The following is a 144179-nucleotide window of genomic DNA, read 5'->3' on the forward strand; positions in this document are numbered from 1 at the left end:
TATGGCTACATTACCTGTATTATCGCGCAAATATCCGCATCGATGCGGGAAAATTCTGTCGGTTCTTCTGATCGTTCCCGTAATTTATTCGAGCGCCATCCCCGACTGCGTTATAAGCCCTGGCTTATATCGACGTGTCAACGCTTCACCTCGACACTTGGACCGTTTTTGTCGCTCCGAGGGAAATGTCATTTAAAGTCGTGGCTCGTTTTAACAGAGAAAGAGAGAGAGAGAGAGAGAGAGAGAGAGAGAGGGAAAAGAGGAAAAAGGTCGGAGCGAATTCGACGATTCGACCACCGCCGTGAAAACACTGCCGCACCCCTCATGGCGTATTAGCTGTCATCGCCTTCATCGGCCGTTTTCATCGCCCGCCGCATGAAACAAATGATCAAAGCGTCAACGCGGATGCTGTGAATGAACCGCAGGATCCATCCCCGATCGTGTCCTGCCGCCTGACCGCCCGATAAAGCCGTTGAACGCGTCAGTCAGTTTTTCAAGATTGACTGTAAACCACTGAACCGTATTTACTGTAAAGACTTAAGATGAAGAGAGAGAGAGAAGAATATATCTTAAATTTTCGTTATAAATATAATTTTGATTTCTTAATCTCTTAAACTGGTAAAAATTCATGAATATTTTTTAACGTGGAAGAGTTACTTCGTGTCCATGTACGGAAAAAATTAATGTTCCGAAAGAGCATGCGACATTGCATTTTAACGATAGCGTACACTAATGGGAATGATAATAGAAATTTTATTTCATTCGATATATAAGCCAGACATGAGGGATTAATCACTGACGGAACGAGCTCGCCATTATTGGCGCGGATTTTCTCTGCAAAACCGGATCGGATTGCATTCTCTACGAAAAATACGTTTTTTTTTTTTTTCAGTATTGCTTTTTCCGTTTCATTGCTACAAATAAATTCGCCGGGATCCGCAGAATCCATTCTGCGGATGCACGTACCCGTAACGTTCTCCGCGAGTATGTAAAGCGATACTGAAATAGCTGTAGAAATTGTGCCCGGCGGCTGTATTTACGCGTATGCATATGCAAGCGCATGTATGAGCTTTTGCGGGAATGTTAAGGCGAATTTACGCGACTCACTCTCCCCCGATCATTATCCTCGATTATCGAGGCGAGCGCATGAACCAATTTTTAATTCCTCGCGAGTTTCAATGCAATCCTACAGATATTTGCTTCTTAGACAACCGCCGAGAAAAGAAAGATCTCTCTTACATTTGATAGCCGCGATATCGAACGCTAACAAAAATCGCGAGACGTATTTTAATTTTTCTACATGCTATCTGAGACGAAACTTTTTTTTCTCTCTATTGTAATTCTCTATTTGAAAACATACATTGTTTACGGTATTTTTATTATATCCAGCGATCTCTAATCAAAACAAATTGTGTAAATTTTGCTTTTAGGACATAGCGGGGGGTTAAAGAAACAAGCGCAACATGGCGGAAGAGGTGATAGAAGAGGGAGAACTAGGAATATTTCGGCGGAGCAGAGGCGGAGACAAATTTTAGTTGGGCAGCGCGCGCGGGTGACGTGATATTAATTAACACGAAACCCTTCGACTCTCTCCCTCTCTCTTTCTCCCTCTTTCTCCCTCCTCTGCGTTCGCACGTTTACCCTTGGAGGCGTGGAGCCGAGGGTTCAAGTGTCACACGAGGCTCGCACAGACGTGCTCGCACACCTTGCTAGCAGCACCGACGAGCGGAAACTGGAAAGGATCCGCGACGCGGGAACCTTGTTACAACCTTTACGCCACAATAAGGTAGGAATATTATGCTACAAACGTTTGTACGAAGTTAAATGAGACGACGACATCTCGATTGCGCGATATACCGCCATATGCGTCTGCGAGAGTCGTAATTAAGTGAATCTGAAAGATATATTTATCTCAGATATATCGTCGCGAACAAAATCTAGCTTGATTTTTTTTAAAAGAATTAATATGTACATACAGGGTATCCCATTTTAAAGGACTCACTCAAATATCTCAGAAACACTGCGTTAAATCGAAAAATGTTTCAAACAAAAGTTGTGTGGCTTCGAGGGGGCCATAAGATGGTGACAATGATTTGACTTTGGAAAATCATTTGAAGGTCATGTGAAGGTCAACTTTAAAATCTTAAATGGAAACCCCCATTTTTTATTTAGTATTCTTGTAGCTGACATCGAGAGCTTTCCAAAACACTATAATAAAGTATTTTTTCATTAAGTACTTTTTGAGTTATTTTATATTTTAATCTGACATATTTTGATATAAAAAATAAAATATTTCGTAAAATATTCAGTTTTCGATCATTTTACCGTAATACTTTTATGTACAGAATAATAAGACAAATTAATTAGTGCCCAAAAAAAACAAATAATTATTTAAAAAAATACATTGTAAATAATTTTCTTAAAAACAATTTTTTTTTTTCATACCAATTGATTTGTCTCATTATTCTGTACATAGAAGTATTACGGTAAGATTATCGAAAACTAAATATTTTACGAGATATTTAATTTTTTACATCAAAATATGTCAGATTATAAAATATAAAATAATTCAAAAAGTACTTAATAAAAAAATACTTTATTATAGTGTTTTGGAAAGCTCTCGATGTCAGCTACAAGAATACTAAATAAAAAATGGGGGTTTCCATTTAAGATTTTAAAATTGACCTTCACATGACCTTCAAATGATTTTCCAAGGTCAAATCATTGTCACCGTCTTATGGTCCCCTCGAAGCCACACAACTTTTGTTTGAAACATTTTTCGATTTAACGCAGTGTTTCTGAGATATTTGAGTGGGTCCTTTAAAATGGGACACCCCCTGTATATCGAATATCTTTCGAAACAATTTTTATCATCTGCATAAAGTGTGGCTTAATCGTGAATGATCAATCTCAGATTTTAGAAATAATTTTTTTAGCTTATAATAATTTATATTATTTAAATAAAAATAAGAATTTGTAGAAGGCATATTTAATATATATATAACATACGTTTTCGTCTAAAATTGACTATTCTTTCGTCAGACCACGAACATATAATAGTTTTGCCTAAAGAAAAAGAAATAAATATTTTTCGTTATTTTCGTTTGCTAACCGACTCGCGGATTTCGAGATGCTCGCGTGTAATATCGAGAGTGCGGAATGCATGCGCGCGACGCAACGTCGATTTACGCCAGTGGACGTGCGCGTGGAAGCTTTTTTTAAAAGCACGAAAAGCGAACGCGAAAACAGCGGCGAGAACGTGTCTAGGACGATGGGCGACAAACGCCGTTTCGGAGGCCAGGCACGAGCGCTCTGTAAATTGTTTTCTTACCCTTTTTCCGTCAATCCGCGAGAGCGGCGCGCCCAGTAAAAAGGGAGCTTTCTCACCGCTCTGCTCTCTCTCTCTCTCTGCCTCTCCCTTTTTTTCAACTATTACATTTTTCCGTGAACGATATACGTGACCGAATACAGCGCGTTTCTCTCGCATGGATATCTAACATATGTATCGAACGTGAGAATAAACACGAATGGCTTTGAACGCTGTTATATTACTAGTCTTCGAAATATAATAGAATATTTGAATTTTTTTAATCGCAAAATCAGCCATCTCTAAAATTATATAAAATTTTACTTGGCTTATTTCTCACTTTGGGAAAATTTTGCGAAATAATTAAAAAAATTAATTTTGATCGCATTTTTTTTATTGCAAAATATTTAGATAATCTCTAAAATATATATATATTTGAAAATCTTTTGGTATTATCTTGCTTTCAAGAATTATCTTTATTCGTCTAACGTAATAGTATTTTCTTCATATTGTTAAGATATTTTTGTTGTTGATAATCGAGGAACGAAAATTCAACTTAATATAATTTAGTTCGAGATTTAATTTAACGTTTGTTTGATCAGGAAATAATATAATATTAAATATTTTAAATTAATTATTAATTTATTTCTTTTATAATTACGAGTATTTGAAAAATGCGGTAAAATCGATAATCGGCGAAAAAAATTAGAAAAATATTTGCACTTCAGATAGAAAAGTAATGTTTAAACATACGTGAATCGTGTAAAGCTGTAACATACTTTTATACACCGAGACGAAAAGAATTGTTAACTCGACTAAATTCGTCCGACTAATTACTATTTCTTTAATTGAAATATTTTAATATTTCAAGTCAAATACGACATATTAAATAATTAAATCTAACACGATAGGTATATTTGATTTAAATAGTTAAATATTTTAATTGAAGAAATACAAAGAAATAGTAATTAGTTGGACGAATTTGGTCAAGCTAACAACTTTTCTTTCTCAGTGTAGCGAAGCTCGAAATGGAGAACGATCTCTATGCTACATAAAATACAATATAAGACGAAAAGAGACGCAGGTTCCAAACGAGAATGTATATACAAGCGTGTATATGATATACATCGATATCGCGTCCAAGTTCTCATTTCATCCGAGATATCGGATTTTTCCGGGCCAAGCCCTCTCTCCCTCTCGCTTGCGCCCGTTCCTTTATTATCCCTCTACATCGTCTACTCTCCTCTTCCGTTGCCGTCACACCCCGTGCGCGACCCTTTATACCAAACAAAGCAATCTCGAACCCGTAGCGAGGACGACGGCCCCTACGTGCGACTGTTAGGTGACAATTTATATACCCAGAGCACCTATATAATAACTTACTCACTCGATACGTCTTTCCCGCACGCGAGACGACGTTTTTCACGGCTTTGTATTTCTCTGCGGCTTGTTACCGCGAGAGAATCGCATTGTTGTATGACTTTTTGGAAACAGTGCGCGACTTCATTCTCCAATATCGCACTGAAAATTCGAGTCTTCTTTATTACTTCTTTTAGAGACAAGCCTTGTGCTTCGCGCTTTAAAAATATGATATAATTTATTGCAGGTAAATTCTATTATTTTTTCATTATTAAACTTATTGAGAGATGGAATTAGATATTAATAAAATATTTTTCCGAACGTGACAAAAGAATCTAAATTTATGCTTTTTTTGAAATAGTTGTATTGCAATGTCTCAGAGAATAGATAAAGATATTTTAACTTTGGATTGCCATTTTAATATTTACCTCTGAAAAATTTATTCGTACATTTATAGATCGGAAGAGTTTTTAATTGACTATTCTCTCAGCAGACAACGAATCTTATAATTAATCGCATTGTTCAGCATGTTATCGTGCAACGAAGCTCTTTATTAAGCGCATTAAATACAAGAGCCGTTTTCGAGCAACGCGATCGAAATGATCGTAAGAGTGTCGACGCGATATATATGTATTTAATGCGCGCGTTATTGGGGCGAAGCAACTAATAAAGTCGATTTCACGCACGATTCGTTGCGTTCGACGCGCACGCGAATAATATAACTCGAGCACTTGCATTCGGCCCGCGGCTCGCCGTGCCGGCAACGACAACGCTCTGCATATACATATATAGGGTGTATCGAAACTATTGCACTTCATCCCGATCGCCAATATCTAAAAATCAAATTACGCGGAATTCTGATGGCGCCAATATCGAAACGTCTTTAGTCATTGAGTTGGAAAAATCGGCAAAATAAAAAAAAAAAAAAAAAATGTTACCCGAGAATCTAAGTAAAATTTTTTCACAAATGTTCCAAAAAGAAACGGACGATTGTTTAGAAAAATTAGTACAAAGTACAAGAATGGGGAAAAAAAAAAAAAAAAAAAACTAACAAATGTTTGATTCTTCAACTAATTTGAATGAAATTTTCTTTCAACGAGTATTTGATTTAAATTTTATCAAGATATTATTATAGTAAAAAATTAAGAAAGATGCCGATTTTCTGTAGAATAAAAATATTTAAAATTTTTTGCAATTATAAAAAAAAGAAGAAAGAATTTATTAATTTGACAGAGTCTGAAGAGAAGCGCAATAGTTCTGGGACACCGCGTATGCCAATGCGTACATGTATTGTTACGGGATAAGAGGCATCGCATAAGTTCGTGGCGTCATGTGCTCATAACTGCCCCCTATCAGAATAATATTATTATCCCGGCCGCCCCACACGATTATCCTGTTATCCGACGCGGTAGCGCTTACTTTTCGTGACTTTGTTTCGTGCACGTCAGCGAAAGCTGCTGAATGCCGTAAACGGAGTGATAAATGGAAATCCAGATTATTGTCTCTGCGCGGAACGGATTTCGCTTTTATGTCATTTTCTGGTCGGATCGAGACGAGAAATGTCACTTTCGCGAAATAATCCGAAAATTCTCCAATCTCAGTAAATGAATTCTTTAGCAAATGAGAGTGTCATGTGTGCACTATAATAATTATTTTAATACTATTCTCCAATATTTCGCTGGGGAAGATTTCTACATAATTATAGATTATAATCGAAGTGTAGTAAAGTTTTAAAGCAAAAGTTACACAATTTATTTATTTTTTATTTATCTAAAAATTCTTCTGTCAATGGATATATTTTTCAAATTAAATATATTTTATTTTTAAAAAGCTTTATTCTTTATACAGTTTGTAACGTTAAATGTACCTTTTTTTATTACGCATAGATTGCGATATATCAGTATAACTTTGATGTACTATGATGATAGAGTATCAGAGAGAATAATCAGTATTAGTTAATTAGCTCTCGAGGAAAGATCAGTCCCAATTAATGTTTTCGTTGTTCGTACAACTTACCGCTTAAATATCAATTTTAAACAGACGGTATCCTTATTAGCATTAGCTCGGCAAGTACGACAAAGAAGTTTAGGTATGGCGCTAGGAAAGTTCAAGGATGCAAATAAGGGTAATATCGCGACGAAAGTACGGATGAGGGAGGACGAGAGGATCGTAGTTTCCTGTCTCGTTTACACTTATCGTTGAGATTATTTCGTTCGCGTGGGCTTGTAACGAATTATACACGGGAACGTGCCTATTATTACGGGATATATTAGAATTATTCGCGAAAAATATAAATGCAGCAATAATGTAATGCAATTAATCATAATGATGTATTAGGTGTACAACTTTGCTTCCGCCGTTTTCCTATAGATGGCTTTAGCGTTAAGTAGTGGTCGAAATAAATAGATCATGGACGTCGTGCGATAAACTTGGGCATCTGTCAACATAACCTCGTAGAAACATTAGTCGATTTGTGTCCGCGTCATAAAGTTATTCTCGATTGAAAATGTCAGTTTACGAGCCAAATTCTCGTCATTTGCGGGAGGTTTTAATTTTCTGCTTCAATACGAAGAAATCTGCGGCTGAGGCTCGTCGAATGCTCTCAAATACTTATGGTGAAGCCGCTATTAGTGAAAGAACGTGTCGCGAGTGGTTTCAACGTTTCAAGAACGGTGATTTTCACGTCGAAGACCGTCATAGCGGTGGAAGAGAGAAGATTCTCGAAGATGCAGAATTGGAGGCGTTACTTAATGAAGACTCGAGTCAAAGTCAAAAAGAATTGGCACGATCATTGGGAGTGACTCAACACCCACAGAAAAGATTTCCGGATCTAATGCTATTACTCTTCAATCTATCGTAAAATAGGATCGATATAGCGACAATCATATTTATTATTGAAAAAGGAATATTTTAATCTTAAATGGAAAATTCTTAAATCTAGAATAAAATGCCTAGTAACGCCACCGCATATCGGTTTCGCGCCGACTATTGTGGCGCTAACATCAAGTTATTCTAAATGCAAGAATATATTTGTATATGTTACTCTTGCCTCAAGATAGTAAGACAATCTTATTTAATTCGAGAGAGAAGAAAAGGAATTATTGATTTAATTTTAAATTTCTTTTATTTTTATACCGCATAAGGTTGTCATACGATTAAATATGTCAAGAATATTTTTCGTCTCGTTATCAGAAATCCTTTCTGAGAGTGAACGAGCAATTTCAAAACGCCTAACCAGTTTTTTACAATAAAGCCTCGAATTTCGGGGAAAAAAACGGCGGAAGCAAAGTTGTACACCTAATAATTATAAATTATCATTATAATTTTCAATTTTATATTTAGCTTCATAATAAAACAAAATGGATTTTGTTTGCCGAATTATTAAAGACGATATTCTGCTTGAAAAAACGCGGCCTCCCTTCATCATTCAGGTCACTTCATTCAAAGAGAGACCATAATTATTTTACCCCGCGCGAAATAAATCATTTCTCGTTTCTCCTCTCCCTTTGCGAGGTAACAGGAGTACCGCCATTCAAATCGCTCCCAATTTAAATTAGGTAATTAAGCCGAGTTACATTGATCGTTCTTTATATCGTTTTAATATAGTGCACGAGCAGAGAGAAGTCATTTCTTCAAGACTTTTGCCGTTTTATACAATAAAATAAATTTATTCCATAATAGAGATTAGTTTTCCTAATAATTATCATTAAATTTTCGCGAGATATTGATTTAGCATTAGCTTTTAGCTTCTCTAGAAAACTTTTGGAAAATTAAATATATTTGATTGAGATGGATAAATAGACAAAGATATGAAACTTATAATAGATGATGAAGCGTCGAAACCTTGATTATTCATCGCCGAGACTTAAAAGGAAAACGCCATCGCTGCGGTCGCTCATAGAGGTCCATCACGTTGGACGAATGAATAATTATCCTGCACCCCGCGTACGAAACCGAATCGTTTCTCGACGTTACTCCCTTTTTTTCGCCAAAGGAGAGAAATACCTATATCGGACCGCCCCCAATTTATATAAGCTAACCGAATCGCGGCGCCCCCTCTCCCCCCCGGGACCGCCATCCTCTCGCCTTCGTCGTCGGTGCTTCGTATAATAATCCCGCGATTCCCTCCCGATGTTCATTTCATTATTTTTTTCCCTTCTTCGTCGCGGCCGCCTTCGTCTCTCCTTCCTCTCCTTCGGCCGCCACTTCCACGATCGTTTCTCCACAATCCACCACCACCACCGCCGCCGCCGCCGCCGACGCCGTTGAGAGGGTGATAAGTCGTGACGTCGACGAGGTAGAGGTGATTCCAAAGCGTAGGCGTGGTCGCGGCATTCCACCCCCGCCGACTGATCCCCGACGGGGGGTTGGAAAGGCTCGGATTCCGTGGGGCTGGGGGTAGGATGGCGCGTGGTGCACGTTTCGCGTTGGCTGCCTCCAACCCTCCACCACCACGTGGCCGGCGGCAGTGCAGTAGTGGACATACACCGTTATATACAGAGGGTGGAAAATCGTGTAAGAAAAACCCGCGGCACACTCTCTCTCTCTCTCTCTCTCTCTCTCTCTCTCTCTCTCTCTCTCTCTCTCTCTCTCTGTACGCATCCCAACTTCATCGCTCCCCTCTTTCTCTCTTTCACGCTCTTTCGTTCCTTCCTCTTTTCAACCCCCGCTAGTAATAGACGGCGGCTCTACTTAAGTGCGGGGCACATCGTTGTGACCTCCTTGTCCTTTTTTTCTCCTTTCCCCCTCTTCCCTCGTCTCTCTCGTATCTACCTCTCCTTCTCCAATCTCCTCTCGGTCTTCATCCTCGCGCGATTTAAAAGGGATATATGTATGTATGGCCGCGTGTACGCCGGCTTTTATGTGGAATTCTTGGGGCGAGCATCAAGAGAGGAGACTTATCACGCCGCTGTGAGGAACGCGCGCCGTCCGTGTACGGACGCCTGTGTTTACCCGTGTACGCGCACACGCGTGCACGCACGGATCGCGCACCAGCGTCGCGCACGTTAATTTAATTAACCCTACGGACACTTCCGCACTTCCAACGTGCTCTGCCGCGCCTTCCACGATAATGCGCACGCGGGTACGTCCAGCGTTTCGTCGTCACTTTCGTTGACTCGGGGTTACATCGGGGGTGGCGAAATTATGCGCGCGGCATGACAGCGTAATGTAGTGCCTCGTCGTATGACATTGTGTACCGTGTGCACCACTATACGAGCTTTTCCGGTGCTTTTAAACGCCGAAAGCAACTGTAATTTTGCTGCGACTCTTTTCAAATTTATACCGAATGAAATAATTATTTCTCTAGATTGCAAGCGAGATCGAAGGTCCCTTCAATTATATGATACCATTTACAACAAGTTTAAGCTTTCGTAAATTTTTTTGACAAACTACAAGTTGAAATCACATACAAAGAGAGGAGAAAAAAACAGCAAATATAACTGAGCTTTATTTTTATCGTTAATATTAAATATTAAATATTAAATATTTTATAAATTTAAATTAAAATATTTTAGAATAGAGATATTTCGGTAATACATTATATATAATATATATAATATATGTAATATTTAATTAAGATAATTTTATAATAATTGAAAATATTTTAAAACATATTGTCTCGCTAGACTAAAAAAAATAAGAAAGAAAAAATCAACGTGCCAAAAATAATATAGGAAAAGATTCTCTGGATTTTTTCCGTCCATCTTTCATTACTTGGATCGTCATATACTATGTATAAATATGGTATATCGCTAAATATGTATATGGCAGTGAAAGGAATTCTTATATAATTCCGGCATGGGGTGAAAAAAAAAAAAAAAAAAGAATCATTGTCGCTATAATTGAATAGAAAGTACAATTATTATTTCGATTTTTGTTACGCGCTGGTAATTATTGTAAACCCACAAATGACTTCATAATATCGATGTCGCGTAATTATCGCGTTATTATCACGCGATTTGGAGAAGCCAACGTGATCGTGGACGATCGCCAAGCCTCTCTCGTTCCCGCCCACGGTTATTATTATTATCATCATTATTGTTATCGTTATTACTATACCAATCGGTTTTCGGGGAGCGTAGCTGCAAGTTTTCTCTCTCTCTTTCACCGGCGCGATAATATAATTACCTACACCTACAAGAAAATTATATCGCACCGCCTTTCGCACGAGTCTATCCAACACGAATACGATAATGCTGCGAGCGCACATTCGCCGGTGGTAGTGCGAGATAATAAAGTTGATAAGAGTGGAGAGGGCCTCTCTGCAACCCCTACCCAAACGGGGTAGCGTCGGGGTGAAGGGTGGATAAAGGCGAGCCGGGCGATACGCGAGAAACGGGGTGCGAGCGAGAGAGCGCCGGAGAGGGTGACGGAGGGTGCATTGACGAGGGGGTAAATGGGCGTGGCCGGCGTCTGCCGTCGAGGCAGGCGATTGGACGATCCGCGGGGCGGCATCGTCAAATAAAATCCAATCGTCGAGACCAAAGGAATTTCGAATCTCCAGGCTTTTTTCCTACCCTCGGTACGGCGAGGCGGTGAGCCACCTCTTCCTCCTCCTCCCCTCCCCCTCCCCGCCACGCTTCTCGTCCCTTTTGTCCTCCGTTCCTCGCCGTGGTGGTTTTCGTGTGTCTGCGCGCCTTTCGTCCCTCACCCTCCTCTTCCCTCGATCTTTCTCCTTTCCTTCGCCTCTCAAAGGGGTTGCGCGCAGCACCGTTTGATGGGAGTATGATTTTATTACGGCATTACCGAGCGAGCCAAACCCCGAATTGCTCGGCTTATAGTCCGTATTATCTCACCTAAGAGGGAAAGAAGGGTTGGCGGGGAGACCGAGAGGGGCGGGATCGGTGGGTGGCGGAGAGGGGAAAGACACGTCGCGCCGAGTACCCCACGCGCGCGTACGTACCCTTCTTCAGTGGGGTAAGGCCACTGCCTGCACGTACGTACGGGGTGGCGTTTCGAGAACGACGCCGGCGACGCCGGGGCGTCGTGGGTAAGGGGGAAGGCCGCGGAAGGGAAGGCGGAGTGAGCCACCTATATGCCTTCGTGGGCCTTCATTCGAGGGGTTGCATGCTCTCACGTTGCCGCTGCCGCTACTAACCCCCCTTTCCGTGTGTGTTCGGAAGGCACGCACGCAGGCATGCCAGTTGACATTCTGCTGCCGAAATCGCACGTCCTCGTCGTCGGACGGGGCGAGGTGAAGTTGCGAACATTGGAACACGCGACCATGTGATACGCGCGCGATCTCGCGCACGGTGAGATCTCCCGCGACGTGGATTTCGCGGGGAAAAAGGGGAGCCGGCTTCATTGCTGAAGCGTCGAGTCGCTGAGAGACCCTATAGTCCATGTCTATTGATACTCGAATTTTGCATCGTCAACGTAGGCCAATTTGCGATAATGTTGAAGTAATTTGCGTTCGTCCGAGAAAATTGAGAAAGAAATGCTGAAAAGTGTAACTAGTGATTTGAAATAGTTTGTGACAAAATCGAGTTATTCAGCCAGTAGACGCATCTCACAATCCTTGACAATTCTCATAAACTCGCAAAGATGTGATCTTCAAGATAATCGAATTCTACGGTGTCTCTCTTAAAGGATGTGCTATTAATCAATGTTAACACAACGTTATCGCTAAGTAATCGAAATAATGATGAAGCTAACATAATGCCTGAAACGCACGAAGAGTAGATTGATTAACGACAACGTAACAAATTAAACGTTCTTCGAGAATCGATACGATTACGAGAAACGTTAGAATCGAGCGCCAAGCTAGTACGAAGGATACTTGGCGGTACTTTGGTCGATTAAGAATCCCGTGAAACGACGATCGCGATAATCAGAGGGCCAAGCAGCCGTGATATGTTCCCCTCGTCAGCGGCGATGCTGAAGAATCTGCAGCAAAGTGCCATGACCTCGCCCTTCTTGATGGAGAACCTGCTCCAGAGCAAGGCGTCGCCGGGGACAGACCTTACCAGTCTAACTTTGAATTGGGCGGCGAGTCTGGTGGCGCGACAGCGCGAGAGAGAATGCGAGGCGAATCTCAGACTCGTCCGCGATAGATCTTCTCCCAGCGATCTCGTCCAGGATCACCTGGATCAACGATCCGGCTCGATCGGCGCTCGCGATCGCATGATGATCGATTGCAGTGGCCGGGATCAGCAGAGATCCAGCGGCTGTAGATCCGCCGGCGAGCGACAGCATGATAGAATGCAGCTTCTTCAGCGTGAGAAGGAAGTTCTAGATCGGACTCAGAGCGTCTACGTGGATATGGAGAACGAGAGGATGGATGGCCAAGTCGTGGACCGGCTGTGCGCGATGGAGAGGCTTTGCAACGAGAGGATCGACAATCGATCCAACTCGGGTGTGGAATCGTGCAACTCGAACGTCGACGAGGACCCGATCCCGGGCGCCGAGCTCGACGGCGGTCTTCAAGCGGCCGACAGGGATGAGATGATACTGGGCGAGCGGGTCTCCGCGATCGAGATAGACAGACGATACGACCTTGGATGCAGAAACGTCATGCACATGTCCGACGAGATGACGATCGTATCGGGAGAGAGGGAGACAACAACGGTGACGGCAGTGGCGGCGGTCGAGCGTGCCGTCGACAGAATAGGCGAGAGGACCACGAATGCCGTCGCCTGTTCCTGCGGCGAGGAGCAGTGCTCCGGTCCGGCATGCAGGACCATCCAGGAGAAGGAGAAGCCGCAGCTCAAGTTCAGCGTTAGCGCCATACTCGGTGGCAATCACGATAGGAGACCGCATGCCGGTAATTTATTGATAAATTGATTTGCTTGACGTAATCGAGTCGACAATTGGAATCGAGACATTAGACAGGAATTGATCGGGGCGAAATTAGGCATTTTAAAGCAACGCGTATAACGCACAGAAATCTATAATTTAATTATTATACTTTAAATAGAAAAATTTAATTTAATAATAATTTAAAAAAAGAAGAACGAAAAGACAGGAAAGACTTTTAAAAACAAGGCACAATTATTTTTCTAAGGATAAGCCTTACGAAAATTTATTAATAAATGAATACATGACTTTATCCTGATATTATTTGGCGCATTAGTCGAATTTCTGTATACTTACGGTGTCAATTGATTCTTCATTCGATTCTTGTGTCATGATTGTGTCTGAATATAATAATAAAAATAAAATATTTTATATACAATATAAAAAATACATTAAGAGATTTAGAGAAAAGAAAAAAAGAAAAATTGATTGCAAGACAAAAAATTCTAATAATTCACATACAGATAAATATCGATAACTATTTTGACAAATCTTCAATTGTCAAATATCTCATGATTAATGTGACAATCGGCATTTGATTCTTACACTTATAAAAAACATAAAAAGCTATTAATAATCAAAAATAAGGGCAAAAATAATTTTTAAAACAATTAACCTTTCATTCTCGATATTATGTTCTCGATATATCTGTTACTTTTGAAACAGCAAAGATTATAGAAATCATGGAATGTATACGTAACGTCAAGGATCGCGCATTCGTCGACTCTCGTCGTCGAAAAGACCTCATTTAGGAAGAGTTTCGCGCGGCGATCGGGCGACAATTCGAGTGAGAGTGTTGAAACAAAGCTCACCACAAATCAGTGTCGCGAGCAGACTTCTGTCGTTGGTCCCTAAATCTCATCCGCACACCCTCAAGACGAGTCCGCGCAGCGTGCGTGCGGAGGAGGATGGACGGGGGTTGGGGGTCGGGGGGGAAAAGCGAGTGGAGGTCGTCACAGGGCGTCAGCTGGCCCGCCACTTACCTTCACCCCAATATTAAGCCCTTACGATTGGTGCCTATAATATTAGACAAGCGGCGCAGGATTCAATGACGTATTGCCGCGGCGCTTGTCGCGCCTTTCCCTCCGTGACTCGACTCGATTGATTTGTCGCGAATTCGTTGCGAATTATAATTCGAGGTGACGTCGAAGAAATACGATTCTTAATGGCACGATTGTATACAGATTTTAATAGCGATTAAATAAGAAGGTATTTAAAAATTTATACTTGAAAAAATAAAAAGTCTTAATGATAATGATGATGCGAAACACCCTGTGCTCTTTCATATTTTAATTATCTTGTAAATTACAAAGAGAGCGGCTTGATGAAACATAACTATAGATTTCTGCGGGGCATTAAAAAATCGGGATAATTGTGACAGTAACGTAGATATCCCGACGACAACTTTATGATGACTTTATTAATTTTATCCTCGGAAAAAATATCGCACGAAATGCATTCCTCGCGAACAAAATATCTAATGAAGACTCGATGAGAAAGAAACGATTATTTCCTCGTTGCCTCGATGACTATGAGAAAAAAATGTCGCGGCTTACGATCCATCCACGCACAAGTTACAATGACCGTCCCCGTCATTCACAGGAAAGCCTGAAATTCGTGAGGGTTCCGCCGGACCCTCGCACACGCGTATACACGCGTGCCGACCAATCTTCGGCCGGCGTGTCCTCATTGTCACTCTTTCCTCCGCGGTTCCCTCGAACCCTTCGCTATCATGATTGACACGAGTCGATAAAGACCCCGTGTGCGCGCTATAAAAGCACGTACACGTACAAGATGTACGTGTACGTGCTTTTAAACTGTTCACAAATCGTCGCGCCGTGGGCGGGGGGGTTGGGGAGGGAGCGAGAGCCAGCGGAGCAAAAGAGGAGGGAAGAGAGGCGCGTGCGAAACTCTACGAAAGTGAGGCGAGTGGCGAATGTTGCATTTAACATCGGCGAATTGCACGCATCTGCCGGCAGAAGGATACGCGAGGGGGGAAGAAGGGGGGGGGCTGGGCTGGAGGAGGGTGGAAAGGGGATATCGCGCGGAGGGAAGGTGCGGACCCGAGCAGGGGTGGCAATGGGGAAAATTTGGCGCGTTCGAGATACGTAGAAGTGGAGGGGGCGAAGGAATGGGGTGGGGGGCGGGGGAATTTCATGCGTTTGTCGGATAGCGAATGCATTGACCGTGCCACGTGCATGTGTTACATCCCCCTTGGTCCCCCGTACGTACCGGGAGACCGCATCCCTCTCCCTCTTTCCTTCCGTCCCTCCGTCCGTCCCTTCATCCCTCTCTGTTGCCCCCCATCGTCGAGCACTCACCGCGAATAGACCCTCCAGTATCCATGAGCGCGGTACCGCCGTCCTCCCACTGTCCTCCCCTCCCCTCCCCCACCTTCCCTGTCTTTTCCTCGCATATATATCCTCGTCCCTGCCCCTGTTCCTCATCTCGGCCCCCCGTTGGTAACCACCCCACCCCCGCGGGCTTGTACGTCATGTCGAAATGTTGTGAAATAATTGCGCGAAAAAGTGATTGGCAACAAACTCGAAATTCATCGACGAGAGACGCGAGGGCCGCTCGCGGCGGAACTGGAATTTGGGTAAGGGGATGAGGAGGGACGGGTAGTGGGATGATCTAGCGCGGGGGGCAACGCGGGGGTGGGTGGACTCGGTGTCTGACGGGCGAGCGACGTTGAATTTCGAATAGCATTTTCACCAATCGTCCCGCGATTTATTCCCCTTTCCCCCTCATCGTCCCATTTTACCCTTCTTGCCCGCCCCCCCGGCCTCCCCCTCCCCCCTCCTCCTCCTCCTCCCCCTCCCCCTCATCCTCGCGAGCCGCCACTCGCGGCTCATGTTTTTTGTTGCGTATCGCAACGATTATTGATATTTTTCGATAACGGCTGTGTGTCGAGTACGACGGACCCCGTTTTAATACGCGTATCTCCCGTGGAAAAAAAAAATCGCATTTTACTCGCTGGTTAAATAAGAGCCCTGAAATATAAATGACGGATCGAAGAGAGAAAGATCGACCCGTATTTAGACGATTAGGATCCCAAATACTAAAAGTCAAAAGTAGCAAATGCGAACGGATTAAATATAATATTTAATGAAAATCGACAGTTATCGACGTAAAATTATTGACAATGATCGCCGAGACTGTCAATTTTCACTAAATGTATATATATCAGGTAACATTTTTAAAATATGAGAAAGAAGAAAAGCTAAAATATATATTACCTGTATCTGCGTCACTGTATCATGTTATCGCTAAATGAGTTTGCAGACGTTGGGAATCGACATGTGAATGTGACATAACTTTTTAAACATGAATTTTTACATATCGTTCAGGCATTATATTATAAACATCATTGTAAACCTATAAATCAAACAGACACATTTCACATTAGTTATTTCAAGATACTTATTAGCGAAAATTAGAGTTGCATGAAAGAGAGAGAGAGAGAGAGAGAGAGAGAATGTAAACATTTCTTTATTATTATATCAAGTTAATTCTGTGCTATTTTTCATGATCGGTCGATCGATCGTCCGTAGGATCCGAGAAAATGTTTCGGATCCTCGTGAAAGATCGATTCGCCAAGCTCATCCTAAGACAAACACGCTGCCGTTCACGGAACAAGGAGGAACATCGTATGTGTATTCCATAAACGAGCAGAGCCCCCGGTCTCCCCTATTCACGCAGAGACGGAGACCTGTAGCGCGGTATCTAGTTAATAATGCATCCGTGATCGTAATCCAAAAGAATAACCAGCGATATATGTTGTAACCTCGTAACCCAAGGCCCCCGAGAGGGGGGCTGGTTAAGCTCGGCGTACAAAAAAAAAAAAGAAAAGAAAAAAAATAGGGGAAGGCCCACAACTGTAACAACACGCGAGCCGTCCCGAAATTTCTCTCGAGACCGCAGACAGGAGATTTAAAGAGAGAGAGAGAGAGAGAGAGGGGGGGGGGGGTTGAAAGAGAGATCGAAGGGACTGACTGCGTCGGGTAGGTGGGGCGGCTTAAAAAACTATTCCCATTCAGTGTTTCCGTTGGATGCTAAGCTCGGTTATTAGGCCGCCACAGCTAAGCAGCGCGCCTCTCTCATTGGCCGGCTACGAAAACAACGATAAAAGGCGATGAGTATTTTATGGGGTACAGAGTACGATGGCACAATGGGACGGCGTGTATGGGCCATTGTCAGGGCATTGTCTGCGCCGCGAGCGCAAGGCGAGTCTCTCCCCTCTCTTTCTTTCTCTCGTTCTCTCTTTCCCTTTCTACCAATCTATCTCTTTCCCTATCTCCTTCTATCTCGCGTGCAGACCTCGGAACTTTCATTATTTTATTATTTTTAAACACGTCACTTTTTTAGTGAGACCATTCCTCTCTCTCTCTCTCTTTCTCTCTCTCTCTCTTTCTGGGCGTGGCGGAGCGACGCTGCAAAAAATAAAAAAATAAAAAAACATGTTAGAGATGGCACAATTGGGGTGACTAGCCCTCTTAGGCATTATTAATGTGGAGATACGTGGACGAATTCACCCTCGACGGAGGGTGAACTGAAGAGTCGGCCGAGATTTCTTTCATGTTTCGGCTCCGCTCGTCGAAATGGTGGGTACGCGTCAGAGCACGTAGTTAACTTTCGTGTTGTCGGTAAATCTTTCTATACGGAATTGTGACGAGGGATACACGAAAGTGCGACGAGATTTTTTTAACGTTATTCCGTTATTAACGTCAGAAGATTTTATCGAATTAATATAATTATATATATATATAGTAATATGATATAGGAAATCGGATCAATGACAAAGAAGTTTCAATGTGAAGAGATTTAATTAAATAAAGAATAAACATTAGCATATATCGTAGTATCATAAATTTTTATAAAAGTGTACGCGCGTAAAATAAAATAGAAATTTTATACACTTTTTTTTTTTTTTTTTTTTTTTTTTTTTTTTTTTTAATAATATCAAAGAGCTTTTCTTCGCTGATTTTCTGCTCTAGATATTTATTATTTAAAAATATAATATAAGTTTTCGTCAAAACTGCGTATGGTAATAAAACGTATAACAGTATTAACGCGTTCATAAACGACTTATAAGAGATGATATTTTCGAGGCAGTCGGTCACACGAATATCTGACTATTTACCCTCGGCCAGAGGTGTTGAAGGGTATGTCTTCGTAAGAGATCGGACTCCGCCTGGAGCAGTTAAGGAGGGTTTTAGTCACGGGGGTGTCGACCCGAATTATGCAACGCGAAGGAATACGGCGACTTGGGTATTCGCACGTAAATCCGTTACCTCGGGCACATTTTACCGAGAAATACAGCCGGGGTGGGTTAGGTTAGGTATATTTAATCACTGAGCGGTTTACGTCTTCATATCCGGCAGCCTTAAAATTTGCACAAAACACCGCCCGATACTCTCTCCTGCACGAATTTGTATGAATATTTTACAAATTATTTATCAATAAATAGTCTCTGATATATCGGAAATACGATGCTATTATTATTAGCTATAAATACACAGACAAATTAAAGTATTTTATATAAATTTCGATTATATACGTCAACGCGGAGATGTGAATAAAATGAAAAAAAAAAAAAAAAAAAAAAAAAAAAAAAAATTCTTGTTCAATCCTATTTATTGCGAAAAACTTTGTCTCTCTGTACAGATAATTTTCAAGGACTTCCGCCGGAAGCGATACCCGCCTTTTTGCAGAATCTACAAAATTCAGCGGGTTACAATATCGCTAAGCCGATCGCGAGGCCAGCGGCTTATCACCCTTATCACAGGCCGAGTCATCAACCCCCTCAACGACATTTGCCACCGAACGCTCATCATACGCTACAGCAACTGTTCTACAGAGGCCCATATCTGACAGGTAAAGCATGTGAAGCTATCGTTGTCACTACACGACAACAAATTGATACGCTATTTTAGCTGAATTGAGCATTAATTATATAATTGCAGATAAAAACATTTAACTGCTTTTCTTACAAACACTGCTAAGCTAAGCTCAATTTTATTGCCTCGTGTATATTTAGGAGATATAGAGTACTATCTCTCAATCTGTGTTCGCATCTTTTTAAATCTATTTTTCTAATTATTTTTTATTATTTCGAGTTGACATAGATATGTATAAAATATTTCGTATCGCACATGACATTTGCAAGTTTTCTGTATTTGTAATTATTCCTTAGTATGTTTGCGTACTTTTAATAAACAAATGCGACGAAGACGGGTGATGCAGAAATCACTCGCGGATCCCCCGACGAACGATTAAAACCGAAACTTGGCCATCTGGCGCCATAAAACAGCGATACGCGCGCGCGTGTAAACGTCGCGTTGGCGCGGCCACGTGCGCGGGCCGCGCGCATACGCCGGGTTTATCGAATATCTTGTTATAGGTAGGCTCGTATGGGACATGGAGTGCATATGAAGTGCAGTGAAAGCACTACCATATTATGTACATGCTCCGCCACAAGGCAAAATGCACGCATGCAACAAGTGCGTGCAAATATCATCGGTGCAGATAATACCGTCATGCTCAGCTTGGCAATATCGCGCAGACACGATCTGGAGATTCAATTGCCCGTCCGTTATTAGATGACTTCGATACAGCCGTTATCGAGCGATTCGCGCGCGAATAAACAATGGCTTTTAAACACTTTCCTCTTTCCGCTCGCCTTTCTCTTTCGCGTTTCGCTTTCTTACGTTATCCCTTACGATTTATTTTATTGTAAAATATATTTTCATTTTTTTTGTTTTGTTTTCGAGATTTATATAGATAATATTTAGAGATTATTTATTATTAAATTTTTTTTTTTTTTTTTTATATTGCGTAGATAGATTTTTTGCACGTGCATATCGCCAACGTGTTTTGTGTGATTTTTGTTGATAGTTGCTAGCTCTGGGACCGGAAGTCATCATCCTGGCGCACCCGGCGGTGGTGCCGTATTTCCAGGCGCTATCCAGGGTAGTATCGGTGATTTTTCCGGTACCGGTTTGGTATTTCCATGGGCGACGAACGCGCGCGGGAAACCACGCCGAGGAATGATGAGGAGGGCCGTTTTCTCGGATCTCCAGCGTCGCGGACTCGAGAAAAGGTTCCAGATACAAAAGTACATCAGTAAACCGGATCGCAAAAAGCTCGCCGAGAAACTGGGCCTCAAAGACTCGCAGGTAAGTGACTTGAACGAGAAATAAAGACATTTTTTTTATATCCGAGAGAAGGACGGAATTTTTTGAAAAATTCAAAAAAATAATTCGCGCGTTTGAGTAATCCCGGCTAATAATTGGAATATTTATTATCATTTCACTACGCGATTATTTTGATGTTTACCTCGGTATTTGAATATTGACGATTTTAAATCAATTTGATGTACAATTCTGTACATATCTTTATATTATTATTATTATTATTATTGTGCACTTTCGACAAACTTGTAAGCAGCGGGATGTAGCTTAGCTTCCTCTCTTGCGTCAGCACAGTTTTCTGAACGCGAAAATCAATTGCATACCAATTATAGCGCGCATCGAAGCGCATAATTCGATACCTTGTGATCCAGAATCCTCGCTCGCGATAATCGCATCAGGCATGTCATATGCAGGCAAATTTGCATACGCGATGATAGGCGGATGTGCTCGCGTTGTATTACAATCGAGAGGCTGCGGCCGTGAGCATTAGAGACGGCGTATGGTGTTTAATCTCGTGCTTAATGATCTCCTAGGAGTAATAGTAGTTCAAGTTAATACACAGTGCAACGGCGTTAATTTAAGCCATGATTCAATATACAACTACAAACTTTCCTGACTCAACTCTAAACGCGCATAAAAAACAAAAGGGAATTTGTCGTTATCGACAAATTGTTATATTTTTTTAAATCTATTTTTGCGCTCAAATTTTTATTCTAAACTCGATTATATAAATTTCAAATCGTTTGTAAAAATTTTTTCGATCGTGCACATTAGGTAGAATTTATTAATTTTATTTTAATAAACAAAATTTGCATTTATCATAATTTTTCATATTTACGTCGTAATTTTCATCGCTCCTTCTTCTCATTAAAATCTTGGGCTAACGAGGTTCTAAATACGATTATACAGACTCCGAGAAATCTCGATCGGCGAGAAGGAGCCTATTAGAGACGGTAAATAAGTGATTTTTCAAAATGACTTCCCCGCGAGAGATAATCGCTTCTCTGGTTTTCTCGATAACGGGCCACCGTAATCGAGCAGTTAGGGCGCATGTGCTTAATGACCTTATTAGGGCACTAATTGTCACTCTAACGAATCTCTCGTACTCGGCGACGAGCAAATTTAGTTTCGCTATGGAGAACTCTATCTCTCGCGGCTCCATTTGGCAGATTGATAGAGAGACTAATGCTCGGTTTTGTCGAATACGAAACCATTTGCCGCGCGAGTACGAGCGAACGAAGGATATGGTACGTGTGCGTTTAATTCGCCGAGGTCATATAATTGCGCGACGAAGTGCATATATTGATTTCAAGAACGATCGAGCAATCATAGCTCGTTAAATTTTAATGATAATAATATGCACTTTGAATGTAATTGGCTTCATGTAATTATTTTAGTCAAATGCGATGCTCCTTGAATTGATTTCTAACACAAAATCTTTGTGTTAAATGTGGAATTTAATATGTTATCCACATGTTGTGAAGAATATTACGCTGAAACAAATTAAATATTAATATCATATACCTGTTGCTGCTAGATAATGATCATTATAATTGCGATGAGAAAATCTCTATTAAAATATTTTATTAGCTTTATATACAGGAGAATGTGTCGACACATTCTATCTCCCACATTGTTTCCCAAAATTTCAATGGAAATGGAATAAAAGGCTGCTCTGACCGATGGCTCCCCCTACATCGCGGACATTCGAAAACGATCGCATTGCGCTCATGAAATCAAATGAAATTAACTCGCAGCGCCATTTCCGCGGATATCGTTTAGTTTCATTACCGTCGTCGAACAAGGGATGCCCGGCTCTCATGCGCAGGCGAACAACAATGCGTATATACCTACGCGTGTGCAATTAATGAACTGGCATCGCCCGATTAACCTCGAATCTGGATATTATGTGCCTAAATCGCTCGCTCTTTCTCTCTTACACACAAACAGATAGTCGCACGCTCGCTCTTTCTCCTGTGTGTATCAACGTGATACGTCAGATTTATCTGGAATAATTATGCCTTTTTTGTAACATATAAATAGATTGTTGATTAATCTTTAGATTATTTCCGTAATTAATTAATTTTTTTTTTTTTTATCGAGGAAGATACGTTGTTATATATATTAAAAATAACTAAATTCGGTTAACCCATTTATACAAGATTAATGTAAATAATTTGTGAGATTCATTTGAATTTCTGTGTAAAATGGACTTTTCAAATTATGCATTTCTTCGTTCTTGCACTGAATCTTTCAACTGAGTAAATAAGAGACGATATCTGGTCGGTGAGCAAAAGAGAGTGAAAAGAGCGAATGATAAAAAAGATATATTTCATAAATGGAATAATTATTATAAAAGATCAAAGATTTTTATTACGTATAAATTTAACGAACGTTAACTTTGGTTTTAACAAACTTAATAAAATCCAGAAGATAACCGACACGAACAAACACTGATTTCTCAATCGAATCGAATTTAATCGTTAAAAGTTTTAAATAATTATCGCTCTGTGCAATCGAGATGTGTTACTGGCAAATGCGACAGCAAACAGGAAGTAAAGAAAAGAACGAATGATAAAAGAATTATCTCATAAATGGAATAATTATTATAAAAGATCAAAGATTTTTATTACGTATAAATTTAACGAACGTTAACTTTGGTTTTAACAAAGTTAATAAAATCCGGAAGGTAACCGACACGAACAAACACTGATTTCTCAATCGAATCGAATTTAATCGTTAAAAGTTTTAAATAATTATCGCTCTGTGCGATCGAGATGTGTTACTGGCGAATGCGAGAGCAAATAAGAAGCGGTGTCTGCTTGAATGAATGGTAGTCGTGGTGAATATACGGAGGAGGAAGAAAGACAACGGTGTACGACGCGCGGGAAAGGGAGAAAGGGCGGTGTGGACGGTCGGTATGTAGGGATATATCCTCATGTATAATTCACACCTCGAGCGCCATGCCTTCACCGCCATTGGTCGACGCTCACTCTGTCGCTGGTTTTACGAGAAAATCTAAGGATCAAGCGCGCGTACGTGCACACGGGGACCGTCCTCGCCAAGAGGAGAGTGAATTGACGTTTCTTGCGATTCCGCAATCCGCATACAAAAGGTGATTTTGCCGCGTCGTCGTTGAACGATCGCGAACAACGTGATAAGAATTGCGGCGAATAAAACCCGTGCCCCCCCCCCGAGTGAAACTCGCGTCTCGTAAATTACATACGGCGAATATAGCTTCCGGATTTTTGAATCCGTTATTACTCAACATAAATATATAAATAAATTTGTGTCTCCGAGAGATTTAATTTTCAAATATAAGATAGGAAAGTATTATGAGACAAAAGTGCAAGATACATTCGTTCGACAGATATTTGGGCAGAATATATGGAAGCGGCAATTTTGATTGCTCGATTCCAATGAAATGATATTGTACTTATGGACGCCGAGATGCGATTCAGGTTTGTAAGTACATATCGAACTTGATCCCGTCGTTAAAAGCAATTGAACTCCGACTGAACGCAGCCGCAATATCTCTAACATTACTTTTTATCGCGCGAGAGAGAAACTTTTCCCAACTTTATTAGAGGGTGTTCTCCGGGAATCCCGGAGAGAGTTGGTGCGATTTGAGGATTGCGATTCTGCGCACTCGTTGGCCGGCTATCTAATATCACGGTTCGCCACACAAACACCTATAAAAGCGATTATTGTCCAATGATAATTCTTTCTCTCTGCCTCCTTCTCTCTCTTTCTTCTTCTCCACGTCTCTTAATAGCGGCCAAGTGTTGGTAGCAGATGCCGAATTTCATCGCTATCGGAACTTCCGCCGGTATCGCTATCTAAGTTATCGAGCTATCGACATGTCGAATGCGTGTAGGAGTGGCATTGTTATCGCCATCTTCGCCCATTACACATTATTACGTGTATATATATATATATGTCTTAATTTATTTTAAAAGTCCTTTGTGCTGTGACTAATTATTTAATTTTTCGAAAAATTTAATGACGAATTTTTTTAATCAACACTCGATGGCTGTTAGTCAAATTTTGTCCAGTTTTGTTCGAAATACAGTATTTTTTAGCAAAAGATTTTATTTCTGCAATACGGTATCCTTAAAGAAACATGTGCAATTTGAAGAATTACCTCGAATTATCGTACTTTGAATTGTGCCGGAGCCATGAATCTTTTCTCGAATTTAATTAAGGACTTGTGGTGCCACGGGTGGATGATAATAATAAAGCTTTTCCAAGGGTAATCTCTACTTTGAGAGGCAGCAGAATAGAAAGAGAGGACAGAAGGAGAGAGAGAGAGAGAGAGAGAGAGAGAGAAAGAGGATGGATGAGAGAAGGCGAGGTGCCGTTTCACATAGGTTCGAGGCTTCACTACAGTTTATGACGAGGGTGGGTTTAAGAGGGACGTCGAGGGTTAAAGGGGGATAACTAAAGTAATTAGTGATGGTGAGCGAGAGCCAACCCCTTTCTTGGCTACTACACCCTTATGCCTCTCAGCGCCTTTAACGAGATGAAGATGTTGATTTATCGCGAAAGCTCGGCTCTCAAAAGCCACGAAACCGCTCACCCTATCGAGATTTCTGTATATGTGCGTATTAGAGAGAAATAATATTAGATATTTATCTCTTTGATCTCTCGTAACAAAGACCGTGTCTTAAAAAATTCAAGACAAAAAGAGTATAATACTTTGTAAATTTTAATTATTATTAAATAAACGAAAGTAATTAAAAAGAGAGTATGATAAAATTCAGAATGAAAATGTCGGAATCTTATTGGCTCCCTTATCTCAAGGAAGGTCACGAGCTTCCTTGAGGAGTGGATGCGACCTTTTTAGCAGACGATACGCAGAATATAACCAAATATAACCTCCAAAAGTTAGTTTCGTTACATTTCAATCTGTGGTTTTGTGTGTTATTTGTTGTCGCGCTCTCAAACTGAAAGTGTATAAAGGAAAAAGGGATAATGGGCAATGAATTTTTAAATGATTCTGACGATGGATTTGAAGACGAAAATCCAGAGAATCGGATTCTGTGGCGGATTCCGAAAAGATACATTCGTGATTGGGAAAATCCTGTGGAATTTTTTGAAGATACGAAAAAGTTTTCATATGTATTATATGAAATTAGTTGCAGGCAGCGTAAAACGGTGCTGCCTCCAGTCGGTCACTAAAAATCCCTAAAATATTCCTTCCTTCTGAAAGGGAGACTCGAGGTCCATCTATGAAACAAGGTGGCCTTGCAGATTCAAGGAATCCTTCATGGAGGCTTCCTCCGTCCTTAAAATAACGAAGGACTATGAATACCGGTATAAGAGACTAGTAGCTTTTCATTTTTAAATCCCGTCTTGGGAAACATCGAGACGGCAGCGCAGCGTCTTGTCAGAATCCGCGTCGCCCGTAGGTAGAACTCATCAACGCCGTCGACCTTAAATTATCTGGTATTATGAGGAGGCCGGCCACTTTTATGCCCGGGACGTCTCCGGTTATGTCGGACCCACCGGCGGAAACGACGGAAAAATTAAAGAGAGCCCCCGGGGCTTGTTATCTTTTTAATAATCAGAACCGACGCGGGCGCGCGCGGTTTCCCTTCTTCTTACAAGTTGCCCGAGCTGTCAGTATCACGCCGCGAGCTTAATTCGCGATATAAAAGCACGGATCCTACTTGCGCCCGGACGATTTTACGCAACTTACACAACGTCGTCCGAATCGAAGTCTCGAGTTATTCGAGCAGAGCTCGAAAATATTGCCGAGTTGCAAACTTTTTTATCATTTTATTTCTTTCATTGGCCGACGATAGGGATAGGGAAAATCAATATATGTTTTTACGTAAACACAGATATTTTTTTCAATAAAGAGGAAAGATACGTCACGGATAATAAGTTGTGTTTATATGTATTTTATTGAACGAAAATTTAAATTCTTTTCTTCAAACATGTCCGTTCGCGATCAACGGATGTACAATAGTGCCGTTTACGCCGAGGGTTATCTCCAGGCATTAAATTAAATCGCGACGAGGGATCCTTATCCAATCCTCTGCATTTCATTTTACTGTTAGATAAGACGAGTGCTCCGCTCGGGTCCCTCACAGATTTCGCGAATTGTATTCAAGAATAGGAGGGGGGGGGGGGGGGAAATGACCCTCCTGACTCTTACTTTGCCGGCAGCCTATTTAATCCCTGTGAAAGAAAACGAAATACGCGAAATTCTGCGTATTGTGTGAGAAGAGGGACTTTTTTTCCTTTCGCGCGCGTATATAAAATAAATTATAAATCGCCAATTCAATTCAATTTAATATAAAGAAAATTAATGTATTTTTTATAGAAAAATAGAAACGTATCTAAAGCAATACATTAAATATATACTTATCGACATTTAGATGAAAAAATTTTATACACACGAATTATACACTCTTAAATCGGGAGATGAATCGGACGGATTGTCCGCCTGTGAAGGCGAACGAACTCGAATAGCGTTTAATTATTATCGCGGAGGGGGGGGGAGGAGGGGGGGAGGGGGGCGACGAAGGTAAACGCTCTTCTATTCAATTTCTACGTCGGGCGGATCGCCCTTTCCCACGGTACTGACGTTGACACGTTAGATAGATCGGCCATTAGGTTTGGCGTTTCACAAGTGGAGGATATCGAGTTTCCCGGATTCCGTCGGTCAAATCAATTTGTAGCCATTAGGACCGTCGCTGATTCGAGTTTGCCTTGGGCAAGCTTTTACGAGTGCAATCCGCTGCCGCCGTCGACTCGTCGTTGGCGAAGGCCGAGGGCTGGGGTCCGATTTGTATTTGCACAACCGTCAAAGCTCAAGACGGAGATATATGTATGTTTGATATGCCTGTCGCAAATCTCATTCCGCCTCTCTTCAACTTTGTTCGACCCTTCCCCCGTTTCTCTCTCTCTCTCTCTCTCTCTCTCTCCCTTCGTTATCCTCTTACAAGGCATACATCGCTCACGCGCGATAACGTTAGCTCGTATATAATAGATCCGACGATCGTCTTCATAGCTCTCGGCTCTGTTCAATCCCTTTGATATAATTTTTTGACCCGAAGACACACGATACGATTATACTATAACTGCGTCGAAAAGAAGATTTTATACTACTTAAAATATATTGCGTAAGATAAAATCTGTTTTTATTTTCTCTGAAATCTTTTATACTAATTTTATCTTTTCATGATTTTGATGCTTAAGTTATAAATTTTGTATAATTTTATATAATAATCTTACTCTTGTATGTTGCATCAAATTTAACATTTAAAACTGAGGCTGTGAGGTACTAAAACTTTTTACCAAGGATTATACTTAAGTTCTTTAGATATTAGTTTTCGTAGCATGTTGAAGGAAAGCATGTCAGATAATATTAGGTGTACAACTTTGCTTCCGCCGTTTTCCTATAGATGGCTTTAGCCAGGTAAGTAGTGGTCGAAATAAATAGATCATAGACGTCGTGCCATAAACTTGGGCATCTGTCAACGTAACCCCGTAGAAACATTAGTCGATTTGTGTCCGCGTCATAAAGTTATTCTCGATTGAAAATGTCAGTTTACGAGCCAAATTCTCGTCATTTGCGGGAGGTTTTAATTTTCTGCTTCAATATGAAGAAATCTGCGGCTGAGGCTCATCGAATGCTCTCAAATACTTATGGTGAAGCCGCTATTAGCGAAAGAACGTGTCGCGAGTGGTTTCAACGCTTCAAGAACGGTGATTTTCACGTCGAAGACCGGCATAGCGGTGGAAGAGAGAAGGTTTTCGAAGATGCAGAATTGAAGGCGTTACTTAATGAAGACTCGAGTCAAAGTCAAAAAGAATTGGCACCATCATTGGGAGTGACTCAACAAGCAATTTCAAAACGCCTAACCAGTTTTTTACAATAAAGCCTCGAATTTCGGAAAAAAAACGGCGGAAGCAAAGTTGTACACCTAATAATTAGATCCTTCTTTCGAATAATTTCAACGCTTTGTATCCACAAGTTTATTCTTTTATACGATAACAGAGAGAGAAAGAGAGAGAGAGAGAGAGAGAGAGAGAGAGAAAAGAAAGGGAGCTTCTCACTTATCGTTACCTGCGTACCGGATCATATATTTTTTTTTCTCCTTTTTTCGAGTCGTTTTTACGTCAGTCCGCCAAAAGTTCATTCATCTTGATCGCGGGGGTGGATCAAAATCTGGCGAAGGACGACGGCGGTAACGTTACCCTAAACGCTCCGGCTACAATCTGCCGCGGATATTAAAAACAAAGGCCTGCCTCTCGCAGGGCATAACATGAATATAACGTCGCGCAATATCTTACGGCTTTAAGCTCTTCGGCTTAGCCCGTGGACCTTCATGCATTATGGATTTTACTTTGAGAAGGCACCGCCGCCCCCTCCTGCGCGCCGGAAGCGAACGCGGGACCTAAGAAACTATGAATATACAATACCGCGGTATGCATATAGATCTCGCCTTTGCGAATCAACTTTAATCACTCATGGCGAGAGTGCGCCGTTATTAGTCGAAAGCCGAGAATCAAGCGGGGTATCGATGATTCCGTTGGCGGAAATCGCGCACAAATCCAACTTTGATGTAAATTACAAAAACATTTAATGAAAACGGTTTTAATACACAAGCCGTCCTCAGGGATCTTGCCTCGGGATGCAAAATATTCTCCAGGATTTAATCATCATTCATCGCGATTTCTCGTCCCCAACATCAAATATCTTTATGAATTAACAATCGAATTAAAATTCTATCGAGGTAAACTCGATTTGAGATTAGATAAAAAATACGATTTTATCGATTAATCGCGCTATCGAAATTTAATACGCGAGAAAATATCCTCTTTGTTCGCTCTCGCGTTATACGAAATGAAGATCATTATCTTCAATTTTTCTGATTTTATTTTAGTATTAATAAAAAATAAATTTATAGAAGAAAAATTCTAATTACAAATAAATCATATCATCTCTAAAAACATTACATTTTTTTTTAAGAAATATAATTTCAGTTTATTTATTATTTAATATATTTTAACCTTCTTGTCAGAGATATAATTAATTAGGTAATTATACGGAATCATGTGTATTGCGATTTTAGATAGAGGACACTTTAAAACTTGACGGTCTGATATTCCGTCAAACTGGAAAGAGTTTTCATATACGACATCTCGATACGAGAACACATGACTTTTTTTTCGCTCAATATCAGCAATTGCCAGCTCATCTCCGGTTGAATCGCGACGTGGCAGCTTGCGCTGCTCTTTTTATTTTTACGATCGCACCATCTTGACTGATATCCGCATTCTTTCGTGGAGGTACTTGAAAAGCTTTACTTCGTGTAACGCCGAACTATTGCTTCTTATTAGCAGTAATTAATTTCTTAGGATAAGAGAGGTAGCGTAAATTATATTAAGCATCTTTTCCAGCAAAAAATATTCATACAGTCAATTGTAATCGCATATGTTCATCAGCCATGTGATATTTTTCATTCTTGACTCTGCGCTTGCAAAATTTCAGAAAGTCAAATACATTAAAATAGGTAATTTTTTTCACGTTACTAACAATTTTATAATGATTTTAAGTTGATCATTGAAAGATGCTTTATTTCACACATTTTTCATTTTACTCTCTTTTTTTTTCCTCGTGTATTTTTATCTTGATTAATTCTAATTCAATCTTACAATCTCGTAAACAGCAGTAAAGATATTTATAACATAAAAAATTTAATTCTTTACACAAATTGCAGATTTTATATTTATTTAAAATTGAAAACCAACGTATCTCTTTATTCGCTAAGCAATATTCAAGATATATTCTCCTCTCGAGGAATTTACTTTAAATAAGATAATCTGTAGGATTTTAGTTGACTAATCAAATAGTCGGTAAGTTCACAAAAGAATAGTACGGTACGGGTGATTTTTCATATCGCCGCGCATCAAAGAATTAAACGGGAACCGCCGCCGGTGTTCGCAATTACGCCTTTATTCGCTCCGAGAAAAACAATCGATTAAATCGTCACCAGGGCGGTCGGCGCGGCGCCGATAAATCCGCAAAGGCCCTTTTTCCCCTCTATTATCGCGCGACTTCCTTTCCATACATCAGACAGCCGTCTGCCCTTCGCCCGCAGGATCGCGCCGCGCCGGCAGCTTTGTGCCGTACTTTTTACGTTTGATCCACCCCCCGCGACCCACACCCCCACCTCCAGTCTCGCTGACCTCACTCCCGTGTACCCCTGTACGGACGGTAACTCCTACTCGGTTCTCTCTCTCTCTGTCATCCCTTTGACTCTCCCTCCTATTCGGCGTTTTCGATCCTCCGAGGCTCTCTCCTCTCTTACCTCGCCCTTTTCACACGATGTGAAGAATAAATTGAGAGAGAGAGAGAGAGAATCGGTAGTCTATTTCGTTTTTACAATATTTAATATTAAGTGCGTTTTTTTTTTTATTTCATTAAGTTGCTTTTGGTTGAAAATTGTAAATATATGTGGACACGCCATGTTGAAAATTGCTTTTTAGATACGCAATAATAGAAAATTCATCTTGTTACATACAATTAAGTCGACGTATGAGGAAAAAATCTTTCAGTGGCTCCTCGTACGGAGTATAATCCTTTTTTTTTTTGGAACCGAATCCTCTAAAAATCCTCCCTCTTTCCCCTTTCTGCATTATTCCGCGATATAGAATCGACGAGCGTGCGAGAGGGTGCCCCGAAAAGAGACGCGGTGGCGGGTAAGAGAAAGAGGGGCTGAGAGGGTGAGGATCTGTGACCAGGCCGATGGGGGGATGGGGCGGCGGGGAGAGCGGCAAGAGTGAGCGAGCTGAGGGGTAGTTCTGAGGCCGACGTCATAATCGATCGTCTTTTATTAAACTGCACCAGCTGGCGCCACCACCGCACTAGGCACAGCGCGGATGGCACAGGGGGTTGAGTGAAAGAGCGGCGGGGGGTGGGACGACCGAGGGGGACGCACGATGAAGCACGAGGGGGTGTATGAGGGTAGGCGGAAGTAAGGGCGGGCGCGTGGGTGCGAGGAATGGGGCAGGGAGTTAAACGGAGGAGGATTTCCAGCCCGGGGTTCCTCCAGGAGAAAGGGTGAAAGACAGAGAAAGAGAAAGAAAGAGAGAGAGAGAGAGAGAGAGAGAGAGAGAGAGAGAGAGAGAGAGAGAGGTCGCAGCCAATCGTTTAACGATTACCCACTCGTGTACTCTATATAACGCCTTTCGGATGTCGTCGTTATGCTCGATCCCAGCGACTATAGCGATATTTGAACGATCCTAGGGTGGACCGATCGCTTGTAATTTAGGGGCGAGGGGGGGGGGGTATGATTGGAGATAAGCGATTATTTAATGCGTTATCTAGAATATTCCAAAATTTAACGCCAATTAAAATCTTTATGCTGTCAGAATGTATGATAATTAATTAAATAATTAAATATGGAATATGGCTAATTAATTATGGAGCAATGAAAGATTGTTTTTTCACTATTCTAATATATTGTTCAACTTTGATTTCAATTGAAAATAATAAGGGATAATGAGGATAACGAGGCAAAAAAAAAAAATGACATTTCTCAATATTAAATAAAAATTTATATCTTTTTATATAATCATTATTTAAATAAATCTTATTCATCTCTAACAATGACTATAATAGTTGCTAGTTGTTTATTATTAATAAATATTTTAATATCACGTTTACTTCGATTAAATTTTGTACGATATATAATTTGGAAAGAACAATGTAAAACATCTTTTATTATTTATATCTGTTTCTACTTATATATTTTATACTGCGTAATTTAAGAATATTTATTGACGTGGGTATCTTATATTCTTAACGCGTTTTGTATTATGGATTATTACGGATTATGTATCTGTATCAGACTTCTCTCTCACAACCGAGGGAGAAGATATTAAAATTGACACGTTGCTCGCTCGCAGCTGAATTTTCTGAGAAAGCATGCTTGAGATTCAAGTTAAGAGGGTCTTTTTAGAATCATCACGCATATATCCATCGACGAATTTGACAGCTATACGTCGATGAATTCGAAACGAACAAAGTCTCAAAATTCAATCTCAAGATATCTTTTTTTCGTTATACGACAAAATCAAATTTTCCGAAATAATAATTATATACATAATTTATGATTTATTTTAATTTTCGAATGTTCTTTTGAGTGTTTCGTATGACTCCTAGGATTCGGAAGAACCACTTAAACTACCGATTTCGTCGTTTGGATTCTCGAAACGTGGTGGCATAAACTGGCAACTCGCATACATAACGTGGGGAAACCGCGGGGCTTTACTTTCGATCTTCTCTCGCGCCCTTCGGTCCTCTCTCTCTCTCTCTCTCTCTCTTTCCCACCCCTCCGTTTCTCTCTTTTTCTCTCCTTCTTTTCGTTTTGCGTTTACCGAGAGACGGCGGTGATTGATTGTCCCGTCAGCGGCAGGCAGACCGGGAACTAACAAAAGTAACAAAGCACCTCCGTCCTGAGAGAACGCTGCCGCCGCCGCCGCGCGCTTTTCGGCGAAGTTGAATTGCTCGCCGTTTTACCGATTTCGTCGCCCTGTCCGTTCATCCCTCTGCGTACTTAATCTCGTTCATCGCTCTAAATCTGAGATTTCGAGATGGTAGGGAAAACTCGTGATTTCGGCATCTTGCGCCAAAACCGCGTTCTTTCTCCCTTTGTTATATAAACTCTCTTATTCTGATTTTTATTATTCTTGAGTCGTGAAAATCGGAATTTAATTTTTAGAAAGGTAAAGAGACAAAATTATGACCAGTAAAGAATATTTATTTTTCAACGTAATCTCCATTTATATCCACAGCATTTTTGTCATCGACGTATCAATCCGTTAATACTGACAGAATAGAAGGAGTTGTCCTGATATCTGAACCACGCTATAACACACACCTGCCAGAAAAGCAGGGAAAAACTACAAACATTCAGATTTCCATCTGTTTGGTTCCTTGAAGGAACATTTGGGCGCCAGGGGGTTGGCTTTTAGTCAGAAGATGAGCTTAAAACGTATATCCTTTATTGGTCATAATTGTGTCTCTTTACCTGCCTAAAAATTAAATTCCGGTTTTGATGTGAACGATCCAAGTATATTATCACATACGTTTTATTATAGCACTCGAGTGTATGCTCAAAGAATGCCACACAAATTTCTCGTTCCTTCAAATAGGATTACTTCGCTTTCGTAAAGGTGATTTTATATCGTAGCGAAAAAAATTTCTATTAGGTGTACAACTTTGCTTCCGCCGTTTTCCTATACATGGCTTTAGCGGTAAGTAGTGGTCGAAATAAATAGATCATAGACGTCGTGCGATAAACTTGGGCATCTGTCAACGTAACCCCGTAGAAACATTAGTCGATTTGTGTCCGCGTCATAAAGTTATTCTCGATTGAAAATGTCAGTTTACGAGCCAAATTCTCGTCATTTGCGGGAGGTTTTAATTTTCTGCTTCAATATGAAGAAATCTGCGGCTCAGGCTCATCGAATGCTCTCAAATACTTATGGTGAAGCCGCTATTAGCGAAAGAACGTGTCGCGAGTGGTTTCAACGCTTCAAGAACGGTGATTTTCACGTGGAAGACCGGCATAGCGGTGGAAGAGAGAAGGTTTTCGAAGATGCAGAATTGGAGGCATTACTTAATGAAGACTCGAGTCAAAGTCAAAAAGAATTGGCACGATCATTGGGAGTGACTTAACAAGCAATTTCAAAACGCCTAACCAGTTTTTTACAATAAAGCCTCGAATTTTGAAAAAAGAACGGCGGAAGCAAAGTTGTACACCTAATATATGAATTGCGTAGGATTAAGAAAAATATTCGTACGCTGTAATTTTGAGAAATTGATTGTTTTGCTCATTATTCTCTTAAGGATGTATGTATCATATGTCAAAACATTGACAAAAGCATGAAAGATTTTGTAGACTGTTCTACTATTTCTTCTGAATATCTATGCAAAACCTGAGCACAAATGCTCTTAACGATTTGGAAATTATCTAAAGTTACTATTGATTCTTATGGAAAATCATGTATTATAGCACTTATTGACAAATTTGACAAGAAAAGAAACACTGTCAACGCAATAAAAATTTTTACATATATTAAGAAAATTCTAATAAATATTTGTGCGAAACTTGATTTAGATCTCCACTTGCTTGTTTAAAAGTTATTTACTAGAAATTGTAGAAAAATATTATTTGTCTCTCTCTCTCTCTCTCTCTTTCTGCAAATTGCTCGTTTTTTTTGTTTCTCGCAGTTGATTTTAGGGGGTATTCACGATCAAAAGTTTTTAATCATAAGTTTGAAAAAAAATTAATCACAACTTTTTTTTTTTTTATGAAGACGTCAAAAATCATTATTTTGTGATACTTAAACTTTTTTTATAATCCGAATTTATTTATTTGATTTTTCAAACAGCAGGATATTTCCCCCCCCCCCCCCCTATTATCGTACAGCCAAAACGTCTTTAAGCGTTGGACCGCAAAAAATTTACTTTCTATTGTTTCGAACCATATTTGAGTTGAGCGAATGCATTAATTATCGCTTTCAGACACAAGAGAGTTAGATATCCTAAAATTGCATGCGTCACTTATACACGATAACGCAAACACACGCCCGTCTACGATATCGTACAGGTAGGGGGTTGTAGTAAACGGTCAACGGTGCACAGAGTCTCTCGTCTGGGTAACACCCTAGAGCTAAAGAGTGTATTAGCGCGCGTCAGAGATCGTTAGGGTCTACATGATGTCAAACCCATACATCCCGGCGTATGAAAATTTGCGGGGCGAGTATATAGGTGAATTAATTCATCGCACAGACGAATATAACTTTCTCACCTCTTAGAGTCTCTCCTCCCGTGTGTGTTATAGCGTTCGACGCATAATTACCCGCCGTTTTACAGCCGTTTGTTAACTTGTTTATTTTATCTATAAGCGTTGTTTAACGCGACACAAAAAAGAGACGGTCCTAAATATTTCGAATTGTCGCTATTATCGCTTTTGATAATAAATGCTTCGTCAAATTTGAAGATTGACTTCTCTTTAAGGAGATTTTGAAAAAAGCGAGTTTTATTAGGGATGTGAGAAAAACGATAAGTATGAGAATTATAATTTTATTGTTAATAAAATTTTTATTACAGAGTTGAAAAATTCTTGCGAATAAAATTTTATAGATGTACGAATAAGATGGTAAAATTGTAAATTTTAATTTGGTTAAAAATAAACTTTATTTGTTAATGTTAATTTAATTGTAGAATCTCTCATTTATCAGAATATTGTTAATAAAAATTTTTATTACAGACTTTAAAAATTCTTGCGAATTAAATTTTATAGACGTGCGAATAAGATGATGAGATTTTTAATTTTTATTTTTATTTTTAAAATAAACTTCATTTGTTAATATTGATTTAATTGTAGAACCCCTCGCCACACATTTATCAGAATATTTAATATTAAACATCAAAAGTTTGTAGCGTCGAAATAATAATTTGAGAGTCATCCAGTGCATATATATTTTTTATAAATTTTCAAATACTTATTGAGAATTTTATCTCGTCGCTAGCGAAATTTAATATTTGTTACGAAATTTCATCGGTATCCGGATTTCTATCAGCAACTACAATCAAATTCACCGTAATTCGCGATGAATTGATTTCGGCACTACATGCGTGTGAACTGTGATTGACTTCTGGTTAAACGCGTATTCTGCAATATTACAAGCGTTAGGTATAAATGCTACAAATATTATTGACACGCAATTGGTCGAGCGGCGTTACACCGATAAAACGAATCATGTAATTGATAGAATTATTAGTGTCGTGTTGTGAGATCTATAATGATGCCGGGGACGTGTCACGGATACGTCTACGTTAATCGCTTTATTACTCGTTTTCGCACTTAATGAGAGATCCTCGTAATTATTCGCAGTGAATATAAGAAATTGAATCGATAAGAAATAGATATCGCGATTCTCTCTCGATTGAAAATTTTGTAATTTTAAAAACTATGTCTATAATTCTTTGTATCTTAAACTTTATATTGTTTATATCACTTTTTTTATTTTGTTATTACTGTTTTAATAATAAGTAATTTTGTTCTTAAAATTTATTAGGTGTACAACTTTGCTTCCGCCGGTTTTTTTTCCGAAATTCGAGGCTTTATTGTAAAAAACTGGTTGTACATTTATGATTCAAAGTATTGTCCACTCTCAATGATCGTGCTAATTCTTTTTGACTTTCACTCGAGTCTTCATTAAGTAACGCCTCCAATTCTGCATCTTCGAAAACCTTCTCTCTTCCACCGCTATGCCGGTCTTCGACGTGAAAATCACTATTCTTGAAGCGTTGAAACCACTCATGACACGTTCTTTCACTAATAGCTTCACCATAAGTATTTGAGAGCATTCGATGAGCCTCAGCCGCAGATTTCTTCATATTGAAGCAGAAAATTAAAACCTCCCGCAAATGACGAGAATTTGGCACGTAAACTGACATTTTCAATCGAGAATAACTTTATGACGCGGACACAAATCGACTAATGTTTCTACGGGGTTACGTTGACAGATGCCCAAGTTTATCGCACGACGTCTATGATCTATTTATTTCGACCACTACTTACTAGCTAGAGCCATGTATAGGAAAACGGCGGAAGCAAAGTTGTACACCTAATATATTTTTTCGAATTCGTATTTTCAGAGTAATTATAGAATAGAAAATATTGATATTTACAATTTCAACAATAATTTTAATTCTTTATTGTCACTTTGAGATTCTGATATTTTCTTCACGAAAAATTCGATAATATTATCGCAGATACTACAATAATTATTCTCTCAACATATATCTTTCTTCAATGTCACGATAATGTTGGACAAATTCATACGATATATTAAATTAATAATTAATATAAAAATCGAACTATTCAAGAGTAGCCGAATGAAATAAAGCCGCTTTAATAACAGATTTTTGCGATTAATCACGCGATTATGATCGCGACCGTCCGCGCTTTTGAATAGCATTCGTGTAAACAATCTGGTATTCCCGACGAGCGCTTATGGTCGTGACTCCTTTCTCAATACACCCGGCGATCTCGTTATAAAGCGGAAAAACACATTAACGCGTCAAAACCCGCGTTTAACTCGCGCGGTGTCAAGCGCACACACCCGCGTCTCCCAACCCCTCGAGTGACCGGGGATGCCAGGGGGAGAGGAGGATGGAGGGCCGGGCGCATCGAAAATATCCGCGTAAAACGTTTCATTGGGATATATTAAAAAATAATAAATTACATTAAATTTCAATCTCTCTCTAGGTCGAGAGCCGGTATTAATGATGGCGCGCGGTGTCAAATGCATGCATCGCGCCCGGCCGGCCGGATGCATACGTGCGTGCGTGCGTACGTGCGTGCGTCGAAGATATACGTTATGAAAGTATCGAAAGATTTTATCCGCGTCACATATTGTGAAAAAATATTGTCGCTAAATTATGCGTGCATCACTCGAAATAAACAATCCGCGCCATCCTCCTCTCCCCTCTCTTCTTGGTCCCATTTAATCGATTCGAAAGATCGTATGACGTTACCCTTATTATTCGAGTAAAAATCGTAGCGGATGTTTATATCGTTCTCTCCTGGAAGTCACTATTAATCTTTTACAGATAATTAAAAAATGATGTGTTATTGCATTAAATAAAATTAAGCGTAATTTTAAAATTTGTCACTCTCAGGTATTTTTGATTTTCTGTATACGATGATCTTGTTTCAGAAAATATGACCGATTATTTTTCAAACTTCTACCTCATGATAAATTTTCATAGAAATGTTTACTCTTTATATACGTATATTTATCACATATTTATTGCGCGAAATGTTCGATTGTGTGGACTTTGGAAGCAAAAAGCGCAAATAAAACGAGTGGATTTCTCGAGAGTGAGTCCTTTAAACGGAGATGGTTTTCGTCTCTGAGCGTTCATTCGGCGAGAACGTCTGCGAATTATCGAACATCACGTCCCGCGGCATCAATCAGGGGTAGCGCCAAGTATTGTATTCGTGTAGGTAAACGCGCGGAACCCCCCGAAAGGTGGTGAGTCTGTGATGGTGTCAAGTGCACACCATCGCGGAGAATGAAAATTCGAAAAGCAGTTTAGGTAGATCAATCCGGGGTCAACGATTCGCTCAAGGTAGAACGCGTATAATAAAGCGGCTAATGGGGCGACGAGGCGGATGGAAACGAGGATGGGTGAGAGGGACTTTCGGGGATGCTTGGTGTGCGTTTGACGTTGGCCTGTTCAGCGGTTTCTTAACGCGGGAGAGTAACTTGGTCTCCTTCATTATGCCATGCATCGCATAAAATACGTCGTTTCGTACAGTAATCCCTCCTCTGCATTTCAGGCGAGGTGCAAGTATAAGTGAGTGAAAAATCTTGTATAAATAGAATATATCGTAATTATAAATCAAGGATTTCACGAAATCTCTGTGTTAAACAATCGATATCTAATAACGGTTCCTGAAACTTAAACTATGACAGCTATTTGCCGATGGAATGGAAATATCAGAAGTGGACGTAGTTGATAAAACTTTCACAAAACGTGAAATATCTTGTATTCAAGCAATTTAAACTGCGGGTTTCACTGCAAGGAATAATGGATTAACGATTGTGTTTACAGGTGAAGATTTGGTTCCAAAATCGGCGCATGAAGTGGCGAAACAGCAAGGAGCGAGAGCTCCTGGCAACCGGTGGTTCGCGCGAGCAGACGTTACCGAACAAGAACAATCCCAATCCAGATCTGAGCGACGCCGATGGAGATCGGCCGAGGATGGATCTGAGCGACGTGAGTCCGCTTACGAGTCCTCAGAGGCCTGAAGAGCAAACGGAGAACGAAGAGGACGAGGAGATAAACGTCACGTGATAAAGCATGCCGCTGGACCCAGCATTCTGACGATGTAGCGATAAATCATAATTTATGAATCGAGGAGAATATCGGCTGGACCAAAAGAAAAATTTTAACAGAAACAGATTCGGTAGGCATTTGAAAAAAAAAAATTAAAGAACCTGTAATTCAGAGTTTCAAACTTTCATTTTTGCTACATGTATATTATCGCAATTTTAATATCGATTGTATAATATATTACCGATGAGAAAATATACATCTCTTCTTCTAATCTCTTTTTAAGCCATACAGTATGCTTTACACGGATCTATTTTTACATGGAGAAATGTGCAAAGTATTGCGCAAAGTTCAAGATAGTTGTTAATTTTAATCATACCTTTTTGCAGCTGGCCAATATTTTATTGGCGATTATATTTGCAGAATATTGAATTATTACAGGGTGTTTTAAAGAACATTGCGAGTTGCATTAATATTTCCTCACATTTGATTCTTGTAATATCCAATGATGAATCCAATTATCTTATGATTATCGGCGTTTGTCCTCAAAAAATATCATTTTCCATCTTACATTACTTGTGATTTATTTTTCTTAACAGCATATATTGTTGGTCCTGAGCAAAAGAATACGACGAATGATGTATTATATTGTAATTAGCGATGGATGTGTACCTTCAAGGAGTCTTCTATAACTCATTGTATAAGGTTGTATTAGACATAATGTTACGATTCCGGAAATATGTACTTGAGTCTTTATTCATAGACCGCGACCGCGCGGCCAAATCCAAATGTAATTACATTCATTGTGATTCAATATAATCTATGTAATATATTGAAATAAAATTGTCTATATGCTAAGTGATTTACACTTCTAATATCAATGTATAAATGAAATTCCAGGTCTAATTCATCATCTCTTTCTCTCTTTCTCTCTCTCTCTATTATCCCGATTCCACAAATTTTGAAGGTAATAATTCCTATTATTATAGATTTTCTTGCAATTCTCAATAATCAAGATCTATAAAAATTAAAAAAATAAATTTTTTATACAAGAATTTACAATATATATATTTTTTTTTATTAATAAAATTTTCAATACATATATTTATTCTTTTTGCTCTACATTTACTATATATGTAAATATTGTATATATAATTTTCTATGTACTTATATATATTTATTTATTTAAGTGCATAAATCTCTTACAATATATTAAGTAAAAGATAAAAGATTTAGTCTGTGTATTCACATTGTACATTCAACACTAAATGTGATAAATAGAAATTTTTATTTCAAGTTGGTTATTGAACACTGTGCGATACATGCGTGAACGTTGTTACTTATATAATATATAAATATGTGCGCACGATGTTTATATACACCCATGTGCCAATATCATATCATATACCAATGTAAAATGAAAATTTCTATTTACCATATTTTATTGAATGTACAGTATGAATACACAAGTAAAATCTTTCATCTTTTACATAATATATTATAAAATCTATGCACTTAAATAAATAAATATATATAAGCATGCAGAATAATGCAATATTTATTATATATGTATAGGAAATATATAGTAAAAAGATTAATATATATTGAAAATCTTATCAATTAAGACATACATTATCAATTCTTATGTTGAAATTTACATTTTACATTGGTTGAATGCGACATATTTATATATATATATATATATATATATATATATATATATATATAAATTAACATTACTAAATATCTGTAACAAAAATCTCTGATTGATAATCCGACTTTCACATTTAGGGTTAAATATAGCGTATGGACCACACTATTGTCTTCCTATTTCAAATATCATAAGAATGTATACAATTTCATACAAATACGGTTCTCTATTTCATGGGAATTTTTTTTCAATAAGTAAATAGCAGTATGCCATACAATTTGAATTGTTTAATCTATTACTTAATTATTTTGAGCTTGTGGTTTCGACCATTCTACTTTCAGGATAAGATGATCGTAACCATAACCATCCAAAGTAGCGATAGCTCTCCCAGCATCTGCCCTATGTTTGAAATGTACATATGCGAAGCCCTTGCAGAGATTAGACAGCTTTTCCTTGGCGAGGAACTGTTTCACTACAGAACCAAAAGGCTTCACGAGCTCATCCAAATCAGCATCCGTCGTGCTCTGTGACAAATTAGAGATACGGATGGCGGTCGTATCGTCGCGCCTCTGCATTTGCATCGAGTCACCGCGTTTGTTGCCACCGTCGCGCATGCCGGGCGGCACGTATTTGCCACCCTGTGGTTTAAGCTCGGCCATTGCACCGGGTACTCCTGCATTTACTAGAGGTTTCTTGTCATCCGGTACTTTTCCTGAAACAGAGATTTTTAGCGATCAAAATTTTACAATAATAAATAATAATATTTAGTTATTTACTAAACTTAATTTAATTGTAGTTAATGTATGCTTGCTAGACGATTATTACAAACGTAACTCACCACCAGCGAGAACAGTATCTTTGTAGGGACACTTGGAAGTCCAATGATCACCGTTGCAGTTACGACACTTGACAACACCCTTATCCCCCATGCTCTTCAATTTGTCCAGGGAATCCTCTTCTACCTTGTTTTCTTCCTCTTTGCTAGATATGAATTGCATAAAGACGTCTTCACCGATGACAGTTGTAGCTGGATTAGGTCCCGGCCTGTCATCGACGGAATCGCCAAACTTTGCCCAATTTTTGCGTGCTGCGATCGTTTTCGATACTATACGTCGTTCTATTTTGTAAGTACGCACGACTTTTACTTTTTTGTTGTCTTGATTGTATTTGTATTCAGTGAGGATTTTGAAACCATTCTCGTAAACTTCTGATGGCGCAGGCAACGCTCCTCCCTCTTCCTCGACTTCATCAGCCCAGCTGGACTGTACCTCGGATTGTGCAACTGGCATCTCTGCAAATTGTACATTATTATAGATTTAAACAAGCGTAAATGTCATTTTTAAATATAAAAGTAAATGTGTACGCAACATGTATAAACATCAAATTCTAAAATATTGAAGCGATTACTTTTCTCTGTAACTATATTGAATATTTTATTTAAATATGAATTTTTCAATATCGTTCCGTTAAAATGTTTTTATTTATATAACAGAATCAAAATAAGTGTTCAAATAAAAATTTCAGCTTTCATTTTTAATCTTTTGTCTATTAATAAAAAAATTATATTTAGAAATGATTAAACATATTTATATTGTAAGATTTATTTTAAAAAGCTTAATGTTTAGAAATCAAATCTTATTGATGTTTGACACATTAAATGATTTATATTTATGCTATGATTTATTAACACCTACATAAATACTTATTATACTTAACCCGTTAAAGACCTGTCAGTCATCTTATTTTTACAATAAATGAAACGCAATTAGAGCCAGAAAATTGTACACAAATGCTGAAACAAATTAGATATAAAATTATACAGTACTATATTTGTAATATGTTTGAAAAAATATTAATATATTTTATCTAAGATATAAATTTTCTTTTTAGATGAACTCCACTAAATTATGATTTAATGATAATTAGCAACATTGCAATATAATAATTTTCTTCGGAATTGATAAAAATATTTCTTTTATCCTCTATCTCTTTTCTTATATGGTACACGATGTTAAAAAATGTGAACGGACACGATCTAACCTATGATATACAATACTACTATTGGCAATTGAAAAATCCTAAAAATTGGAATTTATATTCGATTTTATCAATAATTTTTATTTAAGCGAATAAAAGCTCGTGTAAACAAAAGAAACAAGCGAATGAAAAAATACACATAAATTGTGGACACAGCTGACTACAGGTAAATTCGATCCGACAAACGCAAAATGAAGAAAAAACGCCGCGTCGAGAGAGAAGGCAAAATTCGCCATCAAAAATCACGCCTTACCGTGAAATTACGTTTGCAGCAAGCAGATGCGATACAAGTCACAATGAAATAAAGCGCAAACTGTCGATGACACTCGTCTAGAATCACACGTCTACACATCCATGTGGCATGACGCGGAATTCAAGATGGAAGAAACCAGTACCGGACTGTCCGGTTCGGACATGCCTATTGCCTTCTCGAATATTTTGCTGTCGCAATAAAATTTGAGAATGGCAAAATAGCTATAGTTCCTTTGAATTCCGTTATCCAATGGGAGAATTTGTCTTTTGACAATCGTACCAATAACCAGAAAACCCTAGGCAACAAGTTCTCCCATTGGTTACCCGAATCTCATCGTGTCCAACATAATTCGGAGATCCGGTAACGTCGTTAAATTGGCGGCACTGTCAGCCACCGCGAGATCGTAATGGCGACGTTTAGCGCGTTGTCGGGTCCGCCGTGAGTGAATAATGTTTCGCCAAGTTGTATTCCGTTTATATACGAGACGACGAGCGAGCGAGTGAGCACGTAACGTTTTGACGGGTAGTTTTAACAGGACATCCATAATCGAGCGCCCACCAACATGGACCAGGCTCCCACAGGTAAGCACGCTGTCTCGAGGTTCGTCAATCCGGTCCCAGCGCGCTCTCACACACACACACACACACACACACACACGCATGTACACTCTGCATACACCGTATACATATATACGCACTTCCTCGTATCCCGTTTGCGTTCCCCTCGAAGCATATTAAACTGCGAACATGTAACTCTTTCATTAGCATTTTATGGTTTTTTATTTAAATTATATGTGTAGAGAAATAACACGTGTGTATTTAAATATTCAGTGTCTGAAAAATTCTCTTTTATTAGGTTACGCGCGCGCGGATGTAAGATACACATAATGCTATAGTTAGTGAATTTTTTTTAAATGAGCATGCATTAGGAGTAATAAACAGATTTCTTATGGCTAATTTATATAATGGTCTCTACTATGCTATGGGAGTCCATGTAAGTGGACTTTATTACACAATTTACTCTTGTATTGAAATATAAAAATATGTATTTTTGTTCACAGTAATAGCGACACAGTTTCATGCATATGTAAAATTTTATAATTTTATTCTTACTTTTAAGAGTGGTTAATTGATGATTCGATTAATAGAAAGTATGCATTTAAGCATAAATGCATGACTTTTTATAGGATCGAAAAGTAATAGTAATATATAATAAACTAATTAATTAGATGTGTTTAATAAGTAACGGATCCTAATTCTTTTATTTGTATTTGGATATCTAATTCTTATTGTTTTTGTTTATAACATTCAGACACAGAGTTACGGAACATCATAGACAAACTGGCGCAGTTTGTCGCTCGCAATGGACCAGAGTTCGAGCAGATGACAAAAAACAAGCAGAAGGACAACCCAAAGTTTGGTTTCCTGTTTGGGGGGGAGCACTTCAACTACTATCAATACAAAGTGACTACAGAACAAGCCAGTAAGTGGGATATACCCCCTTAACAGCTACAATGTGATTGAGAAGCATAAGAAAATGGTCATGCTTTATACGACGAGCAAAGGAATGACTTTAAAAAAATGATACAAGGTCTCTGATTTCATCATTGCAAACGTACAAAATGTATTCGTCGAATAAAAACAATCTTTCTTTCAAGATTTTGGGATTGCTATTTATTAAGCAGAATGCTTTTATACTAAAAACATCTTGCATTCTTTGGCAATGGCAATTTTGCGAAGATGTAGTTTTAAGATTCTCTTGCTGGAGTTTATCTAATACGGAATACATTGTCGCATCGTTTCAATCTGTGTGTGGAAAATACAATCCACCATACAAAATAATGTATGCCCTGTAATACCCTCGTACAAAATGTAGAAAAAGGAAAAAAAAAAAAGAGTATAGTGCTCCCAAAAGACTTATCGCATTTTCTGATACTATACTTTTCTCGTGTAAATGCCCAAGAATTTTCTTATATGCACCGGTAGAAGATAAGACTCGGCTGAAAAAAAAATCGAGCTATCTGTATACACATTTTTCAAATATCGATTGACAAGGACTCAAGCATCTCACAATAATCTACCGTCATTCGTTTACAGTTTTAAAGCAAAAAGGAATAAATCCAATGCAAAATGCAGACCCACGTTTAAACGTTTCGCAGCAGCAGCAAACAGCCGCAAACGCCGTCTCGCAGCCACTGAATAACGTCAATCTTGCGTCCGGTCTGAGTACACAAAACAATGGCATAAATCCAGTGGTCGGAATTGGAAGTCAGGGCGGTCCCGTTTTGCCTGGACAGATCGGAGGGCCGGGAAATGCAGGGCCGCCAATCGGATCGGTTTCCGGCGCCATGGGAAGTGTGAATCCGCCGATCGCCGGAGTCGCGCAAACGGTTAACATCGCGGGCCCACCCGCTTGGCTACAGAATGAACTGGCGAACCTACAGTCGCAGCAGACGACGTTGCAGGAACAAGTTAGACAATCAGAACAGAACCTGGCTGCGCAACACGCTGCATTGATGGCGCAACAGCAGGGAAGAGTAGAGGATGCAGTGAGACAGGCACAGGAACAGGCTCTGCAAAACAGTGCGCAAAATACGAACACAGATCTGGCTGGCTTTGACACGGTGCTACAACCGATCATCGATAGCTGCACAAAGGATAGCATAAGCGCAGGAAAGGCCTGGATACTTCAGAATTCACTTACTTCACAAAGCAATCAAGTTGTCGCTGATCATTTGCTAAAAAAGTAAGTATAAACATATACGTGTTTTTGTATATAAAATATATATGTGTACGCGTTTTTTTATTTACATTTAAATATTTTTTTTAGAGTAATTCAGGGGACAACTTTTAGTCATAAACTGCATATTATTTACCTAGTGAACGACGTCTTACATCATTGGTTAGTATAAATATATGTATCATATTTACACACAAACTAATTGCTATTCTCCCCCCCCCCCCCCCCACCCTTCCCATCTTCCTTTCCATTATTATGCTTACAAATATATTATTTTATTTCCATATGCCCACATGTCTATATAATTACGATAAATTCTCAAAATAATTCCTATAGTTTCTTCAATTGACCCGAGACTTGACTTGTTCTAATTACATCTAAAAATTCCCGATATTATTTTGATACACTTGTATTAATTTATAGTTACATTTTATAATATTAAACGACAATGTATCATAAGCTAAAATGTCATGTGGGTTACTTATGCGTGAGATATTTAATTGGAAACTTCTTCAGTGCAAGAAAAAAGTCTATGGATCTGCGAAAAGCGATGGAAAGCGTTGTTGTTCCGATGTTCTGTAACACTTCACTAGCAGCATCCGAGGAACAACTTAATAAGCTGAATAAACTATTGAGTTTATGGGAGTCGAAGAACAATTATTTCGACGAAGGAATTATAGATAAGTTGAAAAAACCGAGCGCATCCTGGTCAGAGTATCAGGCTAATTTGGTAGCGCAATATGCCACTGCGATTACTCCAATTACAGCATCGACGAAACAGACGTTCGATAATTATCAGGCGCAGCATCAAGCGTTTGTCACTCACGCGTTGAGACAAATTCAGAATATCGAGCAACAAAAAATGGCAATAGATCAGCAACTGAAAGCACCACCGCCACCACCTCAACTGGTATAGTATCATATTGACTGAAATCATTTTTTTCTTTTTCTTTTTTCCATACATTTATGCGAAATTTTATCTGTTCAGAATCAACAGAATATATCGATACCACCTAGTCATTCTGGTCCTCCTGGTACAATGGGCACAGATGTGAACTTTAGTCAACCACCACCAGGATGGGGTGTTTCATCATCGAACGAACCGCCACCATTCAGTAATGTGCCGCTGCCGGATTTTTCGAAGCCACCGCCAGGATTTGGACCGCCGCCTGTTATTCACGAGCCCTCTGTAGAGGATTTGATGCCTAGTATGCCTTATTTCGAGCTTCCAGCTGGTTTGATGGTACCTTTGATAAAACTAGAAGATGGTGAATATAAACCATTGGATCCGGATGCAATAAGACTTCCACCACCGGCTCCACCGAACGATCGTTTAGTTGCAGCTGTGGAAGCATTTTATGCGCCGCCAAATCATGATTCTCCTAGGGATAGGTAAATATATATATACATATATATATATTTTATTGTAGTCTGAAAAGTTTAAATATATCCGAGGAAAAAAGGGAGATAAAAAATATATATATATATATATATATATATAGATACGCGGTACAATATCTTTTCTATATTTTTATTCTTTTTAAATGGAATTTCTGATTATATTTGCAGTGACGGATGGGAAAAATTAGGCTTATACGAGTACTATAAGGCGAAAAATGCTTCTCGCAAACGCAAGGAAGAGGATATTGCCGCCGGGATTAGACAGCAATCCAAATCCCCTTCGCCAATTCTACGACCGAGATCCAAGAGCCCTAGTCCGCCAAAGAAACGCTACAAGAGTAAATCGCGCAGTAGATCGCGCTCGCGATCACGGGGCAGAAGTAGATCGAGATCACCTGCGACTAATCATAGACGTAACAGTCGTAACAGCAATCATATTAGTAGAAGCCGAAGGAGGAGGAACAGTAATAAAGATCGTAGCCCCGATAGAAGAGCGGATAGACAAGATAGAAGTCCAACTCCTCCCAGTTTTCTGTAAGTATAACGTATAGTGTTAGTTTCCTTTCTCAGTTATCTTTCATTTACCTTCTTTTATCATAGAGAAGAGATGAGATAAGAAATGTTTTCTTTGTATATTTTTATTTTTTATCTCGGTTCTTTTACGATTCTTGTTATTAAATGTAAATTAATTGTATATTAAATCGTATATACATATATTAATTACATAATAAATATTTCGTTTTGCGTTCAGTGGTTCCACCTATAGTAAAGCGCCGCAAGAGATTAGTCTTGACGAAAGCAATAAAGGACATCAATTGCTTAAGAAGATGGGTTGGGGCGGTGCGGGTCTTGGTGCTAACGAGCAGGGTATCGAGGCACCTATATCCGGGGGCGAGATTCGCGATAAAAACGATCAATATAAAGGAGTCGGTATCAATTTAAATGATCCGTATGAAACCTTCCGGAAGAACAAAGGCCAGGCATTCATTACCAGAATGAAAGCCAGGGCGGAGGAACGAGCTGAAGAGAGAGGGGACCGTGATTGAGCGTGATTCGATGAAATGTAGAGTTTGAACGTTCGCGGTGTTCTGGGAATGGGACGAATATCTTGACATGCGATTTGAAGACAAATCTTACGATAAAAGTTCATTCACAGTTCCAGAAGCATTTGCGCGCGATCGTGTACGAGAATTGACTTCGAAGATCGATATAAAGTCAATTTTCTCTATTCTGTGATTTCCCTTTTAATTCCCATTCTTATTTCAATAAAAAATGTCACGCACTCTGTTTCTCATTCGCTTTTTCGCTCTAATCTGTTCGTACAATGTGAATAGTGAAGAGAGAATAATGAAAAATGAGAATCTTATAGCAAATTAGGTTGGATGTATTAATGCGCACTGATGCACATATATAAAGGTAATTGTACATAAATTTATTATTGCATAAATAATTAACACTTAACAGGAGCCATTATTATTATTTAATACAAATAATGATAGTAACTCGTGCTATTATAATTATCTTGATATTTTAATTATTTATGCTTAAATTTTTATATGATTAGCTTTAATGAGCACCAGTGCGCACTAGTGCATTCAACCGAATTCACTATTAGTTTAAAGGAAAACAACTGAATAGAGGAAAACCTAGAAGAGAGGAAATCGATCGCACTTTTTTTAGAGCAGTTATCTTTCATTAAAATCCTCATTATGCATGTCATTGATTTTTGAACGGTTATAGATGGACGCTGATTGTTTTACGCTGAAACCACATTGATTATTTTTATCGATACGATCTCATCTGTACAATCTGTCAGTAGGCGGTAATTATGAATTGAGGCAAAATTGTACATTTTTTACATAGAATTACATGATTTATTTCAAATTCAATGCAATCCTTATATAATGAAATAAATATTAAGTCTGATACACAAGAATGAAGATTTGGTAAAAAAGATTGAGTCTAGTTCTCTATATATTTAGTTTGTGTACATGATCTCTATATTAAAAGAAAAAATTAAAAGGATGCAAGCGCGCAACATCAACGTCCGTCGGTGAAAAATCTTGGATTCTATTTGACATTTTAATCATATTTCACGTAACGATTGAATTTCGTTCCAATTTTACATATTGCAGGATGCTATGCATTTGCATACAAAAGTGCAAGTTGTTTCGTGCCGCATGGACGTGAGAAATATGTGAGAGCTAAGAATACTTGTATTTAATAAGTTAACAAATGATTATATTGGATACACACGACGATAGCTCAAAAATAAAAGCTGTACATTTATTACGAAAGCGAATGCGAACATTCGGCATCGTTACTGTTTCCTTCACTCGTCTTCTTTGTACTAAATATATTCTTACCAAGAATCTACAATCAGTTATCAAAACTTTTCTACTCTCGCTGTTTTCAATAATAAACCCTAAACGCGATACATGCGCATAATATAAAATAATTTTAGATACAAGATATGTCATCGTATATTATAATATAGGATATTATATATTTATTTTTAACTTTCTTCTCTTTTTTTCTACAGTCTTCTTATCTTCTTTAGTTTTATATATTATATTATAAATTAATTTGTCAAAAGAGCGAGAATATCACGTGGCGTAATACAACGTTCTTCGATCCTGATTGCCACACAGACATCTTATCGCGCGTCACGTGCATGCACGTGAATAGAAAGAAAGGGAAAAAAAAAAACGGAGAAGCTTCATTTAACTGGCTACGAACGGCTCGGCGAGCACGACCCGGGTGCAATCGCCATTCGCCTTCTTGAACTCCCCCAGCGACAACTGATATCGAAACCGGCTAAATCCGACGGCGAACCGGTTCTTGATGACGATAACGATGGCACGGCCGTCACGCCGAGACGCAAACAAAGCCGGATGATCGGACCATTCTTGCATCTCACTATCCACGATTCCGCGCGATTTTTCTTTCGATATGATTTTTCCAGACGCTATCGATGGCGCAAAAGTTGCGCGTAATATTATCCGTGTTGGCTTGCAATGCTTACCCGGAACGTCTTACAATTATAACGCCAGCAAAAAATATATTTTTTGCGCACGAAAGTGAGCGAGCGAAAGTAATATCGCACTTTCGCGAACTTACAGAGAGATTGGAGTAGCGCAGAGAAAATACAGTTTATGCCACATAATTAGTTTTTTTTTTTTTTTTTTTTTTTTTTTAACATTAGTTGTTTTTCATAAAAAATACGCTTTTACATTATAGCTTGAGAGATTAATTTTCTTATACAGTAGATTATTGGAAAGCGTTATGTGCTACATTTTTTTTTTTTTTTTTTTTTTCAATTTTTAACGTTAAACGTCTTCTAAGCCGGAAATTAAGAATCTGCGAAAAACAAGATCACACGAGATAGACCGAGAGAGAGAGGATATGAAACTATTTTGTGCGTTTATCAAACTATAGTATTAATCACGCACACGCAATGAAGATTCTTAGACATTTTATATTTAACGAAACTGATGCACATGTCATCGGCTAAGTGTATTAAAAATGTCTTTCACGTCAACGCACGTACTACATGTGCGACATGCGTATGTTATATACATGTATAGATACGTGCGTGATAATTTTCAACATCATTGATATGATTGAACGAATCGGACGAAAGGACGCGGTCATATTTCGGCGGGTCAAACTCGTGAAATTTTGAAATTCCAAGGCGACGAAGGCGAGAGAAACGTGCACGCATACGTGCGTGGACACTCGTACGAACGGCACGTTCGGCGCAAACGTGACGCTGGGCACGAAAAAAATACGCACGAATCCGATAAAAAGATAGATAAATCGATTATATCGATGCTTTGGCGAGCGAATGCACGAGGCATTATCTAGGATCTAGAGATATAAGCGGTGGCTTTAATTGCGCGTATATTTAAGCTGTCATTCATAGAAGAACGGGATATAAAAAGCGCCGTACCAAGAAACACACACATACATGTACACACATTGAGAAAGCACGAATTAACAGAGTTCGATGGATTTTTTCTCCGCCTTCTCTTTTTATCGTACTTTTTTTCCGGGTCGTGTTAAAACATTTTTATACACTTATATCTTATTTCAGACCGTTAATATGATACGATAATTGTTGCGAGAAATAATGAAAAAAAAAAAAAAAGAAGAAGAACAGTCTAATATCTACGATTGCGTGATGGCTCTGGGATAGCCGATACGCAAATTGACATTTCTAAAAGGGGTTAAAACTGCTCCCTCTGACCTTTCTATCTAATTTTATGATGCATGTTAATACGATACAGCGTGTGATGGTGCCGTTTATCGCTGGCTATTTATGGTACTGTGCAAGAATGCAGCTTTTCATACAGACCTAATCTGTAAAACGAACGTAATATAACAACATTATATAAACAACGATCGTATATCGCAGTTGACACAGGGAATTATTTTCTTTATTAATAGATATATTAGGTGTACAACTTTGCTTCCGCCGTTTTTTTCCCGAAATTCGAGACTTTATTGTAAAAAACTGGTTATTGCTTGTTGAGTCACTTCCGATGATCGTGCCAATTCTTTTTGACTTTGACTCGAGTCTTCATTAAGTAACGCCTCCAATTCTGCATCTTCGAAAACCTCTCTTCCACCGCTATGCCGGTCTTCCACGTGAAAATCACCGTTCTTGAAGCGTTGAAACCACTCGCGACACGTTCTTTCGCTAATAGCGGCTTCACCATAAGTATTTGAGAGCATTCGATGAGCCTCAGCCGCAGATTTCTTCATATTGAAGCAGAAAATTAAAACCTCCCGCAAATGACGAGAATTTGGCACGTCTACTGACATTTTCAATCGAGAATAACTTTATGACGCGGACACAAATCGACTAATGTTTCTACGGGGTTACGTTGACAGATGCCCAAGTTTATCGCACGACGTCTATGATCTATTTATTTCGATCACTACTTACCGCTAAAGCCATGTATAGGAAAACGGCAGAAGCAAAGTTGTACACCTAATATAAATGTCTAAATGAAGATATGAAAAGCTTCCTCGAACATAGAAGCTATTTTGTTTAAAGGGTATCGGCAATGATTTAAATTTAAATTTTACTGTTGAAAATTACTTTGTGATTATATTTTCGTCTATTTAGATTGGATAACGTATATCTCTTTTTTTTTTTATTTTTCAATATTGGAGAATTAGGAAATTAGGGGAACACAAATTCGACAATATAAAATAAGGTATGATTTTGTGTAGTTGTTTTAACGTAAATATTGAACGCTAACTACTCTCGTTTTACAGGTTTGTTAAATAAATATATCGGTAAATATCACCAACTCGCAGTGACCGTACCTACTTTCGAAAACTAAATCGTATTCTGCCACGAGTGACCTCGTATGGAGCTGTCACGTAAAAACCGGATCTCTCGTACCCGAGACGCGTATTTAGGACGGAAGTGCAAGTCTGGCGACAATTTTAAATGGTCACACGGACTCTTGGTTCCTTTTATGGATTATGTCGTATGCGCATGATGATCTGTCAGTTCGATACGAATGTTTTTACTTTGCTTATCCTTCATCGTGAATTCATCATTAATTAATTTTAAATTCAGCGAAATGTTAACTTTTGCGTAAGTTTCGTTTAGCAAAAGAGTATCGGTTTCATTGAATTTATACGAACCAAAATATAAGAATTTTATTTTACATGAGTTTCTTTTGTGTGAATTTTCTTTTTTATACGAATATTTTTATATGAATTCTTACGAATATAATATCGTATAATAAAATTAAAAGATTGTAATCTCTTTATGAGATTGTAATTGAAAATAAAATTAGAATATTAATTTAATCGAACAATATATACAGTTTTGTTTGTAAATTTCTCAAGAGAAGTAGAAAAGGTATTTTAATCGTGAAGAGATTAATATCCCGTTATTGAATAACTAACTGACTATGCCGCTCCGTTTTGTACCGCACATGTTGCGCTTAATTGTATCAGAGTAACGTGGCTATTGTCGTCGTTAATTGTGGTAATCGTTGTTAATTGCGCGACCTGGATGCTTTTCAAGACGCGCTCGTTATATCGCGTGAATCTTTCTAGGAAGAAGTTCGAATTGTGTATTCATTCAAAGACTTAATTTCTTCTTGGAAAAGAAAAGTCAGAGAAAATTTTATTATTATTGTCTCTTCATGTTTCTAAAAAAGATATAATAATAAAAATGAGAGAGAGAGAGAGAGAAAGAGACAAGATGATTAAATCATTCTTTTAATTATTCGCTAAATCAACGTGCGTAATTCGTGTTAGAAATTTCGTATATTTCTCAGAAACGGAATTTATTGAGAGATTATCAAAATCTTGTATTTCTCTCAACTTTCTCTCCAGTCTTATCCTCTTTCAGATCTCATCGAATACAATCTTTCGCGCGTGTCTATGTGTGTTCCACACCGATCGTCAAGTTGTTTATGTGATAAGATTATTAAGATTTATACAAAGTGTTGTGTGTACATCGCAAGAGAAGTGTCGGGCAAGAGGAAGATGAAGAGAGAGAGAGAGAGAAAGAGACAGAAACGAAAAGGTGGTGAGGAAGCGAGGAGGGAAAGGCCGGTGAGGAAGGTGAGACGACGGGGAGAATGTTCAACCGCGTTACATTCCACGTGATCGGGAGAAGGGCACGCCTCGGCGGAGCGATGTCACGCGCGCGACCACGTGTTTGCCCTTCCCGACACGTGTACGCAATGTGCGACGACGACGACGACGACGACGGCGGCGGCGGCTTGCGTGCGTTTATATATTTCGCACGACGGCGACGGTTATTCGATGACATCGTGTCATCGATGCGATTTGTTGCGACACGCTGAAACCGCGCCGCTTGCGTAATACGGGAAAGTAGGTGGAGAATAGTCACGGGCTCTCTCTATAAGCGTACGCGAAGCGGTCTCGTCGTCCGTTTTTCATCGATCGCATGCAACGAGACCGGCCACGAGGAACGTCGCAGCTAAATATTGTACACGTGCATCTACCGACAGATTAATAAGTCACTTAATCAACTCATGAGATACTCGAATAGGACAGATAACCGATAAGAATAATTTCTTTTTCATATGTTTCTTTTTTCTTTTTTTTTTTAATACATCCTTTTTCAATGTTTTCTATTCTTTCAATGTTATGTATTTTTTTCCCAATGATTAGATACTTTCCAAGGATAGAACAAAAAATCCTTCTACGAAAACTAAATCTACACACGATCTATTTTTATTCGCAATACAAGACAAACTTTTTGCCTTTTAGGAGAGAGAGAGAGAGAGAGAGAGAGAGAGAGAGAGAGAGAAATGCGCTTTGAATATTTCAGAATACTTTTCTTTAAACGTTGCAACTTTTTTATGGACAACTTTAATATTATTACTTTTCCCAGCTGTTACGTGACAAATAAAGGAGATCTATATTTAAAGTGATCTATATTTAAAGAGATCTATATTTAAAGCATGTGGGTGAAACTCTCTCCCGCGTAATAAATATTTCTCCTCTCTCCTTCCCTCGCATTTTTTCCGCTTTCTGTCACTGCGTCGGAATACAATGCAGGTGTCTAACGAGGACACCGATACCCAACGAGGGTAATGATAGTGTTTCGTTGTCGCATTGAGCATGCGGACGCGAACAAAGCAAACGAGCGTCTGGAATTGTGCCTTGTTGACTACCTCTATTAGATCGGCAAGGTTTCTAATGCCGGATGAAGGGAGAGAGGGCGACGGAGGTAGAATTCATTCTTGTGCCGAATTTATCTATGAATAGCATGCCTCGATCAAATTTATCCCTCCAACCCTTCGCTTCCTATCAATATACCAGAGATATATAGCTTATAAAATAATATCTCGTATAAACTATATATGTGTATGAATTGAGACATTCTTTTATATTATTGTATTATTAGTACTATTATTATTGTAGAAAGAGGCTCTAGATACGATTATTATTTATTAATGAGAAAATTTAATTAGATATTTATTAAAAAGAAAATTTAATTGGATATTTAATAAAAAATATATATATATATATATATATATATTGGGTGGTTCATTTTAATACATCCAGTCGAATATCTCAAAAACCAAGCCCGGAAGAGAAGAATGTTTCCAACAAAAGTTGTGTGGCTTCAAGGGGGCCATAAGATGGTGACAATGATTTGACCTTGGAAAATCATTTGAAGGTCATGTGAAGGTCAACTTTAAAATATTAAATAGAAACCCCCATTTTTTATTTAATATTCTTGTAGCTGACATCGAGAGCTTTCCAAAACACTATAATAAAATATTTTTTTATTAAGTACTTTTTGAGTTATTTTATATTTTATAATCTGACATATTTTGATATAAAAAATTAAATATCTCGTAAAATATTTAGTTTTTGATAATCTTACCGTAATACTTCCATGTACAGAATAATGAGACAAATCAATTGGTATAAAAAAAAAAAATTGTTTTTAAGAAAATTATTTACAATGTATTTTTTTAAACAATTATTTTTTTTTTTTTTGGCACTAATTAATTCGTCTCATTATTCTGTACATAGAAGTATTGCGGTAAAATTATCGAAAACTGAATATTTTACGAAATATTTTATTTCTTGTATCAAAATATGTCAGATTAAAATATAAAATAACTCAAAAAGTACTTAATGAAAAAATACTTTATTATAGTGTTTTGGAAAGCTCTCGATGTCAGCTATAAGAATACTAAATAAAAAAATGGGGGTTTCCATTTAAGATTTTAAAGTTGACCTTCACATCACCTTCAAATAATTTTCCAAGGTCAAATCATTGTCACCATCTTATGGCCCCCTTGAAGCCACACAACTTTTGTTTGAAACATTTTTCGATTTAACGCAGTGTTTCTGAGATATTTAAGTGGGTCCTTTAAAATGGGACACCCTGTATATTTATAGAATTTAAATCGAGAGAGAGAGAGAGAGAGAGAGAGAGAGAGAGAGAGAGAGAGAATATATCCAAAAAGACTTTTAAACAAGACTTTACATATCGAAACAGTCACTTCGATAGAATTTTCATAGGCGCGTATATCAAGTTTCACACGATTGAACAAACGTCACCTGCGGTAGCGAGATTAAAATTGAATGAGAATTAAAAATAAAAGTCAATAAAGAACGATCGCTCGTGCGACTATGTGGTTGTAATGGCACATACATGCGGTTTTTTTCGTCCCTTTCGAAATCGCTACGTAAGATTACGATGGAGCGAGGGCGCGCACGTTGAACTAGAAAGCGTCGGTATTTCGCCGGGATTATGTAAACCGCACCATTCTCGTCGGAGGATGGTCATTTTAAAGGTGACGCGATGAATAATCGTGCGCGGAACAGCCGCGCAGATGGTTATGTCATTAATCCATCTCGCAGAAATAGCCTCGCTTGTCCAGCGGGTTACGTTTCGCGTCAACTTTTCATCCTGAAAAAAAAAAAAAAAAAAACCGACGAATATCACTACGTACTATCATCTGATATTTCAATACGTATAATAATACATTTTTATCGCTCCGCGATATCTTTGCTTGTTGTTGAAAAATTAATGATGACAGAAAATAACGAAAATTACAAGAAAAAAAAAAATGCGACATTTCTTTCCTTATTAGATAATTTATAAGTTGAGAATAATCGGCATAAATAAATGTGCGCACCCGCTCTAGATAAATACGTGATGCAATCGGATGCAACGCTCCTGTCGAGCGTTTTCTCTCGCAGCGATTCTGCGAATTCATTCCTCTCCTTCTTAGTTAGCGCGTCTAAAAATAGCCTCGCGAGAATTAGCATATCCGTTGAATTAATTACGCGACCGTGTGCTCTCTCCCGGTTCGCGATTGCCGAATCGGCGGAGAATCTGAGATGGACGGCGATGGATTTAGCTATAGGGAATTTGGATATAAATGGAAAGAGGCAATTTCACACACGGCACGGCGCGACAAAGTAGGTGGGATGGATATACGAAACGGGTTTGACGTGCGCAAAGTGAGCAAAGTACGGACCGTAATAATGCACGCGCGAAAATAGCCGGACTTTATCTTATGCGTGGGAAGAAAATAAATCGCGATCCGCGGCAACTCTGCGAATTATTCTTGATTCTGGCCTCGTTATTACGCGCCCGCTATTAATTTATACGAGTAATCCATCTTTTCGATATCTAGAAATGTTACGCGAACAAGATATGCTCGGTGTCTATAAATGTCATTTTTATATTATTAATTCGAGATTTTATCTTGGTAAGAGATTTTTTTTTTTTGGAATTTATTTTAATATTTTTAAATAAATATATTAATAATTTAAATTAATATAGATATATTAATAATTTAAATTAATATTTTTTTTACAACACGATATCTTGTTTACTGCCGCGTAAGAGGAGAATTTTTCGTACGAACGCGTCTGAGACGAAGTTATCTTCATCGGATTTACTCCTCGTCTCTCGTTCCCATCTTTCTCGATGTCACGCATTCGCGAGCAACCGCAGTTGAATCTGCAGTTCCGGATCCTACTCACGTGACGAGCCAATGTAAATTCCTTGGACAGAATTTTCTAAGCATCGAGCGGAATAAAATTATGTGCTATTTAAACGTTATCGTCGTCGTCTACGTGACTTTTTAGTTTGAAATAGGAATGCACGGCAATAAATATCGACGTGACTTAAAATCGCAACAGCGACATCGCCTCTGGCGATTCTCTCGAATCGACGTCGGCGCGTTAAAAAAGAAAATACTTGAATCGTCAACGTTAAATTATTAATTAAACGAGCAGATTCTGAATCGCGTTGAAAAGAAAAGGTAACTCGCGTAAAACTATAATTGATAATAAAAATTTTATTAAGGAGGAGATCTTAATTTCATACACAATTTTTCGTACAAAAAAAATTTCTCCCCTGCTTCTCATTTGTTTCGCGAAAAAAGAAATATTCGAAGAATATTTTTTTTTTTTTTTTTTTATTATTGGGGAGAGGCGAAGCCTTCGTCGATTATCGCATCTTGTAAAACCGTCCGTCTGTTCATTTGTCCTTGCTTAGGTAAATTAGAACATTCGCTCTACGTGCGTATAATTATAGAGTTCGCTCGTCACGACGAAACCTTTCCTTCTCGTTCTGGTATCTGGATTCCCGCGCGAAGTCGATACAGGGGTTCCTGCCTTCCAGAGATGCAATTTATTATTATTATTATTTTTTTTTTTTTTTTTTTGCTACTGTACTTGAACCTGAATTGAAATTTTACGAAAGCGCGTTCCTCTCCGTCACCAAGCTCCGGGACATACGATGACGTAAGCGCCGAGACCCTTTTTTCACTCCAATTGAATTTCTCACGCCAGAAATAGTATCCTGCGTGGGCGTGACACGCACGTGCTGCGCGCAAACTTAGAGCGTATCGTCATATTTATATCCGAGAGGATCAGTCGTTCTTTCAGAGAACGTCGCGTTACATTATATTGTACATACGTAATAAGAATGCTTAATATACGGGGACGTTATGTTTCCTGAAAAGCAACAGACTGAAAAGATCCCCGTTTCTCTTCCTTTAAATATGATATAAATTTTCAAAATTCATATTAAATATTAATATTAACAAAAAGAAGTACGTAGTAAAGACGCGCAGAATACATATATAAAATTTAAATAACGCGTATAAAATCAAAAAAAAAAAAAAAGGAAGAAAAGAAATATCTATAAAAATGTAAATATAAAAAATATGCGGACAAAGAACTTAGTCGCGGAATTATCAGCGTTAATCAAAATTTACATACGAGCAAAACAAACTTAGGGATACTCTATATCGTTGTGCGTTTTAACGAGATATACAGGGTGTCCCATTATAAAGGACCCACTCAAATATCTCAGAAACACTGCGTTAAATCGAAAAATGTTTCAAACAAAAGTTGTGTGGCTTCAAGGGGGCCATAAGATGGTGACGATGATTTGACCTTGGAATATTATTTGAAGGTCATGTGAAGGTCAACTTTAAAATCTTAAATGGAAACCCCCATTTTTTATTTAGTATTCTTGTAGCTGACATCGAGAGCTTTCCAAAACACTATAATAAAGTATTTTTTCATTAAGTACTTTTCGAGTTATTTTATATTTTAATCTGACATATTTTGATATAAAAAATAAAATATTTCGTAAAATATTCAGTTTTCGATAATTTTACCGTAATACTTCTATGTACAGAATAATAAGACGAATTAATTAGTGCCAAAAAAAAACAAATAATTGTTTAAAAAAATACATTGTAAATAATTTTCTTAAAAACAATTTTTTTTTTTATACCAATTGATTTGTCTCATTATTCTGTACATAGAAGTATTACGGTAAAATTATCGAAAACTGAATATTTTACGAAATATTTTATTTTTTATATCAAAAGATGTCAGATTAAAATATAAAATAACTCAAAAAGTACTTAATGAAAAAATACTTTATTATAGTGTTTTGGAAAGCTCTCGATGTCAGCTATAAGAATACTAAATAAAAAATGGGGGTTTCTATTTAAGATTTTAAAGTTGACCTTCACATGATCTTCAAATGATTTTCCAAGGTCAAATCATTGTCACCATCTTATGACCACCTTGAAGCCACACAACTTTTGTTTGAAACATTTTTCTCTTCCGGGCTTCGTTTTTAAGATATTCGACTGGATGGATTAAAATGGGACACCCTGTATAAATTATTGATTTTTCTGTTCAATATTTGAAACTCGTTTTTATGTCGGAAGACGAGGAAAACATCATCTTGACATTGGAAAAAAAAATGCTATCTCGAAAACGTGATCTTACATCGATGAAAGTGGTAGGGAAGGGAGGGAAAGGAGAGCGACGTGAATTCGGGGCATAATGAATCGTCTCGCGCGAATAAAAGCGGCAAGTACGTCCGTACGTACAATATATACGGCGTTCGAGAAAGGAGTATTATAGCTGCGAGACGAGAAAGGAGAACCAACGGCCGCGGCGGATAAAGTCGCGAGGTGGAGACCGATGGAGAGGGGTTGGCAGCAGCGGCGAGCGCGTGACGGGACACGTGACCGAGAGCACACGGTCCTCGCGTGACCGGCCTCGTGACGTCACGCGCACGTGTCGCATAGCGCGGTAACTGCCGCGGGCCCCCCCCCCCCGCCCCTCCCACTCAAAATGAGTGCGCGGCTCACCTTCCTTACGTCTCTGTCTCCTCGCTTTCAGCCGTCTATAGGTCTATACATACCACCTTGGTCAGTGGCGTGTCAAGTTGCCTACTTACCCGCTCTCGAAGAATAAGCGGACTTTCACCTGGAAAGTTGATATTTCTCTCTCTTTTTTTTTTTTTTTTTCTTTTGCACGGAGCTGCACCTTACGTTGCATTTGCATCATCAGTTAGTGTTACGTGGCGACGACGCTCGGCGGATACGATTTGAAAGCTACTTACAGACATTATACTTGGAACTGACATAATGTGTATTCGTTATTTATATTTGTCGAGTGTGTAATTTGCTTTCTACGAACTTATTTCAGTATCTTGTCAAAATAGAGTCGCCGATCATGCTTCATTGATATCGCACATAATTCTTTCATTTTTTTAAATTATGAATCTACTAATTGTATTGTATTTTTTATATTTTTTACGACTTTTTATTTAGCTTCTTCAAAAAAACTATATATATATATATTTTTTTTTTTTTTTTATTAGACGTTTTGTTTAAAGAAAGAATCTCGATTCATTAAATTTTCAATAATCGCAAACTGTTTGAGCAATTAAAGAATTACAATAGGTGTGAATTGAACATTATATACGATAGCGGAAAATTGATAGACAATATACGAACAATATTATTAATATCAAATGCGAACAGAGCGCCCGTGTCAGCAGTTTTTTGAGGAAACAATGTATTTTCGTGAAAAATGTTTTATGCAAAAGTTGTAGAGCTCTAAGTGGCGCATTATATAATAATATTAATATAATCATGAATTTAATTAATATGGAAATAGGCGAGAAAGACAAAAAATTTTATTTATTGTTAGTAAATAAAAACATTTATAAATTTAAAAACTTAAAAAAATTTAAATTTAAAGAGCCTGCGCATCATTATCGTTACACACTTTAATGTGACATAAAAATAGCGCAAATTAATTACTTTATATTACTTAATTTATAAAGTTTAATTTCAATACTTACGTTTAAAAATATATCTATCGCTTTTGGTTTTTCCGACAATATTTTATTTTTCATTGCTTTTAATCCAAATAAATCTTCATACGCTTTTTTATGATCTTTCTCCAAATGTTTTTTTAATCCAGTAGCGTTACTATTTTTCATTTTTATTTCTTTAGTCACATTTTCTTTTTGACATAATCAACATACGCCGATTTTTTCATTGTTTCTTGTTTCATACTTAAAATAAGTTTTCTACGCGCATCGTTTAACTGCACTTACTTTCGAACTTTCATTATCACTTTCGGAAATGTTTGCGTGTTTAGCGGAAGAACTTGGTTTTCGTTTTTAGACTGCGTTTGCACAATCGAGACGCGAGCATACGCGGTAAAGAACAAACGAAAATCGCGCTCGGCGCTTCGGATAACAGAAGAAATCAGATATACTTATTATTTTCTGTTTTTTTATCAAGCTGACAAATAATTTAGCGTTAAATAAAAACTGTTAATAAAAATCAAGGCAAGACGAGACAAGACGAGATCTTTGATACAAAGATCCTCTCAAGACCAAGACAAGATTAAAATTTTCAAGACCAATACAATAAATTTTGCGAATATTGTCTTGTCTTGGGTCTCGTGCAATCCTAGGAGACTACATATCGTGAGAACGATGCGATGCAGCATTTCTCAAGCCGTGTTTGTTTCCGTTTTGCCGGTTGCACACGCGTGCGCATCGCTAAAACTGTTTTCAGATGCCTTGTCATATCGTTCCGCGTACGTTTATCAACACGTGATGTATCAAGAACGGTCTTATCGCGACCCCACGAACGCGCGCCGTCATCGCGTATTCACGTCGACGCACGTTCCAATCTTATGATCCAGATTCGTGGCTTGTATATTTTTCCGTTCTAGAATTTCTATGAGTATTCATCCCGTTTCAAAGTTAATCTGCCAGATATTAATTTCGTTGAAAAAAAATCGACGCTTAGCCGGCTCCGTTTAAAAATTATATTCGCCGATGAAACTGGAGGAGAGATAATTTAACTTTTAATTTTAATTTTTAATTAAATTTTGCGATTGAAAAAGAAGACTTTTTTGCAAACTAAACTTTATAGAGAATTAAAATTACACTTTTTACTTCATTTCAGATAAAGTTTACTTTAATAGAGAGAGGGGGGAGGGGGAGAGAGAGATAGTTTTAATTTAAGACTTGGTTACAAAGATATATAATGGAAAAAATTGGAGAAAATAATGACTCTCTCTCTCTCTCTCTCTCTCTCTCTTTGCTGAGAAAAAATCATCTCCAAATAATCTCAAGAATGTGCCATTAACAGGTGCGATAGATCTGAGACACTCGGTATATATGAGTATATGTCAAAGAGTGGAGAAGACGATTGAAATTTTGACAGTTGAGATCTCGTGTCACGTGATACGTTCATATTCTCCAGGATCTCTAGTTGCACCTCGGAGTCGCGATCGTCGCGGCCGCACCTGAGGCGGAGTTCGGATTTACCCCCACCATCGGGCGGCAGCTGATCGCTGTACGCGGCTCAAGGAATCACTGTGACAGTCGGACAGGACGCAGGACCGTGCGCGCGCGCGATTACGCGTAACCTGCCGAGGCGACGAAGCGTTGCGTGTGCTTGTCGGTGGCGAATTATCGGAACGATTCGTCTCGCAAAGGTACGGATCTAAATATCAATCGATCGATCGTGAGTATCGCCGCTTCTGCCGAACTTATCGCTCTTATCTCTTTCACTCGGCGGGCTTTATTACTCCGGATAGCTCTCGAGATACGAGCAGATTCGATACACGGACGTCGAATTGCGGCCCTGACGAAATTTCGCGGTCGTGAACGTGAGTCAACGGCCTTATCGGCGTCTAATAGTGAACTTGAGAACCGTAGAAGAAAGCGTGAGAATCGAAGGAGTGAGCGAGAAGAGGCGGCGAGTATATAAATAAATTACGCTGCGAATGCCGAGGAAAAAAATTTGAAGGGAAGCAATCTTGATGTGAATCAGTTATCGGGGAGAGGAGAAAAAAGAAACGGCGCGAAAAATACGAGTCGAGCCGAGATATAATTCCGAGTTAACGATATATCAAAGCTGCGAAGGAAAGAGACGGATACAGCTCGAAGGGAATCTTGGCTCCGATCGCGCGACGCGATCGGAAAACGAGACGCGAATCAGTGGAACGGCCGTGCGGCTCGTGCACGCGCCGTCTCGTGCTGCGGCGCGCGAAGAAGGGAGAGAGAGAGAGAGAGAGAGAGAGAGAGAGAGAGAAAGAGAGCGCGCGGGAGAGAAGGTGGGAGGCGGGAGAAAGAGGGCGCCAGCACGGGATATCGCGCGCCCGCGAGACCTGACTCGCGGAGTCTCGTGGACGAATTCCCCGCTGTCGTGCGTCGCTGCCGGCTACCTCTCGTCGCCGCGAATGTGTCAGCGAGCCCTTAGGACGCGAAACTAACCTAATCTCGCGCTCGTTATCCATCCGTGCTCTGCGTCATCCGTACCGCGTCGTGCGCGCGCGCGTTACATACGTTTCATTCGTTCCTCCTACGCGTGTCGCGTTTCGTCATCGCGACACCGATCGATCGATCGATCCGATTTCAATTCCAACGATCGCCAAACGGGCTCGATTCGAACTTTTCCTCCCCCCCCCCTTTTTTCTCTCTCTCTTTCTCTGTCTTTTCGTTGCGGGAAGAACGATCGAGCTAAAGAAATCGCCAGCTCTTTTCGCGTACACGCCCGTCCAGGCACCTGTCACGTGACGTGCGCGCGCGCGCGCGCGCGTGCGATTCTTCGACGGAGGACGCAATAACATCGCGTTAACGAACGTTTTGTGCAACGAGGAACGAGCAGGAGGAACGGAAGTGATCATCGGTTCGATTCCAGCGATACCTAACGTCGTTCTACGCGGCAAGATGATGGAGACGCAGAATTACTGGGAGGAGAACTCGGCGCATTCGATGCAGGTGAAATATGAGAGGTAAGTGCGTGTGTATGTGTGTGTGTGTGTGTGTGTGTATTTTGCATGCGCGCGATGTGTATTTATAAAACGATCGAATTTAAAAACTAAGGATCGCTTGCATCTACAATTAGAATTAGGTAAACCTGACTTTATATTTAAGTTTCTGAGATTTTATCCGCGAAAAATATAGAGACAGCAAATTTACATTTTATTCAGCGTAAAAGACGCGCGCTTTAAATGGCATTAATAATTGTAATAGGATATAAATTAATGAGATTCTCTTTAAAGCTCCCTGAGTGATTAGATTCGATTCGATTAATAAGGATAGTTATTTGCGAGATGGAATATAATAGTTGGCGTAAATCTAACTCCGCGCTTGTTTGAGTTTTAATTAGATTAGTAAAAATTAAGATGAAAATTAATAAGAATTAAAATACGTATTTTGAAGAATAAAAATGAAACATAAATATAAACATAAATACAGAGAGCGATATCGTACAATACAAATGCGAATATATCTGTGCGAGTGAAATAAATTTTAATAACGTTTTAATACGTGTATTAATATTAATTACGTATTAATACGTATTAATATTAATTAATACGTATTAATGCGTAAAATACGCGAGATATTATTTGCTCATTTCGATACTCTCTTTACTGCTATTTAAAAACATTGCATTTCTGTATATACGTTATTTACGAGGACGAGCATAACGAGGGAGAAGGAGAGGAGATACACGTGTTTCTCTCTATGAGCATATGTTTTCGCATAAACGATCGTGTCGTGGGTCAGAACGTGTTTTACCGAGATCGCTAGCGTCATTCGTCACGTGTATAGAAATCAACAAGGGAGTACGAAGTGCAAGTCATTTGCATCTTTTACCATACCAGTGTCACGTGCACGTGCGTCCAGGATAGAGGCGTCTCTATTTTTTCCATCGCATCACGAAATATCTTTATCTCACTTTGCGGAAAAATTCATGCATTGTTATCCGCGTAAATGAAACGTGCGCATGATGGACGATGATTTCGCAAAGTCATTAAGATGAAGCCTCCTTTCTAGAAATCGCACACGCGCGAGCACGATATGACGCAATGACGGAATGAGCAAAAACAATTGTCAGGTGTGTCGGGTCGCGTTTTTTTGCATCGAGCCGACGACATATGTATAACAAATGGATGGGTTTATAAAGTTGCCGAAACTTTCTCGTTTCTGCAGTTCGCGAAGCCGCTAATTAGCTTCGCTTTGTGTGTGTGTGTTTTTTCTCCCCCGAAGCGAGATTACGAGTTAAGAGATTAATAATAAACGAAGATTCAAGTGGCTTTAAAGGATTAAAGATCAAGACGCACTTTTGGCTGCTCTTGATACATTCCGATATATTAGGTAAAAAATATTTATGTATGTATATCGTGCTTAATGCGCATTCACACGTATGCCCGTATGCATAATGTGGCGAACATTGAAATAACCGATGCTCTTCTAGTCTTTCGCATCTCGCAGCTCCATTCATCTAAGCTTCTTTATTTGCGTGCCGATTCACACGCATGTAAGTATAGAAAAAAAAGTCTAGTTTCTTGCAAATTTTATCGAGGGGCATCAAATGTCGTTGGACGTTTAGAATAAATTCTTTCTTTACAACACGCAATTCGCTTTCATGAATAATATTTTAATATTTAAACACGCGCAGAGAAAAGGATATATTATGTTGGCTTCCGGTAGAACACGATGGTTGTTTTATAATAACAAAGGAATCTCCTATTATATCACATCATCGTTATTTTCAGGGTATCGTATAACGGATTTCTTAGATTAAGATTAGAAGGATTTTTAGATAAATGAAGATACTAAGATTAGTTTTGGTCTTGTCTCGATCTAGTCTTGAATTTCAAGACAAGATTTTAAATTAATTATCGAGACAATACAAAAACAAATTATCAAGATTCTTGATCTTATCGAGAAGTCTTGGTTTTTAAAAAAAAGTTATCTAATTCTTCCCGATCTCTGAACGGAGATTTTTAATTAATATGGAAATAGAGGCGAGAAAGACAAAAAGTTTTATTTATTGTTAGTAAATAAAAACATTTATAAATTTAAAAACTTTAAAAAATTTAAATTTAAAGAGCCTGCGCATCATTATCGTTACACACTTTAATGCGACATAAAAATAGCGCAAATTAATTACTTTATATTACTTAATTTATAAAGTTTAATTTCAATACTTACGTTTAAAAATATATCTATCGCTTTTGGTTTTTCCGACAATATTTTATTTTTCATTGCTTTTAATCCAAATAAGTCTTCATACGCTTTTTTATGATCTTTCTCCAAATGTTTTTTTAATCCAGTAGCGTTACTATTTTTCATTTTTATTTCTTTAGTCACATTTTCTTTTCGACATAATGAACATACGCCGATTTTTTCATTGTTTCTTGTTTCATACTTAAAATAAGTTTTCCACGCGCATCGTTTAACTGCACTTACTTTCGAATTTTCATTATCACTTTCGGAAATGTTTGCGTGTTTAGCGGAAGAACTTGGTTTTCGTTTTTAGACTGCGTCTGCACAATCGAGACGCGAGCATACGCGGTAAAGAACAAACGAAAATCGCGCTCGGCGCTTCGGATAACAGAAGAAATCAGATATACTTACTATTTTCTGTTTTTTATCAAGCTGACAAATAATTTAGCGTTAAATAAAAACTGTTAATAAAAATCAAGGCCAGACAAGACAAGATCTTTGATGCAAAAATCCTCTCAAGACCAAGACAAGATTAAAATTTTCAAGATCAATACAATATTTTTGCGAATATTGTCTTGTCTTGGGTCTCGTGCAACCCTAGTCGGCTTCATTCATTGATATCAGGAAAAGTTTTGAGATCTATAATATCGAGATCTTATCAGCGAAGCAGCAGATAATATGGTATACGGAAAGCTACAGTATATATCCTCGTTATTGTAAGTACACAGGACGCATATTCCCTCTCTCTCTCTCCTGCGCGATTACTTTCTCCTCCTTTATTTTTATATGTTCTTTTGATAATTAGACTTGTATAAATACACATTTTATTTGTATTCCCTTCACTATCGAACAATTCATGGCCACGTACGAGATGAATTGTGTATGAGCGATTTGTCGATTAAACCTATACATTGTAAACTCGATCGGTGTACGCGTGTCATCGAGAGGAGAGACGAGAAATCGTCCCATTAACAATTGTCTCGTTCCAATTCAAAGTCACAATAGCTCTTATCGAAAATAACAATGAATAAAAATTATCAATATCGTGATAATTATTATTTAAGTATATAATAATTACTTTACACGGTAATATAATTTATTTTATCGAAATTATATGTACAAATATTTTTTATAAACGAATATAACGTACAAGTAATTTAAGGGAATAATTTTTTTTTTCTCATATCTACGGTGGCCGGAACACTCTCTCTATGTCGACCTAGGTAAGTCGATCGTTCTCTATTTTTTCCTATCTTGGTGTTACGTGCCGGCCATTGACACTGCCGATCGATCTGTAGGGATTTATTCACGCGTCCCTCGCGTACATATATACGGGAAAGACAAGCATTGGTATGAATGTACTACGTCTGATCATCTGCATGAGTTGGCGTATACTTATTTATGGCAATTAAAAAAGTCGTATAAAGAATAAGAGAAGGAAAGAAAAGAAAAATTTTTCATTAAGCTTGGAAAAATTATATATATATTTGATTCTCTTTATTTTCGATAGGATTTTACTTTGAGAATTAATTGTGACAAACATTGTGGAATTTATTATTATTATTATTATTATTTATTTTGACACACGGCATATCTTCGATCTATTATTTTTCTCGTCCGATCGCGATATCGATCGCGTCGCAATCGATCAATACCGCGTCGCGGCACCAAGATTATGGGCTAGTGACGCAATGGGGACGCGTCATGGAAAGCAACCGCGACCTGAGAACGGGATTAAAAAGACCAGCCGGATGTTGGGTATTTCGGCAGCGTTATCTGAGCGCGCGTCGCGATGCTATCAATAGGAATATATTACGTTTCTTCGACGTCGGCGATTTTCGCGCAAACACGCGAAATTGCGTCGCGACATTCTCGATATCTTTGAAGAAAAATAATATAAGGCTTATAAATAGACATCGGATCTTTATGTAATTGCGTGTTTTTTTTTTTGTTTTTTGTTTTTTTTAAGAAAGCAGATTGAAAAGTAAGATCAAAATGGAAATTCGTCTTATCGAAAAAGCATTCTGAAAATGCATATTTAATTGTGCATTTTTGCATATTTTCATATATTTTATATATTTTAAACAAGTTTATGAATTTTATATTTTTAAGTTAGTGTTTCCCCTTATTTGATATTTCGCACATTTACTGTTGAAATATTTTATAATCTGACATATTTTGATGTAAAATAACTCGAAAAGTACTTAATGAAAAAATACTTTATTATAGCGTTTTGGACAGCTCTCGATGTCAGCTACAAGAATACTAAATAAAAAATGGGGGTTTCCATTTAAGATTTTAAAGTTGACCTTTACATGACCTTTAAATAATTTTCCAAGGTCAAATTAATGGAACCATCTTATTGCCCCCTCGAAACCAAACAACTTTTGTCTGAAACATTTTTCGATTTAACGCAGTGTTTCTGAGATATTTGAGTGGGTCCTTTAAAATGGGACACCCTGTATATATCTCGCATATTATTTTACATATATTTTGCATAGAAACTGCATATTGGTATATATGTTGCAGTATAAATATGTTGGATATTATAAATAATCTAGATCTTAGTTGGTAATTGTTTTTTTCCCAACAATATAAATTTCTGCGTAACAAATCCGTTGTCTACATACAAATATAACGATACAATAATTTATTATATATCCCTGAATTAAGTATCGCATAATTAATGCGTTTTTAATAACATGGTGCTTTTGTCAAGAGTCATCATTCGAACAAACATAATCAGTATTCCTCTTGATATTCTTCGTAAAAATACGTAGACGATTTACGAGAAAAATAACGTGCTTTTTATAGTTAGCCTAACTCGTAAAACTCGACAGGGTCGAATTGCGGAATATTAATAAAGGATAATGAAATGCTTATTACGTATTTTTTATTCTACTTTTTTTTTTTTTTTTTTTTTTTTGCTTTCGCGTCTCTTGTGCCTATTGGGAATTCTGATGACTCGATAAGCCGGTAAACAAACCGTCGGAAGAATGAATGGAAATAAATTAATGACACTTGCTCGAGGGGATATAATAACGCGACGTTTTGCGCACGATGTTGCAGCGTGCGTTTCAATTATGCATATTCAAGAAGCATGCATAATTAGAGGCGGGCGCGCGTGTGTGCGTGCGCATATTTGTTCGTGTAATTCCACGTGCACGAGGGAAGGTAAATCTCTTACAGTGCCTCGATTATGGATGCCTATTCTAAACTCATTTTCCGTTCGAGTGCTGCAAATTGCGATAATTACCGACGTGTTATGGCAAGCGGCACAATTGCGCGCCAGCTTTTTGCCCTTAGAATGTAAATTTCCCTTCCTGTAACCAGTATTTTGTTTCGCGTCTGACACAGTCGTATAACGGGCGCTATCGTTTTAGAATTAAAAATTCCGTCTTTATAACATTCGCTCTTGTATACAATTGGATCGATGAAAATAGTCGCAAAGATTCAATATTTTACGATGAGAAAAATAGTGAGATTAAAAAAATACAATCAATAAATTAATTAATATTAAATCTCGCTAAAATTATTTTGTTAATTTTTGAAAATTGTTTTACATCTTTTAAAAATGAATTAAAACGTTCAAGAAAATGTGTCGTATCAATGAATAAAATTAATCTTCGAATGGCCTTCTAATCTGTATAATTGGAAGATAATATTTTTATTACACAGATTTGCTTAAAAATGAATATCTTTTACGTCACTCCAAGCGTTTGCTCTTTGAAATATTTTATAAATGTCTCGTGTAAACATTATCTATATCTGGCGAATCATTATCTGTAAATTAACGAAGTAGTCTGCGTTATCATCATCGTTTCTTATCGGCATTAACATACGGAACTTGGAATTAAATATAAGTACGAACGTGTGCGAATTAATAGAGCGCGCGGATTTTTTTTATATTGGTAAAGTATCGAGACGATAGATTTTTTTTTTGCATATACAAGGGGTCCGGAGTGTACGTACCCCGCGAGCTAATAGCACGGAGGCTTCTTTCCGAAATAGAAGTCCGGGGATGACATCAATGGAATTCGATAGCACCAATAATTCTGACGGCCGCGATATTTATACATATCCCGTCTGTCGACCGCTTGTCATCGGCTATTTATTATTGCGACCATGGGCCACACTTGCCTCTCTTCGCGCGCCACGAGATATAAATTTGATCGGGTAGATTGAGTTTTTTTAGCACGTCGAGGTTAATCGGCCATGAATCGATTTCCTGTTTACGTCGCGGAAAAAGAAGGCAAAATGAAAAATCCGTACGCATCCGTTTCGACAAGACGCGAGTCGACGAGGCTCCCCCCAGGATACCTCACGTACGATGGAAAATTTCGACGATAAAATCGTATCGCGATAAGACGAGACAAAGTATTAGCGCGATATACGAAATAAGAACACGTCAATCGTCGTATTTCGTGCATTGATACTTCGCGTTTGGTACTCCTTGACACAAGTCAGAAGCGTAAGTAAAGACGCTCGAAGGGAATATTATAAGCGTGATAATTAAACGAACGTGATTTATTCTTCATCATGTTAAAGATGAATTGGAAAGAATTCAATAATTTTTCAACTTTTCGCTCGTTATATTTTTCCTTCAATTTATGAAGCTTTAATTCCGTAATCGCTTGTGTAAAATATAAATGGACATGAATTAAAACAGCTGTTACTCTTGATCATTTGAATTTATACTTTTCATTAAGAGAAAGAATAATAAACACATATTACATTGTATATGCTGCGATATTTTCAGCGGTAAATTTAATAATTATCTTGAGTATTCTTACGAGGATTATACAGGGTGTCCCATTTTAATCTCCTCAGGCAAATATCTCAAAAACCAAGCCCGGAAGAGAAAAATGTCTCAGACAAAAGTTGTTTGGTTTTGAGGGGGCAATAAGATGGTGTCATTGGTTTGACCTTGGAAAATCATTTGAAGGTCATGTGAAGGTCAACTTTAAAATCTTAAATGGAAACCCCCATTTTTTATTTAGTATTCTTGTAGCTGACATCGAGAGCTTTCCAAAACACCATAATAAAGTATTTTTTCATTAAGTACTTTTTGAGTTATCTTATATCAAAATATGTCAGATTATAAAATATTGCCATTTCTGTAAACAAATCATATTTCGAATTGAAGAGATTGAATGACGAGATAGAAGAGATATATAATTTTAATTAAGGTGTCCGTTTTTTTTTTTTTTTTTTTTTTTTTGGCAAAACGAAATCCAAGACTCATTTCGGCGAGATTACAAAATTGGGGACAGCGCATGTCGGATTTAATCATGTGTTGGCTGTACTATTTCTAGAATTATGAAATATATTGCGCCAGTCTGTGTATGTTTTCGTAGGATTGCTAAAACGATCCATTTCGAGTTCACACTCTAACGCCAGAATTATATCTTAGATAATACTATTAAAAAACGAGTTAGAAAAAGTTAAGATTTTTTCACGTACATTTACGAATCTCTGCTATATATACATATATACAAAAAAAATATTCATTTAATATTTCATAAAATTAGTCTAGATATATATATATATATATATATAAAATGTAGAGTTTATAATATATGCTATTATAAATAACATATCCATAATATCGCCCTTGACGTTTTTCAACGATTCACGGGGAGCGCACGATCACCGGCACGAAACGGCTCGGCTGAGCCAGAAGTCACGTTGCATGACACGCGCTCAGCGGCATGTAGGTTAGTATTTTTACGCGACGACCCGGTATATATACTCGCGTATACCGAGCGCGGAATGATACATGCCGGGCAGGAGAGAACGGCTGCGTTCGTTTCCTTTTTTTTCCTCTTCGTCCAATGGAACTCCTTATCTGTCTCTCATGTACAGGATGCACAAGTTGTATATCAGTAAAATTTTCATTCCTCGATTCTATTTCTTTTTTTTTTCTTTTTTCTTTGCAATTTTTATCAAAGCGTTATTGAATTCGCGCCGAAGAGAACAATTTTAGTCGGCAAATTTTTCGAGAAACATTTTTCAATATTTGTATTATTTAAATGAGATGTGTGTACTATACTAGTGTGTCACCTGTATATCCTTGACCTTTTGCGACTCATCGCGCGCTTGCGTCGCCGGCACGGCAGTAAGTAGGTGCATGCGATTTCGCGAGGACCACGTGGACATGATAGATCCGCGATTTTGCAACCAGAATACGCGCGATAATTCGAAGGATACTGTACGCGCAACGAACGCTCTTGTCTAAGGGAAGGATAGATTTTTCTTGAATGAGAAAAGTTTTTTTTTTTTTTTTTTTTTTTTTTTCAAGGATGATAAAATATAATTCGTAGACACAATTGTGTGTATGTATGAATGAAATTTAATTTCTCTATGTTTTATCTAATAGACTTTTCATCAGAGAAATTTCTAATAATTTTATTTATATTGTAAATGAGATCAATTAGAATTTACGATAATTTTTTCATTGCAATTGCAGTTGATTTTTAAAAAATGCATAATTTTTTTCGTTTCGATTGTTAGTATATTATTTTCGAATTAGCATTATTAGAGTAAAATATTGCATCTGAAATACAATAATAGTCAGAATGAAAGATCATTGCACGCGCAATATCGATTTGCGACAGGTTGTCGGTTATCGCATCACCCGATCTACAAATGAATCAAATTGTCGTTAATTTGCATAAAATTTAAATCCAACTCGAACTATGAATAAAGATTGAACAAACACATATAAGCATGGAAAATATGTTTGTCTCACTTTTTTATGACAATCGTTTATATCGTAATAAATAACATATATGACGTGTCGTTTCACTTGACTTTGACAGCCGACAAAAGTTGGAGCTGTCGAAATGGATTTCGCCGATGCCTGCAGGCGATATTTAATTTTGTCAATAAGGTTAATTTGAGATATAGGGGCCATTTCAAGGCGACGACCTTCGACGGTCGAGCCGAGAATAACTTAAGTCGATCGTTCTATTTTACTCGGAAAGACTCAGGAACGAGAGCGCGCGAGACGGAGAGAGAGAGAGAGAGAGACATCAATGACAACGAGAAGATTATCGAGCGCGTTGGCGAATCTGTTCCAGCTGTCAACCGCTAATTAAACATCGGGGATGGGGAGGATGCGTCGTCTTACTCATTGCAAAATGCATGAAGGAGCGAAAGCTCTACATCTACAGTGTGTCGTCGTTGTTGTCCGAGGGTCAACGAGGTCCGTGGAACCCCGTCGTGAAGTGCGACCTATAAATCATCAGCTGCATTTTCTTGCATCATTGGGGAGATAAAGCGTTACATATCGAGGCAGATCATCAATCGCGCAGCCTTCGCGTTGTAGTTTAGTCTGCCTGCTAAATATATACACGAGATATCCCGAGATGGAGACTAAACTGAGCTGAGCTATTATAGTAGAGATTTTCCAAGAACTAAATCTCCGAAGATAGGAATTTTATTGTTCAATAAATCCCGAATGAATTCGAAAAAAAAAACCTTTATCACTTCAATTAGCAAAGATGCTCGATATCAAAAATTAAAAAAAAAAAAAAAATACTATATACGATAAACTTAACATTTTTGAGTCACATTTCAACGTGGAGTTTATCCTGAGCGTTTAGCAAGATAATCGCGAGTCATTTTGTAGCATTTAATTGCGAGTAATACGGCAAATGCAACTTTTTGCAAACGTGCGTGTGCACGTGCACGTGCATCGTCACTTGCAAGTACGCGCCTCTGGCGACATATCGATCGGACCTTATGCAGCTCGCACGTATACGAGACACACGGTACATATCCCCGATAAGGAGATTGTGCGTCGGCGACGCACGCGCCCGCGGCACGCACGATCGTCGTGACGTGCGTGCGTGCACAAATCTTCTCCTTATTATTCACGTGTTGCAACACTGGCGGCCATCTGCGCTGCCCAACATTACACGTACACCACGGTCCATCATTTCCCGGATGAGGCCAGCTTCGTCAAACATAACGTAATCGGGAAAAATAAAATTAATAGGGTTACACGAGATGCCAAGACTTGGTTTTGGTCTTGTCTCGATCTAGTCTTGAATTTCAAGACAAGATTTTAAATTAATTATCGAGAGACAATACCAAAACAAATTATCAAGATTCTTGATCTTATCGAGAAGTCTTGGTTTTTAAAAAAAAGTCATCTAATTCTTCCCGATCTCTGAACGGAGATTTTTAATTAATATGGAAATAGAGGCGAGAAAGACAAAAAGTTTTATTTATTGTTAGTAAATAAAAACATTTATAAATTTAAAAACTTTAAAAAATTTAAATTTAAAGAGCCTGCGCATCATTATCGTTACGCACTTTAATGTGACATAAAAATAGCGCAAATTAATTACTTTATATTACTTAATTTATAAAGTTTAATTTCAATACTTACGTTTAAAAATATATCTATCGCTTTTGGTTTTTCCGACAATATTTTATTTTTCATTGCTTTTAATCCAAATAAATCTTCATACGCTTTTTTATGATCTTTCTCCAAATGTTTTTTTAATCCAGTAGCGTTACTATTTTTCATTTTTATTTCTTTAGTCACATTTTCCTTTTGACATAATGAACATACGCCGATTTTCTCATTGTTTCTTGTTTCATACTTAAAATAAGTTTTCTACGCGCATCGTTTAACTGCACTTACTTCCGAATTTTCATTATCACTTTCGGAAATGTTTGCGTGTTTAGCGGAAGAACTTGGTTTTCGTTTTTAGACTGCGTCTGCACAATCGAGACGCGAGCATACGCGGTAAAGAACAAACGAAAATCGCGCTCGGCGCTTCGGATAACAGAAGAAATCAGATATACTTACTATTTTCTGTTTTTTATCAAGCTGACAAATAATTTAGCGTTAAATAAAAACTGTTAATAAAAATCAAGGCAAGACAAGACAAGATCTTTGATACAAAAATCCTCTCAAGACCAAGACAAGATTAAAATTTTCAACACCAATACAATATTTTTGCGAATATTGTCTCGTCTTGGGTCTCGTGCAACCCTAAAAATTAATATCTCTTTTCTTTCTAGACTTCTGAGTAGATTGAATTTAGTAATAATTTTATATATATTATATATATTAATTTTATATACATTATTTTTTAGTAAGAGGCGAGAGAGAGAGAGAGAGAGACAGAGAAAATTATTTTTTCTCAAAAATTCTATAATTTGCTACGAAATTGAAATTGAAAAAAAAAAAAAAAACTTTACACCTCTACGCTCTTTAATGCACAAATTTTTTTGTAAAAAAATAATATTTTTTGTACGCAATATTTTCTCACGAAAATATCTTTGTCAATCGTAAAAATCTAAAATTTCCAAAGTTTATAATTTTTTTATTTCTTCCATATTCATCAAATGCAGCGCATTCGTATTAGCGCAACACGCCGGATATAAACGCATGATTTAACGAACCTCCGATGATAAACTGTTACATGGGAGCGCAGAAAAGAATGTGTTAATTAAGATGATAAACGCGCAACAATAATAGCACGGGCGGCAATTAACCGGCAAGCAGCGTAACGAATAGATTCCGTTTTATTGCTCGTCGACGTTTGTTTATGCGTAGGTACGCGCGACGGATGGCATATCTACCACCTGCATACCTACGCACTCGCGGGCAACCATGTGAAAGTGAATGGTACCGCATTCATGCGTGCAGTCGTAGCGTGCGAAAAGCATCGTTGAAGGACGCGTGAGATCTCGCTTTTGTGCGGAGACCTGGTTTGCTTCTCTGGGAATTTACATTTGGCAGATAATCTATATATATATATATATATATATATTTACGCATTTTTATAGACTTACTTTATTAATAAATTAATTTATGGAGAATTAATTAAATAATTAATTAATCTACATGAACTGTCACATGTCTCTCATTTCGGCATCGAAAGTCAACGATATCAAACTGTGAAATCTTTTCAATTTGCATTTATGGATGCTCGTAAAATTAGAAACACATGAAATTAAAAGAAGATATAAATTTAACGATTTTTTTTTTCAAGGATGATTTATTTCAAGGAGACGAAGCGATTCTTATAAAATTTAATTAATGACGATTCCAATGTCAGATGAGTGAATCGAGCGCTTTTAGCTACTGGTATTTCATATAATCGCCGGAAATTTTTGACGCGAGAGTAACGTATATAGCGCGAGATAGGATTGCTAGTCAAGTGAATCGGCTCACGCACGTGCTCGCCCGCGCAGCCAAACGTCAAAGTGAACAACGCGTGTACGCGCGAGCGACGACGCGACGCGGACGCACGGTGGGTAGTAAGGTCGACGAAGGACGCTCCTTGTGCGTGGAACTCGAGCACGACAGCTTTGATATGTGCCCGATCTCATGCCCGGGCATGAACGAAATCACGTACGAAATCGATAATAGCTTCAAGATCGACGGAACGTTTGCCGATTGTCACGAAACTTCGATCGCTCGCTTATCTCTGCACCAGTCCTTGTCCACAAAAGTCGTTAGATCCTAAGCGAATGATATGAATGATGATAAGTAATTTTATTAATTTTGACGGTTCAGTCTTTAGGTTGAAAAGTAAAATTTTGAAAAAGTACTTTCAAAGCGACGAACAGATAAAAAAATTTTGCTCCGTTGAAATTTATGGGATAATACAGTAAGATGTTGACAGTTCGATCTTTTACTCGTAATTGCACCATCGTCTCCTTCTGTGATCTATATTTTTTTATATGATATCTTAAAAGTAATCTCGAGATTAGATATAAGTGTGTCTATAAATAATATATTAGGTGTACAACTTTGATTCCTCCGCTTTTTTTTCGAAATTCGAGGCTTTATTGTAAAAAACTGGTTATACATTTATGATTCAAAGTATTGTCCACTCTCAATGATCGTGCCAATTCTTTTTGACTTTGACTCGAGTCTTCATTAAGTAACGCCTCCAATTCTGCATCTTCGAAAACCTTCTCTCTTCCACCGCTATGCCGGTCTTCCACGTGAAAATCACCGTTCTTGAAGCGTTGAAACCACTCGCGACACGTTCTTTCGCTAATAGCGGCTTCACCATAAGCATTTGAGATCATTCGATGAACCTCAGCCGCAGATTTCTTCATATTGAAGCAGAAAATTAAAACCTCCCGCAAATGACGAGAATTTGGCTCGTAAACTGACATTTTCAATCGAGAATAACTTTATGATGCGGACACAAATCGACTAATGTTTCTACGGGGTTACGTTGACAGATGCCCAAGTTTATCGCACGACGTCTATGATCTATTTATTTCGACCACTACTTACCGCTAAAGCCATCTATAGGAAAACGGCGGGAGCAAAGTTGTACACCTAATATAATAATAATAATAATAAACGAGAAGATGTTAAAAGCTAATACCTCGCAGTTTATCGCTACAGATTCGTCGATACGATTAAAGCTCGGCGGTCTGCCTTGATTTTTCTCTCACGAAAATGCCACTATATAAATTTGAGCTCGAATATTAGAATCGAGATTAACATTAGAATAGCAGAATGTATCGTTAATCGCACAATCGATTTTCTATTTTACGTTGAAAAAAAGAAAACAGATATTTTTTTCGATTTTATGTACCTAAAAATGAAGAAGGCTCGAAAAATCGGGGATGGTTAAGCCAGGCGGAGTTCTTTAACTGACACTCTACGTTAGGAGCGATATATGTAATCGTGGGCTATAGAAGGACTTCGGGTAGGGCGTCTCCACGTGTATCGCAATGTTGCGTCATCGTTGACGTTCGCGCGCGCGATCAGGGTATTCCGGATATTTTCCGGGCGAGATGGGCGGCCTCGTATAATTGTCACCGTTATTAATGGAATAACACGGAGGTCGTCTTGTTATGAAATTTCTATTCTATCGTCGCGTAGGATGCACGCGTGTAGGTATGCTGTTGGTACCTAACAAAGAACATTGACAATGATGAAATAGCGACACTTTCCCCCTCGATGCTCCGATTTCTCAGCATTACTATTTTCGTTGCAGATTGACTTGATATCGTATAAAGCTATTGACATAATTATTAAAGTTAATTATACATTATCGCTATCAATACATTAACGCTATCAATATTATTAGAAATGATGATCATTTCCATTTCTTTGAATTACACTTTAATTTACTTTTATATTTATTTAAAAAAGTAAATTTTTTTTTTTGCTATCAATTTTATGCGACAATTATTTTTACATGCTATTAGAATCCTAACAATTTCCGTCAGGAAGATTGAAAATTATGAAAGATTGAGAAGAAATTGAAAAAATATTGATATTTAAAATTATTGATAACTTTCATTAAGCGACAGTAAATAGACGTTTGTTTTTATATCGATGTCTCGATACAGTCTTTGCAATCTTATTCAGGGCACGCTACGGCTGCTCGAGTATCTGCACGTGCATGGGTGTATCGTGTATGTGTGTATATGTATACGTGCAGCGACGTTTCATTGGGATGCGTAATGCACGCAGGTGCACACAGGTGCCGATGCGAACGACGCGTATGAAAGAGAACGACGATGTGGTTACATTGACGGGACAAGAGGAGGGATGGGGGTGGAAAAGAGGAAGAGAGAGAGAGAGAGAGCGCGGGCAAGCAAGGAACGCGATTCTAGTCACATGTCGGAAAATGTCAACCACGTGCAGGTACACGAGGCACTGCTCGCCTATAATCTCACTCGACGTAAGTAAGCGCACCGTTGTCGTCGTAAAAGAGGGCGATGGAAAAAAATAGCTTCCAGCTGTGCGTTATGCAATTCACGTGGCGTATCGCGCGAAGAAAACTATAGCCCACGTTTCTTATTTTTCTATTTCTCTCTCTCTCTTTCCCAGTTGTTTTTTTTTTTATGTCTTATGCGCTTCATTTGCCATACGTTTTATCATTTCAGATCCGCATCTCGTTGATCTTAGTGAGCGCTTTTATTCGCGCAAATGTATTCATAGAGATGTAAATAACGTGTAGAATTATTTTTCATAATTTAATTCGGAATTTCTAGTCGCGTATTATTTCTTTCTACAGTTGTTTTTCTTCTTCTTCTTCTTCTTCTTCTTCTTCTTCTCCTTCTCCTTCTCCTTCTTCTTCTTCTTCTTCTTCTTCTTCTTCTTCTTCTTCTTCTTCTCCTTCTCCTTCTCCTTCTCCTTCTCCTTCTCCTTCTCCTTCTCCTTCTTCTTCTTCTTCTTCTTCTTCTTCTTCTTCTTCTTCTTCTTCTTCTTCTTCTTCTTCTTTCTTCTTTCTTCTTCTTCTTCTTCTTTTTTTTTGTTTTCTCCTGTAATAGTTTTGCGGCAATTCCGATCTTGTTTTCTTTATGACGGATAGCATTCTCGTGTCCCGGGATAACAATATCGGCAGCTTCATCCTTGAACTTTCGTTCACGCAAGCGCGAGCGATTGCGTTCGATAGATACAATAATAGTGAGCCCGTTATTGTTGAGAGAAAATTGTCGAGAGAATCTTAGAAAGAATCTTAGCAAGGTAATAGAGAAGTGCAGTAATTTTGAAGTAGTAAAAGATTGGTAATAGGGAAGATTTACATTCATCCAGGTTGCTTCTTTTATAAATTTTTCATCAACGATATTGTCTATCCTTGAACATAAGATATAATTTATCCAGTTATAGAACAAATTCTGTTCTTTAAAAATAGACGTCACTTTTTCAGAACATTTATAGCCTTCCAGGAATTTTAATAGACCGATTTGATTAGCTTTTAATTTAATTGATTATACATTTATGGAATGGCTATATTATGTATTATGTATTTAAAATTAATAGTCAGAGGATATGAAAAATAATGAAGTTGCGCACTTCCTTTCAATTTAATTAGAAGCTCGCTGACGTAGGCATTTATTAATTTGATTAACTATTAAAAGTATAAGGAAAAAAACCTCTACTTTATTATCATACGTAACGAGAACGATTCTCATGTTGTCACGTGGCTCTACCAGCTCTCCTATACATAAGTTATCAGCAATCGAATAAGACCCGATTTCTGATGGCTTATTAGCGGATTACCGTAGCCGGCGACCTTCCGATTTACCTCGGCGTATTTGTGTCACTCACAGCATGTGAGAAACGACGAAACTCCTTTTAGCTCGTTAAAAATTCACACCAAACACCGGACAGTCCCTTGTCGACTGGCCGTCGTAGTTGCACGACGACGATGAGGAAAAACGGTGTCGCCTGCAAGTTTCATAAGCAACGATATTGCCGGGCTTATCAATAATGCGCCGGAGCCTCGTGCTTCTCTCCCGTTTACTTTGTTTGCAGCGGAAAATCTATAACGGAGCAAGGGACGTGCACAGGGTTATTGACTGAAACATATTCGTGTCGAGCCGTTACGTAAGTATCTCGTGCGACGTTAGATGCATTTAACCTCTTGATAGCGTCACGATGAGCACATTAACAGAGCTGGCGTTTAAATTTTCCTTTTCAAGCGTTGATCGTCTTCTTCCTTACGACGCAAAAAAAAAAAAAAAAAAAAAAAACGGAAGGATTCAATTCTATTTCATAATTAGAGGTAAAATTTTTAACTGTGTAAGATGGCGATAATTATACTCATCGGGTGAAGAGGAAAGCAAGATGAAAATTATGCAAATGAAAAATTTGCACATTGCTTCCTCATTATTTTATTTCGCTCGCGAAGCTCAAGCCCCTTGAAAGCAAACGAGCTTTTCAATTTTGACTTCTTCATACAGGAAAATAATATCTCAAAATTTGCGAAATTTACAGCGTGTACTCAGATATTTCTTCATAATTTTATAAAAAATGAAACCCTTTCATTGATTCTCACCAAATTTAATACCAACCATTCTTTATAATGATATTCTATCTATTAAAAAAAAAAAAAAAAAAAAAAATCCGATATCTCACGTACAGACATTTTAAAAAAATATGACTTTTCGAACATTTTAAATACATTGGCATAGAAAATTGGAAAAAAAATTTTATCACGAAAATAAAGCTTCCTCTACGAGGGAGCAAAAATTATTTAAAATATTTTATATGTATATATCAATATTCTTTTCATAGCTCGGATTTAAAGTGAAGGACGCATCGAGTTCCTATTTTTGAATAGTAACCCAACGCGTTGCGTTTTTAAAATCAATACATGAATAATTAATCACGCGTTCTGCTGTTTTTTTTTTTTTTCAGTCTGGATGGTAGCTCCTGCAAGGACGAGATATACAGCATGGGCATAGGAGCTGGATATTGCGAGGGCAACCTGAACTTCGCCACGGCCTCGGAGGATGACGAGGTTTATACTAAGAAGAAGGTCTCCAGGGTGAGTCATGAGCTCATTTGTACACAATCAGTTCCGTAATAAGCACTTTGCCAATCGGCGAAATATTATTAGGTGTACAACTTTGCTTCCGCCGTTTTCCTATAGATGGCTTTAGCGGTAAGTAGTGGTCGAAATAAATAGATCATAGACGTCGTGCGATAAACTTGGGCATCTGTCAACGTAACCCCGTAGAAACATTAGTCGATTTGTGTCCGCGTCATAAAGTTATTCTCGATTGAAAATGTCAGTTTACGAGCCAAATTCTCGTCATTTGCGGGAGATTTTAATTTTCTGCTTCAATATGAAGAAATCTGCGGCTGAGGCTCATCGAATGCTCTCAAATACTTATGGTGAAGCCGCTATTAGCGAAAGAACGTGTCGCGAGTGGTTTCAACGCTTCAAGAACGGTGATTTTCACGTGGAAGACCGGCATAGCGGTGGAAGAGAGAAGGTTTTCGAAGATGCAGAATTGGAGGCGTTACTTAATGAAGACTCGAGTCAAAGTCAAAAAGAATTGGCACGATCATTGAGAGTGGACAATACTTTGAATCATAAATGTATAACCAGTTTTTTACAATAAAGCCTCGAATTTCGGAAAAAAAACCGGCGGAAGCAAAGTTGTACACCTAATAAATAAACGCTACCTCGTGTCTGTCGGATATCTGTATACGTCGGCTTCTTTTTAACTGCGTTTTCCAACATTTGCTCAAATGAAAACGTATAAATGCCTCCGTTTCGAGAAAATTATATGCAGAGATGCAAATGCAGCTTGAAGGAAATATTGCGCACGAGGAAAAAAAGGAAATAATAATAATTTTATGATTAGCTTTGACGCAAATATTGAGCCAATTTGGTTTTCAAACTATATACATATATTTAAAAAAAAAAAATGCAAACAGCTTGTAAATTAAAAAGAATCTATGCGATTTTTTTAGAATATTTAGAACGCACTTTAGTTTGTAAGAGACATTTTTTTATCCTCGCTTATTAAACTCGCCGTTTTCATTTCCACGCGAATGCAAGTCACTGTATAAATTATTATACAACAATGTGCAACTATTTCTCTTTGCAAATGTTGGACAATAGATTTTCAAGAATTTTTTCCTACGAACTTAACTTTTTCGCGAATTACTTTCTCGTTTCAATTGTTAGTTTATAATTCGCCATTTTATCGGCCGGAAGATGCTTACATATCGGAGAAACCCGCGGCTTATCTAGGCCATCGTGCCGCGAAGAAAGCTTTTCCGTGTTGTTGAATCAGCAATGACGCAACGACGTGTCGCGAGGTAGCCAAGTGTCACGTTCCGAAAACGATGATTGCGAGACACAGTGATCGCGCGAAATCGCACGTCGCGATGGTGTTTTTAAATGTCGGAAAAATATACGAATCATTTTTATATAGATGACTATAATTATACGTAAAAAGATATAATCAAATCTCTCTTTATATGTTTGACAGGGATCTGTTATAATGCATTATCAATATTATATTTATAGCCCGCGTTTTTTTAAACCAGCGATAAAGGTGACTAACGCAAACAATGGCTGACACGATGCTTTTGTTTCTGACAAACTAATTAACTAATATATCTGTATAAGGTCATTTCATACTGAATGCTATTCCCGGTCCAGGTAACAACGACCGTTGTTATAGAGATTACGTGCTTTAAAAATACTTGCTATTAATATTTTTATTCTTACAATATCGGCAAGGGAAAACGTATGAAATGTAGAATTCTGCAACACATCTTTATTCCAACAAATCTAAAGTATTTTAAGCGCCTTTCTTTCTTATTACAAAGCGGCTCGAACCGGATCTGGTCGCAAAAAAATGTCCCCGCTGACCGTGTGAATCTTTCGAGGCTTTATCTGATCGGTAAATTTCTCTTCTTTCCTTCTTGTGTCTCGCAATCGTGGTGCTCTTTAAAACTAAGAGGCTCCTTGTTCAGGAAATAGCTTGGAAGCATGACGAGGTGTCTTCTCGAGATGCTGCGATAATTATACGCGGATCTGAATTAGAAAGGAATCTCTCTCTCTTGACGTATTATTCGCGACAATTGCGAGAAAAGCAGCGAGCACGATTCTCATGGAAAGAATCTCATCTGTCGATTTCATATCGTTGTAATGAATTCGAACGACAACACTTTTAAATAATTTATTTTTACTCTACGAGCGACATTATCGATCTTCGAAATTGTGTATGCGCGAAATCGCGAAAGAATTTCACACCGAGATCGCGTTAATATCCTTCGAAGAAAAACGAGGAGGGTAGGAAATTCTCAATCTCTCTCTCCCATCGGCCGTTTATCACTCGTGAAAAATTGCAAACATCTGGCTTACAAAAGTTTAATTGCGTTAGCAGTTAAAGCGTGCCTAATTCGCGTTACGTCGACGACAAATTATGTAAAGCCGCGTGTCTAGACGGATTGCTTAGCGTTGCCTTTCGCGAATTCATTCGAGAATCAAACGCGTTTTGTCCTCGTGTCGATCCGCCGCGGCCTTAAATCTGTTTTACGTGACGAAAGAGAAGAGATCGAGCGCTTTCACGCGCCGAAATGCGCGTCTTGCCGTACCAAAGTACGATATGACTGTATTTCGTCGTCGTATCATCATCGTGGACGATTCATACCCGGGAATACCAGACTCGGTCATAATTGGTTGAATCAGGATCCGTGACAAAATTTCGTTGTCTCGTTAGAAACAAGGGGTGGGGGGTGGGGGGTGGGGGGATAATATTCTTTCTTTCAAAAACATTTCGAATTTTTTCCAACGCATACGCAACGCGACGCACATTTATGCTTTATTATTAAATAATAACAATAATAAATAGAGAGAGCAAAGTAAAATTTTTCATTTATACCTTAAACATACAGGTTGTCCCATTTTAAAGGTCCCGCTCAAATATCTCAGAAACACTGCGTTAAATCGAAAAATGTTTCAAACAAAAGTTGTGCGGCTTCGAGGGGGCCATAAGACGGTGACGATGATTTGACCTTGGAAAATCATTTGAAGGTCATGTGAAGGTCAACGTTAAAATCTTCAATGGAAACCCATTTTTTATTTAGTATTCTTGTAGCTGACATCGAGAGCTTTCCAAAACACTATAATAAAGTATTTTTTCATTAGGTACTTTTTGAGTTATTTTATATGAAAATATGTCAGATTATAAAATATAAAATAACTCGAAAAGTACTTAATGGAAAAATACTTTATTATAGTGTTTTGGAAAGCTCTCGATGTCAGCTACAAGAATACTAAATAAAAAATGGGGGTTTCCATTTAAGATTTTAAAGTTGACCTTCACATGACCTTCAAATGATTTTCCAAGTTCAAACCAATGGTACCATCTTATGGCCCCCTCGAAACCAAACAACTTTTGTCTGAAACATTTTTCTCTTCCAGGCTTGGTTTTTGAGATATTTGCCTGAGGAGATTAAAATGGGACACCCTGTATATATAGTATATACACATATAAGCCAATTTTTATAAAAACTTTATATCTTTTATCCTTTTATTTAATATATAAGTTTATTGAGATGACAAACTTTGCATAATTTCTAATAAAAATAAAGTACGTTTGGTCCTGATTCATTGGTGAAAAACACTCAAGGCGTTTATGGGCGCGCGCGTCCTCCGTCCCCGTTTATTTCCATAAAATATCACCAAGTCGGCATCACGTGGCGAGGACATTCATGGCACGAGTGACGTGACCAGAAAACTACTTGTGGAGAATCGTGATCGAGCCGTGACGATGATCGCACGCGACCCAAATAACGCTCGCAACGGCGTCACATGCACGAGACGACGGCCTGGGCGTATCCCGTTTAATGCACACAATGCACACACATCTTGAATTCCGAAGTCCCATTTTTAAAATCAAGAGCAAAATTTGGAGGGAAAAAAAAAAAAAAAATGACAAATATTTTATACGGCAAAATAAGCGTGAAAAATATAATAAAAAATTTATACGATTACATAATAAATACAGTTCCAATATATTTCTTGAAGGCAGATCTTTTTCAACAGATTTTTCTCCTTCGCCGTCTTAAGATGCTCGACCTTAGAATTCGAGATGTACAATATATGCAAGCAAATAAATATATCGTTTCTAATCGCGAATGTCTCTTCTTATAGCAACGAGTATCGCGCGGCAAAATAGTCGGAGTCGTTGATCCAAATGGCAAACGTGCCAAAATTAGAGTACGCGCGCACGTATGTTTGCCGTAACAGTTAGGTCTTTCGAGTTAAATTCGTCGTGCGGGCCACACATTTAATCTCGTGCTATATCGAGTGACGGCAGAAACACTTTCCTTGCGAAAATCGAGCAACGATATCCCAATACATTTACATACATCTCGCCCGCGGGACGAGTATCACGATTTTTTTTTTTTTTTTTTAAATACTTGGGAAATTATTGTTGTAAAGAAGAATATATTATACGTTGATTTTAATATAAATTATATATATGTTTAAAATAATGTATTCTTCGATTTGAGATTTGATTTTACGTTGTTTCGCCTGTTTCCGGTGACTCCGTCTGATCAGCGATCGATTAAACCATGTATCGCATTAATTTTACACAGGCGGAGATTTTATTGAACCATATAATGATAAATGCGGCTTTGTCGAAATTGATTCGCGTCCATCGATTCATAATCCTATGCCCGTTTTCACGATGACCAATCGACAAAACAAACCTACGATTTGCGATTCGCGCTGCGACTCACGTCACGTGCCACGTGTTGGGCTAATTAGGGAGATGTCATCAGACGACGTCATCAGTTTTTGACGTCGCCATTATTCCGATCATAGATAATTTGATTGCTGAATTTCAGCGCATTGGACTTGGCGCGATGGCTATTAATGACGTTGATAACATAATGCTCTCGATAGTCGATCGGGTTATAATCGTTCTATGAACCGAGTCGCGATAGCAGCATTGAATGTGTATGCGTAAACAAGTATTATAACGCACGATACACATTAATGAAAAAAGCATCGATGCTCTTTGATCATTCAGTCACATGGTAAACCGGTATTGAAGGGGACGGTTAATAATTCTGAAGCGCTTTACATATTTCACAAGTTAAGATTAAGATAAAATTTGAAGAGGCAAATGAAATGTTTAATTAAATCGATGGAAAATTGATTTTTATTTTAATAAGGATTTTATGCAAAGATAAGATAGTTATATATATATATTTACGTCATTCGACGTAGGTGTGTGTGTGCGTTAAACATTTTTAGCATTGAAATAAATTTATTCTCATTTGCTTATTGAATTATGATATCAGTTGATCCGATTAATTAATTATACAATTGATGTAATTATCATTGTTTTGAGTAATTAATAACGAATAATTGTAAGGAATTGTCAGCACTCGGATTTTTGCCAACGAGAATATTTTCTCGCAACGAAGGAACGAAATGAGAAATTCAAACTTTGCGAAAACATCACGTAAACGATTCCAATAATAGCAGACTCGTTGTATCCAAATAAACATTTGTCAAATGTCGCATTAATGTGATTTGCATACCGAGCGCGTCGAGTAGCACGCATTTAAATAACATAAATAATCATTTTTCATTACCAGAAAAGACTAGGATACAAGCGGCAAAATAAGAGAAAATAAAAAATGGGATAAAATAAAAAAAAGAAAGAAAAAATATCTTCGAGAAGGGCTCATTAATTTCTTTTATCAATAGATATATTGAACAAAAATCACGCGAAATTACGTGTCAAATATATGGTACATACGTAAATACCATAATTGTATTTGTATCGAGTGATTAATCCCTATCAAATGCAGTCAAGATATCCTTTCTCGTGATATCGCGCATTTATTTTCCCAAGAATAAAATATTCGATGAACCGGTCGACACTTTTCATTCGTGTATATACTGGGTGGCCCTATTTAATACATCCAGTCGAATATCTCAAAAACCAAGCCCGGAAGAGAAAAATGTCTCAAACAAAAGTTGTGTGGCTTCAAGGGGGCCATAAGATGGTGACAATGATTTGACCTTGGAAAATCATTTGAAGGCCATGTGAAGGTCAACTTTAAAATCTTCAATGGAAACCCTCATTTTTTATTTAGTATTCTTGTAGCTGACATCGAGAGCTTTCCAAGACACTATAATAAAGTATTTTTTCATTAAGTACTTTTCGAGTTACTTTATATTTTATAATCTGACATATTTTGATATAAAATAACTCGAAAAGTACTTAATGAAAAAATACTTTATTATATTGTTTTGGAAAGTTTTAGATGACAGCTACAAGAATACTAAATAAAAAATGGGGGTTTCCATTTAAGATTTTAAAGTTGACCTTCACATGACCTTCAAATGATTTTTCAAGGTCAAATCATTGTCACCATCTTATGGCCCCCTCGAAACCAAACAACTTTTGTCTGAAACATTTTTCTCTTCCGGACTTGGTTTTTGAGATATTTGCCTGAGGAGATTAAAATGGGACACCCTGTATATATATATATATATATAAATAAAATGTGTGCGTTTTTTGTAAAATTTATAAATATGCAATTAATTTTTTTTTTTTAATGCGCATCATTCAATTTTCCTAAGATTTGACGTTAAGCTCTATTAAGATACGGTCGCAGATTTCACACGTGCATCGTTCAGCGTATTTGGAGATTGAGGAACGTCGATGATCTGACAGTTTTTAGCGGCGTGATTTAAATCGCGAGAATTTGTCGACGCGTCGGCGATCCGAAGAAGAAATTCATTTGCGTATTGCAAGCAGGCGAATCGATTGTGATAAGAGCCAGTCAGTCCGGCTTTGCTGCTTGTTGTTGTCGTCGTTGTCGGCCGGTCGTCGCTGAGATGCCAAGAATCCGGTGATGCCCAGTTATCGTTTGAAAACGATAAACCCCCGGTCACGCATAATGCGAGCTTTCATACCGAGTATACGCCGGGGAGATCACCTCGTACCGGTTATATCCGGTACGCCGATAACTCGGCCCCGTTAAAGCGGTTCTCCGCTTTTTTCTTCGCCGTTGTTGTCGTCTCATCCTCGGATTTCTTCTTCGCTTCGTCGCTCTGAAGCAATCGCTCCCCGGTCAATGCGCATTTCGAAATAATTTCTCTATCCTGCACTCGGTTTATCTTTGCTTCGCGTATGCTTGCGTGACTTGTAATCTATCGAGAGTTCGATAATTCAATATATTCATTAAATCGTAATTTATTAAATTATACTTCACTCGTAAATTTTATGATTTATTAATCTCTGAGAAGCTGAGGCGTTGGTGGCAATTAAGTAGATTTCTAAATCATCTTTTTTTTTCTTCTTCATAAAAAAGTCATATAAATAGTTTTATTTTTTATTTACTTGCAATACAAATTCTTTATATAGATGGTTGTTTTTATTTATTTTGTCGTTGTCGTCGCTCTATCCCTCTATTATTATCATGATATTAATTGTAATACACTTACGCATTATGTGTACGAGATAAAGAGCAGCCGACAACGAGATTAGCATTTACAATATTGGAGCAGGTTGGTTTTAGAGAGACATTGCGATAATTTTACATTTAAATCACATACTTCATCATTAAAATCACAATTGTGCGTTATGTGTTTTCGCCTTCGCATATATTCGTATATATCAAATCAGACTTTGTAACTGAAATGTCGATAACTCAGTGCCGGCTAAGATTAAGAAGAGAGATAACTGAGCAACGTTATCTGGTACGCTTTTTACATGCGAGATAAGGACAGAATAATTTGTTTATTTCGCATGAAATTACGTCATATTTGGCGAAAACAAACTTACTTCGTAGTGGAATAATATTTTACTTATTCAATGCCATAGCGAGAATAACGTTTTATTTATTTAATGAGGAATAATAATTTTTTCTTAACCGGTTATATAAGCGCTCTCATGGCGTCGACTTCAAGTTCTTCGATAATTTTTAATCGGAACGTCATGCGTATATTAGGAAAATATTAAATTTTTAATTTAAAACGAGAGATGTTTCTTTTAGTAAAAAATTTTTATTTCGAAGTTACTCAAGAATTACAGTACCTTCTGCAAATCAAATACACGGATTGATTTATAAAGAGCGTAAAGTAATAAAATAGATCGTGAAGCATCGCGATTAAATTCCCCTTGTTACATCGTTTACGAGTTTCTAATAAATGTTTATGATATTTTTATACGATGTATTGGATGATGGCATAAGTACGTGCCCGATTTTCATAGATGGTCATCATTAAGTTACTGCATGGCGGAGTTCTATTGTTTTCGTGTGGTAATTGTTGCTTACACCGAATAGATGACGTTGTCTTATGTCAATTTAGCGTCGGACATTGTTCAGATAAGTCCATTTGTGCATAAGAGAAATCATTAAAAATGGAGAACGAAAGGTGCGTTTGCGGCATGTAACGCTATATGAATTTCGGAAAGGCGTGAGTGTTGGGATTGCACGAAAATATTCAAAGCGTTTATTCGGACCGCGCTCCTGCTCTCCGAACAGTCAAAAAGTGATTTGGCAGATTTCGAAATGGTGATTTCAACATGGAGGATCAACCCCGCTCTGGACAACCGCCTTCTGGCATCGATGATGACGTTGTGCATGCCTTAGTGGAAAGAAACCCAAGGATTACAACTGAGGATATTGCTGAGAGGCTGAACATTGATAATTCAACCGCTTTTCGTCATTTAAAAAAGCTTGGATACATTTCCAAGCTTGATACGTGGGTGCCGCATCTTCTGACTGAAAGGAATAAGCTGCAGGAAAACTGCAGGAGTCGCAATGGGAAATTCTGCAGCACCCGCCATATTCTCCAGACATTGCGCCTTCAGATTTTTATCCGTTCCGGTCTTTGCAGAATAGTTTAAATGGCAAGAATCTCAATTCCGAGGAAGCTGTCGAAAACCACCTTAGAAACTTTTTTCAAGAAAAACCAAGTTCTTTCTTCAAAAATGGAATCGACAAGCTTATAGATGGTTGGAAAACCATTGTAGAAAAGAATGGAGACTATATAATTGATTAATAAAAGTGTTATCTCTAAAATATAATCTATTGAAGTTTATATTTAAATCGGGCACGAACTTATGCAATCACCCAATATTTGGATCCTATATAGTAAATACCTCGTTAGAATGATCGAAACTATTAATATCTAATCAATTAAGTTGTCGTTAATATTATCGTATGCTGAATCGATAAATAGTAGTAATAGAGTAACGATTGTTTAATTTTCTATTCAATGCATAGGATAAGAGAGGCCTTGGTTACTACGCATTAGATTGTTCCTTTTCTTACGTATAAGTTTAACATAATTCCTTGATAAATTATTTGACTACCTTGACTAAATCGATATCCACCCTTGGATAAATTCAAATACGTAATGCGTTAATCGAATATGATATTTATTCGTCTTCTGAAATATTCAATATTTAATTACTCGCGTTACGCTTAATGATTTTATCAATATTAATCAACAATTCTTTTGTCAAATACTCTGCGATATGTGTAGATATGCCGAGCGAAATTATTGACAGTAGTAATTAATATGCGCAATCATAAAAATGAATATATTGAAATGACATTTAATTAACACAATTAATATGTTTATGATTTATGTAACCAGACATATTTATATGGATATTTAATTTAATATAAATTATATCAAACGTATATGGTATTCCTTGGTCTAATTAATCGATGATATCCTGAATTTATACATAATGTCACTAACATTAAATCATTTTATTTATAAATCATTTCGTCAAAATTGGTGCCGGTTTTAATATATGACAATAAAATATATAATTTAAAAAGATTTAATTCATTTTTTTATAAAAAAAATTTTATCGCGGAAAATACAATATATTCACGGTTTGAAATTAATGAAATTTATTCTAAGAAGAATAATATTTTTATTAAAAAAAAAAAAAAAAAAAATGCATGCGTCGCGCACAGAATTGTACGTCGTAAAATATTCTGTTAAACGACTTTAAAATCTCTTAGAATTTCCGCGCAACGTTTGTAAATAATTATAAATTATTCATGAATGTTTATAAAAGCGTCGAAAGATACGAAAATTGACGGCAAACCGGCGCGGCGGGTCGAAACACGGGGGGGAGTCGAATCGTAGATAAAAGGTTGGGCTATCGTTCGCGGTCGCAACAGGGGACGGGAGATACCCGTGGCTCGGCTCGGCGTGACAGATACGCGTGTTGGCCTCACGTGTCGAGCGTAATGCATCGTGTTCTCGACACGTGATGCCTCGGCTCCGCTCGGCGCGGCGCGAAGTCTCCCTCCCGGACGGAAAGAAGAAACGCGAGCGTCGCGGTTTCCGTCGCCTGTAGCTCGTAGTCGTCGCCGTGCCTGCTATTCGCGAGCACGTTTACAGCGCACTTAGTCGGGAGACATCTTCGAGTGAAGATCGGGAGCGATCCTTCACTGAGTTTTAATAATCGTTTATTACTCGCGTAATATACTTTGAATAATTTTCTTCATATATTACGTCTCTCTTTATATATATATCTTTAATAAAGAGATAATATATATCAATAAATCTAGAATAGAAATTTATAAATAAATTCTTGAATGAGTATAAATTTTCGCGATAACGAAACGCGACAGTAATATTGATTATGTACGAAAGATATAAGTTTTAAAATACGAGAGAGCGAGCATCGGATATACATGTCGCGTTGTGAAATCAATTTGGACTTGGATATTGCGTGTGACATGCAACTATTGCTACAAACTTAAAAAGTGTCCGATATAATTATTTGACATTGTGTGGTTTGTGCAACCGAGAGAGATAAGAGACAAGTTTTCCACGTGGGACGGACAGAGATCGCTCCTCGAAAGTGAATTTTATCCAGCGCGAAATAGAGAGCGAATCGACACTTTGCCCCCCGCAAACCTTCTTGGGGAGGACTTGGATAAGGGGGAGATCCTTCTCTCTTCTTCCTTTCGTATTTTGTCACTCAAGAATGGTCACGCATAGCATGGATAACATCTTGAGCATGCAGTACTACCCGACAAATAGCCACATAGATATATCGGTGCACTCGCCGCCGCCGAGGAAAAGACGTTGTCTGAATAAAGAGGTGAATATACGGGTGGAGTTCCGAATAGAGAGAGAGAGAGAGAGAGAGAGAGAGAGAGAGAGAGAGAGAGAGAGAGAGAGAGAGAGAGAGAGAGAGAGAGGTGAACCCTCCGATTTTTTTTGAAACTACACTATTTTTTGTATTTTTGAACGCTGATTACGAATATGATAATGAAAATTTGCGACAAGGTCATTTTCAAGGTCAAAACTCAAAAAAAACTGAAAAAATATAACTTTTTAGATACTATTTCGATAAATATTGATGTAAGAAAAAAATGTTTCAAATAAAAGTTGTAGTTCTTGTAAAAATACATCATTTATGTTGTATAAATTTTTTGCGTAAAACTGAAAGTTTTCGAGAAAATCGATGTTAAAGACTAAAAACGGCGGGTGAAAAGTTCCGAAAAGTGCTAACCTCTGATTTTTTTGAAACTCAGTATTCTTACGTATTTTGATGCACTGATTACGGATATCATAGTGAAAATTGGTGCATTTCTCATTTTCATAGTGAAAATCATGAATAACCCATAAAAATTTTAGATCTTACAGAGAAAAATATTTTATGTCCTATTAATTTTCGGTAGTGGAGCCCCCCGCAGGGGGGCGGAACCCACTGTTCCACATGGGTTTGCAACTTTATAAAAAATTGCAAAATTATAAAAAAATATAAAAGTTATAAAAAGAAAAAAATGGAGTCAATTCTTCGTCACGTCCTTGTCGTTGACTCCGGATTCGGCTGAGAACGAAGAATATATTGATGTTTGAGAGGGTTTTTCTTATCAAATTTTTTTTCGAAAACTATCAGTTTTACGCAAACAATTTATACAACATAAATGATGTATTTTTTTAAGAACTGCAACTTTTATTTGAAACATTTTTTCCTTACATCAATATTTATCGAAATAATGTCTAAAAAGTTATATTTTTTCAGTTTTTTTTGAGTTTTGACCTTGAAAATGACCTTGTCGCAAATTTTCATTATCATATTCGTAATCAGCGTTAAAAAAATACAAAAAAATAGCGTAGTTTCAAAAAAATCGGAGGGTTCACCTATTCGGAACTTTATCCGAATGTTGTTGTGCAAGATCTCAATGTATGTATTACTTGGGATCGAAGGAGGGGAAGGGGGAAACGTGATATAGTTATTTAAAAACAAAAAAAAATTTTGATTATATTGCTTTAAAAATTTACAATACAAAAATATGGAAATTTTGCTCGAGCGTGAGGTAAAATTGTAAAACGATTGTCTGGATTTTTCGACAACTTTTTAAAAATTCAATCTTGCGACTGCGAAAATCATAGCGTATTTAATTTATTTTATACGTTTGGCTTTTAATTTATATAAAGAATTCGATTCTGTAAGGGAAATTGCAAGAGAACAATTTTGTCGAAGGGTGATTAGCGTTTTTTTGGGTGTTTTTTTTTTTTTTTTTTTTTACATCACATTGCTTCGTGCCTGAACGTTCGATGATATCTTTCCGCATATTCGCATGTGATGGACGGGGGGGGGGGGACATTTCGCCAAAAAGCGGTAACCTAATTAAGTGCGATACGTGCCTGGAGACCGTGATACGCGACACGTACGGATAATCGCGCTCCAACAACGGATCACGACGTGACCCTTAAAAAAATGATAACGTGCTTTAATCCGATTCTAGCGATATCAAGGATTAAAAAGTTATCGTAAAAATTTATCTGTATTTGATCGATATTGTAAATGCTTCTCAGTTAATTCATCACATTCTTGTCTGATCACATCTCGATTATTGTCACTGCAAATTAAGTCAAAAGTCAAGTGTATATTTATGCATTTTTTTTTTTTTTTTTTTTTTAAACTAAATATTGCTTGACATAAGGATATCTTGCATTTTTTAAATATTTAATAGAGTGTATTTATATATTCTATATATATATGACTTTAAATATGTTTTCTAAAGTAGTCGGCAATGTGATTTTTTTCTTTTAAACCAGACAAATTTTACCATCTTATGTATACTTTTGAATTTTCTTTTTCATTCAATAGTGCGTTTTTTTTTTTAAATATTAATGATACAATACAGATTATATGCGTCAAAGAGCGATTGTAAATTCTAAAGTCCCGTTGCAGCTGGCAAATAATTGAATTATTTGTTTATTTCTGTGTTGCAGCAAGATCCGATGTCACATAGGATCATTGAGAAGCGTAGAAGAGATCGCATGAACAATTGTCTGGCTGATCTCAGTAGACTCATACCGGCAGAATATTTGAAGAAGGGTCGAGGCAGAGTCGAAAAGACAGAGATCATCGAGATGGCGATCCGCCACATGAAGCATCTTCAAGGCCTTCGGCAAGGTGAGTTTAATCGATTCAACCGCAATTCTTCCGAGCAAAATCATCTCGGGGAACGGAAATGTCACGTAACGCGCACTTTATTTTCGTAAACGTCACTTTATAAGCACTATGTAGATCGCGCAGATATTGATATCTGCAAATCCGCGAATTGTAAATGCGAGTTCTACTATTACGTTGCGGTGACAATGCAGGGTTAATAGCGAGATATTTTTGTTTTATTTTAGACACCAAGCATTCGTCCGTGACACCGGTGCACACGCATCCCGAGGACAGCGTGGACAGCGTGTCTCATTCAACCGGCGCGTCAACGGCAGCGGAGCACTACAGGTTGGGATTTCAGGAGTGCCTGAACGAGACCATGCACTTCCTCGAGGAGGTCGAGGGCTTTTTCGGGAGAGATACTCTCTGCGTACAACTCTACAATCACTTGCAGCAGCACTGTGATAAGATCTTGGCCAGTACGTATCTGTTCCTATATTCGATTTTCGAAAGATATCTCTGTTTAAGATATCCCTTGTTTTTGAAAAATGCGTACTTTAATCTTTTCACGTCCGTTGTAACAGAATTTGACTAGAGGAAAATTTTAAAATTTCGTAATGAAGACATTTTTATTCATGATTGTGAAGAATTATGACCTAAGCATTTCATTTGCTTTCAGCATTTCCGTATAATAGATAGAGTTGTACGCTTGCTTCAGATGATCGAGTAGGTTTTCCGCATCCCGAGCTGCCGACGACGAATGGCGCGATGAACGGCGGCGCCGGCTATGCTCACGCGAGCATCGCGATGATGTGCCAGCCTAACGGCGGTCATTCGGATCACGGCTCGAGTTCGGGCGTGAGCTCGTTCGGTGACTCGGATCGTCCGCTGCTACGATCGGTGATCGTGCCGCCGCCGACGATCGTCAGCGACGACAGCAATCATAGTACCCATTCGCACAGTACGCCATCCGGGACCGGCGCTATCTCCTGTCGGCCGACCAATTACAAGTTCAAGAGCTCGATTAAGCAGAGGTTCTCGGCCGAGAGAATCAAGTCGTGCTCGTCGCCAGTGTCGAATGGCGTCGGTCTGGACAAGCCGACGTCCTCGCCGTCACACGGGGTGCCGATCTTCGCGCTACACGACGCCGGTTCCTTTTATGTACCGCTGACAGTCGAGGCGTCCATGATCAGGCCCTACCTAAGCTTCATCCCGGACACTGGACCCGATATCGTTCTTCATCCGGTCACGATATCGGTCAATTTTAATCACTTGTCACCGCCCGCGTGGTCGCAACAGCATAGTCCCATTCACCAGCATCAGACATAAGGGAGAAGCGAATGAAATGAAACGGTTTGTTATTTGATTACTAGTGTCTATCGTAGACGAGGGACGTATCCCCAGTTCTTTATCGATTTCTGATATCGATCCTTGACGGATTACACCGCACTAATTTAAAGCGATTGTATAAATTCGGGCGGATGATTGTTGGATAATATTTATCACATGTCGTGATAAAAACGGGAGCGATCATGAGGCCGTCCGTAATTTTTGCGAGAGTCACGAGCAACACTCACACAGTTGCTCTATTTTATTAGTCTATTCCGTCTATACGCGATAGACGGAATAGAGCGATCTATATACGTTACAATTCATTGACATAATTAATAATTTTGCTAAATCTTGTCATATTAAATTTTGAGAAATCTTATAGATTTCTGGATTAGTCACGTTAAAATATATTTGCAGAAATAATTAACACGTTCCGCGTTGAACTGATTTTAGTGATTCTCCGTTCACGATATGCGGGACACGTGTGCGTTTGACATTATTGATATTAATTCTTATAGTCTGCTTATTTTTATCGTGTATAGATCGCTTGGCTGATGTACGTTGCCGAAATCGAAAATGTTTGTAACATTTACCGAGGCTGTGGGTCGTTTTAGCATTTATGAGAGGAAGCCAGAGAGAGAGAGAGAGTGAATGAGAGAGAGAGCGAGAGAGCATATTAAGAATTTGTACATAGGTAGAGTATTAAGAATAGAAAGCCCAAGTCTTTTTGACTTTGATGTGTCTTTCCTCGTCGTTAATCTATATAATTCAGACACTCCCATCTTCCTTCTTCCCTGACGGATATCTCATCCCGTTCCTCTTTTCTCTCCATTTATTCTCCTTCTTGGACTCGCTTATTTTTCATTTTGTCAGTTCTAAAAAACTTTTTTCGCACGCCGTGTTCTCTTAGTCAAGAATCAGTTATGAAATGTTGGTATGTATTGTAAGAATTATGTCATAAAAATTTAGAACTGAATTGCAAATATTGAACCGTGAATTGCTTTGGCTCATCCTGAGCCTTGTCTTTGCCTCGCTGGATATCGTTGGTTATCCTGCAAGTTCAAGATGGCAGGATCTTCCGGATCCAGATTTTAAAATAATCATGCAAAGCCAAAAATGATCAAGAATTCATTAGCAGAGACTTCATTCGATTATTTGATCATTATATTATTCTTTTGATTATGACATTCCCGTTATCTTTCCATTTCTTACAATACTCATTACGGATATCGAATATCGATACAATGACTATTCGGTGGAGAGAGAGAGAGAGAGAGAGAGAGACACATGTCGTGTTTCAAAGCCGGGGATCCGGAAAGAAATTCATTTTTTATGTAACACGTGGAAAGATTTATTTCTGTTGATTTAACGTAACAAACGCATGACAAATAGATGAATGTTATCAATCTGACAGAATTGATTTACGTGATTGATCCGTATAAACCGACGATTTTCCGATTATTCGAGATGCAAGTTTGCATAAAAGTGCCTACATATATCGATTCATGAATTCCTTACTTACACATGTGATTTCCCGTATGTACGAAGAAAAAGTTTCATCATTCTTTTCTTTTCCGCGATTAATAATTCTGTATCATGTTCGATTACGAGAGGATTGAGTCTGCTCGATGCCCCGCGAAAGAAAAACGGGCCTCAGCAATTAAAGACTGATCAAGAGCTGCATTATATTAAAAATTCTTGTAAAAGAGATCACTTGCATTAAATATATTTGTATATACTACAATATGTGTCTATAGTTGTAACTTTAACAAAGAATTTATGCGGAATAAATTATATTATTTACCATATATAGCAAATAGCCCTCTTCTAGCGCCGATTATCTCTTTTATGTCATACCCGTATACATCCCCTTCTCTCGCTTTCACATTTGAATTACGATCAAAGTGAAAGAGAAGGAAGCTATCTTACTTCTCGTCATTAAAATTGTCCAATTGCGATAGGATCGATAACAATTATTCGCGAAATTATGAGAAGATACTCAGTAATATAATGAGGGAAGAAATAAAGAGACGACTGGAGAATGCAATTAAAGATTTTTTTTTATTACATCAACGTAATACTGGCTAAGGGTCAAAACAATATCATAGAACGCGTCTATGGTCAGCGGGAGGGTAGAGCGCCGAGATTAACGTGGGCGACTCGCGACGGATGTCTCGTCCTCTCCAAGGAGGCGATTTTACTTTCTCCGTTCTTCGGAGAGGGGAGGTAGCCGGCGACTCGTTGATGACGGAGGGGGAAAGTATAATGATCCCTAATGATCCCTAACTACAGATAAGTATCTTCTTATAAGTATAATAAAAACTAATCGCGCGCACAACGAGGCAACCAAGTCTCGGAACAAATCAGCCTTAACGAACCCTTCGAAAAGAATCGATCGAGTGAAGTCTTGCTGGGACCAGCGTCATCGCTACGGCGTAAATATTCGTTGCGGCGTCCCGCGATACATCATCGATGAGATATATCCGACAGACAGGGAAAGGCGACGCAGCCGCTGCCTCGCTTCTTCTTCCCTCGCCGCTGAACGAGAAGGAGAGAAGACACCAGGCGTGGCTGTCCTCGCCTACATCCCGTTTGTTGTTGTTGTTTGTCGGATGTTGTATCATCAATTGAAAAACCTAACTACACAGAGTCCAAGGGAACTGAGTACCTGGTAATATCGGACACATATCGTCAATATCGAGTAATTAATGATAAACGCGGTGAGACGCGGGGCGACGCGTCCCCCTAGCATATGTGAGGCGTGCGCGGGGCATGGGTGAACTGAATGTGCAGGTTCGGATAGATGCGCGGGTTCAACACTACCGGGTAATGTAACGGGGGTAAGCACAACATCTTATGAATTTTAGTCGACGAGTAGTATGAGTCGAGCGTAGGGGCAGCCACCGCGGCGCCGGCGGCGTGCTGCGTCCTGACGACGATGGGACCCCGCTGCGCGGGGACGCCTGCTGACACGGGGCACCAGCCGGCGGACTGCGAGCTTCCGAGGAAGCTTGATGGTTACTTTTTCTTCTGGGCTTTCTCCGCGGCCTTTGTTACCTTGCCCTGGGTGTCTTTGAATGTGACGCTCTGCGAGAAAAATAGTACAATATTCTCATTTTGACGACGTTATAATTATTATCTTGGAACAATCGGCATTCCGTAGAATAGAAATCAATTCAGAGAAGAAAACAATGTTGCTTTTATAAATATGATGAGATATGTAATATCTAAAAAAAAATGATAAAATTTATTGGAAAGAACGGAGAGCTCGTTTCTCATTTATAGGGAAAATTTGCGAAATTAAGATTTTTCTTACGATAATTTATACAATATATAATAGATTATTTTCATATATGTACTTTTCTGGATTGTTATCAATCGTAAATTTAAAATAAATAGAATGTAAGATAGAGAATTTTGATATTTTACCACGATGGAAGCGATTGTCGTGCATGAAACAAAATTTGCATAATACGCTCTGAGATTGATTGAAAATTGAAAATAATTTTTTTAAGCGACTGAGAGCGGAATAAATTATTAAATAATAAATTATATAATTATAAAAAATTTTCCCTATAAAAAAAGAAACGAGCTCTTTGTTCTTTCTAATAAATTTTATCATTTTTTAAAATATCATTCTCCTCGTCACATTTATAAAAATAGATAATATTGTTTTCTTTTCTAAATTCGTAAGAAATTACAATTTGATCCAGTCTTGTCATATTTCCCCTTTCCCCTGCAAAATAATTCTATATTATATTATATAATGCGAATAATAAATTATATTATTCGAATTATGTAATTTATTAGGATTATACAATTTAATAATTCGTAAGGTTTTACAATTTCGGAAACAGGCTTGGTCCAGTCTTATATACTCCCCTTGCGAGATAATTCATTGTACCTTAATAACACCCACGGCGACGGTCTGACGCATGTCGCGGACTGCGAAACGACCCAGGGGTGGAAACTCCTGGAAGGCCTCGACGCACATCGGCTTGGTTGGCTGCAGCATCACGATAGCCGCGTCCCCGCTTTTGATACTCTTTGGATTCTCTTCGGTGGTCTTGCCGGTACGACGGTCGCATTTCTCCTTAATCTCGGCGAACTTGCACGCGATGTGGGCGGTGTGGCAATCAAGGACCGGTGTGTAACCGTTGCTGATCTGTCCCGGGTGATTAAGTACGATCACCTGGGCGGTGAAGTCGGCGGCGCCGCGCGGTGGCTGATTCTTGGAGTCGCCGGCCACGTAGCCGCGTCTCAGCTCCTTCACGGAGATGTTCTTCACGTTGAAGCCGACGTTGTCGCCGGGCAGCGCTTCCGTCAGCGCCTCGTGATGCATCTCGACGGATTTTACCTCGGTGGTGAGAGCCGCCGGCGCGAACGTAACCAGCATACCTTAAAATTGCAGACGAGTTTGCTTAAGATTTTACATTGATCAAAATTGTTGAAGACAGAGAGATAATTCAATAAAAAAATTATTTTTTTAGATATATCCAGCCGGATATATGGTATTCACCTGGTTTCAGGATACCGGTCTCCACCCGGCCGACAGGCACGGTTCCAATACCGCCGATCTTGTAGACATCCTGAAGCGGCAATCGCAACGCCTTATCGGTGGGCCTGGAGGGTGGCAGGATGGCATCGAGCGCCTCGATGAGAGTCTTGCCATCGGCGTTGCCGTCCTTGCGCTCTACCTTCCAGCCCTTGTACCAGGGGGTTTTCGGGGACGGCTCGAGCATATTGTCGCCGTGCCAGCCGGAGATGGGCACGAAGGCAACCGAGGCGGTGTTGTAGCCGATCTTCTTGATGTACGACGACACCTCCTTCTTGATCTCCTCGAAGCGGGTCTCCGAGTACGGCGGATCAGTCATGTCCATCTTGTTGACGCCGACTATCAGCTGCTTCACGCCCAGCGTGAAGGCGAGCAGCGCGTGCTCGCGAGTTTGCCCGTTCTTCGAGATTCCGGCCTCGAACTCGCCGATACCGGCGGCGACGATCAGCACCGCGCAATCCGCCTGGCTGGTCCCGGTGATCATATTCTTGATGAAATCGCGATGACCGGGCGCATCGATGATGGTAACGTAATACTTGGCCGTCTCGAACTTCCATAGAGCGATATCGATGGTGATACCGCGTTCGCGCTCAGCCTTCAGCTTGTCCAGCACCCAGGCGTACTTGAAGGAGCCCTTACCCATCTCCTGCGCCTCCTTCTCGAACTTTTCAATCGTCCGCTTATCGATACCGCCGCATTTGTAGATCAGGTGACCGGTCGTCGTCGACTTGCCGGAGTCCACGTGCCCGATCACCACGATGTTAATATGGATCTTCTCCTTACCCATGTTGTCGAGGTTCTAGCTACCTGCGAAAACAAATCGTTGAAAATTCAGAGATGAGATATTGATCGAGAGACAGACGGAAAAAAAATTGATGTATCCATTTCAATCTAATATTGCATATTCTTCCCCCTCCCCCCTTCGCTGTAAAACACAACGCAATATCTGTATATATAAACTGGTGTCTCCGTTGTTAAATCGGTTGTACATTATAGACTCAAGGGAGACCCTTGTAAGCCAATGTGGCTGAACCTCTACGTATAGTTTGGCTATAGACGATTCTAAAAATGTTCTTTTATAAATAAGCTGCTCTGCTTTCTCCATCGGCTACTTGTTTGAACGGTGTATAGAATGGCGATTTAAATATTAATATTTTAGACACAATAATAGCTTTACGCGATGTAAGGACGTGTAAGAAACACAAATATTATAATTGTTCATTGTCAAAATGTTCATTAACACATTGTACGCGGCAAACGAGAATTGTCCACAATGTGTATCAGAATAATCTTTAATAATATCTAGACAAATACAATAATCTTTTTACGCGACTAGGAAGACTGTATTTAATACTATATCTTTGATAAGTAATATCATTGCGTCTTGTAATATCAATTTTTCTTTTACGTTTATCTTTAAAATGGATCGGACATTAAAGAGGCAATAAATATTGACGCGCGAGGACAGAGGACTTTTCACAAGCTACAAAGGGTATTGATTCGTTTCAAGGAGAGACCCACGCAGGGCTCGTGAATTCTCTCTCTTTCTCCCTCCCCCCCCTCTCTCTCTCTCTCTCTCTTAACGTACGTGTATAAATACGAGTGGTATCGAATCGAGCGTGCGCGGTTATTTGCCGCGTAAAAAAGTGAAAGAAAGATGGCTTCGCCACTCATTTATGTCGATTCGAATGAGATTAATTAGATGGCTAGTTTGCGTTCCAATGAGCTCGTCAAATCGGATCGTATCGCGCGCCCCAGGTAATCCATTCCGCGAGTTCGCATTTTAGATCGATAAAGGGTGTATGATACTGCCCTAGCAAAATCTCGGCCTACGTACAGGGTGCGGTGCACAGGGTGTTTTATAAAAGTTGTCTTTTTTTTTTTTTTGGACAGTGACAGACATTAAGGGCTGTACATTGAGCGGATGAATATCGCATTCACGTCTCATAATAAAGAATTTAGATTTCGATATGAAGAGAGTGATTAAAAATAATTATTTAATATATTTTTAAAAATGGCTTTTGTATGTGAGAGATTTTTTTTACAAAAAATCTGAAAAATGAAAAACTGAAAAATTTTCGGTTTCAATGAAGAAGAAAAAAAAAAGAATGCTCAGAAATCCATGTAAATAATTATCTGACATTTAAATTTTATTCTCATTAAATATGTTTTTATTGAGTCGTTGTACACTTTAAAGTTCAACTAAATTAAATTGTATCGCAAACTGATATATTAACCGATGTAACATAAAGCAAAAAAATAGACTAGACTAATCGTTTGATTTGAAATTATTCTTCTATAAAATTTTTCAAGAGAGAAGACTTAGAGAAGGCTATGACTTAGAGAACGTATCTCATTTAAAATTTTCATTTTTAAAATACGTTCCTTTTTTTTTTTATAATCGATGTCAGTACGAGTGTCTCCGACAGATAAGCGTCTAGAGAATCTCGGTATCTCGCAATTAGTTTGCATCTCTTCATTTACGTACGACGCGTTGCAACCCGCGTCTGTTCGTAGCCGGCCTACGTTTTCTAATAATAGTTATAGCCCCACCAAAGGCGGCCATTTCTGAGAGGCGATTACTCGATCCGAAGCATTACACCTTCGCGGTATCACCGTATCAGGAATCTCATCGAGATACCATCATCCCTAAGAGCGGTTCCTCGCGATTTCTTCCTCTCGACGATCGTGTGCGGTCGGAAATTTCGCTCGGATATATTCCTTCCTAGATGGACGCGTTTCGAAAAGAGTACCTAAATTCGTATGCGACACGCATCACGATGCGATTACGACACATCGCGTAACGACTTGGGGACCATGGTCGGCGAATCGGTGTATCACTCACCTCGACTCAACTGCCGCTCGGAATCGATCGATCGCGACGACGTACACACCCGGATCCGCAGCAAGCTTCCACACCCCGGGGGACGATCGCGTAATCCTGGGGAAGAGTTTCGGATGGGGAGAAATATCGCGTAGAGCGCACAAGCGTCGATTATTTAATCAAACGTAACGATCACGTTTCGCGTAATGGCCGGCCTTCCCTGTCGTCGCGTTATCAGACTCGCGCCGCTCGGAGGAAACCCTTTACCTGTCCGCTCGGAGAAAGACCCCCGGCTCGTGAACGCGCGACGGAGCTTACGAGATTCGCCCGAGGGGCGGCGCGCCGGCTCGAATCGATATCTCCCTGGCCTGGACTAGCTGGCTGGCCGGCTCTTGCCGGCTTGAGGATGCGCGCACCAGGACCGATCCAACTTTTTCTCTCGCGACGTTGAGAATGTTACTTTGTGATCGAAGAGGTGATTAACCGTCGTCGTTCAGGACGATTTACTCACCCGGGGACGTCGACGTCGACGGATCTCCGCTTCGAAAATCACCGCTTCGACGTGCTTTCCGCGTCGTTCCAGCCGCGCACGCAAGCTCGAGGAGCGCGAAGGAAAGAAAGAAAGAGAGAGAGAGAGAGAGAGAGATTGAGGGAGGGTGAGCGACTGGGAGAAGGAGAAAGAGAGAAGGCTCGATCTGGGGGTGGATGAACAAACGATCGACGTGCCATCTAAACGCGTCTGCGGCGCTTGCGCCCGCAAGCGTTTCCGCGTTGCGGCCCTTCCCGATTGGTCCCCCCGGCGCCGGTCGGCGAGCGTCTATTTTCCTCCTCGGCGATGACAAAAGAACGACTTGGTCGTCGTGGCCGACGCTCGCTCGCTCTCGGTGCATTACGCTCCGATGCGCACGCTCGTATGTCAATCTCCGCAGGTCCGTCTCCTTTCCCGAGAACATGTTTTTCAACGCGGCTAATCCGCGAAGAAGGCGACCACATCCAAGAGAGAGAGAGAGAGAGAGAGAGAGAGAGAGAGCGATAAATTTTTCGATTTTTTATTTTAATTTTGTGTTTTTATATTTTTAAAATATAAGAAAAAACATATTACACTTATTATTATCTTTCATTGAATAATAATTATAAGAAGGCAGTGAAAGATGCTGCTTTCCGCAATCACAAAAGTTCTTTTTATTTACGTTTAATTATTTAAATATTAATTTAAATAAATAAATTTAAATAAATTAAAAATAAATTAAAATTAAAAATTTATTTAAATATTCATTTAAATATTGTAAGTTGAAGGAATACAAGCGAATAGATACAGTTAAAAGATTGTCAAATATTCAGCGGGTATAACTACTGGCTGACCACGCCTCCGACTTTTACCACTGAATCTTCTTGCGATTTTTTTATTATTTTCTTTACGTAAAAATATAATCCCTTTACTGATCTTCTTACAAAAATTATATGTATTATACAGTAATAAGAAGACTTACTACATTTTTGCCGCTTTAATAGAAAGTATTTAATTCAAATTCTCGAAGATGTCGGCTACGTCACGTGCTCGCTACGATCATAAATAGAATCGAGCAGCCGTTCCAAAGTCATCGTGACGGAGGTCAGTGCTGCCTCCAAAGATTGCGAAGAAAATTAACTTTGACGTGCGCGATAACGTAATTTAAGATCCTCTAGAGTCAATTTAATTAGGTGTAATCCGATAATTTCTTCGATAGAATTTTGGCGCTCGCGACGATGTCACTTTACGGATCAGAGATGGAGAAGTATAGTGATGCCGAAGAGGTCAGTGACAATATTATTTACAGTGACAAACCATGAAGGCCATTTTCTTGGTCTACTCTTGATATATATATATATATATATATATATATATATATATATATATATATATATATTATTTCTCGAGATGCTTTAGTAGACTGATGACTGTTGTACGTGTCTGATCAATGAAGGAATGATCGGGCATGACTATTGGCTTTATTACGTTTGGTTTTTATTTTGATTTAGAATTTTTTCACGACTTTTAATTTTCTTTTTATTTCTCTAGTTACGCGAATATACATGTATGTATATAAATATCACCTCTTTGTTGAATTTTTTAATTAAATTTCTTTTTCTTGATAAAGTAAATTCTTATATTGACAAAGCACATATTCACAAGAAGCAAAGAGTGGCTATGTATTCTTCATTATTTTGCGTGGGCGTTTTACTTCCGTGTTGTTTAAATGATTCACTTCTCTTTCATTGCGGATAACTCGGGACGATCGTCGAAGGAAAACCTCGTAAAATAGATTTGAAAGACGATTAGTCGTCACGAATTCCGGATTCGTGACGAACGCGACCGAAAATAACGCGATCGTCGGCCAAAAATAACTGAGAACTAACGCTCGCGCGTCGCCATTTCCGCGATTGAATTGCCGACAGTTCATTCGTTATTCTAATATTTAAACATTTTCTTAAACAACTCTTTGACGTATCATTGATATTTTAGTCGGCCTGGCACGTGTTGAAAAGGAGAAGCGAAACATCAAATTCGGGACGGATGGAAATGACAAATTGGCATTTTCAACAAGTCAGAAATGTAAACAAGATTTCGCGAATTTGATAACTCGTTGATATTTTCCGCTTATGTTGAACGGTACACTTAATAACACGTTCTACTTTATCCAGGTCGATCGTTACGTTAAGATAACCTGCACATATGAGTTTCTTACATAGTGTTATCTTTATTTATAATTAAATTATTATAGAATTTTATATAGATTTTTTTTTATGCGCGTGTCTAATAAATTAATAGTTTTACGTCAGAAAATATTTATAACACGATAAAAATGCCGAATGTTCAATGAGCGTGATTACATTTAACTTTGTTGAAATTACTAAAATTACAATACTTTTCAGAGAATTCCTGAAACTTTCAGATTGTCAAATATTATATTTTAAACTGTTAAATGAAAAAAAAAGACATAACGTACATTGTATTACATTCCCAAGAATACTCATTAAAGAATTTAAAAGCTTGCGATGTGATTTGAAAGCGTCACTCTTTTAATTTTTTTTTTCGATGCCTCAAGATCTTTTATTCCCGAAAAAATTCTATCGATTATATTAAAAACGAAAAAAAATAAAATAAAATAAAATAAAAGCGAAGATGGACGAGTTATTAGTCGCGCGAATACCGGCTGTGACTAATAAAACACGAGTGCCAAATATTTCGAGTTTGTGACGGGGAAAAGATTCGAATACCGACACCCACGTGTCGTTGACATCGGTCAATGGCGCGTGCATTTACGTTGACGCACGTGCGAACGTTTCACGCGCGTGGCCTTTCGATATGTCATATGTGTGATTGTTTGAAAAAGGCAAATTTTTTAAAATTAAATTATGTTATAGATGTTCTGGTTCTAGTATTATCTTATACCGCGGATGAAATAGTGAGATGCTACATTAATCTTAAATTACTGTATCGCTATATTAGATGTCTAGATAATTCAGGAAATAGCTTGATGTCATCCGTGCGACTTTATGACTTTCATTTGGCCCCGGTTATATGAGTTCGTCAACGCGGATTTGCCTAATTACTTCGAAATTTGGCGCGACGTGCCAAAAACAAGTTGCACATCTTATCGGTTGGAGAAATATTGCTTTCATGTGACAGCTTTGAATGCCTATCGTATAATAGCATCGTATTTAAATTTCGATGTCGTTGATCATGATCTCCAAAAGGGAGAGCGAACGATGCCATATATAAAACACTGTTATTAACGTACTTGTAAGAAAAATAATAAACTATAAATTTATGGTAACTTTCTGCAGCAAACAGGAAGATTTAAGTATGTTTTACAGCAGGAAAAATTCTTCCAAAATTTATTTTCTTGTTGTATTTATGGATGATTGCATAAGTTCGTGCCCGATTTTCATTAAGTTACTGCATGGCGGAGTTCTATTGTTTTCGTGTGGTAATTGTTGCTTACACCGAACAGATGACGTTGTCTTATGTCAATTTAGCGTCAGACATTGTTCAGATAAGTCCATTTGTGCATAAGAGAAATCATTAAAAATGGAGAACGAAAGGTGCATTTGCGGCTATATGAATTTCGGAAAGGCGTGAGTGTTGGGATTGCACGAAAAAATATTCAAAGCGTTTATTCGGACCGCGCTCCTGCTCTCCGAACAGTCAAAAAGTGGTTTGGCAGATTTCGAAATGGTCATTTCAACATGGAGGATCAACCCCGCTCTGGACAACCGCCTTCTGGCATTGACGATGACATTGTGCATGCCTTAGTGGAAAGAAACCCAAGGATTACAACTGAGGATATCGCTGAGAGGCTGAACATCGATAATTCAACCGCTTTTCGTCATTTAAAAAAGCTTGGATACATTTCCAAGCTTGATACGTGGGTGCCGCATCTCCTGACTGAAAGGAATAAGCTGCAGGAAAACTGCAGGAGTCGCGATGGGAAATTCTGCAGCACCCGCCATATTCTCCAGATATTGTGCCTTCAGATTTTTATCTATTCCGGTCTTTGCAGAATAGTTTAAATGGCAAGAATCTCAATTCCGAGGAAGCTGTCGAAAACCACCTTAGAAACTTTTTTCAAGAAAAACCAAGTTCTTTCTTCAAAAATGGAATCGACAAGCTTATAGATGGTTGGAAAACCATTGTAGAAAAGAATGGGGACTATATAATTGATTAATAAAAGTGTTATCTCTAAAATATAATCTATTGAAGTTTATATTTAAATCGGGCACGAACTTATGCAATCACCCATATAAAGGATACTTTGCAGTTTCATTGAGAGACATCACCATCGTAAACTCCAGCACACTCCTATTTCCGTTACGCCGTACAAATCCAAGCTCATCTCTTGCTTATTTATAGCACGCACGTGGCCGATTTCTGATCGCGTACGTTGTCTTAGGTTAGTCTTATTGCGTTATCCCAGCAGATTTTGCTTTATTTGCATCTTCGACATGAGATTTGTTCACAAAGAGAAGAAAAAAATTCGCTACACGGGGTCATCGGTGGGATAATTTATAGAATCGATGATCGTTATACGTACGATCTCTGGAATTTTTCACAGATAACTTAAAAATTCTCCGGATGTAAATTTGTGTGAAAAATTTCAGTCACGTCAAGATGGAGCCTTTTCATTTTATTCCGCGATAAATAAAAAGAATTGAAAGAAATTGTCGATTCATTTTAATGTCCCGAAATGCTAAAATTTTTAAGGAAATTAACTTCTTTGGAAAAGAGAAGAAAGTAAATTACATCACGAGCGTGCATTTTTGGACTTTGTACTATAGTAAGAAGAGAATGACGTATTCATTTGTTGATTTGCGACAAATCTAATTTCGAGAATGCGTTTCCTGAACGCTGAGAACGCGACGTCATAACCGTCAACTTGCTAAGGCTCCTTTTATGACCAGCCGTCCGGCGATGTTTGCGCGCAATTAACGTTTCTCGCGAAAGGAATAAAAGATCGATCCGCGTAATTATAATAATAAAACAAAATAATTAAAAGGGCATAGGATAGTCCTCGAAATTTTTTATTTGTAAGAATCGAATAGGTTTGTTCCCATCAAATCTTTCATGCATAATTCTACTATAATATCCCGAAATAAATAAATAATTTGAGTAAATTTTTACAAAGTCTTGTTATAGATATAATAAAAAAACATGCAGATTATTTTAATTAAGTAAAATAAATCTGAATCAAAATAACGGACAGCCGAGTCTTCAACGATTAGCAAGCGATTAGGATTTATTGGATAAACAAACGAGAGGAGCGAGAGAGAGATTCGCTTGCGAATTAATTCCCGAAAGCAGAACATGAATGAATTTGCGGGCCAGCTGGGACGCGCAATTGAAGAATTATCACTTCCGGAGCGCGCAGGATCGTTTGGCAGCCAATCAAGAGTCTGGGAATCGGCACGGAAATGCGGCAAATATTTCGGCCCGAGCCGAAATATCGAAAGGTGGGAGCTTCTCGGTGCCTGTCGGTTTCTTATAAAAAGAGACGTCCGACGTCGCGACGTCGTATTCGCGCCGATTTCGTCATCGGAATAACGAAAGGTGAAGAAGCACGGTGTCGTTTCAAAATTTATCATTTAGATAAAATATTCCTTTTTTTTTTTTTTCAAAAAACGTTGGTTTTATTTTGTAAAACTTTATTGGATTAAAATTGCGAGGCCGCCATGTCTTCGGCGATGTATGTAAGTATTGGTGAAGTTTTTCAGCTACGCACGCAATTATAGAATAAATTATAAAATATAAATAAATCATATTGAAGATAAAAGACGAATAAGAATTATAAAAATAAATGGATAATTTTTTTTTCAATAAACTTTTTATGCGCTTTGTCAATATCACGTTTTAAATTTAAAAGATTATATTAGGTGTACAACTTTGCTTCCGCCGTTTTCCTATAGTCGGCTTTAGCGGTAAGTAGTGGTCGAAATAAATAGATCATAGACGTCGTGCGATAAACTTGGGCATCTGTCAAGCTAACCCCGTAGAAACATTAGTCGATTTGTGTCCGCATCATAAAGTTATTCTCGATTGAAAATGTCAGTTTACGAGCCAAATTCTCGTCATTTGCGGGAGGTTTTAATTTTCTGCTTCAATATGAAGAAATCTGCGGCTGAGGCTCATCGAATGATCTCAAATACTTATGGTGAAGCCGCTATTAGCGAAAGAACGTGTCGCGAGTGGTTTCAACGCTTCAAGAACGGTGATTTTCACGTGGAAGACCGGCATAGCGGTGGAAGAGAGAAGGTTTTCGAAGATGCAGAATTGGAGGCGTTACTTAATGAAGACTCGAGTCAAAGTCAAAAAGAATTGGCACGATCATTGGGAGTGGACAATACTTTGAATCATAAATGTATAACCAGTTTTTTACAATAAAGCCTCGAATTTCGGAAAAAAACGGCGGAAGCAAACTCGTACACCTAATAATATTTGACAAATGAGAAAAATGCAATTTAGAAACAAAATGCAACAGGTGTCACTTAAAAAAGTGACAATTCTATAGATTTAAAGTTTTTTTCTCCAAAGTGATAAGATAGCTAAAATTCAATTTTTGAAACGAATAAATAGCAAAGTATCGTATATATATGATTACGTACAAACGAATGTAACTACAGATACGACCGTGAAAATTTGTCAAGATGCCACTAAGACATCTTTTATGGTCAGGGTCAATCCATATGTTAAAATTGGCAGAATTTCAAAAAATTCCTGGCTTATTAGGCGTCGAATGACTTAACTCATTGACGTCTGCGTAATTTAATATGCAGTTTTCCTTTTATAAACGGCTTTAAGTTTCAAACATTTCCAGGGAATTTACATTAATGTGTTTCTCTTTTATTTTTTAAATTTCAAATTTCAAATAAAATCATTCTTTACGCGAGCATATTGAACTAGATACTAAAAATCGACTAGAAATAACGAATTAAAAATAAATATATCTTTGTGTCACTTTTGAAGGAATCCTTGGGTGCCAAGGTTGCTATGTTCAATCAATATGCCAACAAACACAAAGATAAGCAGAGCAGAAATCCATTCACGTCTGGTATAAACATTGAAAAACCAAAATTCTCCAAAGAGGAATACGGCAGGTACTTGAAATTTAATTAGATTTGTCATTTAATGAACATTCTGTTTTTTTTTTAACGCGATAACTTTATCAATAATAATATTTTTACACAATTTAATCGTGATATTATTATTGATTTGGTTCAGACCGGAAGCAGGTTCCTTATCAGATCTGCGTGGTCGCAAGGCAAATGCCCATATACTGAAGGAAATTTTGGAGCTTTGCGAAATTATTAGTCACGAGGGCACACCCTGCCGAGATCATCCCGACGTAATTGCCATTACGTTTGGTGATATCTTCAACATTTATACTAATATTAGCAGCAAATGCGTAGGCTTGTTATTGAGAGCGAGAAAGCAGAAGTATTTGGAATTTGAAGGCGAATGCCTTTTCCAGGTAAATTGGCTTAAGAATAATATTCTTATATTTAATACAGATTTTTTTTTTAAATCGAATTATTTACAGTGTATCAAAGATTGAACTTGAAATAAAAATTGATAATTAATGTATTATACCGTTAATATATTTATTACGTTATATTATATAACATAAATTCTATTTTTTTTTTTTTTTTTACAGAGAAGAGACGATGACGTGCCGATATTTTTAGTTAAGCCCATCGAAGAAATTCGTAAAGAGTATAATCAACGACTTCAAGAAATCCGGAAGGATTTGCTGGATAGTTAATGTAAATAATGACAAATTAATAATTATATAATAATTACCATCTAATTATTAAATATAAAAAATTATTATTTTCTAATCCTATTAATATTATCTATCCTCGAAAGGAACATTCGCAGTATTCTATTTATTCGCCTATATTTTATAGTAATACAAATGACCATTGTATAATATGTGATTTGTTGTATTCGTCTCTTGGGTTCTATGTGTTGTAAGAATGAATGCCTGTATATCCATGTAAATATTCCACGGGTAATTCAAGTGACATATGTTAATGCGACAATAAAAAATAATCGGTACAATTGATACAATTTTTATGGAACACTTCTTTGAGTCATCGTTGTATAAATATAGGGCGTAATAAATAATTAATATATCTTACATATTTTTTTTTTTTTACTTCATCTCTTTTGAAGACATTTGGATAGTTTGTACATCTCGCATATATCCTTTTACGATTTTTTAAGATTATATTACCCTAATATATTATATGTATTTCTCTTTTCAAGCTAAACAATTTTAAAAATAGGAGCAGATTTTAGAGGAGGCGAGGAGAAGACGTGCGAAGCAAAGAGCAGATAATCGCATAATTTATATTTGTATATACAGTCACTTTACAACGCGCACTTTGTTACACAGTGTATAGCTCGATTAACTTTAGGTCAGCGAACGCCAGGTGTGTGATCTTGGTAAAGACGATATATTAAAGTAAAAAAGAAACTAATTAATAAGAGGGGCGCCTTGTACGGCGTGCATTTCTTTCGCGCGAAAAAGACGACGGCGACGATCCTGTGAAAAGGGGTATTTAACGTCCGTCCGAGCGGAAGCTTCTCTATAAGCCTCCTTAACATAAGATGCCAGGACAGACCGAAGCCTCGTATTTTCACCGCGTATTTAGCGCCAGCTAATGCAGTTCGCTTCTTCAGTCGTTCGCTTCAAAGCCCTCGATCTGGGAAAAAATTTAGAATCGCGAACTCTAGAAACGTTTATATATACGTCTTAATGGTACTGGCAAAAGTTGTTGCCATCTTTGGCACCAAACGAACAGTGAGAATAGAAGGCCTGAATCTTTCGCGCGTTCAAAGGCAGCAAGTTCGATACAGCACTCGATGATATATGAATATTACGATCGTCACGAAATATGTATACGCTCGTACCAAGAAAAAACACATCGACCGAGGGTCTCTATCTCTATATTGGCAGTAGCGTTAGTCGTATATTGCAACGCAAGCAAATTTCCTTCTTTCCGTTCGCGCCACCCTTCGACTCGTTCGAAATGGACATTTTATTTATTTATTAATAGGTTTCGAGAATTATATATTTACAATATATAGTTTCTCAAATTTATTGCGTAATCGAGAAAAAATAAATACTGTCCAATAAAAAGAAATTATATATATACTAGGTGGCCCATTTTAATCCATCCAGTCGAATATCTCAAGAACCAAGCTCGGAAGAGAAAAATGTTTCAGACAAAAGCTGTGTGGCTTCAAGGGGGCCATAAGATGGTGAAAATGATTTGACCTTGGAAGATCATTTGAAGGTCATGTGAAGGTCAACTTTAAAATCTTAAATGGAAAGCCCCATTTTTTTATTTAGTATTCTTGTAGCCGACCTCGAGAGCTTTCCAAAACACTATAACAAACTATTTTTTTATTCAGTATTTTTTGAGTTATTTTATATTTTATAATCTGACATATTTTGATATAAAATAACTCGAAAAGTACTTAATGAAAAAATACTTTATTATAGTGTTTTGGAAAGCTCTCGATGTCAGCTACAAGAATACTAAATAAAAAATGGGGGTTTCCATTTAAGATTTTAAAGTTGACCTTTACGTGACCTTCAAATGACTCTTCAAGGTCAAACCAATGGTACCATCTTATGGCCCCCTCGAAACCAAACAACTTTTGTCTGAAACATTTTTCTCTTCCGGGCTTGGTTTTCGAGATATTCGACTGGATGGATTAAAATGGGCCACCCAGTATATATATATATATATATATATATATATATATATATATATATATATATATATATATATATACAAAGAGTGTAAAAGCGTTTCTTGGAAAATATAAAAAGATATTTAAAAATTTTAATTTACATGAAAATGTGCATCGAGTCTCGAGAAGCGCAAATACACTTTTCCTTCATTATTTTCTTTCGTCATCTTTAATTACGAATATGTGAGCAAGAAGTGCAATAGAATAAAGATGTTCAACAATTGCTTCTCTTCATCGAGTTTCTTCATTCTCGTTCGCGGGGCTTCGCGTTATACTGGTGCATTTTGATATGTCGACGATGGGACAAACGCGGGAAGGGGTAAAAAACTTTCCGAAAGACAAAAATTTGCGTGTCGAAAATGTGGGTGGGGAGGGAGGCGGGAAGTGGGAGACGGGAGAGAGGATATGTATGCAAAGATTGCGAGCGATTAATATTCGCGTTCCTCACGGATCAATAGTTCTCTCTGGGAGCGCGATCGCGATCAATCGATACGTCGTAGAAGTATCGCGTTTCGCAACTTTAATTAAATCGTGAAATATCGTGACGCGTAAAATGGACAAGACTCTTCAGCTTTTACAATAATACGTCCTATTGTACGATATGACCTTGCGTAGTTTCGCTTTGCGCGGAGATTTCTTTAATACATCTTATACCAATGCTTTGTCGCATCAATTCTCGGTTTTTCACGAAGTAGCTAGGATCACTACGACGTATGCATATAAAGCATATATGCTCCGATACAAGTCAAAAAAATCCGACGATGTTCGTCGTAATTTCGGGTAAGCGTATTATCCAAGCCGCATATTGACATTTCACACTTGGCGAAAATGCGTCTATTTTATTTCGAATTATATTCTTCTACTATTGAAAGAGAATTTTCGTGAAATAAAAATCAAATGGACCCGCTAAATGCAGAATGTCAATACGGGCCGAGATTAATGAGGCTTGATTCACACTATCAGGGACGGATTAATTTGGATTGACATATTGAAAAGTTTCAGAGAAGCTACTTGTCTTTAACACAATTCATAAGAAAATAATTTTATCCTCTAACTTATAATGTTATTATTACTTATATATTATTAATTCTATTATTATTATATATATATATATATATTATTTATACTTAATTATATAATTAATTCTACGATAATCCTAAATCATGCCTCTAAAATTCAATACAAACATAAATTTAATTAAATAATTATCTTAGGAAATAAAAATAAATCTTAGAAAAAAATTCTACGCAAGTCTTACATTGTAAAGTATATAAGTCTCGTTATGTATATTGTAGATAAGATTTAAAATTATCTATATAAACTTATTTTTATATGCAAATAAAATATTTTTATATCTAAATTATATTTGTTAATTTAAAAGAGGATTTTTTTTTTTTTTTTTTTTTAAGATTAGGTTTGCGATATTGAAATGGGACATATATTACGACGCATTATGAAGCTCTTTTGAAGCATCATCGAGCCTATAGTTTGAATCAAGCCTTTTATACATTGTCTCCGGAGATGTTTGTAACGAACGATTTATGGCCGGCGATCGATACGTTGCGATTATGGACGTTGCGTAACTTTATCGATCGTTTCATGTTCCTTCGGAAGCGAGAAATCGTTGTTTCCTTCCGTGTAACTATTATTCGCCAATATTTGTGCCGAAGACTTCCGGTTTAGCGACATCTTGCCTTGTATAAATATTCACTTTTTGCTTTATTAAAATCATCATTTCAACATTTTCAAGTATCGCAATATTATACGATAATAATGTTTCATTAATATCGATCGCATTGATCTCATCGATATAATCTCGCGTCTGACCATACGCTGCATTTTCTACTGCGTTCTTAAAGTTTACGCGTTCAATACACTCGTATCATTCTTTTTAACGCACTCTCGCTTTTTTTTTTATACTAACCGATCTTGTTTTTCTTCGGGATTCGGCGTAATGTCGGTAATCGTAACAATGTAATGCTTGTCGAGCGATTGCGACCGCAGACAGCGACTAAAACGGATTATAGTCTCGCAGACGGTAGAAAACACAGCGAAATATTCGACGGTGTTTCTTAACTTTACGCATTACGGAGGATTTTGTAGAAACGCGCCTGTATCGTACCTGCATACACACCTCGGTATTTCTCGATGGGGCCCCTTCGCGCGCCGATATTATTATTTCCGACATTTACGCGACCGGAAGGAAGCGTTTCCGCTGCACGCGACGGTAATCACGTAAACATCCGTAAAACGCCGAACGTTCCCAGACCCGTCCTGTCTCGCTATTTCGAATCATTACCGGTCCGCTCGCGTGTTGTTGCTGCGAGAATTACGTGATCGAGAATGGAAGATCTTTTCCCTATCGTATATTTCTACGAATTTTTCGAGAGACGAAAAGAAGGATTAATATTACAAGATACATTATCGTGTATCGATGTTTTAGAAACTTTTTTTGTCCGTCATATCCCTATGATTTCATTTGCGAGACGGATTTTGTTCCGTATACATTTTTTACATTTCGTTCGCGAAAACAGAGAAAGGCTGGAAACTTTTGGCGATTTTTAAATTATTATCAACAAAATGGGGTTGCGTACGATAATAAATTTACAATGAACGTGGACGTTTAGCTATAATCCGTCCGAAGGGAAGAACACGGTCGCATCATTAGCTCGACGTATGTATGTGTGCAGGCACACATACATACAATACATACATACATATAAACATACATATATCTGTCGAGATGACACGAGAAATAAATGATGCACATCGCGAGCATCGTTCGAAGGCTAATCCGTGAATTAATTATGATAGTTAGGTCGCGTTACAATGATTTTTAGGTCCGGTTATAAGTAATATGGTACACTCTCTAGAACGAATAATTAATTCCTTATTTAGCATTACGTGGAAATTATTTACAGGCCACTCGCGCATCTGCTTCTCCCCTTCGTCGCTCATGCACGTCCTGGATTACGCGGACTCAAGCTAACTAAATTGGGATCGGTTACACCGATCGCGAGCTTCCGCTGCTACGCGAACAACTTTGCTTGTTGCCTTTTGTCATAATGTAAGCGTGCATAGGCGTAACTTTCTGCAGAAAGTCCATTCGCGTTCAAATCCGACATCCGATGACAAGATGAATTTATTTCTTTTAAAATAGGATTCCCTTCTCTATAAAATGTTGATCTTTGTTAGAATCAAGCATGCGGGAATTAACACTCGATTTATTGGCTTGATTGCTCGAATTGTGACGTTCAAGTAATTATAATGATGTAATTAAAATTCAAGATACATAAATTATAAGAAATTTTTGGTAAATGTATTACAAAACATACGCGAATAATATAAATAATATATTTTTTCAATACGCTTATGTAAATACAATATAAATGTCAAATTATTAATTAAAACTAAATCAAAATATATTCAGTCCTCGAAGAATTAAGGGAAAAAAAAAATATCTATCCTTTATAAATTTAAATAATTTATTACTTTATAATAATTATTTTAATTTGAATTAATTTAATTTAATTCGATTCATTACTTTTATACATATATTAGGTTTAAATAATTATTGCTCTCTTTTATTACAGAATAGATTAAATAAGCTTAAATATCGCACAAATACGATATTATTTTTAATTCTATAATTCGCGGGATATGAACGTCCATGGACTGCGCTTACGTCGATCATCATTAGCGTCTCCTAAAAATTTTAACCCCGGTTTCCGTCCATCAAATGGAATGTAGACTTCTCTTATATGTATATAAGTACTGTATTTTTTTTTTCTCCTGCGCACATTTTGTAAAAAGCTTCCTCTACCTAAAAACAATGTATCGTGTGAATTCGTTTCTACTACTGGCAATAAATCAACAAGTCCATTAAAATACATCTTTCTTCTATTCTGGAAAATCCACGGTCATTTAAATCTCTCTACCGAACATTCAAACATAACACCGATTTATCATTTTTCTTCTTCCTCTTCTTCTGTCGTTTTTCTTTTTTCTTTTTTTCTTTTTTTTTATTTCGTCGTCCGTTCGCATCCGGTTTAATCAGTCTTGGCATTGTAAAACGTTTAGATGTGCTTCGGTACAACTTATAAGTATAGATCCTATAACACGACGGCCACTTTATAAGCGACCTCCCTTCCCTTCTCGCTAAATTCACTAAATGTGCGCGCACGCACACGTCCGCCACATACGCGTATACAGAGATAGATTCATACATATATATATATTGTATCATATGTATATTAATCTCGTTACCTTAAAAATATATTATTGTCTTTCGATGAGAATGTAGCACTTAGTTGACCGTTTGTTCCTTTTTTCTCCTCCATCCGCGCGACGACGATCCCGATGATTGATCTCTGGTATCCGGATGATAACGTGAAATAATCGCGAGACGATCGATCTTGTATCTTTCATCTACGCTTAAACCTCGATAGTTGTGATCGGCTCAAAGAATAGCGAGTGATTGAATACTGCGTCACTAGACTGAGAGAGTACTTCTTCTAATCCCTTATTTCTTATTTATTGGATGGCCCTATGAGAAAAGACAGTACTCGAGAAGCTCCTAAAATACGCCGGTAAAAATTCTAATAATGTCCACATATTTCACACGACAGGGACACTGAAATTCTTCGATAGCGTAGCGTCTTCTTATGTAGACACGCGGCATCTTAAAACGGAAGGTTTTCGGTTCTCATTCTGGCTCTGGTTTCTTATTCAGACTTTTAAACGAATATTGCTGTTACTGGTGAAAATTCTGGGCTTACTTGGATCCTCGTTACTTCAACGAGACATAACCACTGTATTTAAGACCGGAGATTCCCCGGTCTTGGTCCGGTTCTTCCTTTTTCGAGTTCTCGTTTTTCCAAAAATATCTTGAAAATTATTCTTAAGAACTGGAAATGTAGTCAGTTTTTTTAGTTCGAATCTCTGTAATTCTGATTCCGTTGCCCATAATCATCGCACAGAAGATGCGATACCAGACTTCTGAGCAGTTTCTGATATGCAATCCTGTGTGAGAATTTCCGTTTCTTCAAAGATCTGATGCCAGGAACGAGGTTTTAATTTTTTTCGAGACTCGCTACGTCGACCATTCGCACGGACGTGGTCCAAATCTTCGTACAACTCTGGCAGGAATCAACGCATCGCAATCGGATTGGATTGAACGTGATTCTTTTACACTTACTTTGTCTCGATTATCGCTTCTCCTTATATCTCACGTTCAGTCTATTAATTCGCTACGGGAAAAGCAGGGACGCTTAATGAGTCTTCAATGGGGGTTCACTATCGTCGGAATTCGTTATCATGTTTATCGTTGTCGGCGTTTAGGCGATCGTCGATCTTAGCCCGACGCGATGCGTTACTACTTTTACGAAGGCTCGCGTTCGAATCGCGCGATTAATTCGCTCGTCGTCGTCAGGTCGACGGGGTTCTTTAATGTCGACGTCGCGTTGACGTTCGTCGAACGCTCGGGGTTCGTTATCATACGTCGTTATCGTGGCAGAAATCGATCTTTCGTCTGGCCAACGGCAATCGCCGTTTATCGACGATGAAATCCGTCACGCAGCCCTTGATGCCGGGATGACCGGGTTTACCGCCGACGAAGAGCTTGCCGTTGGTCGTCAGTAACGTCGTTTCCATCGAGATCTTGACGGGCGCGTGTTCGTCGATTTGGAGCGTACATGCTCTCCGTCGTCGAGATGCTCGGATGTGGTGGAAAACTCCATCGTCCACTCTTTCCTGCAATTATTTGTGAATTTAAAAATTAAGAAACAGGAAAAAAATATTTAATTAAAATATTGTCAAAACGATAGTTGATCAATATATTGGATGATTGCATAAGTTCGTGCCCGATTTTCATAGATGACATTAAGTTACTGCATGGCGGAGTTCTATTGTTTTCGTGTGGTAATTGTTGCTTACACCGAATAGATGACGTTGTCTTATGTCAATTTAGCGTCGGACATTGTTCAGATAAGTCCATTTGTGCATAAGAGAAATCATTAAAAATGGAGAACGAAAGGTGCATTTGCGGCATGTAACGCTATATGAATTTCGGAAAGGCGTGAGTGTTGGGATTGCACGAAAAAATATTCAAAGCGTTTATTCGGACCGCGCTCCTGCTCTCCGAACAGTCAAAAAGTGGTTTGGCAGATTTCGAAATGGTCATTTCAACATGGAGGATCAACCCCGCTCTGGACAACCGCCTTGTGGCATTGATGATGACATTGTGCATGCCTTAGTGGAAAGAAACCCAAGGATTACAACTGAGAATATTGCTGAGAGGCTGAACATCGATAATTCAACCGCTTTTTGTCATTTAAAAAAGCTTGGATACATTTCCAAGCTTGATACGTGGGTGCCGCATCTTCTGACTGAAAGGAATAAGCTGCAGGAAAACTGCAGGAGTCGCAATGGGAAATTCTGCAGCACCCGCCATATTCTCCAGATATTGCGCCTTCAGATTTTTATCTGTTCCGGTCTTTGCAGAATAGTTTAAATGGCAAGAATCTCAATTCCGAGGAAGCTGTCGAAAACCACCTTAGAAACTTTTTTCAAGAAAAACCAAGTTCTTTCTTCAAAAATGGAATCGACAAGCTTATAGATGGTTGGAAAACCATTGTAGAAAAGAATGGAGACTATATAATTGATTAATAAAAGTGTTATCTCTAAAATATAATCTATTGAAGTTTATATTTAAATCGGGCACAAACTTATGCAATCACCCAATAGTAATAATATTATCTTACCTTGCTTTTTACGGATACATTTTCAATCTTGCTCTTGTAAGTGAGTATTACGTGACCGCCATGCAAAGATAAAAAGAAATGTTCCAACTTTCCTCTTCCCACCCACGCGATGAGACCCTCGGGATGTACCGTTCTTAACCGCAACTCGAACTTGTTCGATTGCTGTCCCCTGCGCCTGAACAAACATACCCGTAATAATAGCTATTCGTTAAAGACACCCAGACACATTCATGCCAATATATATAATTCACATTACGAATCTATACAGTTTTCTACATCAAGATACAATTAGATGGGAAGATCGTTCAAAATAATAGAGGTAAAAATTTTTTATCCGTATTCATTTTAATTTATAATTTTTTTATCTCTCTTTATCGTAATTTATTATTTTTATTTACTTTAATAAACTTTTCGAAAATCTAATTACTTAATTTTGTCAGTTCTTCTCATCTTCAACTTTACGCGTATCAAAGGAAAAAAGAAATGGAATTTAAATATTATTAAAATAATGTTTTTCGTCAATTGTTACAAGTAATAATTACAATTCGTTTTGATAATTATTAATTATTATAAGAAAATTAGTATGAGAAACAAACTGCTGCCCGTCTAATCGTATCTTTAATCGCGATGCTACGTAATCTACGTCAGTTACGTTCGCTGTTACGCAATCAAGCAATCTGCTCTATCTAAGACGGTTGTTAGGGATGTGATCGGGGATTGCGTCACGATTACTACGATGCGCGAGCAGGAGAATTAATCTATCCCTCAAACGAGTACACCATAGTTCATCTTTCTATTAGAAAACTTACTCCGTGTAATCGTAACTGTCGTACTCGTAGTCGACATCCTCCTCCAAGTCGTAGTCGGAGTAGGACTCCTCAAAGTACTCGCCGAGGGTAGTGTTAGTCGAGTTAGTACTAGTTTGTGGTTACATAATCAAATGGTTAGTGACATTAATCGTTAATCAGGAGAGCTAATTAATCTACTCTCGCTAGTTGTCGATCGTTGCTAATTTCAAATGCACCTAATCGAACATCACAGAGGATGTGCGCCGTTGCAATCTAGAGTTCCGGTTATTGATCTCTCGGAATTCTATAACATATAAGAGTCACTCGTACCTTCTTCCATAGCGGTGCTTGAATTGCAGGAAATTGTCACCTTCGAAACGCACAGGTCGCTCCGATATCTCGGTACCGGACACATCGTAACCCATAACTAAAAGAAATATTTATAAAATATTTCATAAAAGAAATATTTTCATCGGTTGCTTAATAATCTTTTTTTTTTTATATAATTATAAAATAACATTGTAATTAATTAGCGAGATAAAATGTATTCTTATAAAAATTAAAAAAAAAAAAATATCCAAATATATACATGGCTGGGATAAATTTTACGATTGTTATCATGTAATAAATAAATTATAAATAAAAGAATCTCTAAAGTGGAAGAATAAAAAGATATGTAAAAAGAAATTTAAGGGCAGGTTGAATGTGCGTAATAAAATTAAGGGAGAAACTTACAATATTCGCAGTGCAGACCGTTATAACCATTGGCGCACTTGCAGAGGTAACTGTTGAGAAGTGGAAGGCAGATACCGCCGTTGTGGCAAGGATTCTCATTGCTGGGACACGGTAGACCGTCATAAATCTCCGTGTTGCGTTGAGTAATATTCACCGCGAGATTCTGATATGTTTTGCCGTTTACCATTAGTCTCTGCACAGCGCCTACCAATCCGGTCCAGGCTCCGGACAAGCGATGAACTTCCCGCCAGTGTCTAAAAGATCAAGCAATTTCGAATATCTCAGCATTGGGATTATTTTTTAAACAATCAGATGGAGGCGATGTAAATTATATGTGTGTGCGTTATAAAATATAATTTAAAGTGCGATAGGAGATGTAGAAAAATCTCGATAAAGTGGAAACTATCGCAGAAAAGAGAGAAAAAGAAAAAGATAATATGACTAAGGTAGTGGAAATAAATATATAATTCAATGAAAATGTATAAAACGCTCACTTGACTCCACCAACGTAAAGCGGCATTTCCAAATTCAATTCTGCGAGAGGACTTCCAGATAATCCTCTAGCGACGATTCCATCGTCGAGCTGAAGTACTCCCTCTCTACCGAGTCTGTTGATTCTCACGCAGTGCCAGATATCGCGACTGATCGGATCAGGCGACGTGATGTTCGCGATACCGCTCCCGAGATTGAATCTAAACTCGAGTCTGCCGTGGACCAGGTTCAGACTTATGAAATCGCCCCTGCCGTTGTTTAGCTGGCCGTTATAAAGCAGAAGACCGTCGTTGGCGCGAGTGAGGAACCATAATTCGATAGAGAACGCTTTCGCGATGCCTTCCAGGCAAGGCAGCTCCAGATATCCGTTCCCGTTCATCTCGGGAATCAGCAATTCCGTCAATTCGGCGTCCACTAAAGTTGATAGAAAATTTTAAATAATTTAAAACATTGTGTAAAAGACGGAATCGCGGTTTTTAAAATAAAATAATATATACATTAAAAGAAAAAATCAATATTTTTATATCTAAATAAAAAGATAAATATGTGTGCTTTTTGGCAAGTGAAAAATGTAGCTATTCCTGATTTAATTAATAATCCTGATAATTTCCTAATTTTTTCCGAGTAACACACTTACGGATCTCGCAGTGTATGCCGGTTCTACCAGGAGGACACTTGCACACGTATCCTCCCTGTGGCAGGATGTCGCAGGTGGCACCGTGCTGGCAGGGCTCGCCGATGCAGGGGTCCAGCGACCCCTCGCAATTTCGACCGGTGAACTGCGGCGGGCAAATGCATCTGTAATCCGGCGGCTCGTACTTCTCCACCGCGTAATTGCCGTGATCGTAATCGTTCTCGTACTTGAGCTCGTAATCATAGTCGCACTTGCCGGTGACGCAGCGCTTCCTCGGGTTCTTCCTGGTCCTCGTCTTCTCGATCGACGTGCAGCGGGAACCACGGCATCTGACTATGTTCACCCCGCCCTTTTCGCCCCGATTGTTCCTGCTCTTGCCTCTTTTCTGCAACCTCCTGCATTCCCGGCCATTGCACAGATCCTCCTCGAAGATCGGCTGGCACGTCGCCCCGTTTTGACAGGGCAAATTGGCGCAGGCATTGTCACCGCACTCCTTGACGCGGTAACTCTCGAGGACGTCCTTGTCGCGACCCACGTGGAGGTCCACGTTGTTTCGATTGATCTTTAGCTTGCGTATGCAGCCGAGAAATCCGTGACTGGTACCGATGTTGTCGTAGACTCTGTTCGGAAAAATTGCATCTTATCTTTAAAAGTGTCTAATCAAAAGCGTTAATTAATTTCCTTCTTAATTTAATGACAATCGCCAATATTACTTGGTATAATTAGTCGGCATGTTTCCGACGAAAGTGTCCTGATTCAGATCCAGCGACTTCAGCATTCCTTGACTTTGCCCGGCTACATCCTCGCCGTCGTTAAAGATTAGCACTCCGTCTTTATGGTACCTCTTAGCCGTCGCTCTATGGAAGGTCTTCATGGTCACCCTTTCCGATGACGTGAGAACTACAGGTCCGTTTCCCAAATTATATCTGAATTGCACATATCTGAGACACATTGAGAGATTACGAGTTACACAGGTCAGATGCAGTGATCCTAAATTTAATGAATAACAGAATTTCTGTTTAATATATTTTCTGTTATAATATCGCAACAGCGATTAAATAATATTCCTTATATTTTTATACAGTAGTAATTGCTTTAATTTTGAAAAAAAAAAAAAAAACGTATTGTATAATTAATCAATCTTATAACAGGGGGAGGAGGTTTTTAAATAAAATTTTACAAGAAATAAAGAAGATTAGTTGCGCGATATGCTTATTAATCAATCTTGAAAAAGCGTATTTTTGAAAAGGGAAAGAGAATTAATCGCGATAAAATATACCGACCCGTCGACAATAGCCAGCGAGACAAAGTCGCCGGTGCCGTCGCTCTTCTGCTGATTGTACAGTATGATTCCGTTGTCCGCGTATGTTTTGAACTCGACCTCGATGCTGAATTTGTGATACGCTTTCAGCCGACTCATCCTCACGTAGCTTTTACCGTCAAAGGATGGTATCTCGTAATCTCGCTTGTCGATCTCCTCGTCGCACAGCAGTCCGGTATAATTCGGTCGGCAGATACAGACGAAAGTTGCGCTGGGTAAGTCGATGCACGTCGAGGTCATGTGACAGGGATACGAGAGGCAGGCGCGAAATTCCTCGGTCGGCGTCACCGGCACGTAATTGGCTGACGACACAGATTAAGCGTAAGTTAATTCTCTTCCAATTTATAGCAACGTTGATAATCTATCGTGGGAGAGTCGAGTTTCTATAATCGATCCAACGTTAACAAAATTTTGGGTGGGAATTATTACGATTTAATAGACTCCGCGAACTTTCTCAATTAACCCTCTCTCCTACTTCCTTAATATTACTATCCCAATTATTATGATTATTATGATTAATTAATACTCGTTCGAATAATTTGAAATAGATGTTGCTTTAATGAGAATATTTTATACAGTGAAAGTTCACGAGAGAGTAATGAACCGACGTGTATAATCGAGACACTTGGGCTCACCGAAACATTCCTGCCGATCACTAGTTTCCGCATAGCCCTCGGAACAGATGCAGCCGCCGTTTGAGCATTCGCTGTTAGGTATTGCGCAATCCTTGTCGTCGCTACAAAGATCACCCAGGAGAGCAGTGATCACTCGAATAGTCGCTGGCGTCGGTCGATACGCCGCGGCTACTCCTGTAAGAGTTAATCTCTACTTATTATTCACATACACCGCCAATTATTTAAAAAGTTTAAATCAAACGCGCTTGCTTTATAGTTTTCGGGGAAAAAAAAAAAAAAAAAAACGGAATTGTATATCAACAAATTCCTGATCTCGCGATAAAATTATTTTTAAGATCATCCCGAAATAATAGACACCGTAATTTTATCGAATCGATGTCGAACAGATGTGGTAGCGGACTTTTAAATTATTTAATGTCGAGATTTAGAATAAAATAAATTTCTACAAACTTTTCATTTTTCGTCATGTATTGTATTATTGTGCCACGTTTCAAGGGTTACGAGCGATTTCTAAGTATTAATATTTTGATCGTGTTAATTCACAATTAGCAGTAAATTAATTAAGTATACCTTTACATTATACAAATTTGTACTTAATTATTAATCAGTTCAATAATTTAGTATCTAATCAATTGTAATCTGCTTAAGATCTTCAAACGAAGAGAATTATAGAAGCTTGGGAAAATTAAAGCGACGTTTCTCTGAAGAGGGATTAAAATTTCTGACCGATCATTTTTTTTTTTTTTTGTATCTCTTTTCATTTCTTTGAATAAAAAAAACATTGCCTGGGAACAAAGGAACTAATTCGAAATTTCGTCTTTTACCATGCTTTAAGTTATCTCTGTCGATGGTGATAGTCTCTTGATGAGCTCGATGAGTGTAATAATATCGTGGGTCCGGCTCCGGTACCAAGAGATGCCGCGTGGATTTGGACAACGGAGAAATAGCGGCCGCTGGTTGGGTATATTGTACAGCTGTGTATCTCTTAACGGGGAAGTCCGTGTTAACCATAGGGTCGTCTGAAAATATTCGTGAATTCCGATTTTGCCATTATCTTTCTCTTTTCCTGCCTTGCATTCACCGATGATAAGTTTTATTTATATCAGGACTTATATAACCGAGAAAATATTTATTGCGAGATTTTTTTTTATTTAACCGAGACTCGTGTTTTATTGCATTTACTTATATTATTATTATTTGAAAAAGAAAATTAAATTGAGCGATTTTTGCAAATGTAAAATATTACATCGATGATCGAGTAGAAAAAAAATATATAATTAGTTAAAAAATCGATTACTAGCCCTGATTTTAATTATATCATATTCAGTTACGTTTGTGCAGAGAAAAATAGATTTTCATCACGTATAAAGTAATGCGTATGGCAACATTGTCAATCGAACAGAATTCGCATTTTGTCGCTCACACGTGCGTGTGTGTGTGTGTGTAAAAAATTCCATTATAAAATTATTAATTTTCGCTCATTAAAAATTGCAACGACGACGTTTTTGTTAGAGAGTATATATAATCATAAAATCGCATCAGACAAACGTTTCTCTCTGTGAGTTTCTGTTAATTAATTTTGAAAAGTAAAATCTCGTTCAGAAAGAAAGATTTTTAAAAACAATTTACTCATCTATTTTTCATCTTTAAAGTTGAAGCGAAGGGTACATGGACATTTTGGCGCTATAGAAATAAAAAACTATGTTTTATGTATAGAGAAATTTTTAAATATATAATTGATGGAAGATGAATGAATGTCGCGTGTCAAATTAAATATTCTTGTTCGTCGGAATAAATTTCGAGAATTAATCTATCCACGCGTACGAAAAAAATCTCAGTGAAAGTAGAATTGAAATCGCCCATTCAGCTTCTTGTAGTGATTTGAGCGATCCTGAAAGCTACATCCAGAGGATTTATTAAAAAAAACTTGACGGTCTTTCTAGGAGCCTTCCCTCCTAATCTTTCCATTTCCACTATTTCATATCTTCAATCCTTCTTATTTCTTCTCTTCTTATATCTCTGAATAAATAATTTCTATTAAAAAATATAATTCTTCGTGAAAATTATAAATTAAAATAATTGACGCCAGAAATCGATCCGAAAGGAGTGCGTCCTATTTCAATTAATGTAACACAGTTACTGAAATACAGATACTAATATTGTTTACATTTTAATCAACATGAATGGCTCCATTTAACTTTATTCCAGATCGATTTTATCTTTAGATTAAAGAGACTCTAAAATACTTTAGATTAAAATTACATTACATATAACTATAATAGAACTTCAGTACTACGTTCAATGTCCACAGGGCATAATAATATCTTTTGCGGTGCATCATATAAATTATCTCTCTTTCTCTTATTTGTTTCCATTATTTCATTTCCATTTGTGCGCGGTGAGGATTTACCTCCCGGCACTCGAGCGGTGCTCGAAGAGGGACGCGATGTGCGACATGACGGGGCGTCGGAGTTGCTCTAAATGAAAATCGAAAAGCTAATTCTATCGGCTCGGAATAACGCGAGACTGTTAACAGAATTCGTAGCGGCCTCTTGATGGGATTTTAATTACTTTCCAATTGCCGGATTGCTTCCTATTATTGCCTGTCGAGGATTTCCGTTATTTTTTTCTCGACGCTCGGTCCTCCCTCTCCTCTCCTCTCTCTCTCTCTTTCTCTTTAGATCCCGAACCCTTTTCGTCCTCTCGAGTCCATCCTCTCGCGTTCGACAACCCGTTTATTTGTCTCCGTATAATCGTTTCATTTATTTACTTCCACGTTGCTAGAACGAACTTTTCTCGTTGTCGCCGCTGCAAATATCCCCGGCCTCTTCTCCTATCGGAATGGCTTCGGTTCATTTAAGGGATGAAGATTCCGATGCGCTTCGCGAAGTCTATTCCGTTCTCTTCTTATGTCGCCCGTCGATGGGCAGGATCTTTAGAACGCGTTTACGCGGCTCGTGTGATACGTAATTTATGGATATGGTTGCTTCGCTGAAAAGATGCGCTTTGCCAGATACGATGTTGTAATAAGGGAATCACGTCGGCTGGGAATTTCAATCTTCGTAAATTTTCTTTTCTTCATTATTTACCTTAAATACTAATTATGGTAATGTCTTTCAATCCGCAATTTTTTCGCGAATGATCGAAATCTTTCGGATTTCAGAGTAAAACTTTCTTAAAACGAGCGTTATACAATCGTGAAGCTTTTAGATTAAATTCGATTAAACGAAGGATGCACTCGACATTGCAAAGACTATTCGGTAAAATTTTATCAGACCATCGACGTCTCGAGTTTTCGCGACATATATTATATTATAAGACGTATCGATGCTAACTCGACGTTGTGTGTTGATTCATCGCTTTCCTCTCTCGCTGATGATTTATTTCAGAACGTCCCATATTGGCGAATATTTTCACATGAAAAAGTAAATATTGATCGTTCGTGTCTGCGATCAGCTGTCGTCTGTCATCTCGCTCTCGTTTATCTCCCGATACGTCGTGACCTCGATGTCCCCGTTTCGCGTGATCGTAATCCAATTCATTATAACTCGCGTTCGCGTCAAAGATGACACACTCGCAGCATATACGGTGACCGATCGTTTGCCTCTCGGATCCTCTGTTTTACAGGCTCTCCCGAGAAGATATCCGAGGATTTCTTTCCCGCAGGAAGCCGAGAAATTACGGCATGCATTATTTACAGGATCCAAAGTGCTGGCGCCCATATCGTATCTCCCTCTTCTTCCTCCCGTCCCTTACCGTCGCCGTTATCGTCCTCTACCTTGATCTCGTGCGTCGACACGGGCGAAAGGAATGAAGAAGATACATCGTGAGAGAGAAAGACAGAAAGACCTCCGCGATCTTCCGGCGAAGTCTCTCAGCGAATACTCTCGATGCCAGAGCGAAAGGGGTGGAGGAGTAACGGCGACAAGGATGGCGAAGAAAGTGGGAGTCCGCGAGGACGGCGTAATCTGATTTATGTTTGACTCCGGAGGACGAGCTTCGAAGAAGAACTTTTTAAGAGATTGACTTCCAGCGCGAGAGCTAGATCGGAAAGTAGAAAGAGGGGGGGAGGGGGAAGGGAGAGGGTGCAGACAGAGAGGCGGCTGAGCAATCGAAAATAAGGGGTCGGGGGGTTTACGGGGGTGAGGCGAGAGACTTTAATAGATTCCGACGTTTCGCTCCACGAACTTCGTCGGGGGCTCGGAATATCTCGAGGAGTGTGAGGAAGGAAAAAAAAGAGGACGGAGAAGAGGACTCTGGGAAGGGATACCCTCTCTCTTTCTACCTCTTGCGCCGCGTGGTTTATCATACCCGCGCAGAAGCTATTGTAGATTCGTCGATCCGATTGAGACTCGGGGATGGAATTTAACGCCGGCGTAATCAACGGTTCGCGAAATTAGATCGCGATGGCGCGATCGAAATTTTGATCTATACCGGTAAAATTGTCCCGACTGATAATATTCGCGAGGTAACTTTGTCCGCTCTCGCATCATCTCGCGGGATAACAGAGTTATGCGCGAGTCACGCGGGTCTAATGCTTACGGCTGGACCGCCAGTTACCGTTTCTGTGGATGTCGGCTCTTCTCTGGACACGTCCCACGGGCGCCACTTAAGACGAGATCATGCTGGAAGTCCGCGGTGATTTAGTTAAAACCACCTTGGGCGCTCGCTCAGTTTCGCGAGTTAACGTTCGCCAACTTTCTTCACGCGCGAACGCGACAGTTGCTTCACCTCCGGGGATACTTTAATGCTTCCCCCGACTAAGTGAATTTATAGATCTTACTATTCTCGCTAAATCTACGTATTTTTTTTCGCGAAAATGATTGCGCGACAAATTATCGAGAAGGCTGTAAGAATGATACGCGAATCCTATGTAAATATATGATAATTTAAAAATTAAATAAAAATAATTAAACGTCATTATTCACATCTCGTTTAGCTTATTGATTTTAGATCTTTTACCATCTGATTCTTAGTTGAAAATGTTGATGCCGATGAATAACGATGATTGTATTGTAATTATATGTGGCGTTTTCGGTAATAATATACTTTTATTATCTCGTAAATTCCTATGGAAGAGTTGAGTTTACCTTGCAATTTCGTATCGGTTTCTCAATGCAAGTTCGTTTACTAACTTTGCTTCCTTTCCTCCTTCGTTTGGTTTTTTCTTCGTAAGTGGATTAAACTTTTCGCGATTCATATTAATCACAAGTATTATTCACAAAACGAGAACGGAATGCGACAAATTATAAGAAAAGCAAGCAAAGTAGTAGCTCCGGGTTGCGGGGGTTACACACAAATATATATATATATATACATGTCAGTAGAAACTTGATGAGTTTATTATAACGTTTGGATATACAAAGTGGGTTGTTACTGGTTAGTGTCTGTAGGAGAAAAGCTGAGCGTTTTTTTTTCTTTTTTTTATAATCAGATCTCTCCGTAAAATTTATTTGTTTCCAGTGTTCCTGCTCTATAATTAACAACGTCCTATTTAAAGAAATCTAAATTGTTACAAACCGATGTCACAGAGCGCGTTCGCTATATTATTATTATTATTAGGCCGCGATTCTCTCGTTGAAATTATCATCAATTATCGTATCTAATAGCATTTTCAAATATTCTTTTTTTTTCTATCGTACAAATTTCACATTTCCCGATAACGTCGATATTTTTCAAGCATTGATTGCATCAACGTTATTATTAATTTGATTATATAGATTCTCTCGATTAATTTATACGAAACAATGACTATCGTTAAATCGCAGATACAGTTTATTCGAGTTGCTCTTGAGGCAACTCGGCTTATATTATATTTTTTTCTTCTCGCTATGTTCGTCGTTTCAAGCCCTGATTTTCTTCTCAGATTCTATTATCGACGCGCGTCTCTCTCTCTGTTAACATCGCTATACACTAGGCATATTTCTCGATTATCTAACGCGGCCTAAATGGCCATGTGAGCCTCGCGTTCATTATTTCTACGGGGTGTGTGTATAATTTATTCGAGCTACTCGTTTACAAGCGATCTCTATCGATAGCGTTTCTCTCTTAGTAGAGGAGAACGTAAAGCGATCTGTTCGGCGGTGTACGTTCAGTGAACCCACCTCTGCAGTGGCCGAAGGCCTGCGTGACCACGTCGGCCTGGTGGCGACACGCGTATAGCCTTAGCTCGCACTCGTTGTCGTAGGTCTGCCCGTCGCTGCCGCAAACCGGCAAGGACGGCACGTCGGCCGGGCACGAGGACGGGCAGACGCAGTGCGCGCCGCCGATCTCGGTGCAGTGGCCGCCCGAGTAGCATTCCAGCTCGTTGCAGGACGTAGGTATGGGCGGTATCGTGTCCACTGCGGATGCAAAACGGATTAGGGGGCGCGTTAATTAATAGAATTACGTCCGCGCGTTACCGAGACGGATCGCGGTGTCGCGTCGTCTGTCCGAGAGCGTTAAATCCCGGCGATCGGTAACATCGTTACGTCGAGAAACAAACGGCGTTTGATGCCGAGTATGTTAGGGCGATGCTAATTCCCGGGGGAATTTGATTTTAGAATAGTCGGGTATTAAGGTTTAGATATTGAAAGGAATTAAACGAACGGGTGTCCTAATCTTTTTTTTTTTTACGCTTATAAAGAGGAAAAGGTTACAATTAAATTTTTTAGATCGCTAATTGGAATTTACGCATTTTAGTAACACATTCAGACGATTATTTTTGCACGCGATACCTGAGTAACATCCGGTGGCGGTGAGTATCTTGTTGTGGTCGTTGCAGATTGTGCATTTATGCCCCTGGGTGCCAGACTTGCAGACGCAACGTCCTGTCATCTGCTCGCAGTCTTCTCTGACGGAACCGAATAGCGAGCAGCCGCACGCTACGATTCGGGGAAAGAAAATAATTCGTGTTAATTTTACGGCAAATAATGAGGATTGTTTATGCTGTCAAACGTAATTATAAATATCTTCCCGATACGTATATACGAGACAAATAAACGGTTTATTCGATACATGGCGATTGATCGTACAAGTAATCGAAAGGATCGATTAAAGCGAGAGAGATATGTTACACGACACGCCCTATATGTACAATATATATCGTTCTGTATATTTATATCTGTAGGAAAAAAAATTATACGACAAATATATCAGAATGACAGATTCTGAGAAAACGCAGATTCGAAAATCTTACGTATGCATCCCTGATGACCCTCGCTTATCTTCGGCAGTCCCCAGTAACCCGGCATACATCTGTCACACTTCAGACCGCCCACGCCTGGCCTGCACTCGCATTGACCGGTTTCCGGATTGCAGGTATCTGACATACTACCGAGCCTATTGCAGTTGCACAAACTCGGGCAACCAGCGCCGTCCGGACCAAGGGCGGCGGTCTTCCCATCCGGGCAACAGCCGTGCCACGAGTCCGCGCATTTTTGCACCTGATTACCTAGGACTGGAAAAGCACGTCACTTGACTGTCATCTGTCGCGCGAGCGTCTCGAGCTTGCGTGCGATATAAATAAAATTGCGCGTTGATTTTTTTAAAGCAATTTCCTTGAGATTGACTAGTGTTTTGGGTGAAACGTTTGAAATTTTTATTCTCTGAGAGATTTTTATCCACATATATATCTAATTTGATATATTTATAAAAATTAATATTTCAAGAAAATTATATATTGGATGATTGCATAAGTTCGTGCCCGATTTTCATACATGGCATTAAGTTACTGCATGGCGGAGTTCTATTGTTTTCGTGTGGTAATTGTTGCTTACACCGAATAGATGACGTTGTCTTATGTCAATTTAGCGTCGGACATTGTTCAGATAAGTCCATTTGTGCATAAGAGAAATCATTAAAAATGGAGAACGAAAAGGTGCATTTGCGGCATGTAACGCTATATGAATTTCGGAAAGGCGTGAGTGTTGGGATTGCACGAAAAAATATTCAAAGCGTTTATTTGGACCGCGCTCCTGCTCTCCGAACAGTCAAAAAGTGGTTTGGCAGATTTCGAAATGGTGATTTCAACATGGAGGATCAACCCCGCTCTGGACAACCGACTTCTGGCATTGATGATGACATTGTGCACGCCTTAGTGGAAAGAAACCCAAGGATTACAACTAAGGATATTGCTGAGAGGCTGAACATTGATAATTCAACCGCTTTTCGTCATTTAAAAAAGCTTGGATACATTTCCAAGCTTGATACGTGGGTGCCGCATCTCCTGACTGAGAGGAATAAGCTGCAGGAAAACTGCAGGAGTCGCAATGGAAAATTCTGCAGCACCCGCCATATTCTCCAGATATTGCGGCTTCAGATTTTTATCTGTTCCGGTCTTTGCGGAATAGTTTAAATGGCAAGAATCTCAATTCCGAGGAAGCTGTCGAAAACCACCTTAGAAACTTTTTTCAAGAAAAACCAAGTTCTTTCTTCAAAAATGGAATCGACAAGCTTATAGATGGTTGGAAAACCATTGTAGAAAAGAATGGAGACTATATAATTGATTAATAAAAGTGTTATCTCTAAAATATAATCTATTGAAGTTTATATTTAAATCGGGCACAAACTTATGCAATCACCCAATATATTATTTTTGATTGATTTTATCTGCGATTGATGTATAAAATATTAATGTTATTATAGATAGCTAAGTATATCGGTCGATTTTGAAAATTATTAAAAGAGATTTCTCGTTAACCTTTCTTGCAGCAACGAGCGAATCGTGTCGTCTGATGGCAGTAACTATTGCTAGGGCAGTCTTTGCGTTCTGGTCCACTACCGCAGTCATATTCGTTACCCTCGGAGTCTACCAATGGAGGATCGCCGTTGCAAGGCTTGACCTCCATGCCTGCACAAGTATCATAGTAAAAAGTTAATTATTGCATTCATTTCTTTAAAGCAACAGATCAAAGCGAGAATTTGCTCCGCTCAATTTAATTTATCACTTGTTAGCAGGGAAAATGTAAAGAGTGTGGAAGATGAATCGTTAATAGAGATTATCGTGAAAGCGTCGAGAGAGAAGCAAAATCCGTCTTCGTCAATCGATATTCGAATTTCCTCGATCGCTTCCCAACCTTCGCAGAGATCGAGGGGCCTCAGTCGAAGCTCCTGCTGCCTCTGGCAAGCCTCCATCTTCATGGCGCAGAGGGAGGAGTAGATCCTGAGGTCGCTACCGCAGACGGCCCGCATATTCTCCGGCGGGATGGAGGCGCAATCGAATCTGCAGCTGCACCTGGGGAACCTGTCCGGGCCGAGTTCGCAGGTTGCCTCGAAGTCGCAGTGAATGTCCTTGCAGGCCTCGCGCTCCTGCGTGCTCGTCATGTCGGCGATGGTGGTGGCCACGCGTGTCACCGCGAGTGTCGACTTGGTCGCTATTAGAAGCGGTTAAAGAGAGAGAGAGAGCGATGGTTAGAGCGGCTTATTATGCGCGTTGTTAGAACGTTAAAGGCAAGCCCCAAATCGTTAACGACACGCGGTTAACGCATTTCGGGATAAGCGTTAAGGTATCCAGGCGTTCTAATAAGCGTTCTCGTCGCTGCGATCGTTTTACGAAAACTATTTTCAATTACGCGCCCTGTTACACAGCAGCAGCAACCTTGCCAAGATTACAGAGAGAAGGCACGTGTGAAATGTGCGAACGTCTTTGAAACTCCACGAGTGCGTCCCGCGCCTCGAGCGTTAACCCCCCCTCAAAGGGTTTGCGAATCGCGTCGAACACCCCAACTCTCGAGTCGACAAGCAGCAATGGCTTTCCATTACGTTGTCTGAGATGCTTGGTGCGCCTTAAACATTTTCGCCTGTCAAACGCTCTACAGTTCACCTCTACGGCTCGTCTTTTCTGAGAACTTTGGGATCACAAAGTTAAAATTAAATTGCCAAAGATTTACCATATATACCCGATTTCTCTTTCTCTCTCTCCTTTTGTACACATACAATATATCGCGGATCTCTCGAGACCGTATCCGCTATTAAAAAATGTACATTTTAATCGATGTAACTAGTAGTTGGCGCGAATTAACTGCAAGGAGATTTTCGCAAGAACGTGTTAAGAGAGTCGGGCGCGGGGCGACACTATATAATTTCTAGACTATATATAATTTCAGCAACATACTCAACGCCGCCACGGCCAATCTGTCGCCGCAGTCCCCGTAAAACGTGACGTGCAACGCCGGCAACTTGGGATCCCTGTCGCAGGCTGCTCGCTGCAGCTCGCACTCAGACTGGTAAGTTTTCACGTCGCTACCGCAAACGAGCTCGCCGCTGCTCTCCGGGCAGACCTTCGGGCACACGCACACACCCGCTACGCAATGCGCCCCGTGCTCGCACTTCACCCTCGTGCACATTTCTGGAAAACGTAGTTAGTTTTCTCTCCTTAGCCATTTCTCATAGATCATCGCTACAAATTTTCAAACTATCCGAAATTATGCGTTAAAAAAAAAAAAAAAAAAATATTTATGAAAATTCAGATTCTCTCCGGTAAAAATCGATGAAAATAATATTTAAGTGTACGCGAGTAAAAGAAAAGAAAAGAAAAAAAAATACTATTAATTCTCCTCTTTTTCATCAAAATGTAAAAATTGTGCTCTCGTAGAATGGAAGGAAGTGGAAAAGGACTCTATTATCGTTATCTGGTAGCAGTATCAGCTCATCGCATTAGCTTGCATTTTTTATATATGCACGTGAAATATACGAACGCTTACCACAGTCACCCACGTAGCTAATGGCGATGAAGGTCCGGCTCGTGCACGACGCCCTTTTCAAGTCGCATTCATTATCGTAGGTCACTCCATTGGATCCGCAAACCTTCTCCGCACCCGCCGGCTCTGTCACCTGTACATGCACGATTACAAATATAATCAATTATGAATGTACTGTAATTACAAAAATGACAAGAATGCATGAAATATGATGAGAAGATTTTTTTTCTTTTATCTCGAGGTAAAATCTCTGTCTTACATCAGTATCCGTATATAAAAGAGAATTTTTGTTCCGAAACGGTGAGATGAAACGTGTATAGGGCTGCGGCAAAGGGGAATACGAAGAGATAAATTTAAAAGAGCAAAAAGAGTTTTAGAGGTAAAGGTTAAAAGTAGAAAAGAGAGAGAGAGAGAGAGAGAGAGAGAGAGAGAGAGAGAGAGAGAGAGAGAGAAGATAGTGAGAGGCGAGGTCTCTCTGCGTGTCTCACTTGTTGCATAGAGGATACATGGTGCATTTGACGGACAGCAAGGCGAGGCCAGGGAATAGGCGGAAGGGTCGCGAGGGGGGAGGGGGAGGGAGTGGGAAGGACGAAGAGGTCGCGCGATGCAATATAACACGGGTAAGAGCGAAACTTAATTAGCTCGGCTGTCATATTCGCGACTCCTCCTGTTTGCTGGTATCACACTCGTGTTCCACTCGCGTCCTTTGTCACTGTTATATCCGTCAGCTGTTCGTGTTTGCGGTAAAAGGCCGATTGGACGTACAAGAATTTATTCTTCGACAAATCTGGGAATGGCACTTTTTCTTTCCGTGTATCTAAACTTAACTGATTAGCTCTCGATCAATGTCGATCAGTCTCGATTAATTTTATATAAAGCAAATATAATTATTGTTTATTAATTGACAATGAATCGCATTGAAAACATAATTAATGATCAATTAATTGGCGCTGAATTATTCGGTGGAAACGATCACAAATGTAATTGTTAATTTACGTAAGTAATTTGCACCTCTCTCTCTCTCTCTCTCTCTCTCTCTCCCCTCCCCATCGCCTGTTGGAGCATTCATTATAATATAATTATGCAAATGGACATATATGCGCGTAAGAAAAGCCCTCATTTGATCTAATTGGAATTCGAGATGGATGGCTTTGGACGTTTTGAGAGAAAGACGGTAGTTATATTATTACGCCCGTTCAAAATAGATCTGCACATTCGGTATGCGGGCTGCGGTAAAGTTTCTCCACGAGAGAGAGAGAGAGAGGGAGAGTCCGTACGATTTAGTTGGTTCCCTGTTAAGTTTAATTGACGTCAGTCAGCTCATTTTCTGAGGTTAATCCGCGTACATGTGCGGAGGATCCATGGTTCGTGTTTCATCAAGAGGGATGTATTGTACGCGAATGCGTCCATCGCCTTACGTTCTCCCCCCGATGCAATATTCTGTCTTTTGAATAAAACCATCTGCTTGAATCGACGTTGCAAATAATAAGATCGTCAAATCAATTTTTCAAATGTAATTCTGCGACTATTTCTGCGATTTTTGCAAAGCGGATTAATATCGCGCGAGAGATATGAAAAATCAATTATAGGGCGGGGGGTGGAGGGTAGGGGGAGTTTAAATTACATCGTGTCTATAATTTTTCGATGCAGCGAGGATACTGGATTCTGAATAATTTTAACGATCTTCCGATCTGAAACGTAATTGACCTCGCATTTATCTCGCATCGTGGAAACGCGTTCCGGAATTCCTATCGCGAGTTAGGGAGATCGCCGATACTTCCCGATAAGCATCGGGTGACCGACCGACGAAAGCGAACTTATCCCTCTCGTCGTCGTTGTCCTGGAGGTAAGCAGCTAGAGAAGCCTCGGGTCCACGGGGCTTAGGAAAAACCCCTGCCAATCTAATCCCTTTCTCAACTCTTTTTCCTCGACGTTGAATCAATCGGATCCCTTATTCCTGTCCGCGTCTCCTCTCACGGACGACCACGAAAAGACCACGTTGAAGGAATTCGGAATTGTTCGCCGTCTCGTCAGCAGGACGTTTCACGAATCGTGAAATCCGTGCCATCTCCTCTCCATCTACCCGAATCGAGAGATCGGCTGAATTTTCTGCGGGATCGCTATCTTGATGAACCCGACATGCCTCCCATTCTGAATGTGTGCGATCGCCGCGACAGGTCGGGAAAAAGTAAGAAAGAGAGAGAGAGAGAAGAGAGAGATAGGCGAATAAATCCATAGAAATTGTAGCTCCGTACATGCGAATCGGACTTCACGTATCGGCGCGCATCAAATTGTTACTATTAAACAGTTATTAACGGAAATAAATGAAAACGAGTATTAATTCGAAAATTGCGGATTTATAAATCCCGATTTGTTGAAAGTTGATGTAATCTCGGAAATCTTTTTATCATACGCATCTTGTGATATTTTTTTTATACCAATTGTATCAAGCTTCGCAAGAACAGAAACTTCGTCCTGCCCGCATTTATACACGGACGAATGGACAGTGACTTGTCACAAATCTATTCACGTGGGATTTTACTGCTGAATACTCGTAGCATGCGTCGAGAGATAAAACGCATCAGGCCACACCCCGGCAAAGGGGGTGTCACAATCATGAGAACGAAATGTTAATTAATTAAAAAAAAAAAAAAAAAAAAAAAAAAAAAAAAAAAAAACTAATTCTCCTATTGTTCTAACGGAGAAACGCGAATGGTCGCGTCGCGTTTTCGCTGTGAAATTTTCGACAATTCTTTGAAGAATCATCGACTATTGTCGGCTAATCTAATGAAACACGAAAACGCCATTCATCTTCCGCGAAAGAGGGATATAATAAACCGACTTTCCTCACACATACGCACGCGAAACGTAACGTTGATGAAAAGTCCTGGAAATAGCGCATGCAAATGTGTCAATCCCCCCCTGACGATCCGCCCCCCTCCCCCCTCCCGGCGCAGCCTCTCTCATATCCCTAACGGCGTGTTTCTAACGAAGCGCAATTTTCGCGGCGCGTAACATCGAACGGTCTTGGGAAAAACGCAAAACACCGCTGCTGGCCGAGAATGCATATACACGCGCATTTCATCATCGTATGAATATTTCACGTCGGTTACGCTAACGAGCGAGGAGCCCTAGCTCGAACGAATCGCCGCGAGCATCTCGGAACGACGAAGAGATTGCGAGGCATGCGATAGCGATCGATCTATATCTTTCCGATGAAAAAATCAGCACGATCTCACGGTCAATTCTATCTGTATCGACGCGGAAATGGATCTAGACGTATCGAAATATTGTTTGAGAAAAAAAAGTAGCCATAAAAAGAATTGTTCTCTTTATTAATTTGAACTCTTGTTCGGGCCGAAAAATATTTGTATAAATATTTATTTGTCTAGCGCGTATCTCTATTTGATGCATTTATAAATGTATACATAATACGATGGTGTATTTTTTTTTTTTTTTAGTGATAAATACAGGATATTTTTCTCGTAGTAAAATATTCGTAAGAATCTTAAAAACTGTATTGATTAATTCCGATATAAAATATAAGAACATTTAGTCCGCGAAGCAATTTTTTCGTTTACAATTAATCTGACATTTATTCGATAGAATTATTACGCGACAAGGGCACGTGTCATATATACACTTATAGCGATTTATTGAATTTGAAATTCCCGCACGCGACTGCGCGGCTGTCAGCCTTGGATTGAAAGCCATTTCTCTCGCGCATTGACATTGTATTGTATTTTTGTAGACATACAAACAAGACGGGACGCGACATTTATAAAATTTCGACGATTTGAAACGGCGCGAATGCAAATGACAATTTTGAATAATCCTGAACAGCCTGAACAGTCGATATAACATTCTATAATGCACGGCCCGCTCCTCCGATATATTTATGATCGCATTATTCATTAGAACAAACATTTGTAACGCTCGGTGACGTTATTAATATTGGATGATTGCATAAGGTCGTGCCCGATTTTCATAGATGGCATTAAGTTACTGCATGGCGGAGTTCTATTGTTTCCGTGTGGTAATTGTTGCTTACACCGAATAGATGACGTTGTCTTATGTCAATTTAGCGTCGGACATTGTTCAGATAAGTCCATTTGTGCATAAGAGAAATCATTAAAAATGGAGAACGAAAGGTGCGTTTGCGGCATGTAACGCTATATGAATTTCGGAAAGGCGTGAGTGTTGGGATTGCACGAAAAAATATTCAAAGCGTTTATTCGGACCGCGCTCCTGCTCTCCGAACAGTCAAAAAGTGGTTTGGCAGATTTCGAAATGGTGATTTCAACATGGAGGATCAACCCCGCTCTGGACAACCGCCTTCTGGCATTGATGATGACATTGTGCACGCCTTAGTGGAAAGAAACCCAAGGATTACAACTGAGAATATCGCTGAGAGGCTGAACATTGATAATTCAACCGCTTTTCGTCATTTAAAAAAGCTTGGATACATTTCCAAGCTTGATACGTGGATGCCGCATCTCCTGACTGAAAGGAATAAGCTGCAGGAAAACTGCAGGAGTCGCAATGGGAAATTCTGCAGCACCCGCCATATTCTCCAGACATTGCGCCTTCAGATTTTTATCTGTTCCGGTCTTTGCAGAATAGTTTAAATGGCAAGAATCTCAATTCCGAGGAAGCTGTCGAAAACCACCTTAGAAACTTTTTTCAAGAAAAACCAATTCTTTCTTCAAAAATGGAATCGACAAGCTTATAGATGGTTGGAAAACCATTGTAGAAAAGAATGGAGACTATATAATTGATTAATAAAAGTGTTATCTCTAAAATATAATCTATTGAAGTTTATATTTAAATATATTTTGTTTAAAAAATTGAAATTGATTATTGCCATTAAAAATTCACAGATTTTTTTTAAAAATCATTTTCAATTATCATTCGGAATAACGTGTGGACTTACCGAACTCTCGCACTTTGATGGACAAACGCATTTGGCTTCTCCGGCGCTGTCGCTTTCGCATTCGCCGTAAAACTCGCACTTCTTGTTCTCGCAGCCATCTGTGAACAGATCGATGACGATTAAGAATCTATATCGCATTGCGCAGCTGCTTTTAAGTTCAGCACAGATTCGGCCAATACGAATTCCTTCGGTTTCGTGACATCACTCAGACCATTAATCACGCGCCACCCCTTGACCATCCCGTGCGGCGAACCGCCCTCTGACCGCCTCGGGATAACATTAATAAAGATTCTCGCGGATATTTGCATAACGGCGTCCGTTTCGAGTGGAATTTTCACTGCCGCGGGCGAAAAGGGGCGACCGGGAGGGGTTGAAAGAGGAAGCAAACGAGACAAAGGGTAGTACCCGAAATGCGAGTAAGAGAAATCAAGGGAGAATGGAGGAGCAGAAAGAACGATGGCGGCAGCTTGACAGTCTCTGGAAAGTTATCTTTAGAATTCATTGAAATCCACGACGGATGTGAGGGTGGGTGGGAGTTGAGGCAGGAGGAAGAGAGAGAGAGAGAGGACGGATACGGAAGAGATTCATCTGTCAACGTGTCGATGATGCTTGCGGGAAGGAGGAAGGGAAAGTGACCCTCCCCCGGATTTTCCGACGAGGTTTGAAAACGAGGATCATCACGCGCGTAGAGCGTGACTACGAACAAGGGTGGGACGGGATGGCCGAGGAGGGTAGCAACGTGCAAGGAAGCGCATGCATATGCAGCGCGCATGCCGTGGAGTAACAACTCATATGATTTCAAACAACGTTCGGGCGACCGGCGTCGCACGAAACCGAATTCTACGACACGTTCCGCTCGATTTCTGACGCGAGAGCACGAGCGATAATGGAAGAAAATCATCCCTCCCTCTCCCCCGCGCTCAAGATCGCGTGCTCTTCGAAATGCTTTCGCTGTGACTGCAATAAAACGCGAACGTCTATTATTATCGCGAACTCTCAAAGTATCGTAGAATATTATATGAAAAATGATTCTTTTTTCAACTCGATATATGGTAGAATACTAAAAAAAAAAAAAAAAAGAAAAAAAGGGAGAGCATGGAGTATGGTAGCGATATTCGCCAAAGTCTCTCCGAGGAAACCCCGAGTTCTTTCTTCTCTCGCCGTTCCAGAATTTCGGATTCGTGGGTCGCCGTGCCCGCCCGATATTAAAAGCAATCCAATCTTTTGGGCGCGCGTTCGCCGGGTACGTGCGTGCATGTGTTATGAGAGGAAAGTTCGGTAAACCTCTCGGCATCGCGTCGTCGTAGGTAGCTACTCGGTCGCGGATCACCTTTTCCTCTCATCGTCCCAAGCATCCCATTTCATCAGATTTTTGTGATGGAAATTACTGTTTGTGTTTAGACTAACTTTCTCGAGTACGTGATTTTATATTCTCGGTGCCTTACAACGTCAGTCGAGAGCTGGTGGAATTGGGAGAAGAGGAGGAGGAGGAGGAGGGCTGGTTTGATGGGATCGCTGTTTGAACGCATCCCTGCCGGCGGGCTTTTTTTGATAAATCGCGCGTCCGATAGCGGACGCGCTTGTCCGCTCTACGTTGACAAGTGGAACTTTAGTAAAGATGCAAATAGGGAATGTTACGATTTATTTCTCTCTTCCCAAGTATTGCGCTGACTCGCGTACCTAGATATATTTGATAACGACGATAACTATTTACCTACGTTACCTCATTTATATTTATTTTACATTTATATATTTATTATAACTGTGTATGTGTATATAATTAAATTAAACTAAAGTCAATAAGTTAAAATAATATTATATTACGGAATTTTATAGGTTTTATTTAATATTCGTTCCTTGCACACACACACACACGCATACACATCTGTTTTTAAAATACGCACCGGTGATTTTAGAACACTTTCTACACAGTTTGTTCATTGCGTACGACTAACAAAGAATGTTTGCGCGAGTACGTGAATTTGCGTTGGAAATGAACAGTGCCAGGTGTCATCGTGCAATCGTTCCTCGAGGCCAACGGCACGAGTTGTGCGTTTGTCTCGCGTTGAAAAGCGCTTCATTCGCGAGTGATTTCCATAAAGACAAACGGAAGGATGAAATCGGGAAGAGAGGCGGTAGAGGGAGGATTTCCAACTCTTGTTTAATTGCGGCGATACCCCCGTTTTTACAAGGGAGACATTATCACAAGCTCGAGGACAAAGAAACTTTGTCTCATAATATTTAATGATATAATATTTTACATTTAACTAACGCGTACCGATTATAATCGTAATTGGATCAGTTTGCTCGGTTCATACTGTGTAGAAAATAGTATTATATATAAGTAATATTTTATATGCCGCGTTTGCCTCGCACAATTAACGTGGAATTTTACTTTGAAAATTGTATATAATACTTACAATTTTGATAAATGTTCGCTTTAACTCACATCTCACGGATCATTTTCATTTTTACATATATTGTATTGGATGATTGCATAAGTTCGTGCCCGATTTTCATAGATGGCATAATGGCGGAGTTCTATT

At 38.6% G+C, this 144179-nt stretch overlaps 7 protein-coding genes across 23 annotated transcripts in view; 4 read left to right on the plus strand and 3 right to left on the minus strand.

Annotated features, from left to right (window-relative positions):
- Positions 1-12057: 12057 nt before the first annotated feature.
- Dbx (homeobox protein Dbx) lies at positions 12058-39833 on the plus strand. Its single transcript, XM_070312695.1, has 4 exons — positions 12058-13430; positions 19130-19339; positions 20360-20640; positions 39314-39833. Exons 1-4 carry the CDS (start codon positions 12521-12523, stop codon positions 39554-39556), a joined length of 1644 nt encoding a protein of 547 aa, XP_070168796.1. The 5' UTR covers positions 12058-12520; the 3' UTR covers positions 39557-39833.
- Positions 39834-41264: 1431 nt separating this feature from the next.
- On the minus strand, positions 41265-43634 carry Eif3g1 (eukaryotic translation initiation factor 3 subunit g1). 2 transcript variants are annotated; one of them, XM_070312692.1, is made up of 4 exons: positions 43477-43634; positions 42903-42978; positions 42025-42477; positions 41265-41898 (listed from the first exon to the last, which is right to left on the minus strand). In XM_070312692.1, the coding sequence occupies exons 2-4, from the start codon at positions 42922-42924 to the stop codon at positions 41486-41488; spliced, it is 888 nt and encodes a 295-aa protein (XP_070168793.1). In that variant the 5' UTR covers positions 42925-42978; positions 43477-43634; the 3' UTR covers positions 41265-41485. The 2 variants fall into 2 exon arrangements, with proteins under 2 accessions (XP_070168793.1, XP_070168794.1); XM_070312693.1 differs by lacking the exon at positions 42903-42978.
- Positions 43635-43877: 243 nt separating this feature from the next.
- Positions 43878-50070, plus strand: Scaf6 (SR-related CTD associated factor 6). The gene is made up of 8 exons (XM_070312518.1): positions 43878-44057; positions 44788-44958; positions 45573-46221; positions 46306-46377; positions 46732-47125; positions 47204-47607; positions 47785-48150; positions 48368-50070. Exons 1-8 carry the CDS (start codon positions 44039-44041, stop codon positions 48660-48662), a joined length of 2370 nt encoding a protein of 789 aa, XP_070168619.1. The 5' UTR covers positions 43878-44038; the 3' UTR covers positions 48663-50070.
- Positions 50071-63318: 13248 nt separating this feature from the next.
- Positions 63319-98793, plus strand: Cwo (hairy/enhancer-of-split related with YRPW motif protein 1). 3 transcript variants are annotated; one of them, XM_070312640.1, is made up of 5 exons: positions 63319-64740; positions 82113-82242; positions 95482-95665; positions 95890-96123; positions 96363-98793. In XM_070312640.1, exons 1-5 carry the CDS (start codon positions 64676-64678, stop codon positions 96971-96973), a joined length of 1224 nt encoding a protein of 407 aa, XP_070168741.1. In that variant the 5' UTR covers positions 63319-64675; the 3' UTR covers positions 96974-98793. The 3 variants fall into 3 exon arrangements, with proteins under 3 accessions (XP_070168741.1, XP_070168743.1, XP_070168742.1); XM_070312642.1 differs by lacking the exon at positions 63319-64740 and adding an exon at positions 80744-81299; XM_070312641.1 differs by lacking the exons at positions 63319-64740; positions 82113-82242 and adding an exon at positions 93142-93334.
- Positions 98794-99018: 225 nt separating this feature from the next.
- Positions 99019-104974, minus strand: Ef-1a-f1 (translation elongation factor eEF-1 alpha chain). Of its 2 annotated transcripts, none has more exons than XM_070312638.1 (4): positions 104867-104974; positions 101496-102338; positions 100881-101374; positions 99019-100063 (listed from the first exon to the last, which is right to left on the minus strand). In XM_070312638.1, exons 2-4 carry the CDS (start codon positions 102316-102318, stop codon positions 99995-99997), a joined length of 1386 nt encoding a protein of 461 aa, XP_070168739.1. In that variant the 5' UTR covers positions 102319-102338; positions 104867-104974; the 3' UTR covers positions 99019-99994. The 2 variants fall into 2 exon arrangements, with proteins under 2 accessions (XP_070168739.1, XP_070168740.1); XM_070312639.1 differs by lacking the exon at positions 104867-104974 and adding an exon at positions 104623-104710.
- A 996-nt stretch (positions 104975-105970) lies between these two features.
- On the plus strand, positions 105971-113029 carry LOC138942365 (actin-binding Rho-activating protein). Of its 3 annotated transcripts, none has more exons than XM_070312548.1 (4): positions 105971-106149; positions 111857-111987; positions 112112-112361; positions 112545-113029. In XM_070312548.1, the coding sequence occupies exons 1-4, from the start codon at positions 106102-106104 to the stop codon at positions 112650-112652; spliced, it is 537 nt and encodes a 178-aa protein (XP_070168649.1). In that variant the 5' UTR covers positions 105971-106101; the 3' UTR covers positions 112653-113029. The 3 variants fall into 3 exon arrangements, with proteins under 3 accessions (XP_070168649.1, XP_070168650.1, XP_070168651.1); XM_070312549.1 differs by lacking the exon at positions 105971-106149 and adding an exon at positions 110041-110346; XM_070312550.1 differs by lacking the exon at positions 105971-106149 and adding an exon at positions 110405-110583 and having other exon boundaries at positions 112545-113028.
- Positions 113030-115907: 2878 nt separating this feature from the next.
- The window catches only part of LOC138942425 (agrin), a 443133-nt gene continuing 414861 nt past the window's right edge, over positions 115908-144179 (minus strand). For 6 of the 11 annotated variants that reach the window (XM_070312652.1, XM_070312651.1, XM_070312644.1 and 3 more), the window contains 19 exons: positions 141634-141731; positions 136704-136833; positions 136115-136348; positions 135078-135374; positions 134702-134851; positions 133199-133459; positions 132738-132884; positions 132126-132362; positions 126846-127040; positions 126022-126195; positions 125349-125688; positions 124779-125006; positions 124069-124685; positions 123434-123845; positions 122940-123193; positions 122535-122631; positions 122226-122333; positions 121417-121591; positions 115908-120406 (listed from right to left, as the gene is read on the minus strand). In XM_070312652.1, the coding sequence (XP_070168753.1) occupies positions 120149-120406; positions 121417-121591; positions 122226-122333; positions 122535-122631; positions 122940-123193; positions 123434-123845; positions 124069-124685; positions 124779-125006; positions 125349-125688; positions 126022-126195; positions 126846-127040; positions 132126-132362; positions 132738-132884; positions 133199-133459; positions 134702-134851; positions 135078-135374; positions 136115-136348; positions 136704-136833; positions 141634-141731 (4412 nt within the window). In that variant the 3' untranslated portion in view covers positions 115908-120148. The remainder of the gene's footprint in view (positions 120407-121416; positions 121592-122225; positions 122334-122534; positions 122632-122939; positions 123194-123433; positions 123846-124068; positions 124686-124778; positions 125007-125348; positions 125689-126021; positions 126196-126845; positions 127041-132125; positions 132363-132737; positions 132885-133198; positions 133460-134701; positions 134852-135077; positions 135375-136114; positions 136349-136703; positions 136834-141633; positions 141732-144179) is intronic. The other 5 variants (XM_070312648.1, XM_070312647.1, XM_070312645.1 and 2 more) reach the window with 5 other exon arrangements.

Source organism: Polyergus mexicanus, unplaced genomic scaffold (assembly GCF_030449975.1).
Source record: "Polyergus mexicanus isolate NDT 795.1 unplaced genomic scaffold, iyPolMexi1.0 SCAF_22, whole genome shotgun sequence".
NCBI classification, from domain to species: Eukaryota; Metazoa; Arthropoda; class Insecta; order Hymenoptera; family Formicidae; genus Polyergus; species Polyergus mexicanus.

What these genes read in the sequence shown, in the direction of transcription:
- Ef-1a-f1 (XM_070312638.1), bottom strand. Translation starts at nt 102,318, where the DNA reads ATGGGTAAGGAGAAGATCCATATTAACATCGTGGTGATCGGGCACGTG. An exon ending in GACCGGTATCCTGAAACCAG is followed by an intron (nt 101,375 to 101,495) that starts GTGAATACCATA and finishes TGCAATTTTAAG; the next exon opens with GTATGCTGGTTACGTTCGCG. An exon ending in TCGCCGTGGGTGTTATTAAG is followed by an intron (nt 100,064 to 100,880) that starts GTACAATGAATT and finishes TTTTTCTCGCAG; the next exon opens with AGCGTCACATTCAAAGACAC.
- LOC138942365 (XM_070312548.1), top strand. Translation starts at nt 106,102, where the DNA reads ATGTCACTTTACGGATCAGAGATGGAGAAGTATAGTGATGCCGAAGAG. An exon ending in TCCAAAGAGGAATACGGCAG is followed by an intron (nt 111,988 to 112,111) that starts GTACTTGAAATT and finishes GATTTGGTTCAG; the next exon opens with ACCGGAAGCAGGTTCCTTAT. An exon ending in AAGGCGAATGCCTTTTCCAG is followed by an intron (nt 112,362 to 112,544) that starts GTAAATTGGCTT and finishes TTTTTTTTACAG; the next exon opens with AGAAGAGACGATGACGTGCC.
- Scaf6 (XM_070312518.1), top strand. An exon ending in CACCGCCACCACCTCAACTG is followed by an intron (nt 47,126 to 47,203) that starts GTATAGTATCAT and finishes TTATCTGTTCAG; the next exon opens with AATCAACAGAATATATCGAT. An exon ending in CATGATTCTCCTAGGGATAG is followed by an intron (nt 47,608 to 47,784) that starts GTAAATATATAT and finishes TTATATTTGCAG; the next exon opens with TGACGGATGGGAAAAATTAG.
- Dbx (XM_070312695.1), top strand. Translation starts at nt 12,521, where the DNA reads ATGTTCCCCTCGTCAGCGGCGATGCTGAAGAATCTGCAGCAAAGTGCC. An exon ending in CAGAGGCCCATATCTGACAG is followed by an intron (nt 19,340 to 20,359) that starts GTAAAGCATGTG and finishes TTTTGTTGATAG; the next exon opens with TTGCTAGCTCTGGGACCGGA. An exon ending in TGGGCCTCAAAGACTCGCAG is followed by an intron (nt 20,641 to 39,313) that starts GTAAGTGACTTG and finishes TTGTGTTTACAG; the next exon opens with GTGAAGATTTGGTTCCAAAA.
- Eif3g1 (XM_070312692.1), bottom strand. Translation starts at nt 42,924, where the DNA reads ATGACTGACAGGTCTTTAACGG. An exon ending in GACTGACAGGTCTTTAACGG is followed by an intron (nt 42,478 to 42,902) that starts GTTAAGTATAAT and finishes TACAATTTGCAG; the next exon opens with AGATGCCAGTTGCACAATCC. An exon ending in AGATACTGTTCTCGCTGGTG is followed by an intron (nt 41,899 to 42,024) that starts GTGAGTTACGTT and finishes TCTCTGTTTCAG; the next exon opens with GAAAAGTACCGGATGACAAG.
- Cwo (XM_070312640.1), top strand. Translation starts at nt 64,676, where the DNA reads ATGATGGAGACGCAGAATTACTGGGAGGAGAACTCGGCGCATTCGATG. An exon ending in CTAAGAAGAAGGTCTCCAGG is followed by an intron (nt 82,243 to 95,481) that starts GTGAGTCATGAG and finishes TCTGTGTTGCAG; the next exon opens with CAAGATCCGATGTCACATAG. An exon ending in TCTTCAAGGCCTTCGGCAAG is followed by an intron (nt 95,666 to 95,889) that starts GTGAGTTTAATC and finishes GTTTTATTTTAG; the next exon opens with ACACCAAGCATTCGTCCGTG.